General features: G+C 42.7%; 2 long non-coding RNA genes across 2 annotated transcripts; one reads left to right on the top strand and one right to left on the bottom strand.

Moving 5' to 3' along the window:
• Positions 1-28,397: 28,397 nt before the first annotated feature.
• Positions 28,398-111,101, bottom strand: LOC145816679 (uncharacterized). Its single transcript, XR_014358756.1, has 3 exons — positions 111,012-111,101; positions 29,063-29,115; positions 28,398-28,655 (listed from the first exon to the last, which is right to left on the bottom strand). It is a non-coding gene; the product is annotated as an uncharacterized LOC145816679 (long non-coding RNA).
• On the top strand, positions 108,698-110,390 carry LOC145816706 (uncharacterized). Its single transcript, XR_014358797.1, has 3 exons — positions 108,698-108,788; positions 109,404-109,456; positions 110,222-110,390. It is a non-coding gene; the product is annotated as an uncharacterized LOC145816706 (long non-coding RNA).
• Positions 111,102-144,179: the final 33,078 nt, after the last annotated feature.

Raw genomic sequence — 144,179 nt, 5'->3', positions numbered from 1 at the left:
TCCTACGCTCGAGCGGACCAAGCGAATTTCTGAAATTCTGGACTTCCATTCGAGTCCCAACCTGGTATTCACTCCATTTTTACATGCAACCCAAGGTTAGATTAATGCAATATTCCCACCAAACATCACTATAACATGGATTCTACCTTGAGTATCATAAATTAAACAAGATTAGGAGCTTCAACAAGCCATCTCCCTCTTTAATTCCATTCTTGGATTCAAGTTCTTCATATCCTTGAAACATAACACATAATATATGCATAATTCCATGAAGTGGTGATAGAAAACCATAGATTGAAGTATAATTTCATACCACACCCAATCTAGATGCCTAAGCAACCAATAGGGAGAAACCCTTATTAATCAAGCATGAATTAGACATGAATCAAACATACACATCAATTACAAACCCTAAGTGGCCATAACAAGAAGGATTTGAGCTTACCTTGAATTCAATCCTACACCTCTAACAATTTTGCCAAGCTTTCTTGTTGAATCCCTTCTCCCCCGATTTCTCCTCTTTTTCCCCCAAAAATGCTATTCACGTTTGTTTGTTTTTTGATCAAGGCTCCTAAAGGCTTAGAGATATATATATAAGTAAGGCATAAGTAAGGCATATAAGACAAAAATGGATCGTTTAATCTTTCCAAAATTAAAATTTCGCAAACATGCTCAATATTACCTAAAAATTATGCTGATTACGGATATATAATCAATTTCAGCTAATTAAGCTGTTAAGGCTTCCAATTTCTAATTCAAACGTGTTAATGGTGACAATAGTTTCCTTATGAGACAGATAAACATGCACAGACATGGAATCCGCTTCCCTAATCATAATTTTTTTCACGGAACTACACAGTAAGCATTTAAAAGTATCAATCGAGGACTCAGAATATAACAGAAAGCATGTGCGAGGGTCGGGTTATTACAGATGAGGTGCGCAAGATAGCGCGACAAAATGCATGCAAAACGCAAGTAATGTGCAAAAAACAGTGCGATGAGGTGCGCAAGATTGCGCAATAAAATGCATGGAAAATGCAAGTAATGGTCACAGCGCAAAATAGCGCGATGCGCAAAATAGCGTGATAAAATGCATACAAAATGCAAGAAATGTGAACAAAACAGTGCGGTGAGGTGCGCGAGATAGCGCGACAAAATGCATGCAAAACACAAGTAATGTGCACAAAACAGTGCGACGAGGTCCGCAAGATAGCGCGATAAAATGAATGGAAAATGCAAGTAATGGTCACAGCGCAAAATAGCGGGATGCGCAAAATAGCGCGATAAAATGCATTCAAAATGCAAGTAATGTGAACAAAACAGTGCGATGCGGTGTGCAAGATAGCGCGATAAAATGCATGGAAAATGCAAGGAATGGTCACAGCGCAAAATAGCGCGATGCGCAAAATAGCGCGATAAAATGCATGCAAAATGCAAGTAAGGTGAACAAAACAGTGCGATGAGGTGCGCAAGATAGCGCGACAAAATGCATGCAAAACGCAAGTAATGTGCAGAAAACAGTGCGATGAGGTGCGCAAGATAGCGCCATAAAATGCGTGGAAAATGCAAGTAATGGTCATAGCGCAAAATAGCCCGATGCGCAAAATAGCGTGATAAAATGCATGCAAAATGCAAGTAATGTGAACAAAATAATGCGATGAGGTGCGCAAGATAGCGCCACAAAATGCATGCAAAACGCAAGTAATGTGCACAAAACAGTGCGATGAGGTGCGCAAGATAGCGCGTTAAAATGCAAGTAACGGTCAGAGCGCAAAATAGCGCGATGCGCAAAATAGCGCGATAAAATGCATGCAAAATGCAAGTAATGTGAACAAAACAGTGCGATGATGTCACAGCCCATAACCCGCCCCTAAAGGTTTGGGCATGACCTTAGGAAAACCTGACATAAAAATTGGTGTACACACCGTACGGGGCCTTATCGGAAGAATAAAATATTAATATAACAAAAATACAAGCATACTCCATTGAGCTATTTCTAATATGCCAGGATCTCATGCATTACATACATCATCAAAAGCGGATAAAGTTTAAAACTATATCCTTGGATATCGTGTATAACATATACATTTACAGTCCTAGCCCGATAAATTGGCATAACAAAAGGAATATAAAAGTTAATTACAACATCCGTAAGTGGCTCTCAAAAGCAGACCCATATCTTAGCAGCTTCACAAAAATAAATGGCTTGGTATGGTGCCTGAACATGTAAAGGTTGACAAAAGGGACAGCGTCAAAGTTAGGACTGACCCCCTGACAGATAACCTACAGAAACAGACATAATAGAGAGTGAGCCGAGCTCAATGAGTAGTAATACATAATGAACGACGTCTAACTTGAAACATAAATGCATTAATACATAGAAAGATGCAGCATGCACATGGTTTGTCTGATTCTGCGTTTAATTCATAATGGCCCTAGGCCTAATCCTGTGACATAAGCATGTGGCTATAAGCCCTTGAAACATGATGGCACGAAGCCCTTGAACATATGGCACGAGGCCCTTGTAATACACTTGAAACTTGTGGCACGAGGCCCTTGAACATATGGCACGAGGCCCTTGTAATACACTTGAAACTTGTGGCACGAGGCCCTTGAACATATGGCACGAGGCCCTTGTAATACACTTGAAACTTGTTTTAACACCAACATATCTTAAACATGCATAAGTACATACATACTTGAGACATTAACATAATTGCCTTACATGCCTTGAAACATTGACATGATTACATAACATTACGTAGGTACTACTACTCACAGTGTTGAGGTGGCGTGTTGCTTCCTTCTGGAATGTGCCCTGCACACAATTAATACATTAGTTTCTTTTTTTAAAAAGCATTTCCTGAGTCTTACACCTTGCATGCTTACAACCGCTTTAAAATCATCTGTAAAATATTCTAAAAATACCAGAGAAACAAGCACTCAAAGCTGAACAAACATTTAATTTTTCCTGAAAATGAGTCCTCCGCTCGAGCGTAACTTCGGCCGCTGGAGCAGACTGTAAATTGCACAAAACTGTTGAGAGGTGGTTTTTCCCGCTCGAGCGGGCTTTCCTACGCTCGAGCGGACCAAGCGAATTTCTGAAATTCTGGACTTCCATTCGAGTCCCAACCTGGTATTCACTCCATTTTTACATGCAACCCAAGGTTAGATTAATGCAATATTCCCACCAAACATCACTATAACATGGATTCTACCTTGAGTATCATAAATTAAACAAGATTAGGAGCTTCAACAAGCCATCTCCCTCTTTAATTCCATTCTTGGATTCAAGTTCTTCATATCCTTGAAACATAACACATAATATATGCATAATTCCATGAAGTGGTGATAGAAAACCATAGATTGAAGTATAATTTCATACCACACCCAATCTAGATGCCTAAGCAACCAATAGGGAGAAACCCTTATTAATCAAGCATGAATTAGACATGAATCAAACATACACATCAATTACAAACCCTAAGTGGCCATAACAAGAAGGATTTGAGCTTACCTTGAATTCAATCCTACACCTCTAACAATTTTGCCAAGCTTTCTTGTTGAATCCCTTCTCCCCCGATTTCTCCTCTTTTTCCCCCAAAAATGCTATTCACGTTTGTTTGTTTTTTGATCAAGGCTCCTAAAGGCTTAGAGATATATATATAAGTAAGGCATAAGTAAGGCATATAAGACAAAAATGGATCGTTTAATCTTTCCAAAATTAAAATTTCGCAAACATGCTCAATATTACCTAAAAATTATGCTGATTACGGATATATAATCAATTTCAGCTAATTAAGCTGTTAAGGCTTCCAATTTCTAATTCAAACGTGTTAATAGTGACAATAGTTTCCTTATGAGACAGATAAACATGCACAGACATGGAATCCGCTTCCCTAATCATAATTTTTTTCACGGAACTACACAGTAAGCATTTAAAAGTATCAATCGAGGACTCAGAATATAACAGAAAGCATGTGCGAGGGTCGGGTTATTACAGATGAGGTGCGCAAGATAGCGCGACAAAATGCATGCAAAACGCAAGTAATGTGCAAAAAACAGTGCGATGAGGTGCGCAAGATTGCGCAATAAAATGCATGGAAAATGCAAGTAATGGTCACAGCGCAAAATAGCGCGATGCGCAAAATAGCGTGATAAAATGCATACAAAATGCAAGAAATGTGAACAAAACAGTGCGGTGAGGTGCGCGAGATAGCGCGACAAAATGCATGCAAAACACAAGTAATGTGCACAAAACAGTGCGACGAGGTCCGCAAGATAGCGCGATAAAATGAATGGAAAATGCAAGTAATGGTCACAGCGCAAACTAGCGGGATGCGCAAAATAGCGCGATAAAATGCATTCAAAATGCAAGTAATGTGAACAAAACAGTGCGATAAGGTGCGCAAGATAGCGCGACAAAATGCATGCAAAACACAAGTAATGTGCACAAAACAGTGCGATGCGGTGTGCAAGATAGCGCGATAAAATGCATGGAAAATGCAAGGAATGGTCACAGCGCAAAATAGCGCGATGCGCAAAATAGCGCGATAAAATGCATGCAAAATGCAAGTAAGGTGAACAAAACAGTGCGATGAGGTGCGCAAGATAGCGCGACAAAATGCATGCAAAACGCAAGTAATGTGCAGAAAACAGTGCGATGAGGTGCGCAAGATAGCGCGATAAAATGCGTGGAAAATGCAAGTAATGGCCACAGCGCAAAATAGCGCGATGCGCAAAATAGCGCGATAAAATGCATGCAAAATGCAAGTAATGTGAACAAAACAGTGCGATGAGGTGCGCAAGATAGCGCGACAAAATGCATGCAAAACGCAAGTAATGTGCACAAAACAGTGCGATGAGTTGCGCAGCATAGCGCGATAAAATGCATGGAAAATGCAAGTAATGGTCACAGTGCAAAATAGCGCGATGCGCAAAATAGCGCGATAAAATGCATGCAAAATGCAAGTAATGTGAACAAAACAGTGCGATGAGGTGTGCAAGATAGCGCAACAAAATGCATGCAAAACCCAAGTAATGTGCACAAAACAGTGCGATGAGGTGCGCAAGATAGCGTGATAAAATGCATGGAAAATTGAAGTAATGGTCACAGCGCAAAATAGTGCTACAAAATGCATACAAAATGCAAGTAATGTGAACAAAACAGTGCGATGAGGTGCGCAATATAGCGCGATAAAATGCATGCAAAACGTAAGTAATGTGCACAAAACAGTGCGATGAGGTGCGCAAGATAGCGCGATAAAATGCATAGAAAATGCAAGTAATGGCCATAGCGCAAAATAGCGCGATGCGCAAAATAACGCGATAAAATGGAAGCAAAATGCAAGTAATGTGAACAAAACAGTGCGATGAGGTGCGCAAGATAGCCCGACAAAATGCATGCAAAACGCAAGTAATGTGCACGAAACAGTGCGATGAGGTGCGCAAGATAGCGCCATAAAATGCATGGAAAATGCAAGTAATGGTCATAGCGCAAAATAGTGCGATAAAATGCATGCAAAATGCAAGTAATGTGAACAAAACAGTGCGATCAGGTGCGCAAGATAGCGCCACAAAATGCAAGCAAAACGCAAGTAATGTGCACAAAACAGTGCGATGAGGTGCGCAAGATAGCGCGTTAAAATGCATGGAAAATTCAAGTAATGGTCACAGCGCAAAATAGCGCGATGCGCAAAATAGCGCGGTAAAATGCATACAAAATGCAAGTAATGTGAACAAAACATTGCGATTAGGTGCGCAATATAGCGCGAGAAAAGGCATGCAAAACGCAAGTAATGTGCACAAAACAGTGCGATGAGGTGCGCAAGATAGCGCGATAAAATGCATGGAACATGCAAGTAATGGTCATAGCGCAAAATAGCGCGATAAAATGCATGCAAAATGCAAGTAATGTGAACAAAACAGTGCGATGAGGTGCGCAAGATAGCGCGACAAAACGCATGCAAAACGCAAGTAATGTGCACAAAACAGTGCGATGAGGTGCGCAAGATAGAGCCAAAAAATGCATGGAAAATGCAAATAATGGTCATAGCGCAAAGTAGCGCGATCAAATGCATGCAAAATGCAAGTAATGTGAACAAAACAGTGCGATGAGGTGCGCAAGATAGCGCCACAAAATGCATGCAAAATGCAAGTAATGTGCACAGAACAGTACGATGAGTTGCGCAACATAGCGCGATAAAATGCGTGGAAAATGCAAGTAATGTTCACAGTGCAAAATAGCGATGCGCAAAATAGCGCGATAAAATGAATGCAAAATGCAAGTAATGTGAACAAAACAGTGCGATGAGGTGCGCAAGATAGCGCAACAAAATGCATGCAAAACACAAGTAATGTGCAGAAAACAGTGCGATGAGGTGCGCAAGATAGCGCGATAAAATGCGTGGAAAATGCAAGTAATGGCCACAGCGCAAAATAGCGCGATGCGCAAAATAGCGCGATAAAATGCATGCAAAATGCAAGTAATGTGAACAAAACAGTGCGATGAGGTGCGCAAGATAGCGCGACAAAATGCATGCAAAACGCAAGTAATGTGCACAAAACAGTGCGATGAGTTGCGCAGCATAGCGCGATAAAATGCATGGAAAATGCAAGTAATGGTCACAGTGCAAAATAGCGCGATGCGCAAAATAGCGCGATAAAATGCATGCAAAATGCAAGTAATGTGAACAAAACAGTGCGATGAGGTGTGCAAGATAGCGCAACAAAATGCATGCAAAACCCAAGTAATGTGCACAAAACAGTGCGATGAGGTGCGCAAGATAGCGTGATAAAATGCATGGAAAATTGAAGTAATGGTCACAGCGCAAAATAGTGCTACAAAATGCATACAAAATGCAAGTAATGTGAACAAAACAGTGCGATGAGGTGCGCAATATAGCGCGATAAAATGCATGCAAAACGTAAGTAATGTGCACAAAACAGTGCGATGAGGTGCGCAAGATAGCGCGATAAAATGCATAGAAAATGCAAGTAATGGCCATAGCGCAAAATAGCGCGATGCGCAAAATAACGCGATAAAATGGAAGCAAAATGCAAGTAATGTGAACAAAACAGTGCGATGAGGTGCGCAAGATAGCCCGACAAAATGCATGCAAAACGCAAGTAATGTGCACGAAACAGTGCGATGAGGTGCGCAAGATAGCGCCATAAAATGCATGGAAAATGCAAGTAATGGTCATAGCGCAAAATAGTGCGATAAAATGCATGCAAAATGCAAGTAATGTGAACAAAACAGTGCGATCAGGTGCGCAAGATAGCGCCACAAAATGCAAGCAAAACGCAAGTAATGTGCACAAAACAGTGCGATGAGGTGCGCAAGATAGCGCGTTAAAATGCATGGAAAATTCAAGTAATGGTCACAGCGCAAAATAGCGCGATGCGCAAAATAGCGCGGTAAAATGCATACAAAATGCAAGTAATGTGAACAAAACATTGCGATTAGGTGCGCAATATAGCGCGAGAAAAGGCATGCAAAACGCAAGTAATGTGCACAAAACAGTGCGATGAGGTGCGCAAGATAGCGCGATAAAATGCATGGAACATGCAAGTAATGGTCATAGCGCAAAATAGCGCGATAAAATGCATGCAAAATGCAAGTAATGTGAACAAAACAGTGCGATGAGGTGCGCAAGATAGCGCGACAAAACGCATGCAAAACGCAAGTAATGTGCACAAAACAGTGCGATGAGGTGCGCAAGATAGAGCCAAAAAATGCATGGAAAATGCAAATAATGGTCATAGCGCAAAGTAGCGCGATCAAATGCATGCAAAATGCAAGTAATGTGAACAAAACAGTGCGATGAGGTGCGCAAGATAGCGCCACAAAATGCATGCAAAATGCAAGTAATGTGCACAGAACAGTACGATGAGTTGCGCAACATAGCGCGATAAAATGCGTGGAAAATGCAAGTAATGTTCACAGTGCAAAATAGCGATGCGCAAAATAGCGCGATAAAATGAATGCAAAATGCAAGTAATGTGAACAAAACAGTGCGATGAGGTGCGCAAGATAGCGCAACAAAATGCATGCAAAACCCAAGTAATGTGCACAAAACAGTGCGATGAGGTGCGCAAGATAGCGCGATAAAATGCATGGAAAATTCAAGTAATGGTCACAGCGCAAAATAGCGCGATGCGCAAAATAGCGCTACAAAATGCATACAAAATGCAAGTAATGTGAACAAAACAGTGCGATGAGGTGCGCAATATAGCGCGGTAAAATGCATGCAAAACGTAAGTAATGTACACAAAACAGTGCGATGTGGTGCGCAAGATAGCGCGATAAAATGCCTGGAAAATGCAAGTAATGGCCATAGCGCAAAATAGCGCGATGCGCAAAATAGCGCGATAAAATGCAAGCAAAATGCAAGTAATGTGAACAAAACAGTGCGATGAGGTGCGCAAGATAGCCCGACAAAATGCATGCAAAACGCAAGTAATGTGCACGAAACAGTGCGATGAGGTGCGCAAGATAGCGCCATAAAATGCATGGAAAATGCAAGTAATGGTCATAGCGCAAAATAGCGCGATGCGCGAAATAGCGCGATAAAATGCTTGCAAAATGCAAGTAATGTGAACAAAACATTGCGATCAGGTGCGCAAGATAGCGCCACAAAATGCATGCAAAACGCAAGTAATGTGCACAAAACAGTGCGATGAGGTGCGCAAGATAGCGCGTTAAAATGCATGGAAAATTCAAGTAATGGTCACAGCGCAAAATAGCGCGATGCGTAAAATAACGCGGTAAAATGCATACAAAATGCAAGTAATGTGAACAAAACAGTGCGATGAGGTGCGCAATATAGCGCGAGAAAATGCATGCAAAACGCAAGTAATGTGCACAAAACAGTGCGATGAGGTGCACTAGATAGCGCGATAAAATGCATGGAACATGCAAGTAATGGTCATAGCGCAAAATAGCGCGATGCGCAAAATAGCGCGATAAAATGCAAGCAAAATGCAAGTAATGTGAACAAAACAGTGCGATGAGGTGCGCAAGGTAGCGTGACAAAATGCATGCAAAACGCAAGTAATGTGCACAAAACAGTGCGATGAGGTGCGCAAGATAGCGCGATAAAATGCGTGGAAAATGCAAGTAATGGTCACAGCGCAAAATCGCGCAATGCCCAAAATAGCGCGATAAAATGCATGCAAAATGCAAGTAATGTGAACAAAACAGTGCGATGATGTGTGCAAGATAGTGCCACAAAATGCATGCAAAACGCAAGTAATGTGCACAAGACAGTGCGATGAGGTGCGCAAGATAGCGCGATAAAATGCATGGAAAATGCAAGTAATGGTCACAGCGCAAAATAGCACGATGCGCAAAATAGCGCGATAAAATTAATGCAAAATGCAAGTAAGGTGAACAAAACAGTGCGATGAGGTGCGCAAGATAGCGCCACAAAATGAATGCAAAACGCTAGTAACGTGCACAAAACAGTGCGATGAGGTGCGGAAGATAGCACGATAAAATGCATGGAAAATGCAAGTAATGGTCACACCGCAAAATAGCGCGATGCGCAAAATAGCAGGATAAAATGCATGCAAAATGCAAGTAATGTGAACAAAACAGTGCGATGAGGTGCGCAAGATAGCGCGACAAAATGCAGGCAAAACGTAAGTAATGTGCACAAAACAGTGCGATGAGGTGCGCAAGATAGCACGATAAAATGAATGGAAAATGGAAGTAATGGTCACAGCGCAAAATAGCGCGATGCGCAAAATAGCACGATAAAATGCGTGCAAAATGCAAGTAATGTGAACAAAACAGTACGATGAGGTGCGCAAGGTAGCGTGACAAAATGCATGCAAAACGCAAGTACTGTGCACAAAACAGTGCGATGAGGTGCGCAAGATAGCGCGATAAAATGGATGAAAAATGCAAGTAATGATCACGGCGCAAAATAGCGCGATGCGCAAAATAGCGCGATAAAATGCAAGTAATGTGAACAAAACAGTGCGATGAGGTGCGCAAGATAGCGCGACAAAATGCATGCAAAACGAAAGTAATGAGCACAAAACAGTGCGATGAGGTGCGCAAGATAGCGCGATAAAATGAATGGAAAATGCAAGTAACGGTCACAGCGCAAAATAGCGCGATGCGCAAAAAAGCGCGATAAAATGCAAGCAAAATGCAAGTAATGTGAACAAAACAGTGCGATGAGGTGCGCAAGATAGCGCGACAAAATGCATGCAAAACGCAAGTAATGTGCACAAAACAGTGCGTTGAGGTGCGAAAGATAGGGCGGTGAAATGCGTGGAACATGCAAGTAATGGTCATAGTGTAAAATAGCGCGATGCGCAAAATAGCGCGATAAAATGCAAGTAATGTGAACAAAACAGTGCGATGAGGTGCGCAAGATAGCGCGACAAAATGCATGCAAAACGAAAGTAATGAGCACAAAACAGTGCGATGAGGTGCGCAAGATAGCGCGACAAAATGCAGGCAAAACGTAAGTAATGTGCACAAAACAGTGCGATGAGGTGCGCAAGATAGCACGATAAAATGAATGGAAAATGGAAGTAATGGTCACAGCGCAAAATAGCGCGATGCGCAAAATAGCACGATAAAATGCGTGCAAAATGCAAGTAATGTGAACAAGACAGTGCGATGAGGTGCGCAAGATAGCGTGACAAAATGCATGCAAAACGCAAGTACTGTGCACAAAACAGTGCGATGAGGTGCGCAAGATAGCGCGATAAAATGGATGAAAAATGCAAGTAATGGTCACGGCGGAAAATGGCGCGATGCGCAAAATAGCGCGATAAAATGCAAGTAATGTGAACAAAACAGTGCGATGAGGTGCGCAAGATAGCGCGACAAAATGCATGCAAAACGAAAGTAATGAGCACAAAACAGTGCGATGAGGTGCGCAAGATAGCGCGATAAAATGAATGGAAAATGCAAGTAACGGTCACAACGCAAAATAGCGCGATGCGCAAAAAACCGCGATAAAATGCATGCAAAATGCAAGTAATGTGAACAAAACAGTGCGATGAGGTGAGCAAGATAGCGCGACAAAATGCATGCAAAACGCAAGTAATGTGCACAAAACAGTGCATTGAGGTGCGCAAGATAGGGCGATGAAATGCGTGGAAAATGCAAGTAATGGTCATAGCACAAAATAGCGCGATGCGCAAAATAGCGCGATAAAATGCAATTAATGTGAACAAAACAGTGCGATGAGGTGCGCAAGATAGCGCGATAAAATGCATGCAAAACGCAAGTAGTGTGCAGAAAAGAGTGCGATGAGAGGCGCAAGATAGCGCGATAAAATGCATGGAAAATGCAAGTAATGGTCACAGCGCAAAATAGCGCGATGCGCAAAATAGCGCGATAAAATGCATGCAAAATGCAAGTAATGTGAACAAAATAGAGCGATGAGGTGCGCAAGATAGCGCGACAAAATGCATGCAAAACGCAAATAATGTGCACAAAACAGTGCGATGAGGTGCGCAAGATAGCGCGATAAAATGCATGGAAAATGCAAGTAACGGTCACTGTGCAAAATAGCGCGATGCGCAAAATAGCGCGATAAAATGCATGCAAAATGCATGGAAAATGTAAGTAATGGTCATGGCGCAAAATAGCGCGATGCGCAAAATGGCGCGATAAAATGCATGCAAAATGAAATTAATGTGAACAAAACAGTGCGATGAGGTGCGCAAGATAGCGCGACAAAATGCATGCAAAACGCAAGTAATGTGCACAAAACAGTGCGATGAGGTGCGCAAGATAGCGCGATAAAATGCATGGAAAATGCAAGTAATGGTCACTGTGCAAAATAGCGCGATGCGCAAAATAGCGCGATAAAATGCATGCAAAATGCAAGTAATGTGAACAAAACAGTGCGATGAGGTGCGCAAGATAGCGCGACAAAATTCATGCAAAACGCAAGTAATGTGGAAAAACAGTGCGATGAGGTGCGCAAGATAGCGCGATAAAATGCATGGAAAATGCAAGTAATGGTCACAGCGCAAAATAGCGCGATGCGCGAAATAGCGCGATAAAATGCAAGCAAAATGCAAGTAATGTGAATAAAACAGTGCGATGAGGTGCGCAAGATAGCGCAACAAAGTGCATGCAAAACGCAAGTAATGTGCACAAAACAGTGCGATGAGGTGCGCAAGATAGCGCGATAAAATGCATGGAAAATGCAAGTAATGGTCACAGCGCAAAATAGCGCGATAAAACGCATGCAAAATGCCAGTAATGTGAACAAAACAGTGCGATGAGGTGCGCAAGATAGCGCGATAAAATGTATGGAAATTGCAAGTAATGGTCACAACGCAAAATAGCGCGATAAAATGCATGCAAAATGCAAGTAATGTGAACAAAACAGTGCGATGAGGTGCGCAAGATAGCGTTACAAAGTGCATGCAAAACCAAGTAATGTGCACAAAACAGTGCGATGAGGTGCGCAAGATAGCGCGATAAAATGTATGGAAAATGCAAGAAATGGTCACAGTGCGAAATAGCGCGATGCGCAAAATAGCGCGATAAAATGCATGCAAAATGCAAGTAATGTGAACAAAACAGTGCGATGAGCTGCGCAGGACAGCGCGACAAAATGCATGCAAAACGCAAGTAATGTGCGCAAAACAGTGCGATGCGGTGCGCAAGATGGCGCGATAAAATGCATGGAAAATGCATGTAATGGTCACAACGCAAAATAGCGCGATGCGCAAAATAGCGCGATAAAACGCATGCAAAATGCAAGTAATGTGAACTAAACAGTGCGATGAGGTGCGCAAGATAGCGCGATAAAATGCATGCAAAATGCATGTAATGTGAACAAAATAGTGCGACGAGGTGCGCAAGATAGCGCGACAAAATGCATGCAAAACGCAAGTGATGTGCACAAAACAGTGCGATTAGGTGGGCAAGATAGTGCAATAAAATGCATGGAAAATGCAAGTAATGGTCAAAGTGCAAAATAGCGCGATGCGCAAAATAGCGCGATAAAATGCATGCAAAATGCAAGTAATGTGAAGAAAACAGTACGATGAGGTGCGCATGATAGCGCGACAAAATGCATGCAAAACGCAAGTAATGTGCGCAAAACAGTGCGATGAGGTGCGCAAGATAGCGCGATAAAATGCATGGAAAATGCAAGTAATGGTCACAGTGCAAAATAGCGCGATGCGCAAAATAGCGCGATAAAACGCATGCCAAATGCAAGTAATCTGAACAAAACAGTGCGATGAGTTGCGCAAGATAGGGCGATAAAATGCATGCAAAATGCAAGTAATGTGAACAAAACAGTGCGATGAGGAGCGCAAGATAGCGCGACAAAATGCATGCAAAACGCAAGTAATGTGCAAAAACAGTGCGATGAGGTGCGCAAGATAGCGCGATAAAATGCATGGAAAATGCAAGTAATGGTCACAGCGCAAAATACCGCGATAAAATGCATGCAAAATGCAAGTAATGTGAACAAAACAGTGCGATGAGGTGCGCAAGATAGCGCAATAAAATGCATGCAAAACGCAAGTAGTGTGCACAAAACAGTGCGATGAGGTGCGCAAGATAGTGCGATAAAATGCTTGGAAAATACAAGTAATGGCCATAGCGCAAAATAGCGCGATGCGCTAAATAGCACGATAAAATGCATGCAAAATGCAAGTAATGTGAACAAAACAGTGCGATGAGGTGCGCAAGATAGCGCGATAAAATGCATGGAAAATGCAAGTAATGGTCACAGCGCAAAATAGCGCGATGCGCGAAATAGCGCGATAAAATGCATGCAAAATGCAAGTAATGTGAATAAAACAGTGCGATGAGGTGCGCAAGATAGCGCAACAAAGTGCATGCAAAACGCAAGTAATGTGCACAAAACAGTGCGATGAGGTGCGCAAGATAGCGCGATAAAATGCATGGAAAATGCAAGTAATGGTCACAGCGCAAAATAGCGCGATAAAACGCATGCAAAATGCCAGTAATGTGAACAAAACAGTGCGATGAGGTGCGCAAGATAGCGCGATAAAATGTATGGAAATTGCAAGTAATGGTCACAACGCAAAATAGCGCGATAAAATGCATGCAAAATGCAAGTAATGTGAACAAAACAGTGCGATGAGGTGCGCAAGATAGCGTTACAAAGTGCATGCAAAACCAAGTAATGTGCACAAAACAGTGCGATGAGGTGCGCAAGATAGCGCGATAAAATGTATGGAAAATGCAAGAAATGGTCACAGTGCGAAATAGCGCGATGCGCAAAATAGCGCGATAAAATGCATGCAAAATGCAAGTAATGTCAACAAAACAGTGCGATGAGCTGCGCAGGACAGCGCGACAAAATGCATGCAAAATGCAAGTAATGTGCGCAAAACAGTGCGATGCGGTGCGCAAGATGGCGCGATAAAATGCATGGAAAATGCATGTAATGGTCACAACGCAAAATAGCGCGATGCGCAAAATAGCGCGATAAAACGCATGCAAAATGCAAGTAATGTGAACAAAACAGTGCGATGAGGTGCGCAAGATAGCGCGATAAAATGCATGCAAAATGCAAGTAATGTGAAGAAAACAGTACGATGAGGTGCGCATGATAGCGCGACAAAATGCATGCAAAACGCAAGTAATGTGCGCAAAACAGTGCGATGAGGTGCGCAAGATAGCGCGATAAAATGCATGGAAAATGCAAGTAATGGTCACAGTGCAAAATAGCGCGATGCGCAAAATAGCGCGATAAAACGCATGCCAAATGCAAGTAATCTGAACAAAACAGTGCGATGAGTTACGCAAGATAGGGCGATAAAATGCATGCAAAATGCAAATAATGTGAACAAAACAGTGCGATGAGGAGCGCAAGATAGCGCGACAAAATGCATGCAAAACGCAAGTAATGTGCAAAAACAGTGCGATGAGGTGCGCAAGATAGCGCGATAAAATGCATGGAAAATGCAAGTAATGGTCACAGCGCAAAATACCGCGATAAAATGCATGCAAAATGCAAGTAATGTGAACAAAACAGTGCGATGAGGTGCGCAAGATAGCGCAATAAAATGCATGCAAAACGCAAGTAGTGTGCACAAAACAGTGCGATGAGGTGCGCAAGATAGTGCGATAAAATGCTTGGAAAATACAAGTAATGGTCATAGCGCAAAATAGCGCGATGCGCTAAATAGCACGACAAAATGCATGCAAAATGCAAGTAATGTGAACAAAACAGTGCGATGAGGTGCGCAAGATAGCGCGACAAAATGCATGCAAAACGCAAGTAGTGTGCATAAAACAGTGCGATGAGGTGCGCAAGATAGCGCGATAAAATGCATGGAAAATGCAAGTAATGGTCACAGCGCAAAATAGCGCGATAAAATGCATGCAAAATGCAAGTAATGTGAACAAAACAGTGCGATGAGGTGCGCAAGATAGCGCAACAAAATGCATGCAAAACGCAAGTAATGTGCACAAAACAGTGCGATGAGGTGCGCAAGATAGCGCGATAAAATGCATGGAAAATGCAAGTAATGGTCACAGCGCAAAATAGTGCGATGTGCAAAATAGCGGGATAAAATGCATGCAAATTGCAAGTAATGTGAACAAAACAGTGCGATGAGGTGCGCAAGATAGCGTTACAAAGTGCATGCAATACCAAGTAATGTGCACAAAACAGTGCGATGAGGTGCGCAAGATAGCGCGATAAAATGTATGGAAAATGTAAGTAATGGTCACAGTGCAAAATAGCGGGATAAAACGCATGCAAAATGCAAGGAATGTGAACAAAGCAGTGCGATGAGGTGCGCAAGATAGCACGACAAAATGCATGCAAAACGCAAGTAATGTGCGCAAAACAGTGCGATGAGATGCGCAAGATAGCGCGATAAAATGCATGGAAAATCCAAGTAATGGTCACAGCACAAAATAGCGCGATGTGCAAAATAGCGCGATAAAACGTATGCAAAATGCAAGTAATGTGAACAAAACAGTGCGATGAGGTGCGCAAGATAGCGCGACAAAGTGCATGCAAAATGCAAGTAATGTGAACAAAACAGTGCGATGAGGTGCGCAAAATAGCGCGATAAAACGCATGCAAAATGCAAGTAATGTGAACAAAACAGTGCGATGAGGTGCGCAAGATAGCGCGATAAAGTGCATGCAAAATGCAAGTAATGTGAACAAAACAGTGCGATGAGGTGCGCAAGATAGGGTGACAAAATGCATGCAAAACGCAAGTGATGTGCACAAAACAGTGCGATGAGGTGGGCAAGATAGTGCGATAAAATGCATGAAAAATGCAAGCAATGGTCAAAGTGCAAAATAGCGCGATGCGCAAAATAGCGCGATAAAATGCATGCAAAATGCAAGTAATGTGAACAAAATAGTGCGATGAGGTGCGCAAGATAGCGCGACAAAATGCATGCAAGACGCAAGTAATGTGCATAAAAAAGTGCGATGAGGTGCGCAAGATAGCGCGATAAAATGCATGGAAAATGCAAGTAATTGTCACAGCGCAAAATAGCGCGATGCGCAAAATACCGCGATAAAATGCATGCAAAATGCAAGAAATGTGAACAAAACAGTGCGATGAGGTATGCAAGATAGCGCGACAAAATGCATGCAAAACGCAAGTAATGTGCACAAAACAATGCGATGAGGTGCGCAAGATAGCGCGACAAAATGCATAGAAAATGCAAGTAATGGTCACAGCGCAAGATAGGGCGACAAAATGCATGCAAAACGCAAGTGATATGCACAAAACAGTGCGATGAGGTGGGCAAGATAGTGCGATAAAATGCATGAAAAATGCAAGCAATGGTCAAAGTGCAAAATAGCGCGATGCGCAAAATAGCGCGATAAAATGCATGCAAAATGCAAGTAATGTGAACAAAATAGTGCGATGAGGTGCGCAAGATAGCGCGACAAAATGCATGCAAGACGCAAGTAATGTGCATAAAAAAGTGCGATGAGGTGCGCAAGATAGCGCGATAAAATGCATAGAAAATGCAAGTAATGGTCACAGCGCAAAATAGCGCGATGCGCAAAATTGCACGATAAAATGCATGCAAAATGCAAGTAATGTGAACAAAACAGTGCGATGAGGTACGCAAGATGACGCAACAAAGTGCATGCAAAACGCAAGTAATGTGCGTAAAACAGTGCGATGAGGTGCGCAACATAGAGCGATAAAATGCATGGAAAATGCAAGTAATGGTCACAGCGCAAAATAGTGCGATAAAACGCATGCAAAATGCAAGTAATGTGAACAAAACAATGCGATGAGGTGCGCCAGATAGCGCGATAAAATGCATGCAAAATGCAAGTAATGTGCACAAAACAATGCGATGAGGTGCGCCATATAGCGCGATAAAACGCATGCAAAATGCAAGTAATGTGCACAAAACGTGCGATAAGGTGCACAAGATAGCGCGATAAAATGCATGGAAAATGCAAGTAATGGTCACGGCGCAAAATAGCGCGATGCGTGAAATTGCGCGATAAAATGCAAGTAATGTGAACAATACAGTGCGATGAGGTGCGCAAGATAGCGCGACAAAATGCATGCAAAACGCAAGTAATGTGCACAAAACAGTGCGATGAGGTGCGCAAGATAGCGCGATAAATTGCATGGAAAATGCAAGTAATGGTCACAGTGGAAAATAGCGCGATGCGCAAAATAGTGCGATAAAATGCATGCAAAATGCAAGTAATGTGAACAAAACAATGCGATGAGGTGCGCAAGATAGCGCGACAAAATTCATGCAAAACGCAAGTAATGTGCGCAAAACAGTGCGATGAGGTGCGCAAGATAGCGCGATAAAATGCATGGAAAATGCAAGTAATGGTCACAGCGCAAAATAGCGCGATGCGCAAAATAGCGCGATAAAACGCATGCAAAATGCAATTAATGTGAACAAAACAGTGCGATGAGGTGCGCAAGATAGCGCGATAAAATGCATGGAAAATGCAAGTCATGGTCACGGCGCAAAATTGCGCGATGCGCAAAATCTCGCCATAAAATGCATGCAAAATGCAAGTAATGTGAACAAAACAGTGCGATGAGGTGCGCAAGATAGCGTTACAAAATGCATGCAAGACGCAAGTAATGTGCACAGAACAGTGCGATGAGGTGCGCAAGATAGCGCGATAAAATGCATGGAAAATGCAAGTAATGGTCACAGCGCAAAATAGCGCGACGCGCGAAATAGCGCGATAAAATGCATGCAAAATGCAAGTAATGTGAACAAAACAGTGCGATGAGGTGCGCAAGATAGCGCGACAAAATGCATGCAAAACGCAAGCAATGTGCACAAAACAGTGCGATGAGGTGCGCAAGATAGCGCGATAAATTGCATGGAAAATGCAAATAATGGTCACAGTGGAAAATAGCGCGATGCGCAAAATAGTGCGATAAAATGCATGCAAAATGCAAGTAATGTGAACAAAACAGTGCGATGAGGTGCGCAAGATAGCGCGACAAAATGCATGCAAAACGCAAGTAATGTGCGCAAAACAGTGCGATGAGGTGCGCAAGATAGCGCGATAAAATGCATGGAAAATGCAAGTAATGGTCACAGCGCAAAATAGCGCGATGCGCAAAATAGCGCGATAAAACGCATGCATAATGCAAGTAATGTGAACAAAACAATGCGATGACGTGCGCAAGATAGCGCGATAAAATGCATGCAAAATGCAAGTAATGTGAACAAAATAGTGCGATGAGGTGCGCAAGATAGCGCGACAAAATGCATGCAAAACGCAAGTGATGTGCACAAAACAGTGCGATGAGGTGGGCAAGATAGGGCGATAAAATGCATGGAAAATGCAAGTAATGGCCAAAGTGCAAAATAGCGCGATGCGCAAAATAGCGCGATAAAATGCATGCAAAATGCAAGTAATGTGAAAAAAATAGTGCGATGAGGTGCGCAAGATAGCGCGACAAAATGCATGCAAGACGCAAGTAATGTGCACAAAACAGTGCGATGAGGTGCGCAAGATAGCGCGATAAAATGCATGGAAAATGCAAGTAATGGTCACAGCGTAAAATAGCGCGATGCGCGAAATAGCGCGATAAAATGCATGCAAAATGCAAGTAATGTGAACAAAACAGTGCGATGAGGTGCGCAAGATAGCGCGACAAAATGCATGCAAAACGCAAGTAATGTGCACAAAACAGTGCGATGAGGTGCGCAAGATAGCGCGATAAATTGCATGGAAAATGCAAGTAATGGTCACAGTGGAAAATAGCGCGATGCGCAAAATAGTGCGATAAAATGCATGCAAAATGCAAGTAATGTGAACAAAACTGTGCGATGAGGTGCGCAAGATAGCGCGACAAAATGCATGTAAAACGCAAGTAATGTGCGCAAAACAGTGCGATGAGGTGCGCAAGATAGCGCGACAAAATGCATGGAAAATGCAAGTAATGTTCACAGCGCAAAATAGCCCGATGCGCAAAATAGCGCGATAAAACGCATGCAAAATGCAATTAATGTGAACAAAACAGTGCGATGAGGTGCGCAAGATAGCGCGATAAAATGCATGGAAAATGCAAGTAATGGTCACAGCGCAAAATAGCCCGATGCGCAAAATAGCGATAAAATGCATGCAAAATGCAAGTAATGTGAACAAAACAGTGCGATGTGGTGCGCAAGATAGCGCGATAAAATGCATGCAAAACGCAAGTAGTGTGCACAAAACAGTGCGATGAGGTGCGCAAGATAGCGCGATAAAATGCATGGAAAATTGTCACGCCCCCAAACCTCCCCTAGTAGTTTGGTGCCGCGATGGCCAGTAACCCGTGGTTACCGAAGGCCGTCTTACAAAAATCACACACAATCAGAGTATGAAATATGGGGCTTACAAGAGTGGAAGCAAAATATACATATAAAACTGAGTAGTCCATGAGAGCCGTGCTTAAGTCCAATGGAATGTCATACATCAAGCATCTTTACAAGTCTTGCAATTTAAATACAACAAGAATGAGGTACAAAATACATCCTGACCAAAAGGCTTCTCAAGCCGACATATTCCAAAACAAACAAGAGAAAACATAAGCCGAGAAGCATAATCTTCAAGACGATACAAAACGCAAATCCAAAACATGTCGGCAATGCGCCCAAAACACATCGGCATCACGCCTAGGCCTCAGTGCCTTCTTGTTCATCACCTACATATATATATAGAGAGGGTGAGCTTGGATACTCAGTGAATGATACTAGAAATAAAGGTTTTGCATGATTGACATCCAAGATCTCTTACAAAACATTACATAGTATACTTTACAATCAAGGGAAAAGTCAAGTTCATTTGCCGGCTTTCAAGTTCCTTGGATGTTAATAACATCTACTTATTTCAAGGGGTGATGACATATCAAGACAAGAGTGCAGTTGCATTATAGTCCCCTGCAACTAAGGACTTTCAAGACAAGCTGTGCTGCGAAAGTTTAGAGTCCTCTAGCACTAAGGACTGTCAAGACAAGAGTGCAGTTGCATTATAGTCCCCTGCAACTAAGGACTTTCAAGACAAGCTGTGCTGCGAAAGTTTAGAGTCCTCTAGCACTAAGGACTGTCAAGACAAGAGTGCAGTTGCATTATAGTCCCCTGCAACTAAGGACTTTCAAGACATGTCATCAAAACAAGATAGTGTTTGATATGCAATTAGGGATAGCCATTCATGCTAAATCAAATACTTTTCAAGACAAGGCAAAACGAGATTTATCAAAACAAGTGTAACATAGCTTTATTAAAAATACCACTCACATAATTCTTCAAACGTCGGGGTCAAGCAAGGTCCAAGTCCTACAATCACATGGCAAAGCGTACTTGAACATATTCCTCAAAACAAGTCTAACATGCATGCAAATGATTTGGAAAACATACTGGCACCAACCAGGTCTAAGCCGAGGTGTGTTTCCGAGGGCCACATGCAAGGAAAAGAGGTCGGGAAACTCTGGGTTTCCCTCTGCTGATGAATATGAAGAACATGAGTATGAAAACATGGAAAATATGAATGTTCGATCACAATCTGTTATCCCAAATCTGGGATTTTCATGCTACGGGTTTGAAAACATGGACCTGGGTACCCATAGTTGAAAATCATGCAAGAACAAACACAAAACATGAGTCTAGGCAAAAAGCTTTCGGATCAAAACATGACTTTTCTTGAAGAACACATGAATGTCATTTTCTCTTTCTAAAACCGAATTTCAAGACGATGCATGGCTTACAAATCATATCCGATCATGCAATGCAATATCATGAACATAAAGGACATCATGAGCAGATCAAGAATCTAACCTTAGAACACGAATCTAACGGTTTGATCTCAAGGAATCAAGCTTGAAGACTCACTTCTCGCTCTAAAACTCCTTCTTCCTCCTAGAGCTTCTCTCTCTACAAGGCAAGGTTATTACATTAAAAATGATAAGTGCTCTCACTCGGTTCTGGGCTTAATCCCTCTGTTGGGACACGTGGCGGCGACTGGTTGGGTTCACCCTGAAAAGGTGGCTGACAGACCAGACAAGGCATGGTGGAAGGGTGTTCAACAAGCAAAACGGTATGGGCTTCCTGACACGGCAACGACATCGGCTAATAACAAGGCGTATCTAACAAGCTACACGGAACGATACCCGGCAAGGGGTGACATCGGCTAACAAAAGAACTCGGCAACTAAGGTGACAATGACCTCGGCTAGAAAGGACAACACTTGACTAAGCTGTGCCACATCTTGGCCTAGATGCGCCACACCTCGGCCTAGGTCATACCGCTCCAGGACGAGATCACTGGGGTACAAGGTAACATCTCGGCTAATGTGTCAAGGCATGAACGGAGGTCAACAAGGGGTTCCAAGATACTTCTAAACTGAGAATGACCTCGGCTTGGAATGATCTAGGCATAACGTCGGCTAAACATAACTTCGGCAAGCACATAACACTCAGACAAGTCACAAGGCATCAAATCAAGGCATGGATCTCGTTCACCTAGGTAGGACAAACCACGAACACACACATGCAAGCTTAGTAAACCATAATAATACATATGCTCATGAACATGATTAAGACATAAAATGTGGGTTCTTACAAAAATGCAAATAATGGTCACAGCGCAAAATAGCACGATAAAATGCATGCAAAATGCAAGTAATGTGAAAAAAATAGTGCGATGAGGTGCGCAAGATAGCTCGATAAAATGTATGCAAAACGCAGGTAGTGTGCCCAAAACAGTGCGATGAGGTGCGCAAGATAGTGCGATAAAATGCATGGAAAATTCAAGTAATGGTCATAGCGCAAAATAGCGCGATGCGCAAAATAGCACGATAAAATGCATGCAAAATGCAAGTAATGTGAACAAAACAGTGCGATGAGGTGCGCAAGATAGCGCGACAAAATGCATGCAAAACGCAAGTAGTGTGCATAAAACAGTGCGATGAGGTGCGCATGATAGCGCGATAAAATGCATGGAAAATGCAAGTAATGGTCACAGCGAAAAATAGCGCGATGCGCGAAATAGCGCGATAAAATGCAAGCAAAATGCAAGTAATGTGAACAAAACAGTGCGATGAGGTGCGCAAGATAGCGCAACAAAGTGCATGTAAAACGCAAGTAATGTGCACAAAACAGTGCGATGAGGTGCGCGAGATAGCGCGATAAAATGCATGGAAAATGCAAGTAATGGTCACAGCGCAAAATAGCGCGATAAAATGCATGCAAAATGCAAGTAATGTGAACAAAACAGTGCGATGAGGTGCGCAAGATAGCGTTACAAAGTGCACGCAAAACCAAGTAATTTGCACAAAACAGTGCGATGAGGTGCGCAAGATAGCGCGATAAAATGTATGGAAAATGCAAGTAATGGTCACAGTGCAAAATAGCGCGATGCGCAAAATAGCGCGATAAAATGCATGCAAAATGCAAGTAATGTGAACAAAACAGTGCGATGAGGTGCGCAAGATAGCGCGACAAAATGCATGCAAAACACAAGTAATGTGCGCAAAACAGTGCGATGAGGTGCGCAAGATAGGGCGATAAAATGCATGGAAAATGCAAGTAATGGTCACAACGCAAAATAGCGCGATGCCCAAAATAGCGCGATAAAACGCATGCAAAATGCAAGTAATGTGAACTAAACAGTGCGATGAGGTGCGCAAGATAGCGCGATAAAATGCATGCAAAATGCAAGTAATGTGAACAAAACAGTGCGATGAGGTGCGCAAGGTAGCGCGACAAAATGCATTCAAAACGCAAGTGATGTGCACAAAACAGTGCGATGACGTGGGCAAGATAGTGCGACAAAATACATGGAAAATGCAAGTAATGGTCAAAGTGCAAAATAGCGCGATGCGCAAAATAGCGCGATAAAATGCATGCAAAATGCAAGTAATGTGAACAAAACAGTGCGATGAGGTGCGCAAGATAGCGCGACAAAATGCATGCAAAACGCAAGTAATGTGCGCAAAACAGTGCGATGAGGTGCGCAAGATAGCGCGATAAAATGCATGGAAAATGCAACTAATGGTCACAATGCAAAATAGCGCGATGCGCAAAATAGCACGACAAAACGCATGCAAAATGCAATTAATGTGAAGAAAACAGTGCGATTTGGTGCGCAAGATAGCGCGATAAAATGCATGCAAAACGCAAGTAGTGTGCACAAAACAGTGCGATGAGGTGCGCAAGATAGCGCGATAAAATGCATGGAAAATGCAAGTAATGGTCACAGCGCAAAATAGCGCGATGCGCAAAATAGCGCGATAAAATGCATGCAAAATGCAAGTAATGTGAACAAAACAGTGCGATGAGGTGCCCAAGATAGCGCGACAAAATGCATGCAAAACGTATGTGCACAAAACAGTGCGATGAGGTGCGCAAGATAGCGCGATAAAATGCATGGAAAATGCAAGTAATGGTCACTGTGCAAAATAACGCGATGCGGAAAATAGCGCGATAAAATGCATGCAAAATGCAAGTAATGTGAACAAAACAGTGCGATGAGGTGCGCAAGATACAAAATGCATGCAAAACGCAAGTAATGTGCAAAAACAGTGCGATGAGGTGCGCAAGATAGCGCGACAAAATGCATGCAAAACGCAAGTAATGTGCAAAAACAGTGCGATGAGGTGCGCAAGATAGCGCGACAAAATGCATGCAAAACGCAAGTAATGTGCAAAAACAGTGCGACGAGGTGCACAAGATAGCGCGATAAAATGCATGGAAAATGCAAGTAATGGTCACAACGCAAAATAGCGGGATAAAATGCATGCAAAATGCATGTAATGTGAACAAAACAGTGCGATGAGGTGCGCAAGATAGCGCGATAAAATGCATGCAAAACGCAAGTAGTGTGCAGAAAACAATGCGATGAGGTGCGCAGGATAGTGCGATAAAACGCATGGAAAATGCATGTAATGGTCATAGAGCAAAATAGCGCGATGTGCAAAATAGCACTATAAAATGCATGCAAAATGCAAGTAATGTGATCAAAATAGTGCGATGTGGTGCGCAAGATAGCGCGACAAAATGCATGCAAAACGCAAGTAGTGTGCATAAAACAGTGCGATGAGGTGCGCAAGATAGCGCGATAAAATACATGGAAAATGCAAGTATTGGTCACAGCGCAAAATCGCTCGATGCGCGAAATAGCGCAATAAAATGCATGCAAAATGCAAGTAATGTGAACAAAACAGTGCGATGAGGTGCGCAAGATAGCGCGACAAAATGCATGCAAAACGCAAGTAATGTGCACAAAACAGTGCGATGAGGTGCACAAGATAGCGCGATAAAATGCATGGAAAATGCAAGTAACGGTCACAGTGCAAAATAGCGCGATGCGCAAAATAGCGCGATGCGCAAAATAGCGCGATAAAATACATGCAAAATGCAAGTAATGTGAACAAAACAATGCGATGTGGTGCGCAAGATAGCGCTACAAAGTGCATGCGAAACGTAAGTAATGTGCACAAAACAGTGAGATGAGGTGCGCAAGATAGCGCGATAAAATGCATGGAAAATGCAAGTAATGGTCACAGTGCAAAATAGCGCGATAAAATGCATGCAGAATGCGAGTAATGTGAACAAAACAGTGCGATGAGGTGCGCAAGATAGCGTTACAAAGTGCATGCAAAACCAAGTACTGTGCACAAAACTGTGCGATGAGGTGCGCAAGATAGGGCGATAAAATGTATGGAAAATGCAAGTAATGGTCACAGTGCAAAATAGCGCGATGCGCAAAATAGCGCGATAAAATGCATGCAAAATGCAAGTAATGTGAACAAAGCAGTGCGATGAGGTGCGCAAGATAGCACGATAAAATGCATGCAAAACGCAAGTAATGTGCGCAAAACAGTGCGATGAGGTGCGCAAGATAGCGCGATAAAATGCATGGAAAATGCAAGTAATGGTCATAGCGCAAAATAGCGCGATGCGCAAAATAGAACGATAAAATGCATGCAAAATGCAAGTAATGTGAACAAAACAGTGCGATGAGGTGCGCAATATAGCGCGACAAAATGCATGCAAAACGCAAGTAGTGTGCATAAAACAGTGCGATGAGGTGCGCAAGATAGCGCGATAAAACGCATGGAAAATGCAAGTAATGGTCACAGCGCAAAATAGCGCGATTCGCGAAATAGCGCGATAAAATGCATGCAAAATGCAAGTAATGTGAACAAAACAGTGCGATGAGGTGCGCAAGATAGCGCGACAAAATGCATGCAAAACGCAAGTAATGTGCACAAAACAGTGCGATGAGGTGCGCAAGATAGCGCGATAAAATGCACGGAAAATGCAAGTAATGGTCATAGCGCAAAATAGCGCGATGCGCAAAATAGCGCGATAAAATGCATGCAAAATGCAAGTAATGTGAACAAAACAGTGCGATGAGGTGCGCAAGATAGCGCGACAAAATGCATGCAAAACGCATGTGCACAAAACAGTGCGATGAGGTGCGCAAGATAGCGCGATAAAATGCATGGAAAATGCAAGTAATGGTCACAGTGCAAAATAGCGCGATGCGGAAAATAGCGCGATAAAATGCATGCAAAATGCAAGTAATGTGAACAAAACAATGCGATGAGGTGCGCAAGATACAAAATGCATGCAAAACGCAAGCAATGCGCAAAAACAGTGCGATGAGGTGCGCAAGATAGCGCGACAAAATGCATGCAAAACGCAAGTAATGTGCAAAAACTGTGCGATGAGGTGCGCAAGATAGCGCGATAAAATGCATGGAAAACGCAAGTAATGTGCAAAAACAGTGCGATGAGGTGCGCAAGATAGCGCGATAAAATGCATGGAAAATGCAAGTAATGGTCACAGCGCAAAATAGCGGGATAAAATGCATGCAAAATGCATGTAATATGAACAAAACAGTGCGATGAGGTGCGCAAGATAGCGCGATAAAATGCATGCAAAACGCAAGTAGTGTGCAGAAAACAGTGCGATGAGGTGCGCAGGATAGTGCGATAAAACTCATGGAAAATGCATGTAATGGTCATAGAGCAAAATAGCGCGATGCGCAAAATAGCACTATAAAATGCATGCAAAATGCAAGTATTGTGAACAAAACAGTGCGATGAGGTGCGCAAGATAGCGCGACAAAATGCATGCAAAACGCAAGTATTGTGCATAAAACAGTGCGATGAGGTGCGCAAGATAGCGCGATAAAATACAAGGAAAATGCAAGTAATGGTCACAGCGCAAAATAGCGCGATGCGCGAAATAGCGCGATAAAATGCATGCAAAATGCAAGTAATCTGAACAAAACAGTGCGATGAGGTGCGCAAGATAGCGCGACAAAATGCATGCAAAACGCAAGTAATGTGCACAAAACAGTGCGATGAGGTGCGCAAGATACCGCGATAAAATGCATGGAAAATGCAAGTAATGGTCACAGTGCAAAATAGCGCGATGCGCAAAATAGCGCGATAAAATACATACAAAATGCAAGTAATGTGAACAAAACAATGCGATGAGGTGCGCAAGATAGCGCTACAAAGTGCATGCGAAACGTAAGTAATGTGCACAAAACAGTGAGATGAGGTGCGCAAGATAGCGCGATAAAATGCATGGAAAATTGAAGTAATGGTCACAGCGCAAAATAGCGCGATAAAATGCATGCAGAATGCGAGTAATGTGAACAAAACAGTGCGATGAGGTGCGCAAGATAGCGTTACAAAGTGCATGGAAAACCAAGTAATGTGCACAAAACTGTGCGATGAGGTGCGCAAGATAGGGCGATAAAATGTATGGAAAATGCAAGTAATGGTCACAGTGCAAAATAGCGCGATGTGCAAAATAGCGCGATAAAATGCATGCAAAATGCAAGTAATGTGAACAAAGCAGTGCGATGAGGTGCGCAAGATAGCACGATAAAATGCATGCAAAACGCAAGTAATGTACGCAAAACAGTGCGATGAGGTGCGCAAGATAGCGCGATAAAATGCATGGAAAATGCAAGTAATGGTCATAGCGCAAAATAGCGCGATGCGCAAAATAGCACGATAAAATGCATGCAAAATGCAAGTAATGTGAACAAAACATTGCGATAAGGTGCGCAATATAGCGCGACAAAATGCATGCAAAACGCAAGTAGTGTGCATAAAACAGTGCGATGAGGTGCGCAAGATAGCACGATAAAATGCATGGAAAATGCAAGTAATGGTCACAGCGCAAAATAGCGCGATTCGCGAAATAGCGCGATAAAATGCATGCAAAATGCAAGTAATGTGAACAAAACAGTGCGATGAGGTGCGCAAGATAGCGCGACAAAATGCATGGAAAACGCAAGTAATGTGCACAAAACAGTGCGATGAGGTGCGCAAGATAGCGCGATAAAATGCATGGAAAATGCAAGTAATGGTCATAGCGCAAAATAGCGCGATGCGCAAAATAGCGCGATAAAATGCATGCAAAATGCAAGTAATGTGAACAAAACAGTGCGATGAGGTGCGCAAGATAGCGCGACAAAATGCATGCAAAACGCAAGTAATGTGCAAAAACAGTGCGATGAGGTGTGCAAGATAGCGCGACAAAATGCATGCAAAACGCAGGTAATGTGCAAAAACAGTGCGATGAGGTGCGCAAGATAGCGCGATAAAATGCATGGAAAATGCAAGTAATGGTCACAGCGCAAAATGGCGGGATAAAATGCATGCAAAATGCATGTAATGTGAACAAAACAGTGCGATGAGGTGCGCAAGATAGCGCGATAAAATGCATGCAAAACGCAAGTAGTGTGCAGAAAACAGTGCGATGAGGTGCGCAGGATAGTGCAATAAAACGCATGGAAAATGCATGTAATGGTCATAGAGCAAAATAGCGTTGTCACACCCCAAATTCGGGCACGACCGGCCGTGGCCCACAAGGACTTAACCCAAGGCACACGTAAGCCTAAACACGAATCCAATTACATTGAACAACTGAACAATAGTCCAATAATAAATAACCAAAACTCAATCCAAACATGTCACAATTATAAACGGCAAAATCAACCGTAATCAAAAAATCATCCAAACTTGTGGGATATAAACAACCCACATATCAAAAATAATCCTAAATGAACTTCGATAAGAATAAATATAAATATGCACAAACTTGACATAACACTCCAAACTAAAGGAATGCCCTAGAGGTCCATGCAATTGAGTCCCCGCTACGCCATGAGTCCACTCTAAGTCCTTCTAACACCTGGAAGTGATAAAAACTAAGTCAGCTGATAGCTCAGTGAGTAGCAACATGGATAGTAAATACAGTTTTGAAAACAGGGTTCAATTCCAAAATAAGTTATATATCACAGAAACTAGATTGGCATACAGTTTGGTAAATACAATCTGTTTCAAAAAAAAGGTTCCACAAATCAACACTTAAAATACTCATGTCTCGCAAGAACATGATAAACGACATTTTCCACTTACAACAGATTATAACAAATAGTTTACAGTATGCCAAGTTCACACATGTTTAAGAAATAATTTGATTCAATTGATAATATAATAATTTATCAAAACAGTTTAATCATGAAACAACAATTTAATTTTTCCAACAGTTCAGGGTAGGGGAACATTTATAAAAATATGTAGCATGAAACTACTCACCTGAAACGCAATAATATAATCCTCGAATAAAGTGTAAAAGTCCAACTAGTGGCCTGAACCAAGTATAAAAACTACGCGTCACAACTAATTTAAAAATACTAAATAAAATAGGAACTAAGTAACCTCAAACTAAAACGCACTAACACGGCTTAACCCAACTCACCGTTACTCTTAAATATTACCTAAGTTCATATTCTTCAAGGTCTAAAATCACCCAAGACATAGATTCCGATCGAAACTTAACTAAATATAACTTTAAGATGAAACAGTATTTTAAACAAGTTTTCCCAATCTATTCGCTAACTTTGAAAATTTCAAAACCCACTCCACGCTATTCGAAAAATTCCAATAACCTCCAGATATGATCTAATATATCCTAAGTTTCAAACCCAATTGGTTTCACTTGATTTGCTTATCGAAATAATTTTTCTACAATTTATTATATCCAAACAGGTTGTTTTCTGCAGCACTTTAAAGAAATTAACGGTTCTCTTAATATACACGAGCAATCAATGCAAGGCCAAAAACGTACGAAACTAGACTCATAACCGGTTCTAATGACACTAATTTGATAATTTTTGGATTTATACCCAAAGAGAACAACAATCCCGAATTTACTGTTTCGGACTGGTTTCCTGGACAGATTTGAATACCTCAATTTATATGGATTTCGACTCCCAAAAATTATGAAAAAATTCAGATATGCAATTCAATGTGTAATTGATCTACTGTAAAAATTTCAGATTAAAATTCATCCGTTTGATATGGTTTCTTGATTTTTAAAGTTTGTGACTTTGTACAGAATTTTTGGACTGAAAATTACACCCAATCTTTACACATAAATTTAGCTCCTCAAGTTTCTTAATAGGATATCTATATACACAATGCATAAACCTACAACCTCTCCATCAATGAACAAAATAATTATAGAATAAGGATGAAGAACAAAAAGAAGAGAAGAAAACCAAGGAGGGCTAACCTTTGATGATCACACACAACACAACACACCCAAAAGTTCTTTGATTGCAACATCTTCTTTTTTTTCCTTCTCTCTAACCCTCTCCCGTGGCTGCTGTTGTTGCCCTATGTGGTGAACAAATAATAGAGTAGGGTTTGTGTTTATTTTATTTTATACTAGTGGTGGGCACACATAGGTCAAATAAATAGATAAATATACAAAAAATATGTATAAGTTACACGCAACTCAAATGGTAGGAGTCTTATATATTAACCTTGTGGTCTAGAGTTCAAGTCACCCCCTCCTCTCTCTCACTTTTTATTTTTATTTTTATAATAAACCTTGTCTCTAAATTAAAGACTTTCACCATAAATTTATTTTAGGTTTTAAAATTAATTAAAAGATCCTCCAATAATATTTAATTTGCACTTAAAGGTTCATAATAAAATATTTGAGATTTGTAAAATTATTATTTAGTTATTTACTTAATTTTTATATTCGGGTTCTCACAAGCGCGATGCGCAAAATAGCACTATAAAATGCATGCAAAATGCAAGTAATGTGAACAAAACAGTGCGATGTGGTGCGCAAGATAGCGCGACAAAATGCATGCAAAACGCAAGTAGTGTGCATAAAACAGTGCGATGAGGTGCGCAAGATAGCGCGATAAAATACATGAAAAATGCAAGTAATGGTCACAGCGCAAAATAGCGCGATGCGCGAAATAGCTCAATAAAATGCATGCAAAATGCAAGTAATGTGAACAAAACAGTGCGATGAGGATCGAAAGATAGCGCGACAAAATGCATGCAAAACGCAAGTAATGTGCACAAAATAGTGCGATGAGGTGCGCAAGATAGCGCGATAAAATGCATGGAAAATGCAAGTAATGGTCACAGTGCAAAACAGCGCGATGCGCAAAATAGCGCGATAAAATGCATGCAAAATGCAAGTAATGTGAACAAAACAATGCGATGAGGTGCGCAAGATAATGCTACAAAGTGCATGCAAAACGTAAGTAATGTGCACAAAATAGTGAGATGAGGTGCGCAAGATAGCGCGATAAAATGCATGGAAAATGCAAGTAATGGTCACAGCGCAAAATAGCGCGATAAAATGCATGCAAAATGCAAGTAATGTGAACAAAATAGTGCGATGAGGTGCGCAAGATAGCGTTACAAAGTGCATGCAAAACCAAGTAATGTGCACAAAACTGTGCGATGAGGTGCGCAAGATAGGGCGATAAAATGTAAGGAAAATGCAAGTAATGGTCACAGTGCAAAATAGCGCGATGCGCAAAATAGCGCGATAAAATGCATGCAAAATGCAAGTAATGTGAACAAAGCAGTGCGATGAGGTGCGCAAGATAGCACGACAAAATGCATGCAAAACGCAAGTAATGTGCGCAAAACAGTGCGATGAGGTGCGCAAGATAGCGCGATAAAACGCATGGAAAATGCAAGTAATGCTCAAAGCGCAAAATAGCGCGATGCGCAAAATAGCACGATAAAATGCATGCAAAATGCAAGTAATGCGAACAAAACAGTGCGATGAGGTGCGCAATATAGCGCGACAAAATGCATGCAAAACGCAAGTAGTGTGAATAAAACAGTGCGATGAGGTGCGCAAGATAGCGCGATAAAACGCATGGAAAATGCCAGTAATGGTCACAGCGCAAAATAGCGCGATGCGCGAAATAGCGTGATAAAATGCATGCAAAATGCAAGTAATGTGAACAAAACAGTGCGATGAGGTGCGCAAGATAGCGCGACAAAATGCATGCAAAACGCAAGTAATGTACACAAAATAGTGCGATGAGGTGCGCAAGATAGCGCGATAAAATGCATGGAAAATGCAAGTAATGGTCATAGCGCAAAATAGCGCGATGCGCAAAATAGCGCGATAAAATGCATGCAAAATGCAAGTAATGTGAACAAAACAGTGCGATGAGGTACGCAAGATAGCGCTACAAAGTGCATGCAAAACGTAAGTAATGTGCACAAAACAGTGCGATGAGGTGCGCAAGATAGCGCGATAAAATGCATGGAAAATGCAAGTAATGGTCACAGCGCAAAATAGCGCGATAAAATGCATGCAAAATGCAAGTAATGTGAACAAAACAGTGCGACGAGGTGCGCAAGATAACGTTACAAAGTGCATGCAAAACCAAGTAATGTGCACAAAACTGTGCGATGAGGTGCGCAAGATAGCGCGATAAAATGTATGGAAAATGCAAGTACTGGTCACAGTGCAAAACAGCGCTATGCGCAAAATTGCGCGATAAAATGCATGCAAAATGCAAGTAATGTGAAGAAAACAGTGCGATGTGGTGCGCAAGATAGCGCCACAAAATGCATGCAAAACGCAAGTAATGTGCGCAAAACAGTGCGATGAGGTGCGCATGATAGCGCGATAAAATGCATGGAAAATGCAAGTAATGGTCACAGCGCAAAATAGCGCGATAAAATGCATGCAAAATGCAAGTAATGTGCACAAAACAGTGCGATGAGGTGCGCAAGATAGCACGATAAAATGCATGGAAAATGCAAGTAATGGTCACAGCGCAAAATACCGCGATGCGCAAAATAGCGCGATAAAATGCATGCAAAATGCAAGTAATGTGAACAAAACAGTGCGATGAGGTGCACAAGATAGCGCAACAAAGTGCATGCAAAACGCAAGTAATGTGCACAAAACAGTGCGATGAGGTGTGCAAGATAGCGCGATAAAATGCATGAAAAATGCAAGTAATGGTCACAGCGCAAAATAGCGCGATAAAATGCATGCAAAATGCAAGTAATGTGAACAAAACAGTGCGATGAGGTGCGCAAGATAGCGTTACAAAGTGCATGCAAAACCAAGTAATGTGCACAAAACAGTGCGATGAGGTGCGCAAGATAGCGCGATAAAATGCATAGAAAATGCAAGTAATGGTCACAGTGCAAAATAGCGCGATGCGCAAAATAGCGCGATAAAATGCATGCAAAATGCAAGTAATGTGAACAAAGCAGTGCGATGAGGTGCGCAAGATAGCACGACAAAATGCATGCAAAACGCAAGTAATGTGCGCAAAACAGTGCGATGAGGTGCGCAAGATCGATAAAATGCATGGAAAATGCAAGTAATGGTCACAGCACAAAATAGCGCGATGCGCAAAATAGCGCGATAAAACGCATGCAAAATGCAAGTAATGTGAACAAAACTGTGCGATGAGTTGCGCAAGATAGCGCGATAAAATGCATGGAAAATGCAAGTAATGTGAACAAAACAGTGCGATGAGGTGCGCAAGATAGCGCGACAAAATGCTTGCAAAACACAAGTGATATGCACAAAACTGTGCGATGAGGTGGGCAAGATAGTGCGATAAAATGCATGGAAAATGCAAGCAATGGTCAAAGTGCAAAATAACGCGATGCGCAAAATAGCGCGATAAAATGCATGCAAAATGCAAGTAATGTGAACAAAATAGTGCGATGAGGTGCGCAAGATAGAGCGACAAAATGCATGCAAGACGCAAGTAATGTGGATAAAACAGTGCGATGAGGGGCGCAAGATAGCGCGATAAAATGCATGGAAAAGGCAAGTAATGGTCACAGCGCAAAATAGCGCGATGCGCAAAATAGCGCGATAAAATGCATGCAAAATGCAAGAAATGTGAACAAAACAATGCGATGAGATATGCAAGATAGCGCGACAAAATGCATGCAAAACGCAAGTAATGTGCACAAAACAGTGCGAAGAGGTGCGCAAGATAGTGCGATAAAATGCATGGAAAATGCAAGTAATGGTCACTGCGCAAAGTAGCGCGATGCGCAAAATAGCGCGATAAAATGCATGCAAAATGCAAGTAATGTGAACAAAACAGTGCGATGAGATGCGCAAGATAGCGTTGCAAATTGCATGGAAAACCAAGTAATGTGCACAAAACAGTGCGATGAGGTGCGCAAGATAGCGCAATAAAATGCATGGAAAATGCAACTAATGGTCACAGCGCAAAATAGCGCGATGCGCAAAATAGCGCGATAAAACGCATGCAAAATGCAATTAATGTGAACAAAACAGTGCGATGAGGTGCGTAAGATAGCGCGACAAAATGCATGCAAAACGCAAGTAGTGTGCACAAAACAGTGCGATGAGGTGCGCAAGATAGCGCGATAAAATGCATGGAACATGCAAGTAATGGTCACAGCGCAAAATAGCGCGATGCGCGAAATAGCGCGATAAAATGCATGCAAAATGCAAGTAATGTGCACAAAACAGTGCGATGAGGTGCGCAAGATAGCGCGACAAAATGCATGCAAAACGCAAGTAATGTGCACAAAACAGTGCGATGAGGTGCGCAAGATAGCGCGATAAAATGCATGGAAAATGCATGTAATGGTCACAACGCAAAATGGCGCGATGCGCAAAATAGCGCGATAAAATGCATGCAAAATGCAAGTAATGTGAACAAAACAGTGCGATTAGGTGCGCAAGATAGCGCAACAAAGTGCATGCAAAACGCAAGTAATGTGCACAAAACAGTGCGATGAGGTGTGCAAGATAGCGCGATAAAATGCATGAAGAATGCAAGTAATGGTCACAGCGCAAAATAGCGCGATAAAATGCATGCAAAATGCAAGTAATGTGAACAAAACAGTGCGATGAGGTGCGCAAGATAGCATTACAAAGTGCATGCAAAACCAAGTAGTGTGCACAAAACAGTGCGATGAGGTGTGCAAGATAGCGCGATAAAATGTATGGAAAATGCAAGTAATGGTCACAGTGCAAAATAGCGCGATGCGCAAAATAACGCGATAAAATGCATGCAAAATGCAATTAATGTGAACAAAGCAGTGCGTTGAGGTGCGCAAGATAGCACGACAAAATGCATGCAAAACGCAAGTAATGTGCGCAAAACAGTGCGATGAGGTGCGCAAGATAGCGCGATAAAATGCATGGAAAATGCAAGTAATGGTCGCAGCACAAAATAGCGCGATGCGCAAAATAGCGCGATAAAACGCATGCAAAATGCAAGTAATGTGAACAAAACAGTGCGATGAGGTGCGCAAGATAGCGCGATAAAATGCATGGAAAACGCAAGTAATGTGAACAAAACAGTGCGATGAGGTGCGCAAGATAGCGCGAAAAAATGCATGCAAAACGGAAGTGATGTGCACAAAACCGTGCGATGAGGTGGGCAAGATAGTGCGATAAAATGCATGTAAAATGCAAGCAATGGTCAAAGTGCAAAATAGCGCGATGCGCAAAATAGCGCGATAAAATACATGCAAAATGCAAGTAATGTGAACAAAATAGTGCGATGAGGTGCGCAAGATAGCGCGACAAAATGCATGCAAGACGCAAGTAATGTGCATAAAACAGTGCGATGAGGTGCGCAAGATAGCGCGATAAAATGCATGGAAAATGCAAGTAATGGTCACAGCGTAAAAATAGCGCGATGCGCAAAATAGCGCGATAAAATGCATGCAAAATGCAAGAAATGTGAACAAAACAGTGCAATGAGGTATGCAAGATAGCGCGACAAAATGCATGCAAAACGCAAGTAATGTGCACAAAACAGTGCGATGAGGTGCGCAAGATAGCGCGATAAAATGCTTGGAAAATGCAAGTAATGGTCACTGCGCAAAGTAGCGCGATGCACAAAATAGCGCGATAAAATGCATGCAAAATGCAAGCAATCTGAACAAAACAGTGCGATGAGGTGCACAAGATAGCGTTAGAAATTGCATGCAAGACCAAGTAATGTGCACAAAACAGTGCGATGAGGTGCGCAAGATAGCGCGATAAAATGCCTGGAAAATGCAAGTGATGGTCACAGTGCAAAACAGCGCGATGCGCAAAATAGCGCGATAAAATGCATGCAAAATGCAAGTAATGTGAACAAAACAGTGCGATGAGGTGCGCAAGATAGCGCGACAAAATGCATGCAAAACGCAAGTAATGTGCAAAAACAGTGCGATGAGGTGCGCAAGATAGCGCGACAAAATGCATGCAAAACGCAAGTAATGTGCAAAAATAGTGCGATGAGGTGCGCAAGGTAGCGCGATAAAATGCATGGAAAATTCAAGTAATGGTCACAGCGCAAAATAGCGGGATAAAATGCATGCAAAATGCATGTAATGTGAACAAAACAGTGCGATGAGGTGCGCAAGATTGCGCGATAAAATGCATGCAAAACGCAAGTAGTGTGCAGAAAATAGTGCGATGAGGTGCGCAGGATAGTGCGATAAAACGCATGGAAAATGCATGTAATGGTCATAGAGCAAAATAGAGCGATGCGCAAAATAGCACTATAAAATGCATGCAAAATGCAAGTAATGTGAACAAAACAGTGCGATGTGGTGCGCAAGATAGCGCAACAAAATGCATGCAAAACGCAAGTAGTGTGCATCAAACAGTGCGATGAGGTGCGCAAGATAGCGCGATAAAATACATGGAAAATGCAAGTAATGGTCACAGCGCAAAATAGCGCGATGCGCGAAATAGCGCGATAAAATGAATGCAAAATGCAAGTAATGTGAACAAAACAGTGCGATGAGGTGCGCAAGATAGCGCGACAAAATGCATGCAAAACGCAAGTAATGTGCACAAAATGGTGCGATGAGGTGCGCAAGATAGCGCGATAAAATGCATGGAAAATGCAAGTAATGGTCACAGTGCAAAATAGCGCGATGCGCAAAATAGCGCGACAAAATGCATGCAAAATGCAAGTAATGTGAACAAAACAATGCGATGAGGTGCGCAAGATAGCGCTACAAAGTGCATGCAAAACGCAAGTAATGTGCACAAAACAGTGAGATGAGGTGCGCAAGATAGCGCGATAAAATGCATGGAAAATGCAAGTAATGGTCACAGCGCAAAATAGCGCGATAAAATGCATGCACAATGCGAGTAATGTGAACAAAACAGTGCGATGAGTTGCGCAAGATAGCGTTACAAAGTGCATGCAAAACCAAGTAATGTGCACAAAACAGTGCGATGAGGTGCGCAAGATAGGGCAATAAAATGTATGGAAAATGCAAGTAATGGTCACAGTGCAAAATAGCGCGATGCGCAAAATATCGCGATAAAATGCATGCAAAATGCTAGTAATGTGAACAAAGCAGTGCGATGAGGTGTGCAAGATAGCACGATAAAATGCATGCAAAACGCAAGTAATGTACGCAAAACAGTGCGATGAGGTGCGCAAGATAGCGCGATAAAATGCATGGAAAATGCAAGTAATGGTCATAGCGCAAAATAGCGCGATGCGCAAAATAGCACGATAAAATGCATGCAAAATGCAAGTAATGTGAACAAAACAGTGCGATGAGGTGCGCAATATAGCGCGACAAAATGCAAGTAATGTGAACAAAACAGTGCGATGTGGTGCGCAAGATAGCGCGACAAAATGCATGCAAAACGCAAGTAGTGTGCATAAAACAGTGCGATGTGATGCGCAAGATAGCGCGATAAAACGCATGGAAAATGCAAGTAATGGTCACAGCGCAAAATAGCGCGATGCGCGAAATACCGCGATAAAATGCATGCAAAATGCAAGTAATGTGAACAAAACAGTGCGATGAGGTGCGCAAGATAGCGCGACAAAATGCATGCAAAACGCAAGTAATGTGCACAAAACAGTGAGATGAGGTGCGCAAGATTGCGCGATAAAATGCATGGAAAATGCAAGTAATGGTCATAGCGCAAAATAGCGCGATGCGCAAAATAGCGCGATAAAATGCATGCAAAATGCAAGTAATGTGAACAAAACAGTGCGATGAGGTACGCAAGATAGCGCTGCAAAGTGCATGCAAAACGCAAGTAATGTGCACAAAACTGTGCGATGAGTTACGCAAGATAGCGCTACAATGTGCATGCAAAACGTAAGTAATGTGCACAAAACAGTGCGATGAGGTGCGCAAGATAGCGCGATAAAATGCATGGAAAATGCAAGTAATGGTCACAGCGCAACATAGCGCGATAAAATGAATGCAAAATGCAAGTAATGTGAACAAAACAGTGCGACGAGGTGCGCAAGATAGCGTTACAAAGTGCATGCAAAACCAAGTAATGTGCCCAAAACTGTGCGATGAGGTGCGCAAGATAGCGCGATAAAATGTATGGAAAATGCAAGTAATGGTCACAGTGCAAAATAGCGCGATGCGCAAAATAGCGCGATAAAATGCATGCAAAATGCAAGTAATGCCAAGAAAACAGTGCGATGTGGTGCGCAAGATAGCGCGACAAAATGCATGCAAAACGAAAGTAATGTGCGCAAAACAGTGCGATGAGGTGCGCAAGATAGCGCGATAAAATGCATGGAAAATGCAAGTAATGGTCACAACGCGAAATAGCGCGATAAAATGCATGTAAAACGCAAGTAATGTGAACAAAATAGTGCGATGAGGTGCGCAAGATAGCGCGATAAAATGCATGCAAAACGCAAGTGGTGTGCACAAAACAGTGCGATGAGGTGCGCAAGATAGTGCGATAAAATGCTTGGAAAATGCAAGTAATGGTCATAGCGCAAAATAGCGCGATGCGCAAAATAGCGCGATAAAATGCATGCAAAATGCAAGTAATGTGAACAAAACAGTGCGATGAGGTGCGCAAGATAGCGCGACAAAATGCATGCAAAACGCAAGTAGTTTGCACAAAACAGTGCGATGAGGTGCGCAAGATAGCGCGATAAAATGCATGGAAAATGCAAGTAATGGTCAAAGCGCAAAATTGCGCGATGCGCAAAATAGCGCGATAAAACGCATGCAAAATGCAAGTAATGTGAACAAAACAGTGCGATGAGTTGCGCAAGATAGCGCGATAAAATGCATGCAAAATGCAAGTAATGTGAACAAAACTGTGCGATGAGGTGCGCAAGATAGCGCGACAAAATGCATGCAAAACGCAAGTAATGTGCAAAAACAGTGCGATGAGGTGCACAAGATAGCGCGATAAAATGCATGGAAAATGCAAGTAATGGTCACAGCGCAAAATAGCGCGATAAAATGCATGCAAAATGCAAGTAATGTGAACAAAACAGTGCGATGAGGTGCGCAAGATAGCGCGACAAAATGCATGCAAAACGCAAGTAGTGTGCATAAAACAGTGCGATGAGGTGCGCAAGATAGCGCGACAAAATGCATGCAAAACGCAAGTAGTGTGCATAAAACAGTGCGATGAGGTGCGCAAGAGAGCGCGATAAAATGCATGGAAAATGCAAGTAGTGGTCACAGCGCAAAATAGCGCGATGCGCGAAATAGCGCGATAAAAAGCATGCAAAATGCAAGTAATGTGAACAAAACAGTGCGATGTGGTGCGCAAGATAGCGCGACAAAATGCATGCAAAACGCAAGTAATGTGCACAAAACAGTGCGATGAGGTGCGCAAGATAGCGCGATAAAATGCATGGAAAATGCAAGTAATGGTCACAGCGCAAAATACCGCGATGCGCAAGATAGCGCGATAAAATGCATGCAAAATGCAAGTAATGTGAACAAAACAGTGCGATGAGGTGTGCAAGATAGCGCGACAAAATGCATGCAAAACGCAAGTAATGTGCACAAAACAGTGCGATGAGGAGCGCAAGATAGCGCGATAAAATGCAAGGAAAATGCAAGTAATGGTCACAGCGCAAAATAGCGCGATAAAATGCATGCGAAATGCAAGTGATGTGAACAAAACAGTGCGATGAGGTGCGCAAGATAGCGCGACAAAATGCATGCAAAACGCAAGTAATGTGCAAAAACAGTGCGATGAGGTGTGCAAGATAGCGCGATAAAATGCTTGAAAAATGCAAGTGATGTGAACAAAACAGTGCGATGAGGTGCGCAAGATAGCGCGATAAAATGCATGCAAAACGCAAGTAGTGTGCACAAAACAGTGCGATGAGGTGCGCAAGATAGTGCGATAAAATGCGTGGAAAATGCATGTAATGGTCATAGCGCAAAATAGCGCGATGCGCAAAATAGCACGATAAAAAGCATGCAAAATGCAAGTAATGTGAACAAAATAGTGCGATGAGGTGCGCAAGATAGCGTGATAAAATGCATGCAAAGCGCAAGTAGTGTGCATAAAACAGTGCGATGAGCTGCGCAAGATAGCGCGATAAAATGCATGGAAAATGCAAGTAATGGTCACAGCGCAAAATAGCGCGAAGCGCGAAATAGCGCGATGCGCGAAATAGCGCGATAAAATGCATGCAAAATGCAAGTAATGTGAACAAAACAGTGCGTTGAGGTGCGCAAGATAGCGCGACAAAATGCATGCAAAACGCAAGTAATGTGCACAAAACAGTGCGATGAGGTGCGCAAGATAGCGCGATAAAATGCATGGAAAATGCAAGTAATGGTCACAGCGCAAAATAGCGCGATGCGCAAAATAGTGCGATAAAATGCATGCAAAATGCAAGTAATGTGAACAAAACAGTGCGATAAGGTGCGCAACATAGCGCAACAAAGTGCATGCAAAATGCAAGTATTGTGCACAAAACAGTGCGATGAGGTGTGCAAGATAGCGCGATAAAATGCATGAAAAATGCAAGTAATGGTCACCGCGCAAAATAGCACGATAAAATGCATGCAAAATGCAAGTAATGTGAATAAAACAGTGCGATGAGGCGCGCAAGATAGCGTTACAAAGTGCATGCAAAACCAAGTAATGTGCACAAAACAGTGCGATGAGGTGCGCAAGATAGCGCTATAAAATGTATGGAAAATGCAAGTAATGGTCACAGTGCAAAATAGCGCGATAAAATGCATGCAAAATGCAAGTAATGTGAACAAAGCAGTGCGATGAGGTGCGCAAGATAGCACGACAAAATGCATGCAAAACGCAAGTAATGTGCGCAAAACTATGCGATGAGGTGCGCAAGATAGCGCGATAAAATGCATGGAAAATGCAAGTAATGGTCACAGCACAAAATTGCGCGATGCGCAAAATTGCGCGATAAAACGCATGCAAAATGAAAGTAATGTGAACAAAACAGTACGATGAGTTGCGCAAGATAACGCGATAAAATGCATGCAAAATGCAAGTAATGTGAACAAAACAGTGCGATGAGGTGCGCAATATAGCGCGACAAAATGCATGCAAAACGCAAGTAATGTGCAAAAACAGTGCGATGAGGTGCGCAAGATAGCGCGATAAAATGCATGTAAAATGCAAGTAATGGTCACAGCGCAAAATAGCGCGATGCGCAAAATAGGGCGATAAAACCCATGCAAAATGCAAGTAATGTGAACAAAATAGTGCGATGAGGTGCGCAAGATAGTGCGATAAAATGCATGGAAAATGCAAGTAATGGTCACAGCACAAAATAGCGCGATGCGCAAAATAGGGCGATAAAACCCATGCAAAATGCAAGTAATGTGAACAAAATAGTGCGATGAGGTGCGCAAGATAGCGCGATAAAATGCATGGAAAATGCAAGTAATGGTCACAGCGCAAAATAGCGCGATAAAATGCGTACAAAATGCAAGTAATGTGAACAAAACAGTGCGATGAGGTGCGCAAGATAGCGCGATAAAATGCATGCAAAACGCAAGTAGTGTGCACAAAACAGTGCGATGAGGTGCGCAAGATAGTGCGATAAAATGCTTGGAAAATGCAAGGAATGGTCATTGCGCAAAATAGCGCGATGCGCAAAATAGCACGACAAAATGAATGCAAAATGCAAGTAATGTGAACAAAACAGTGCGATGAGGTGCGCAAGATAGCGCGACAAAATGCATGCAAAACGCAAGTAGTGTGCATAAAACAGTGCGATGAGGTACGCAAGATAGCGCGATAAAATGCATGGAAAATGCAAGTAATGGTCACAACGCAAAATAGCGCGATGCGCGAAATAACGCGATAAAATGCATGCAAAATGCAAGTAATGTGAACAAAACAGTGCGATGAGGTGCGCAAGATAGCGTGATAAAATGCATGCAAAGCGCAAGTAGTGTGCATAAAACAGTGCGATGAGGTGCGCAAGATAGCGCGATAAAATGCATGGAAAATGCAAGTAATAGTCACAGCGCAAAATAGCGCGAAGCGCGAAATAGCGCGATGCGCGAAATAGCGCGATAAAATGCATGCAAAATGCAAGTAATGTGAACAAAACAGTGCGTTGAGGTGCGCAAGATAGCGCGACAAAATGCATGCAAAACGCAAGTAATGTGCACAAAACAGTGCGATGAGGTGCGCAAGATAGCGCGATAAAATGCATGGAAAATGCAAGTAATGGTCACAGCGCAAAATAGCGCGATGCGCAAAATTGTGCGATAAAATGCATGCAAAATGCAAGTAATGTGAACAAAACAGTGCGATGAGGTGCGCAAGATAGCGCGACAAAATGCATGCAAAACGCAAGTAGTGTCCATAAAACAGAGCGATGAGGTGCGGAAGATAGCGCGATAAAATGCATGGAAAATGCTAGTAATGTGAACAAAACAGTGCGATGAGGTGCGCAAGATAGCGCGATAAAATGCATGCCAAATGCATGTAATGTGAACAAAACAGTGCGATGAGGTGCGCAAGATTGCGCGACAAAATGCATGCAAAACGCAAGGAATGTGCACAAAACAGTGCGATGAGGTGCGCAAGATAGCGCGATAAAATGCATGAAAAATGCAAGTAATGGTCACAGCGCAAAATAGCGCGATGCGTAAAATAGGGCGATAAAATGCATGCAAAATGCAAGTAATGTGAACAAAACAGTGCGATAAGGTGCGCAACATAGCGCAAAAAAGTGCATGCAAAACGCAAGTATTGTGCACAAAACAATGCGATGAGGTGTGCAAGATAGCGCGATAAAATGCATGAAAAATGCAAGTAATGGTCACCGCGCAAAATAGCACGATAAAATGCATGCAAAATGCAAGTAATGTGAATAAAACAGTGCGATGAGGCGCGCAAGATAGCGTTACAAAGTGCATGCAAAACCAAGTAATGTGCACAAAACAGTGCGATGAGGTGCGCAAGATAGCGTGATAAAATGCATGCAAAACGCAAGTAGTGTGCACAAAACAGTGCGATGAGGTGCGCAAGATAGTGCGATAAAATGCGTGGAAAATGCATGTAATGGTCATAGCGCAAAATAGCGCGATGCGCAAAATAGCACGATAAAAAGCATGCAAAATGCAAGTAATGTGAACAAAACAGTGCGATGAGGTGCGCAAGATAGCGTGATAAAATGCATGCAAAGCGCAAGTAGTGTGCATAAAACAGTGCGATGAGCTGCGCAAGATAGCGCGATAAAATGCATGGAAAATGCAAGTAATGGTCACAGCGCAAAATAGCGCGAAGCGCGAAATAGCGCGATGCGCGAAATAGCGCGATAAAATGCATGCAAAATGCAAGTAATGTGAACAAAACAGTGCGTTGAGGTGCGCAAGATAGCGCGACAAAATGCATGCAAAACGCAAGTAATGTGCACAAAACAGTGCGATGAGGTGCGCAAGATAGCGCGATAAAATGCATGGAAAATGCAAGTAATGGTCACAGCGCAAAATAGCGCGATGCGCAAAATAGTGCGATAAAATGCATGCAAAATGCAAGTAATGTGAACAAAACAGTGCGATAAGGTGCGCAACATAGCGCAACAAAGTGCATGCAAAATGCAAGTATTGTGCACAAAACAGTGCGATGAGGTGTGCAAGATAGCGCGATAAAATGCATGAAAAATGCAAGTAATGGTCACCGCGCAAAATAGCACGATAAAATGCATGCAAAATGCAAGTAATGTGAATAAAACAGTGCGATGAGGCGCGCAAGATAGCGTTACAAAGTGCATGCAAAACCAAGTAATGTGCACAAAACAGTGCGATGAGGTGCGCAAGATAGCGCTATAAAATGTATGGAAAATGCAAGTAATGGTCACAGTGCAAAATAGCGCGATAAAATGCATGCAAAATGCAAGTAATGTGAACAAAGCAGTGCGATGAGGTGCGCAAGATAGCACGACAAAATGCATGCAAAACGCAAGTAATGTGCGCAAAACTATGCGATGAGGTGCGCAAGATAGCGCGATAAAATGCATGGAAAATGCAAGTAATGGTCACAGCACAAAATTGCGCGATGCGCAAAATTGCGCGATAAAACGCATGCAAAATGAAAGTAATGTGAACAAAACAGTACGATGAGTTGCGCAAGATAACGCGATAAAATGCATGCAAAATGCAAGTAATGTGAACAAAACAGTGCGATGAGGTGCGCAATATAGCGCGACAAAATGCATGCAAAACGCAAGTAATGTGCAAAAACAGTGCGATGAGGTGCGCAAGATAGCGCGATAAAATGCATGTAAAATGCAAGTAATGGTCACAGCGCAAAATAGCGCGATGCGCAAAATAGGGCGATAAAACCCATGCAAAATGCAAGTAATGTGAACAAAATAGTGCGATGAGGTGCGCAAGATAGTGCGATAAAATGCATGGAAAATGCAAGTAATGGTCACAGCACAAAATAGCGCGATGCGCAAAATAGGGCGATAAAACCCATGCAAAATGCAAGTAATGTGAACAAAATAGTGCGATGAGGTGCGCAAGATAGCGCGATAAAATGCATGGAAAATGCAAGTAATGGTCACAGCGCAAAATAGCGCGATAAAATGCGTACAAAATGCAAGTAATGTGAACAAAACAGTGCGATGAGGTGCGCAAGATAGCGCGATAAAATGCATGCAAAACGCAAGTAGTGTGCACAAAACAGTGCGATGAGGTGCGCAAGATAGTGCGATAAAATGCTTGGAAAATGCAAGGAATGGTCATTGCGCAAAATAGCGCGATGCGCAAAATAGCACGACAAAATGAATGCAAAATGCAAGTAATGTGAACAAAACAGTGCGATGAGGTGCGCAAGATAGCGCGACAAAATGCATGCAAAACGCAAGTAGTGTGCATAAAACAGTGCGATGAGGTACGCAAGATAGCGCGATAAAATGCATGGAAAATGCAAGTAATGGTCACAACGCAAAATAGCGCGATGCGCGAAATAACGCGATAAAATGCATGCAAAATGCAAGTAATGTGAACAAAACAGTGCGATGAGGTGCGCAAGATAGCGTGATAAAATGCATGCAAAGCGCAAGTAGTGTGCATAAAACAGTGCGATGAGGTGCGCAAGATAGCGCGATAAAATGCATGGAAAATGCAAGTAATAGTCACAGCGCAAAATAGCGCGAAGCGCGAAATAGCGCGATGCGCGAAATAGCGCGATAAAATGCATGCAAAATGCAAGTAATGTGAACAAAACAGTGCGTTGAGGTGCGCAAGATAGCGCGACAAAATGCATGCAAAACGCAAGTAATGTGCACAAAACAGTGCGATGAGGTGCGCAAGATAGCGCGATAAAATGCATGGAAAATGCAAGTAATGGTCACAGCGCAAAATAGCGCGATGCGCAAAATTGTGCGATAAAATGCATGCAAAATGCAAGTAATGTGAACAAAACAGTGCGATGAGGTGCGCAAGATAGCGCGACAAAATGCATGCAAAACGCAAGTAGTGTCCATAAAACAGAGCGATGAGGTGCGGAAGATAGCGCGATAAAATGCATGGAAAATGCTAGTAATGTGAACAAAACAGTGCGATGAGGTGCGCAAGATAGCGCGATAAAATGCATGCCAAATGCATGTAATGTGAACAAAACAGTGCGATGAGGTGCGCAAGATTGCGCGACAAAATGCATGCAAAACGCAAGGAATGTGCACAAAACAGTGCGATGAGGTGCGCAAGATAGCGCGATAAAATGCATGAAAAATGCAAGTAATGGTCACAGCGCAAAATAGCGCGATGCGTAAAATAGGGCGATAAAATGCATGCAAAATGCAAGTAATGTGAACAAAACAGTGCGATAAGGTGCGCAACATAGCGCAAAAAAGTGCATGCAAAACGCAAGTATTGTGCACAAAACAATGCGATGAGGTGTGCAAGATAGCGCGATAAAATGCATGAAAAATGCAAGTAATGGTCACCGCGCAAAATAGCACGATAAAATGCATGCAAAATGCAAGTAATGTGAATAAAACAGTGCGATGAGGCGCGCAAGATAGCGTTACAAAGTGCATGCAAAACCAAGTAATGTGCACAAAACAGTGCGATGAGGTGCGCAAGATAGCGCTATAAAATGTATGGAAAATGCAAGTGATGGTCACAGTGCAAAATAGCGCGATGCGCAAAATAGCGCGATAAAATGCATGCAAAATGCATGTAATGTGAACAAAACAGTGCGATGAGGTGCGCAATATAGCGCGACAAAATGCATGCAAAACGCAAGTAATGTGCAAAAACAGAGCGATGAGGTGCGCAAGATAGCGCGATAAAATGCATGTAAAATGCAAGTAATGGTCACAGCGCAAAATAGCGCGATGCGCAAAATAGGGCGATAAAACCCATGCAAAATGCAAGTAATGTGAACAAAATAGTGCGATGAGGTGCGCAAGATAGTGCGATAAAATGCATGGAAAATGCAAGTAATGGTCACAGCACAAAATAGCGCGATGCGCAAAATAGGGCGATAAAACCCATGCAAAATGGAAGTAATGTGAACAAAATAGTGCGATGAGGTGCGCAAGATAGCGCGATAAAATGCATGGAAAATGCAAGTAATGGTCACAGCGCAAAATAGCGCGATAAAATGCGTACAAAATGCAAGTAATGTGAACAAAACAGTGCGATGAGGTGCGCAAGATAGCGCGATAAAATGCATGCAAAACGCAAGTAGTGTGCACAAAACAGTGCGATGAGGTGCGCAAGATAGCGCGATAAAATGCATGGAACATGCAAGTAATGGTCACAGCGCAAAATAGCGCGATGCGCGAAATAGCGCGATAAAATGCATGCAAAATGCAAGTAATGTGCACAAAACAGTGCGATGAGGTGCGCAAGATAGCGCGACAAAATGCATGCAAAACGCAAGTAATGTGCACAAAACAGTGCGATGAGGTGCGCAAGATAGCGCGATAAAATGCATGGAAAATGCATGTAATGGTCACAACGCAAAATGGCGCGATGCGCAAAATAGCGCGATAAAATGCATGCAAAATGCAAGTAATGTGAACAAAACAGTGCGATAAGGTGCGCAAGATAGCGCAACAAAGTGCATGCAAAACGCAAGTAATGTGCACAAAACAGTGCGATGAGGTGTGCAAGATAGCGCGATAAAATGCATGAAAAATGCAAGTAATGGTCACAGCGCAAAATAGCGCGATAAAATGCATGCAAAATGCAAGTAATGTGAACAAAACAGTGCGATGAGGTGCGCAAGATAGCATTACAAAGTGCATGCAAAACCAAGTAGTGTGCACAAAACAGTGCGATGAGGTGTGCAAGATAGCGCGATAAAATGTATGGAAAATGCAAGTAATGGTCACAGTGCAAAATAGCGCGATGCGCAAAATAACGCGATAAAATGCATGCAAAATGCAATTAATGTGAACAAAGCAGTGCGTTGAGGTGCGCAAGATAGCACGACAAAATGCATGCAAAACGCAAGTAATGTGCGCAAAACAGTGCGATGAGGTGCGCAAGATAGCGCGATAAAATGCATGGAAAATGCAAGTAATGGTCGCAGCACAAAATAGCGCGATGCGCAAAATAGCGCGATAAAACGCATGCAAAATGCAAGTAATGTGAACAAAACAGTGCGATGAGGTGCGCAAGATAGCGCGATAAAATGCATGGAAAACGCAAGTAATGTGAACAAAACAGTGCGATGAGGTGCGCAAGATAGCGCGACAAAATGCATGCAAAACGGAAGTGATGTGCACAAAACCGTGCGATGAGGTGGGCAAGATAGTGCGATAAAATGCATGTAAAATGCAAGCAATGGTCAAAGTGCAAAATAGCGCGATGCGCAAAATAGCGCGATAAAATACATGCAAAATGCAAGTAATGTGAACAAAATAGTGCGATGAGGTGCGCAAGATAGCGCGACAAAATGCATGCAAGACGCAAGTAATGTGCATAAAACAGTGCGATGAGGTGCGCAAGATAGCGCGATAAAATGCATGGAAAATGCAAGTAATGGTCACAGCGCAAAAATAGCGCGATGCGCAAAATAGCGCGATAAAATGCATGCAAAATGCAAGAAATGTGAACAAAACAGTGCAATGAGGTATGCAAGATAGCGCGACAAAATGCATGCAAAACGCAAGTAATGTGCACAAAACAGTGCGATGAGGTGCGCAAGATAGCGCGATAAAATGCTTGGAAAATGCAAGTAATGGTCACTGCGCAAAGTAGCGCGATGCACAAAATAGCGCGATAAAATGCATGCAAAATGCAAGCAATCTGAACAAAACAGTGCGATGAGGTGCACAAGATAGCGTTAGAAATTGCATGCAAAACCAAGTAATGTGCACAAAACAGTGCGATGAGGTGCGCAAGATAGCGCGATAAAATGCCTGGAAAATGCAAGTGATGGTCACAGTGCAAAACAGCGCGATGCGCAAAATAGCGCGATAAAATGCATGCAAAATGCAAGTAATGTGAACAAAACAGTGCGATGAGGTGCGCAAGATAGCGCGACAAAATGCATGCAAAACGCAAGTAATGTGCAAAAACAGTGCGATGAGGTGCGCAAGATAGCGCGACAAAATGCATGCAAAACGCAAGTAATGTGCAAAAATAGTGCGATGAGGTGCGCAAGGTAGCGCGATAAAATGCATGGAAAATGCAAGTAATGGTCACAGCGCAAAATAGCGGGATAAAATGCATGCAAAATGCATGTAATGTGAACAAAACAGTGCGATGAGGTGCGCAAGATTGCGCGATAAAATGCTTGCAAAACGCAAGTAGTGTGCAGAAAATAGTGCGATGAGGTGCGCAGGATAGTGCGATAAAACGCATGGAAAATGCATGTAATGGTCATAGAGCAAAATAGAGCGATGCGCAAAATAGCACTATAAAATGCATGCAAAATGCAAGTAATGTGAACAAAACAGTGCGATGTGGTGCGCAAGATAGCGCAACAAAATGCATGCAAAACGCAAGTAGTGTGCATCAAACAGTGCGATGAGGTGCGCAAGATAGCGCGATAAAATACATGGAAAATGCAAGTAATGGTCACAGCGCAAAATAGCGCGATGCGCGAAATAGCGCGATAAAATGAATGCAAAATGCAAGTAATGTGAACAAAACAGTGCGATGAGGTGCGCAAGATAGCGCGACAAAATGCATGCAAAACGCAAGTAATGTGCACAAAATGGTGCGATGAGGTGCGCAAGATAGCGCGATAAAATGCATGGAAAATGCAAGTAATGGTCACAGTGCAAAATATCGCGATGCGCAAAATAGCGCGACAAAATGCATGCAAAATGCAAGTAATGTGAACAAAACAATGCGATGAGGTGCGCAAGATAGCGCTACAAAGTGCATGCAAAACGCAAGTAATGTGCACAAAACAGTGAGATGAGGTGCGCAAGATAGCGCGATAAAATGCATGGAAAATGCAAGTAATGGTCACAGCGCAAAATAGCGCGATAAAATGCATGCACAATGCGAGTAATGTGAACAAAACAGTGCGATGAGTTGCGCAAGATAGCGTTACAAAGTGCATGCAAAACCAAGTAATGTGCACAAAACAGTGCGATGAGGTGCGCAAGATAGGGCAATAAAATGTATGGAAAATGCAAGTAATGGTCACAGTGCAAAATAGCGCGATGCGCAAAATATCGCGATAAAATGCATGCAAAATGCTAGTAATGTGAACAAAGCAGTGCGATGAGGTGTGCAAGATAGCACGATAAAATGCATGCAAAACGCAAGTAATGTACGCAAAACAGTGCGATGAGGTGCGCAAGATAGCGCGATAAAATGCATGGAAAATGCAAGTAATGGTCATAGCGCAAAATAGCGCGATGCGCAAAATAGCACGATAAAATGCATGCAAAATGCAAGTAATGTGAACAAAACAGTGCGATGAGGTGCGCAATATAGCGCGACAAAATGCAAGTAATGTGAACAAAACAGTGCGATGTGGTGCGCAAGATAGCGCGACAAAATGCATGCAAAACGCAAGTAGTGTGCATAAAACAGTGCGATGTGATGCGCAAGATAGCGCGATAAAACGCATGGAAAATGCAAGTAATGGTCACAGCGCAAAATAGCGCGATGCGCGAAATACCGCGATAAAATGCATGCAAAATGCAAGTAATGTGAACAAAACAGTGCGATGAGGTGCGCAAGATAGCGCGACAAAATGCATGCAAAACGCAAGTAATGTGCACAAAACAGTGAGATGAGGTGCGCAAGATAGCGCGATAAAATGCATGGAAAATGCAAGTAATGGTCATAGCGCAAAATAGCGCGATGCGCAAAATAGCGCGATAAAATGCATGCAAAATGCAAGTAATGTGAACAAAACAGTGCGATGAGGTACGCAAGATAGCGCTACAAAGTGCATGCAAAACGCAAGTAATGTGCACAAAACTGTGCGATGAGTTACGCAAGATAGCGCTACAATGTGCATGCAAAACGTAAGTAATGTGCACAAAACAGTGCGATGAGGTGCGCAAGATAGCGCGATAAAATGCATGGAAAATGCAAGTAATGGTCACAGCGCAACATAGCGCGATAAAATGAATGCAAAATGCAAGTAATGTGAACAAAACAGTGCGACGAGGTGCGCAAGATAGCGTTACAAAGTGCATGCAAAACCAAGTAATGTGCCCAAAACTGTGCGATGAGGTGCGCAAGATAGCGCGATAAAATGTATGGAAAATGCAAGTAATGGTCACAGTGCAAAATAGCGCGATGCGCAAAATACCGCGATAAAATGCATGCAAAATGCAAGTAATGCCAACAAAACAGTGCGATGTGGTGCGCAAGATAGCGCGACAAAATGCATGCAAAACGCAAGTAATGTGCGCAAAACAGTGCGATGAGGTGCGCAAGATAGCGCGATAAAATGCATGGAAAATGCAAGTAATGGTCACAACGCGAAATAGCGCGATAAAATGCATGTAAAACGCAAGTAATGTGAACAAAATAGTGCGATGAGGTGCGCAAGATAGCGCGATAAAATGCATGCAAAACGCAAGTAGTGTGCACAAAACAGTGCGATGAGGTGCGCAAGATAGTGCGATAAAATGCTTGGAAAATGCAAGTAATGGTCATAGCGCAAAACAGCGCGATGCGCAAAATAGCGCGATAAAATGCATGCAAAATGCAAGTAATGTGAACAAAACAGTGCGATGAGGTGCGCAAGATAGCGCGACAAAATGCATGGAAAACGCAAGTAGTTTGCACAAAACAGTGCGATGAGGTGCGCAAGATAGCGCGATAAAATGCATGGAAAATGCAAGTAATGGTCAAAGCGCAAAATTGCGCGATGCGCAAAATAGCGCGATAAAACGCATGCAAAATGCAAGTAATGTGAACAAAACAGTGCGATGAGTTGCGCAAGATAGCGCGATAAAATGAATGCAAAATGCAAGTAATGTGAACAAAACTGTGCGATGAGGTGCGCAAGATAGCGCGACAAAATGCATGCAAAACGCAAGTAATGTGCAAAAACAGTGCGATGAGGTGCACAAGATAGCGCGATAAAATGCATGGAAAATGCAAGTAATGGTCACAGCGCAAAATAGCGCGATAAAATGCATGCAAAATGCAAGTAATGTGAACAAAACAGTGCGATGAGGTGCGCAAGATAGCGCGACAAAATGCATGCAAAACGCAAGTAGTGTGCATAAAACAGTGCGATGAGGTGCGCAAGATAGCGCGACAAAATGCATGCAAAACGCAAGTAGTGTGCATAAAACAGTGCGATGTGGTGCGCAAGAGAGCGCGATAAAATGCATGGAAAATGCAAGTAGTGGTCACAGCGCAAAATAGCGCGATGCGCGAAATAGCGCGATAAAAAGCATGCAAAATGCAAGTAATGTGAACAAAACAGTGCGATGTGGTGCGCAAGATAGCGCGACAAAATGCATGCAAAACGCAAGTAATGTGCACAAAACAGTGCGATGAGGTGCGCAAGATAGCGCGATAAAATGCATGGAAAATGCAAGTAATGGTCACAGCGCAAAATACCGCGATGCGCAAGATAGCGCGATAAAATGCATGCAAAATGCAAGTAATGTGAACAAAACAGTGCGATGAGGTGTGCAAGATAGCGCGACAAAATGCATGCAAAACGCAAGTAATGTGCACAAAACAGTGCGATGAAAAGCGCAAGATAGCGCGATAAAATGCAAGGAAAATGCAAGTAATGGTCACAGCGCAAAATAGCGCGATAAAATGCATGCGAAATGCAAGTGATGTGAACAAAACAGTGCGATGAGGTGCGCAAGATAGCGCGACAAAATGCATGCAAAACGCAAGTAATGTGCAAAAACAGTGCGATGAGGTGTGCAAGATAGCGCGATAAAATGCTTGAAAAATGCAAGTGATGTGAACAAAACAGTGCGATGAGGTGCGCAAGATAGCGCGATAAAATGCATGCAAAACGCAAGTAGTGTGCACAAAACAGTGCGATGAGGTGCGCAAGATAGTGCGATAAAATGCGTGGAAAATGCATGTAATGGTCATAGCGCAAAATAGCGCGATGCGCAAAATAGCACGATAAAAAGCATGCAAAATGCAAGTAATGTGAACAAAACAGTGCGATGAGGTGCGCAAGATAGCGTGATAAAATGAATGCAAAGCGCAAGTAGTGTGCATAAAACAGTGCGATGAGCTGCGCAAGATAGCGCGATAAAATGCATGGAAAATGCAAGTAATGGTCACAGCGCAAAATAGCGCGAAGCGCGAAATAGCGCGATGCGCGAAATAGCGCGATAAAATGCATGCAAAATGCAAGTAATGTGAACAAAACAGTGCGTTGAGGTGCGCAAGATAGCGCGACAAAATGCATGCAAAACGCAAGTAATGTGCACAAAACAGTGCGATGAGGTGCGCAAGATAGCGCGATAAAATGCATGGAAAATGCAAGTAATGGTCACAGCGCAAAATAGCGCGATGCGCAAAATAGTGCGATAAAATGCATGCAAAATGCAAGTAATGTGAACAAAACAGTGCGATAAGGTGCGCAACATAGCGCAACAAAGTGCATGCAAAATGCAAGTATTGTGCACAAAACAGTGCGATGAGGTGTGCAAGATAGCGCGATAAAATGCATGAAAAATGCAAGTAATGGTCACCGCGCAAAATAGCACGATAAAATGCATGCAAAATGCAAGTAATGTGAATAAAACAGTGCGATGAGGCGCGCAAGATAGCGTTACAAAGTGCATGCAAAACCAAGTAATGTGCACAAAACAGTGCGATGAGGTGCGCAAGATAGCGCTATAAAATGTATGGAAAATGCAAGTAATGGTCACAGTGCAAAATAGCGCGATAAAATGCATGCAAAATGCAAGTAATGTGAACAAAGCAGTGCGATGAGGTGCGCAAGATAGCACGACAAAATGCATGCAAAACGCCAGTAATGTGCGCAAAACTGTGCGATGAGGTGCGCAAGATAGCGCGATAAAATGCATGGAAAATGCAAGTAATGGTCACAGCACAAAATTGCGCGATGCGCAAAATTGCGCGATAAAACGCATGCAAAATGAAAGTAATGTGAACAAAACAGTACGATGAGTTGCGCAAGATAACGCGATAAAATGCATGCAAAATGCAAGTAATGTGAACAAAACAGTGCGATGAGGTGCGCAATATAGCGCGACAAAATGCATGCAAAACGCAAGTAATGTGCAAAAACAGTGCGATGAGGTGCGCAAGATAGCGCGATAAAATGCATGTAAAATGCAAGTAATGGTCACAGCGCAAAATAGCGCGATGCGCAAAATAGGGCGATAAAACCCATGCAAAATGCAAGTAATGTGAACAAAATAGTGCGATGAGGTGCGCAAGATAGTGCGATAAAATGCATGGAAAATGCAAGTAATGGTCACAGCACAAAATAGCGCGATGCGCAAAATAGGGCGATAAAACCGATGCAAAATGCAAGTAATGTGAACAAAATAGTGCGATGAGGTGCGCAAGATAGCGCGATAAAATGCATGGAAAATGCAAGTAATGGTCACAGCGCAAAATAGCGCGATAAAATGCGTACAAAATGCAAGTAATGTGAACAAAACAGTGCGATGAGGTGCGCAAGATAGCGCGATAAAATGCATGCAAAACGCAAGTAGTGTGCACAAAACAGTGCGATGAGGTGCGCAAGATAGTGCGATAAAATGCTTGGAAAATGCAAGGAATGGTCATTGCGCAAAATAGCGCGATGCGCAAAATAGCACGACAAAATGCATGCAAAATGCAAGTAATGTGAACAAAACAGTGCGATGAGGTGCGCAAGATAGCGCGACAAAATGCATGCAAAACGCAAGTAGTGTGCATAAAACAGTGCGATGAGGTACGCAAGATAGCGCGATAAAATGCATGGAAAATGCAAGTAATGGTCACAACGCAAAATAGCGCGATGCGCGAAATAACGCGATAAAATGCATGCAAAATGCAAGTAATGTGAACAAAACAGTGCGATGAGGTGCGCAAGATAGCGTGATAAAATGCATGCAAAGCGCAAGTAGTGTGCATAAAACAGTGCGATGAGGTGCGCAAGATAGCGCGATAAAATGCATGGAAAATGCAAGTAATAGTCACAGCGCAAAATAGCGCGAAGCGCGAAATAGCGCGATGCGCGAAATAGCGCGATAAAATGCATGCAAAATGCAAGTAATGTGAACAAAACAGTGCGTTGAGGTGCGCAAGATAGCGCGACAAAATGCATGTAAAACGCAAGTAATGTGCACAAAACAGTGCGATGAGGTGCGCAAGATAGCGCGATAAAATGCATGGAAAATGCAAGTAATGGTCACAGCGCAAAATAGCGCGATGCGCGAAATAACGCGATAAAATGCATGCAAAATGCAAGTAATGTGAACAAAACAGTGCGATGAGGTGCGCAAGATAGCGTGACAAAATGCATGCAAAGCGCAAGTAGTGTGCATAAAACAGTGCGATGAGGTGCGCAAGATAGCGCGATAAAATGCATGGAAAATGCAAGTAATAGTCACAGCGCAAAATAGCGCGAAGCGCGAAATAGCGCGATGCGCGAAATAGCGCGATAAAATGCATGCAAAATGCAAGTAATGTGAACAAAACAGTGCGTTGAGGTGCGCAAGATAGCGCGACAAAATGCATGTAAAACGCAAGTAATGTGCACAAAACAGTGCGATGAGGTGCGCAGGATAGTGCGATAAAACGCATGGAAAATGCATGTAATGGTCATAGAGCAAAATAGAGCGATGCGCAAAATAGCACTATAAAATGCATGCAAAATGCAAGTAATGTGAACAAAACAGTGCGATGTGGTGCGCAAGATAGCGCAACAAAATGCATGCAAAACGCAAGTAGTGTGCATCAAACAGTGCGATGAGGTGCGCAAGATAGCGCGATAAAATACATGGAAAATGCAAGTAATGGTCACAGCGCAAAATAGCGCGATGCGCGAAATAGCGCGATAAAATGAATGCAAAATGCAAGTAATGTGAACAAAACAGTGCGATGAGGTGCGCAAGATAGCGCGACAAAATGCATGCAAAACGCAAGTAATGTGCACAAAATGGTGCGATGAGGTGCGCAAGATAGCGCGATAAAATGCATGGAAAATGCAAGTAATGGTCACAGTGCAAAATATCGCGATGCGCAAAATAGCGCGACAAAATGCATGCAAAATGCAAGTAATGTGAACAAAACAATGCGATGAGGTGCGCAAGATAGCGCTACAAAGTGCATGCAAAACGCAAGTAATGTGCACAAAACAGTGAGATGAGGTGCGCAAGATAGCGCGATAAAATGCATGGAAAATGCAAGTAATGGTCACAGCGCAAAATAGCGCGATAAAATGCATGCACAATGCGAGTAATGTGAACAAAACAGTGCGATGAGTTGCGCAAGATAGCGTTACAAAGTGCATGCAAAACCAAGTAATGTGCACAAAACAGTGCGATGAGGTGCGCAAGATAGGGCAATAAAATGTATGGAAAATGCAAGTAATGGTCACAGTGCAAAATAGCGCGATGCGCAAAATATCGCGATAAAATGCATGCAAAATGCTAGTAATGTGAACAAAGCAGTGCGATGAGGTGTGCAAGATAGCACGATAAAATGCATGCAAAACGCAAGTAATGTACGCAAAACAGTGCGATGAGGTGCGCAAGATAGCGCGATAAAATGCATGGAAAATGCAAGTAATGGTCATAGCGCAAAATAGCGCGATGCGCAAAATAGCACGATAAAATGCATGCAAAATGCAAGTAATGTGAACAAAACAGTGCGATGAGGTGCGCAATATAGCGCGACAAAATGCAAGTAATGTGAACAAAACAGTGCGATGTGGTGCGCAAGATAGCGCGACAAAATGCATGCAAAACGCAAGTAGTGTGCATAAAACAGTGCGATGTGATGCGCAAGATAGCGCGATAAAACGCATGGAAAATGCAAGTAATGGTCACAGCGCAAAATAGCGCGATGCGCGAAATACCGCGATAAAATGCATGCAAAATGCAAGTAATGTGAACAAAACAGTGCGATGAGGTGCGCAAGATAGCGCGACAAAATGCATGCAAAACGCAAGTAATGTGCACAAAACAGTGAGATGAGGTGCGCAAGATAGCGCGATAAAATGCATGGAAAATGCAAGTAATGGTCATAGCGCAAAATAGCGCGATGCGCAAAATAGCGCGATAAAATGCATGCAAAATGCAAGAAATGTGAACAAAACAGTGCGATGAGGTACGCAAGATAGCGCTACAAAGTGCATGCAAAACGCAAGTAATGTGCACAAAACTGTGCGATGAGTTACGCAAGATAGCGCTACAATGTGCATGCAAAACGTAAGTAATGTGCACAAAACAGTGCGATGAGGTGCGCAAGATAGCGCGATAAAATGCATGGAAAATGCAAGTAATGGTCACAGCGCAACATAGCGCGATAAAATGAATGCAAAATGCAAGTAATGTGAACAAAACAGTGCGACGAGGTGCGCAAGATAGCGTTACAAAGTGCATGCAAAACCAAGTAATGTGCCCAAAACTGTGCGATGAGGTGCGCAAGATAGCGCGATAAAATGTATGGAAAATGCAAGTAATGGTCACAGTGCAAAATAGCGCGATGCGCAAAATACCGCGATAAAATGCATGCAAAATGCAAGTAATGCCAACAAAACAGTGCGATGTGGTGCGCAAGATAGCGCGACAAAATGCATGCAAAACGCAAGTAATGTGCGCAAAACAGTGCGATGAGGTGCGCAAGATAGCGCGATAAAATGCATGGAAAATGCAAGTAATGGTCACAACGCGAAATAGCGCGATAAAATGCATGTAAAACGCAAGTAATGTGAACAAAATAGTGCGATGAGGTGCGCAAGATAGCGCGATAAAATGCATGCAAAACGCAAGTAGTGTGCACAAAACAGTGCGATGAGGTGCGCAAGATAGTGCGATAAAATGCTTGGAAAATGCAAGTAATGGTCATAGCGCAAAACAGCGCGATGCGCAAAATAGCGCGATAAAATGCATGCAAAATGCAAGTAATGTGAACAAAACAGTGCGATGAGGTGCGCAAGATAGCGCGACAAAATGCATGGAAAACGCAAGTAGTTTGCACAAAACAGTGCGATGAGGTGCGCAAGATAGCGCGATAAAATGCATGGAAAATGCAAGTAATGGTCAAAGCGCAAAATTGCGCGATGCGCAAAATAGCGCGATAAAACGCATGCAAAATGCAAGTAATGTGAACAAAACAGTGCGATGAGTTGCGCAAGATAGCGCGATAAAATGAATGCAAAATGCAAGTAATGTGAACAAAACTGTGCGATGAGGTGCGCAAGATAGCGCGACAAAATGCATGCAAAACGCAAGTAATGTGCAAAAACAGTGCGATGAGGTGCACAAGATAGCGCGATAAAATGCATGGAAAATGCAAGTAATGGTCACAGCGCAAAATAGCGCGATAAAATGCATGCAAAATGCAAGTAATGTGAACAAAACAGTGCGATGAGGTGCGCAAGATAGCGCGACAAAATGCATGCAAAACGCAAGTAGTGTGCATAAAACAGTGCGATGAGGTGCGCAAGATAGCGCGACAAAATGCATGCAAAACGCAAGTAGTGTGCATAAAACAGTGCGATGTGGTGCGCAAGAGAGCGCGATAAAATGCATGGAAAATGCAAGTAGTGGTCACAGCGCAAAATAGCGCGATGCGCGAAATAGCGCGATAAAAAGCATGCAAAATGCAAGTAATGTGAACAAAACAGTGCGATGTGGTGCGCAAGATAGCGCGACAAAATGCATGCAAAACGCAAGTAATGTGCACAAAACAGTGCGATGAGGTGCGCAAGATAGCGCGATAAAATGCATGGAAAATGCAAGTAATGGTCACAGCGCAAAATACCGCGATGCGCAAGATAGCGCGATAAAATGCATGCAAAATGCAAGTAATGTGAACAAAACAGTGCGATGAGGTGTGCAAGATAGCGCGACAAAATGCATGCAAAACGCAAGTAATGTGCACAAAACAGTGCGATGAAAAGCGCAAGATAGCGCGATAAAATGCAAGGAAAATGCAAGTAATGGTCACAGCGCAAAATAGCGCGATAAAATGCATGCGAAATGCAAGTGATGTGAACAAAACAGTGCGATGAGGTGCGCAAGATAGCGCGACAAAATGCATGCAAAACGCAAGTAATGTGCAAAAACAGTGCGATGAGGTGTGCAAGATAGCGCGATAAAATGCTTGAAAAATGCAAGTGATGTGAACAAAACAGTGCGATGAGGTGCGCAAGATAGCGCGATAAAATGCATGCAAAACGCAAGTAGTGTGCACAAAACAGTGCGATGAGGTGCGCAAGATAGTGCGATAAAATGCGTGGAAAATGCATGTAATGGTCATAGCGCAAAATAGCGCGATGCGCAAAATAGCACGATAAAAAGCATGCAAAATGCAAGTAATGTGAACAAAACAGTGCGATGAGGTGCGCAAGATAGCGTGATAAAATGAATGCAAAGCGCAAGTAGTGTGCATAAAACAGTGCGATGAGCTGCGCAAGATAGCGCGATAAAATGCATGGAAAATGCAAGTAATGGTCACAGCGCAAAATAGCGCGAAGCGCGAAATAGCGCGATGCGCGAAATAGCGCGATAAAATGCATGCAAAATGCAAGTAATGTGAACAAAACAGTGCGTTGAGGTGCGCAAGATAGCGCGACAAAATGCATGCAAAACGCAAGTAATGTGCACAAAACAGTGCGATGAGGTGCGCAAGATAGCGCGATAAAATGCATGGAAAATGCAAGTAATGGTCACAGCGCAAAATAGCGCGATGCGCAAAATAGTGCGATAAAATGCATGCAAAATGCAAGTAATGTGAACAAAACAGTGCGATAAGGTGCGCAACATAGCGCAACAAAGTGCATGCAAAATGCAAGTATTGTGCACAAAACAGTGCGATGAGGTGTGCAAGATAGCGCGATAAAATGCATGAAAAATGCAAGTAATGGTCACCGCGCAAAATAGCACGATAAAATGCATGCAAAATGCAAGTAATGTGAATAAAACAGTGCGATGAGGCGCGCAAGATAGCGTTACAAAGTGCATGCAAAACCAAGTAATGTGCACAAAACAGTGCGATGAGGTGCGCAAGATAGCGCTATAAAATGTATGGAAAATGCAAGTAATGGTCACAGTGCAAAATAGCGCGATAAAATGCATGCAAAATGCAAGTAATGTGAACAAAGCAGTGCGATGAGGTGCGCAAGATAGCACGACAAAATGCATGCAAAACGCCAGTAATGTGCGCAAAACTGTGCGATGAGGTGCGCAAGATAGCGCGATAAAATGCATGGAAAATGCAAGTAATGGTCACAGCACAAAATTGCGCGATGCGCAAAATTGCGCGATAAAACGCATGCAAAATGAAAGTAATGTGAACAAAACAGTACGATGAGTTGCGCAAGATAACGCGATAAAATGCATGCAAAATGCAAGTAATGTGAACAAAACAGTGCGATGAGGTGCGCAATATAGCGCGACAAAATGCATGCAAAACGCAAGTAATGTGCAAAAACAGTGCGATGAGGTGCGCAAGATAGCGCGATAAAATGCATGTAAAATGCAAGTAATGGTCACAGCGCAAAATAGCGCGATGCGCAAAATAGGGCGATAAAACCCATGCAAAATGCAAGTAATGTGAACAAAATAGTGCGATGAGGTGCGCAAGATAGTGCGATAAAATGCATGGAAAATGCAAGTAATGGTCACAGCACAAAATAGCGCGATGCGCAAAATAGGGCGATAAAACCGATGCAAAATGCAAGTAATGTGAACAAAATAGTGCGATGAGGTGCGCAAGATAGCGCGATAAAATGCATGGAAAATGCAAGTAATGGTCACAGCGCAAAATAGCGCGATAAAATGCGTACAAAATGCAAGTAATGTGAACAAAACAGTGCGATGAGGTGCGCAAGATAGCGCGATAAAATGCATGCAAAACGCAAGTAGTGTGCACAAAACAGTGCGATGAGGTGCGCAAGATAGTGCGATAAAATGCTTGGAAAATGCAAGGAATGGTCATTGCGCAAAATAGCGCGATGCGCAAAATAGCACGACAAAATGCATGCAAAATGCAAGTAATGTGAACAAAACAGTGCGATGAGGTGCGCAAGATAGCGCGACAAAATGCATGCAAAACGCAAGTAGTGTGCATAAAACAGTGCGATGAGGTACGCAAGATAGCGCGATAAAATGCATGGAAAATGCAAGTAATGGTCACAACGCAAAATAGCGCGATGCGCGAAATAACGCGATAAAATGCATGCAAAATGCAAGTAATGTGAACAAAACAGTGCGATGAGGTGCGCAAGATAGCGTGATAAAATGCATGCAAAGCGCAAGTAGTGTGCATAAAACAGTGCGATGAGGTGCGCAAGATAGCGCGATAAAATGCATGGAAAATGCAAGTAATAGTCACAGCGCAAAATAGCGCGAAGCGCGAAATAGCGCGATGCGCGAAATAGCGCGATAAAATGCATGCAAAATGCAAGTAATGTGAACAAAACAGTGCGTTGAGGTGCGCAAGATAGCGCGACAAAATGCATGTAAAACGCAAGTAATGTGCACAAAACAGTGCGATGAGGTGCGCAAGATAGCGCGATAAAATGCATGGAAAATGCAAGTAATGGTCACAGCGCAAAATAGCGCGATGCGCAAAATTGTGCGATAAAATGCATGCAAAATGCAAGTAATGTGAACAAAACAGTGCGATGAGGTGCGCAAGATAGCGCGACAAAATGCATGCAAAACGCAAGTAGTGTCCATAAAACAGAGCGATGAGGTGCGGAAGATAGCGCGATAAAATGCATGGAAAATGCTAGTAATGTGAACAAAACAGTGCGATGAGGTGCGCAAGATAGCGCGATAAAATGCATGCCAAATGCATGTAATGTGAACAAAACAGTGCGATGAGGTGCGCAAGATTGCGCGACAAAATGCATGCAAAACGCAAGGAATGTGCACAAAACAGTGCGATGAGGTGCGCAAGATAGCGCGATAAAATGCATGAAAAATGCAAGTAATGGTCACAGCGCAAAATAGCGCGATGCGCAAAATAGGGCGATAAAATGCATGCAAAATGCAAGTAATGTGAACAAAACAGTGCGATAAGGTGCGCAACATAGCGCAAAAAAGTGCATGCAAAACGCAAGTATTGTGCACAAAACAATGCGATGAGGTGTGCAAGATAGCGCGATAAAATGCATGAAAAATGCAAGTAATGGTCACCGCGCAAAATAGCACGATAAAATGCATGCAAAATGCAAGTAATGTGAATAAAACAGTGCGATGAGGCGCGCAAGATAGCGTTACAAAGTGCATGCAAAACCAAGTAATGTGCACAAAACAGTGCGATGAGGTGCGCAAGATAGCGCTATAAAATGTATGGAAAATGCAAGTAATGGTCACAGTGCAAAATAGCGCGATGCGCAAAATAGCGCGATAAAATGCATGCAAAATGCAAGTAATGTGAACAAAACAGTGCGATGAGGTGCGCAATATAGCGCGACAAAATGCATGCAAAACGCAAGTAATGTGCAAAAACAGAGCGATGAGGTGCGCAAGATAGCGCGATAAAATGCATGTAAAATGCAAGTAATGGTCACAGCGCAAAATAGCGCGATGCGCAAAATAGGGCGATAAAACCCATGCAAAATGCAAGTAATGTGAACAAAATAGTGCGATGAGGTGCGCAAGATAGTGCGATAAAATGCATGGAAAATGCAAGTAATGGTCACAGCACAAAATAGCGCGATGCGCAAAATAGGGCGATAAAACCCATGCAAAATGGAAGTAATGTGAACAAAATAGTGCGATGAGGTGCGCAAGATAGCGCGATAAAATGCATGGAAAATGCAAGTAATGGTCACAGCGCAAAATAGCGCGATAAAATGCGTACAAAATGCAAGTAATGTGAACAAAACAGTGCGATGAGGTGCGCAAGATAGCGCGATAAAATGCATGCAAAACGCAAGTAGTGTGCACAAAACAGTGCGATGAGGTGCGCAAGATAGTGCGATAAAATGTTTGGAAAATGCAAGGAATGGTCATAGCACAAAATAGCGCGATGCGCAAAATAGCACGATAAAATGCATGCAAAATGCAAGTAATGTGAACAAAACAGTGCGATGAGGTGCGCAAGATAGCGCGACAAAATGCATGCAAAACGCAAGTAGTGTGCATAAAACAGTGCGATGAGGTACGCAAGATAGCGCGATAAAATGCATGGAAAATGCAAGTAATGGTCACAACGCAAAATAGCGCGATGCGCGAAATAACGCGATAAAATGCATGGAAAATGCAACTAATGTGAACAAAACAGTGTGATGAGTTGCGCAAGATAGCGCGACAAAATGCATGCAAAACGCAAGTAATTTGCACAAAACGGAGCGATGAGGTGCGCAAGATAGCGCGATGAAATGCATGGAAAATGCAAGTATTGGTCACAGCGCAAAATTGCGCAATGCGCAAAATAGCGCGATAAAACGCATGTAAAATGCAAGTAATGTGAACAAAACAGTGCGATGAGTTGCGCAAGATAGCGCGATAAAATGCATGCAAAATGCAAGTAATGTGAACAAAACAGTGCGATGAGGTGCGCAAGATAGCGCGATAAAATGCATGGAAAATGCAAGTAATGGTCACAGCGCAAAATAGCGCGATGCGCAAAATAGTGCGATAAAATACATGCAAAATGCAAGTAATGTGAACAAAACAGTGCGATGAGGTGCGCAAGATAGCGCGACAAAATGCATGCAAAACGCAAATAGTGTGCATAAAACAGTGCGATGAGGTGCGGAAGATAGCGCGATAAAATGCATGGAAAATGCAAGTAATGGTCACAACGCAAAATAGCGCGATGCGCGAAATAACGCGATAAAATGCATGGAAAATGCAAGTAATGTGAACAAAACAGTGTGATGAGTTGCGCAAGATAGCGCGACAAAATGCATGCAAAACGCAAGTAATTTGCACAAAACGGAGCGATGAGGTGCGCAAGATAGCGCGATGAAATGCATGGAAAATGCAAGTATTGGTCACAGCGCAAAATTGCGCGATGCGCAAAATAGCGCGATAAAACGCATGTAAAATGCAAGTAATGTGAACAAAACAGTGCGATGAGTTGCGCAAGATAGCGCGATAAAATGCATGCAAAATGCAAGTAATGTGAACAAAACAGTGCGATGAGGTGCGCAAGATAGCGCGATAAAATGCATGGAAAATGCAAGTAATGGTCACAGCGCAAAATAGCGCGATGCGCAAAATAGTGCGATAAAATACATGCAAAATGCAAGTAATGTGAACAAAACAGTGCGATGAGGTGCGCAAGATAGCGCGACAAAATGCATGCAAAACGCAAATAGTGTGCATAAAACAGTGCGATGAGGTGCGGAAGATAGCGCGATAAAATGCATGGAAAATGCAAGTAATGTGAACAAAACAGTGCGATGAGGTGCGCAAGATAGCGCGACAAAATGCATGCAAAACGCAAATAGTGTGCATAAAACAGTGCGATGAGGTGCGGAAGATAGCGCGATAAAATGCATGGAAAATGCAAGTAATGTGAACAAAACAGTGCGATGAGGTGCGCAAGATAGCGCGATAAAATGCATGCCAAACGCATGTAATGTGAACAAAACAGTGCGATGAGGTGCGCAAGATAGCGCGACAAAATGCATGCAAAACGCAAGGAATGTGCACAAAACAGTGCGATGAGGTGCGCAAGATAGCGCGATAAAATGCATGAAAAATGCAAGTAATGGTCACAGCGCAAAATAGCGCGATGCGCAAAATAGCGCGATAAAATGCATGCAAAATGCAAGTAATGTGAACAAAACAGTGCGATAAGGTGCGCAAGATAGCGCAACAAAGTGCATGCAAAACGCAAGTATTGTGCACAAAACAGTGCGATGAGGTGTGCAAGATAGCGCGATAAAATGCATGAAAAATGCAAGTAATGGTCACCGCGCAAAATAGCACGATAAAATGCATGCAAAATGCAAGTAATGTGAATAAAACAGTGCGATGAGGTGCGCAAGATAGCGTTACAAAGTGCATGCAAAACCAAGTAATGTGCACAAAACAGTGCGATAAGGTGCGCAAGATAGCGCTATAAAATGTATGGAAAATGCAAGTAATGGTCACAGTGCAAAATAGCGCGATGCGCAAAATAGCGCGATAAAATGCATGCAAAATGCAAGTAATGTGAACAAAGCAGTGCGATGACGTGCGCAAGATAGCACGACAAAATGCATGCAAAACGCAAGTAATGTGCGCAAAGCAGTGCGATGAGGTGCCCAAGATAGCGCGATAAAATGCATGGAAAATGCAAGTAATGGTCACAGCACAAAATTGCGCGATGCGCAAAATAGCGCGATAAAACGCATGCAAAATGAAAGTAATGTGAACAAAACAGTACGATGAGTTGCGCAAGATAGCGCGATAAAATGCATGCAAAATGCAAGTAATGTGAACAAAACAGTGCGATGAGGTGCGCAAGATAGCGCGACAAAATGCATGCAAAACGCAAGTAATGTGCAAAAACAGTGCGATGAGGTGCGCAAGATAGCGCGATAAAATGCATGTAAAATGCAAGTAATGGTCACAGCGCAAAATAGCGCGATGCGCAAAATAGGGCGATAAAACCCATGCAAAATGCAAGTAATGTGAACAAAATAGTGCGATGAGGTGCGCAAGATAGTGCGATAAAATGCATGGAAAATGCAAGTAATGGTCACAGCACAAAATAGCGCGATGCGCAAAATAGGGCGATAAAACCCATGCAAAATGCAAGTAATGTGAACAAAATAGTGCTATGAGGTGCGCAAGATAGCGCGATAAAATGCATGGAAAAAGCAAGTATTGGTCACATCGCAAAATAGCGCGATAAAATGCGTGCAAAATTCAAGTAATGTGAACAAAACAGTGCGATGAGGTGCGCAAGATAGCGCGATAAAATGCATGCAAAACGCAAGTAGTGTGCACAAAAAAGTGCGATGAGGTGCGCAAGATAGTGCGATAAAATGCTTGGAAAATGCAAGTAATGGTCATAGCGCAAAATATCGCGATGCGCAAAATAGCACAATAAAATGCATGCAAAATGCAAGTAGTGTGAACAAAACAGTGCGATGAGGTGCGCAAGATAGCGCGACAAAATGCATGCAAAACGCAAGTAGTGTGCATAAAACAGTGCGATGACGTGCGCAAGATAGCGCGATAAAATGCAAGGAAAATGCAAGTAATGGTCACAACGCAAAATAGCGCGATGCGTGAAATAACGCGATAAAATGCATGCAAAATGCAAGTAATGTGAACAAAACAGTGCGATGAGGTGCGCAAGATAGCGCGACAAAATGCATGCAAAACGCAAGTAATTTGCACAAAACAGTGCGATGAGGTGCGCAAGATAGCGCGATAAAATGCATGGAAAATGCAAGTAATGGTCACAGCGCAAAATTGCGCGATGCGCAAAATTGCGCGATAAAACGCATGCAAAATGCAAGTAATGTGAACAAAACAGTGCGATCAGTTGCGCAAGATAGCGCGATAAAATGCATGCAAAATGCAAGTAATGTGAACAAAACAGTGCGATGAGGTGCGCAAGATAGCGCGACAAAATGCATGCAAAACGCAAGTAATGTGCAAAAATAGTGCGATGAGGTGCACAAGATAGCGCGATAAAATGCATGGAAAATGCAAGTAATGGTCACAGCGCAAAATAGCGCGATGCGCAAAATAGTGCGATAAAATACATGCAAAATGCAAGTAATGTGAACAAAACAGTGCGATGAGGTGCGCAAGATAGCGCGACAAAATGCATGCAAAACGCAAATAGTGTGCATAAAACAGTGCGATGAGGTGCGGAAGATAGCGCGATAAAATGCATGGAAAATGCAAGTAATGTGAACAAAACAGTGCGATGAGGTGCGCAAGATAGCGCGATAAAATGCATGCCAAACGCATGTAATGTGAACAAAACAGTGCGATGAGGTGCGCAAGATAGCGCGACAAAATGCATGCAAAACGCAAGGAATGTGCACAAAACAGTGCGATGAGGTGCGCAAGATAGCGCGATAAAATGCATGAAAAATGCAAGTAATGGTCACAGCGCAAAATAGCGCGATGCGCAAAATGGCGCGATAAAATGCATGCAAAATGCAAGTAATGTGAACAAAACAGTGCGATAAGGTGCGCAAGATAGCGCAACAAAGTGCATGCAAAACGCAAGTATTGTGCACAAAACAGTGCGATGAGGTGTGCAAGATAGCGCGATAAAATGCATGAAAAATGCAAGTAATGGTCGCCGCGCAAAATAGCACGATAAAATGCATGCAAAATGCAAGTAATGTGAATAAAACAGTGCGATGAGGTGCGCAAGATAGCGTTACAAAGTGCATGCAAAACCAAGTAATGTGCACAAAACAGTGCGATGAGGTGCGCAAGATAGCGCTATAAAATGTATGGAAAATGCAAGTAATGGTCACAGTGCAAAATAGCGCGATGCGCAAAATAGCGCGATAAAATGCATGCAAAATGCAAGTAATGTGAACAAAGCAGTGCGATGACGTGCCCAAGATAGCACGACAAAATGCATGCAAAACGCAAGTAATGTGCGCAAAGCAGTGCGATGAGGTGCCCAAGATAGCGCGATAAAATGCATGGAAAATGCAAGTAATGGTCACAGCACAAAATTGCGCGATGCGCAAAATAGCGCGATAAAACGCATGCAAAATGAAAGTAATGTGAACAAAACAGTACGATGAGTTGCGCAAGATAGCGCGATAAAATGCATGCAAAATGCAAGTAATGTGAACAAAACAGTGCGATGAGGGGCGCAAGATAGCGCGACAAAATGCATGCAAAACGCAAGTAATGTGCAAAAACAGTGCGATGAGGTGCGCAAGATAGCGCGATAAAATGCATGTAAAATGCAAGTAATGGTCACAGCGCAAAATAGCGCGATGCGCAAAATAGGGCGATAAAACCCATGCAAAATGCAAGTAATGTGAACAAAATAGTGCGATGAGGTGCGCAAGATAGTGCGATAAAATGCATGGAAAATGCAAGTAATGGTCACAGCACAAAATAGCGCGATGCGCAAAATAGGGCGATAAAACCCATGCAAAATGCAAGTAATGTGAACAAAATAGTGCTATGAGGTGCGCAAGATAGCGCGATAAAATGCATGGAAAATGCAAGTATTGGTCACAGCGCAAAATAGCGCGATAAAATGCGTGCAAAATTCAAGTAATGTGAACAAAACAGTGCGATGAGGTGCGCAAGATAGCGCGATAAAATGCATGCAAAACGCAAGTAGTGTGCACAAAACAGTGCGATGAGGTGCGCAAGATAGTGCGATAAAATGCTTGGAAAATGCAAGTAATGGTCATAGCGCAAAATATCGCGATGCGCAAAATAGCACAATAAAATGCATGCAAAATGCAAGTAGTGTGAACAAAACAGTGCGATGAGGTGCGCAAGATAGCGCGACAAAATGCATGCAAAACGCAAGTAGTGTGCATAAAACAGTGCGATGACGTGCGCAAGATAGCGCGATAAAATGCAAGGAAAATGCAAGTAATGGTCACAACGCAAAATAGCGCGATGCGCGAAATAACGCGATAAAATGCATGCAAAATGCAAGTAATGTGAACAAAACAGTGCGATGAGGTGCGCAAGATAGCGCGACAAAATGCATGCAAAACGCAAGTAATTTGCACAAAACAGTGCGATGAGGTGCGCAAGATAGCGCGATAAAATGCATGGAAAATGCAAGTAATGGTCACAGCGCAAAATTGCGCGATGCGCAAAATTGCGCGATAAAACGCATGCAAAATGCAAGTAATGTGAACAAAACAGTGCGATCAGTTGCGCAAGATAGCGCGATAAAATGCATGCAAAATGCAAGTAATGTGAACAAAACAGTGCGATGAGGTGCGCAAGATAGCGCGACAAAATGCATGCAAAACGCAAGTAATGTGCAAAAATAGTGCGATGAGGTGCACAAGATAGCGCGATAAAATGCATGGAAAATGCAAGTAATGGTCACAGCGCAAAATAGCGCGATAAAATGCATGCAAAATGCAAGTAATGTGAACAAAACAGTGCGATGAGGTGCGCAAGATAGCGCGATAAAATACATGCAAAAAGCAAGTAGTGTGCACAAAACCGTGCGATGAGGTGCGCAAGATATCGCGACAAAATGCATGCAAAACGCAAGTAGTGTGCATAAAACAGTGCGATGAGGTGCGCAAGATAGCGCGATAAAATGCATGGAAAATGCAAGTAGTGGTCACAGCGCAAAATAGCGCGATGCGCGAAATAGCGCGATAAAATGCATGCAAAATGCAAGTAATGTGAACAAAACAGTGCGATGAGGTGCGCAAGATAGCGCGACAAAATGCATGCAAAACGCAAGTAATGTGCACAAAACAGTGCGATGAGGTGCGCAAGATAGCGCGATAAAATGCATGGAAAATGCAAGTAATGGTCACAGCGCAAAATACCGTGATGCGCAAGATAGCGCGATAAAATGCATGCAAAATGCAAGTAATGTGAACAAAACAGTGCAATGAGGTGCGCAAGATAGCACGACAAAATGCAAGCAAAACGCAAGTAATGTGAACAAAACAGTGCGATGAGGAGCGCAAGATAGCGCGATAAAATGCATGGAAAATACAAGTAATGGTCACAGCGCAAAATAGCGCGATGCGCCAAATAGCGCGATAAAATGCGTGCAAAATGCAAGTAATGTGAACAAAACTGTGCGATGAGGTGCGCAAGATAGCGCGACAAAATGCATGCAAAACGCAAGTAGTGTGCAGAAAACAGTGCGATGAGGTGCGCAAGATAGCGCGATAAAATGCATGGAAAATGCAAGTAATGGTCACAGCGCAAAATAGCGCGATGCGCAAAATAGCGCGATAAAATGCATGCAAAATGCAAATAATGTGACAAAACAGTGCGATGAGGTGCGCAAGATAGCGTGATAAAATGCATGCAAAACGCAAGTAGTGTGCACAAAACAGTGCGATGAGGTGCGCAAGATAGCGCGATAAAACGCATGGAAAATGCAAGTAATGGTCATAGCGGAAAATGGCGCGATGCGCAAAATAGCGCGATAAAATGCATGCAAAACGCAAGTAATGTGAACAAAACAGTGCGATGAGGTGCGCATGATAGCGCGACAAAATGCATGCAAAACGCAAGTAGTGTGCACAAAACAGTGCGATGAGGTGCGCAAGATAGCGCGATAAAATGCATGGAAATGGCAAGCAATGATCACAGCGCAAAATAGCGCGATGCGCAAAATAGCGCGATAAAATGCATGCAAAATGCAATTAATGTGAACAAAACTGTGCGATGAGGTGCGCAAGATAGCGCTACAAAGTGCATGCAAAACGCAAGTAATGTTCACAAAACAGTGCAATGAGGTGCGCAAGATTGCGCGATAAAATGCATGGAAAATGCAAGTAATGGTCACAATGCAAAATAGCGCGATGCGCAAATTAGCGCGGTAAAATGATTGCAAAATGCAAGTAATGTGAACAAAACAGTGCGATGAGGTGTGCAAGATAGCGTGACAAAATGCATGCAAACCGCAAGTAATGTGCCCAAAACAGTGCGATGAGGTGCGCAAGATAGCGCGATAAAATGCATGGAAAATGCAAGTAATGGTCACAGCGCAAAATAGCGCGATGCGCAAAATAGCGCGATAAAATGCATGCAAAATGCAAGTAATAATGTGAACAAAACAGTGCGATGAGGTGCGCAAGATAGCGCGATCAAATGCATGCAAAACGCAAGTAGTGTGCACAAAACAGTGCGATGAGGTGCGCAAGATAGCGCGATAAAATGCATGGAAAATGCAAGTAACGGTCATAGCGCAAAATAGCGCGATGCGCAAAATAGCGCGATAAAATGCATGCAAAATGCAAGTAATGTGAACAAAACAGTGCGATGAGGTGCGCAAGATAGCACGACAAAATGCGTGGAAAACGCAAGTAGTGTGCACAAAACAGTGCGATGAGGTGCGCAAGATAGCGTGATAAAATGCATGGAAATTGCAAGCAATGGTCACAGCGCAAAATAACGCGATGCGCAAAATAGCGCAATAAAATGCTTGCAAAATGCAAGTAATGTAAACAAAACAGTGCGATGAGGTGCGCAAGATAGCTTGGCAAAATGCATGCAAAACGCAAGTAATGTGCACAAAATAGGGCGATGAGGTGCGCAAGATAGCGTGATAAAATGCGTGGAAAATGCAAGTAATGGTCACAGCGCAAAATAGCGCGATAAAATGCATGCAAAATGCAAGTAATGTGAACAAAACAGTGCGATGAGGTGCGCAAGATAGCGCTACAAAGTGCATGCAAAACGCAAGTAATGTGCACCAAACAGTGTGATGAGGTGCGCAAGATAGCGCGATAAAATGCATGCAAAATGCAAGTAATGTGAACAAAACTGTGCGATGAGGTGCGCAAGATAGCGCGACAAAATGCATGCAAAACGCAAGTAGTGTGCATAAAACAGTGCGATGAGGTGCGCAAGATAGCGCGAGAAAATGCATGGAAAATGCAAGTAATGGTCACAGCGCAAAATAGCGCGATGCGCAAAATAGCGCGATAAAATGCATGCAAAATGCAAATAATGTGACAAAACAGTGCGATGAGGTGCGCAAGATAGCGTGATAAAATGCATGCAAAACGCAAGTAGTGTGCACAAAACAGTGCGATGAGGTGCGCAAGATAGCGCGATAAAACGCATGGAAAATGCAAGTAATGGTCATAGCGGAAAATGGCGCGATGCGCAAAATAGCGCGATAAAATGCATGCAAAACGCAAGTAATGTGAACAAAACAGTGCGATGAGGTGCGCATGATAGCGCGACAAAATGCATGCAAAACGCAAGTAGTGTGCACAAAACAGTGCGATGAGGTGCGCAAGATAGCGCGATAAAATGCATGGAAATGGCAAGCAATGGTCACAGCGCAAAATAGCGCGATGCGCAAAATAGCGCGATAAAATGCATGCAAAATGCAATTAATGTGAACAAAACTGTGCGATGAGGTGCGCAAGATAGCGCTACAAAGTGCATGCAAAACGCAAGTAATGTTCACAAAACAGTGCAATGAGGTGCGCAAGATTGCGCGATAAAATGCATGGAAAATGCAAGTAATGGTCACAATGCAAAATAGCGCGATGCGCAAATTAGCGCGGTAAAATGATTGCAAAATGCAAGTAATGTGAACAAAACAGTGCGATGAGGTGTGCAAGATAGCGTGACAAAATGCATGCAAACCGCAAGTAATGTGCCCAAAACAGTGCGATGAGGTGCGCAAGATAGCGCGATAAAATGCATGGAAAATGCAAGTAATGGTCACAGCGCAAAATAGCGCGATGCGCAAAATAGCGCTATAAAATGCATGCAAAATGCAAGTAATAATGTGAACAAAACAGTGCGATGAGGTGCGCAAGATAGCGCGATCAAATGCATGCAAAACGCAAGTAGTGTGCACAAAACAGTGCGATGAGGTGCGCAAGATAGCGCGATAAAATGCATGGAAAATGCAAGTAACGGTCATAGCGCAAAATAGCGCGATGCGCAAAATAGCGCGATAAAATGCATGCAAAATGCAAGTAATGTGAACAAAACAGTGCAATGAGGTGCGCAAGATAGCACGACAAAATGCGTGGAAAACGCAAGTAGTGTGCACAAAACAGTGCGATGAGGTGCGCAAGATAGCGTGATAAAATGCATGGAAATTGCAAGCAATGGTCACAGCGCAAAATAACGCGATGCGCAAAATAGCGCAATAAAATGCTTGCAAAATGCAAGTAATGTAAACAAAACAGTGCGATGAGGTGCGCAAGATAGCGCGGCAAAATGCATGCAAAACGCAAGTAATGTGCACAAAATAGGGCGATGAGGTGCGCAAGATAGCGTGATAAAATGCGTGGAAAATGCAAGTAATGGTCACAGCGCAAAATAGCGCGATAAAATGCATGCAAAATGCAAGTAATGTGAACAAAACAGTGCGATGAGGTGCGCAAGATAGCGCTACAAAGTGCATGCAAAACGCAAGTAATGTGCACCAAACAGTGTGATGAGGTGCGCAAGATAGCGCGATAAAATGCATGCAAAATGCAAGTAATGTGAACAAAACTGTGCGATGAGGTGCGCAAGATAGCGCGACAAAATGCATGCAAAACGCAAGTAGTGTGCATAAAACAGTGCGATGAGGTGCGCAAGATAGCGCGATAAAATACATGGAAAATGCAATAATGGTCACAGCGCAAATAGCGCGACGCGCAAAATAGCGCGATAAAATGCATGCGAAATGCAAGTAATGTGAACAAAACAGTGTGATGTGTTGCGCAAGATAGCGCGATAAAATGCATGAAAAATGCAAGTAATGGTCACAGCGCAAAATAGCGCGATGCGCAAAATAGCGCGATAAAATGCATGCAAAATGCAAATAATGTGAACAAAACAGTGCGATGAGGTCCGCAAGATAGCGTGATAAAATGCATGCAAAAAGCAAGTAGTGTGCACAAAACAGTGCGATGAGGTGCGCAAGATAGCGCGATAAAATGCATGGAAAATGCAAGTAATGGTCATAGCGGAAAATAGCGCGATGCGCAAAATAGCGCGATAAAATGCATGCAAAATGCAAGTAATGTGAACAAAACAGTGCGATGAGGTGCGCATGATAGCGCGACAAAATGCATGCAAAACGCAAGCAGTGTACACAAAACAGTGCGATGAGGTGCGCAAGATAGCGCGATAAAATGCATGGAAATTGCAAGCAATGGTCACAGCGCAAAATAGCGCGATGCGCAAAATAGCGCGATAAAATGCATGCAAAATGCAATTAATGTAAACAAAACAGTGCGATGAGGTGCGTAAGATAGCGCGCCAAAATGCATGCGAAACGCAAGTAATGTGCACAAAACATTGCGATGAGGTGCGAAAGATAGCGTGATAAAATGCATGGAAAATGCAAGTAATGGTCACAGCGCAAAATAGCGTGATAAAATGCATGCAAAATGCAAGTAACGTGAAAAAAACTGTGCGATGAGGTGCGCAAGATAGCGCTACAAAGTGCATGCAAAACGCAAGTAATGTTCACAAAACAGTGCAATGAGGTGCGCAAGATTGCGCGATAAAATGCATGGAAAATGCAAGTAATGGTCACAATGCAAAATTGCGCGATGCGCAAATTAGCGCGATAAAATGATTGCAAAATGCAAGTAATGTGAACAAAACAGTGCGATGAGGTGTGCAAGATAGCGCTACAAAGTGCATGCAAAACACAAGTAATGTGCACAAAATAGTGCGATGAGGTGCGCAAGATAGCGCGACGAAATGCTTGCAAAACGCAAGTAATGTGCACAAAACAGTGCGATGAGATGGGCAAGATAGCGCGATAAAATGCATGGAAAATGCAAGTAATGGTCACAGCGCAAAATAGCGCGATGCGCAAAATAGTGCGATAAAATGCATGAAAAATGTAAGTAACGTGAACAAAACAGTGCGATGAGGTGCGCAAGATAGCGCGATAAAATGCATGGAAAATGTAAGTAATGGTCACAGCGCAAAATAGCGCGATGCGCAAAATAGCGCTATAAAATGCATGCAAAATGCAAGTAATGTGCACAAAACAGTGCGATGAGGTGCGCAAGATAGCGCGATAAAATGCATGCAAAACGCAAGTAATGTGCACAAAATAGTGCGATGAGGTGCGCATGATAGCGCGATAAAATGCATGGAAAATGCAAGTAATGGTCACAGCGCAAAATAGCGCGATGCGCAAAATAGTGCGATAAAATGCATGCAAAATGCAAGTAATGTGAACAAAACAGTGCGATGAGGTGCGCAAGATAGCGCGACAAAATGCATGCAAAACGCAAGTAATGTGCACAAAACAGTGCGATGAGGTGCGCAAGATAGCGCGATAAAATGCATGGAAAATGCAAGTAATGGTCACAGCGCAAAATAGCGCGATTCGCAAAACAGCACGATAAAATGCATGCAAAATGCAAGTAATGTGAACAAAACAGTGCAATGAGGTGCGCAAGATAGCGCGACAAAATGCATGCAAAACGCAAGTAGTGTGCACAAAACAGTGCGATGAGGTGCGCAAGATGGCGCGATAAAATGCATGGAAAATGCAAGTAATGGTCACAGTGCAAAATAGCGCGATGCGTAAAATAGCGCGATAAAATGCATGCAAAATGCAAGTAATGTGAACAAAACAGTGCGATGAGGTGCGCAAGATAGCGCGATAAAATGCATGCAAAACGCAAGTAGTGTGCACAAAACAGTGCGATGAGGTGCGCAAGATAGCGCGATAAAATGCATGGAAAATGCAAGTAATGGTCACAGCGCAAAATAGCGCGATAAAATGCATGCAAAATGCAAGTAATGTGAACAAAACAGAGCGATGAGGTGCGCAAGATAGCGCTACAAAGTGCATGCAAAACGCAAGTAATGTGCACCAAACAGTGTGATGAGGTGCGCAAGATAGCGCGATAAAATGCATGGAAAATGCAAGTAATGGTCACAGCGCAAAATAGCGCGATGTGCAAAATAGCGCTATAAAATGCATGCAAAATGCAAGTAATGTGAACAAAACAGTGCGATGAGGTGCGCAAGAGAGCGCGGCAAAATGCATGCAAAACGCAAGCAATGTGCACAAAACAGTGCGATGAGGTGCGCAAGATAGCGCGATAAAATGCATGGAAAATGCAAGTAATGGTCACAGCGCAAAATAGCGCGATAAAATGCATGCAAAATGCAAGTAATATGAACAAAACAGTGCGATGAGGTGCGCAAGATAGCGCTACAAAGTGCATGCAAAACGCAAGTAATGTGCACCAAACAGTGTGATGAGGTGCGCAAGATAGCGCGATAAAATGCATGGAAAATGCAAGTAATGGTCACAGCGCAAAATAGCGCGATTCGCAAAACAGCGCGATAAAATGCATGCAAAATGCAAGTAATGTGAACAAAACTGTGCGATGAGGTGCGCAAGATAGCGCGACAAAATGCATGCAAAACGCAAGTAGTGTGCATAAAACAGTGCGATGAGGTGCGCAAGATAGCTCGATAAAATACATGGAAAATGCAATAATGGTCACAGCGCAAATAGCGCGACGCGCAAAATAGCGCGATAAAATGCATGCGAAATGCAAGTAATGTGAACAAAACAGTGTGATGTGGTGCGCAAGATAGCGCGATAAAATGCTTGAAAAATGCAAGTAATGGTCACAGCGCAAAATAGCGCGATGCGCAAAATAGCGCGATAAAATGCATGCAAAATGCAAATAATGTGAACAAAACAGTGCGATGAGGTGCGCAAGATAGCGTGATAAAATGCATGCAAAAAGCAAGTAGTGTGCACAAAACAGTGCGATGAGGTGCGCAAGATAGCGCGATAAAATGCATGGAAAATGCAAGTAATGGTCATAGCGGAAAATAGCGCGATGCGCAAAATAGCGCGATAAAATGCATGCAAAATGCAAGTAATGTGAACAAAACAGTGCGATGTGGTGCGCATGATAGCGCGACAAAATGCATGCAAAACGCAAGCAGTGTGCACAAAACAGTGCGATGAGGTGCGCAAGATAGCGCGATAAAATGCATGGAAATTGCAAGCAATGGTCACAGCGCAAAATAGCGCGATGCGCCAAATAGCGCGATAAAATGCATGCAAAATGCAATTAATGTGAACAAAACAGTGCGATGAGGTGCGTAAGATAGCGCGCCAAAATGCATGCGAAACGCAAGTAATGTGCACAAAACATTGCGATGAGGTGCGAAAGATAGCGTGATAAAATGCATGGAAAATGCAAGTAATGGTCACAGCGCAAAATAGCGTGATAAAATGCATGCAAAATGCAAGTAACGTGAACAAAACTGTGCGATGAGGTGCGCAAGATAGCGCTACAAAGTGCATGCAAAACGCAAGTAATGTTCACAAAACAGTGCGATGAGGTGCGCAAGATTGCGCGATAAAATGCATGGAAAATGCAAGTAATGGTCACAATGAAAAATAGCGCGATGCGCAAATTAGCGCGATAAAATGATTGCAAAATGCAAGTAATGTGAACAAAACAGTGCGATGAGGTGTGCAAGATAGCGCTACAAAGTGCATGCAAAACACATGTAATGTGCACAAAATAGTGCGATGAGGTGCGCAAGATAGCACGACGAAATGCTTGCAAAACGCAAGTGATGTGCACAAAACAGTGCGATGAGATGGGCAAGATAGCGCGATAAAATGCATGGAAAATGCAAGTAATGGTCACAGCGCAAAATAGCGCGATGCGCAAAATAGTGCGATAAAATGCATGAAAAATGTAAGTAACGTGAACAAAACAGTGCGATGAGGTGCGCAAGATAGCGCGATAAAATGCATGGAAAATGTAAGTAATGGTCACAGCGCAAAATAGCGCTATAAAATGCATGCAAAATGCAAGTAATGTGCACAAAACAGTGCGATGAGGTGCGCAAGATAGCGCGATAAAATGCATGCAAAACGCAAGTAATGTGCACAAAATAGTGCGATGAGGTGCGCAAGATAGCGCGATAAAATTCATGGAAAATGCAAGTAATGGTCACACCGCAAAATAGCGCGATGCGCAAAATAGTGCGATAAAATGCATGCAAAATGCAAGTAATGTGAACAAAACAGTGCGATGAGGTGCGCAAGATAGCGCGACAAAATGCATGCAAAACGCAAGTAATGTGCACAAAACAGTGCGATGAGGTGCGCAAGATAGCGCGATAAAATGCATGGAAAATGCAAGTAATGGTCACAGCGCAAAATAGCGCGATTCACAAAACAGCACGATAAAATGCATGCAAAATGCAAGTAATGTGAACAAAACAGTGCAATGAGGTGCGCAAGATAGCCCGACAAAATGCATGCAAAACGCAAGTAGTGTGCACAAAACAGTGCGATGAGGTGCGCAAGATGGCGCGATAAAATGCATGGAAAATGCAAGTAATGGTCACAGTGCAAAATAGCGCGATGCGCAAAATAGCGCGATAAAATGCATGCAAAATGCAAGTAATGTGAACAAAACAGTGCGATGAGGTGCGCAAGATAGCGCGATAAAATGCATGCAAAACGCAAGTAGTGTGCACAAAACAGTGCGATGAGGTGCGCAAGATAGCGCGATAAAATGCATGGAAAATGCAAGTAATGGTCACAGCGCAAAATAGCGCGATAAAATGCATGCAAAATGCAAGTAATGTGAACAAAACAGAGCGATGAGGTGCGCAAGATAGCGCTACAAAGTGCATGCAAAACGCAAGTAATGTGCACAAAACAGTGCGATGAGGTGCGCAAGATAGCGCGATAAAATGCATCGAAAATGCAAGTAATGGTCACAGCGCAAAATAGCGCGATGCGCAAAATAGTGCGATAAAATGCATGAAAAATGCAAGTAATGTGAACAAAACAATGCGATGAGGTGCGCAAGATAGCGCGATAAAATGCATGGAAAATGCAAGTAATGGTCACAGCGCAAAATAGCGCGATGTGCAAAACAGCGCTATAAAATGCATGCAAAATGCAAGTAATGTGAACAAAATTGTGCGATGAGGTGCGCAAGAGAGCGCGGCAAAATGCATGCAAAACGCAAGCAATGTGCACAAAACAGTGCGATGAGGTGCGCAAGATAGCGCGATAAAATGCATGGAAAATGCAAGTAATGGTCACAGCGCAAAATAGCGCGATAAAATGCATGCAAAATGCAAGTAATGTGAACAACAGTGCGATGAGGTGCGCAAGATAGCGCTACAAAGTGCATGCAAAACGCAAGTAATGTGAACAAAACAGTGCGATGAGGTGCGCAAGATAGCGCGATAAAATGCATGGAAAATGCAAGTAATGGTCACAATGCAAAATAGCGCGATGCGCAAAATAGCGCGATAAAATGCATGCAAAATGCAAGTAATGTGAACAAAATAGTGTGATGAGCTGCGCAAGATAGCGAGACAAAATGCATGCAAAACGCAAGTAATGTGCACAAAACAGGGCGATGAGGTGCGCAAGATAGCGCGATAAAATGCATGGAAAATGCAAGTAATGGTCACAGTGAAAAATAGAGCGATGCGCAAAATAGCGCGATAAAATGCATGCAAAATGCAAGTAATGTGAACAAAACAGTGCGATGAGGTGCGCAAGATAGCGCGACAAAATGCATGCAAAACGTAAGTAGTGTGCACAAAACTGTGCGATGAGGTGCGCAAGATAGCGCGATAAAATGCATGAAAAATGCAAGTAATGGTCACAGCGCAAAATAGCGCGATTCGCAAAACAGCGCGATAAAATGCATGCAAAATACAAGTAATGTGAACAAAACAGTGCGATGAGGTGCGCAAGATAGCGCGACAAAATGCATGCAAAACGCAAGTGGTGTGCACAAAACAGTGTGATGAGGTGTGCAAGATAGCGCGATAAAATGCATCTAAAATGCAAGTAATGGTCACAGCACAAATAGCGCGACGCGCAAAATAGCGCGATAAAATGCATGCAAAATGCAAGTAATGTGAACAAAACAGTGCGGTGTGGTGCGCAAGATAGCGCGATAAAATGCATGGAAACTGCAAGTAATGGTCACAGCGCAAAATAGCGCGACGCGCAAAATAGCGCGATAAAATGCATGCAAAATGCAAGTAATGTGAACAAAACAGTGCGATGAGGTGCGCAAGATAGCGCTACAAAGTGCATGCAAAACGCAAGTAATGTGCACCAAACAGGGCGAAGAGGTGCGCAAGATAGCGCGATAAAATGCAAGGAAAATGCAAGTAATGGTCACAGTGCAAAATAGCGCGATGCGCAAAATAGCGCGATAAAATGCATGTAAAATGCAAGTAATGTGAACAAAACAGTGCGATGAGGTGCGCAAGATAGCGCGACAAAATGCATGCAAAACGCAAGTAATGTGCGCAAAACAGTGCGATGAGGTGAGCAAGATACCGCGATAAAATGCATGAAAAATGCAAGTGATGGTCACAGTGCAAAATAGCGCGATGCGCAAAATTGCGCGATAAAATGCATGCAAAATGCAAGTAATGTGAACAAAACAGTGCGATGAGGTGTGCAAGATAGCGCGACAAAATGCATGCAAAACGCAAGTAATGTGCACAAAACAGTGCGATGAGGTGCGCAAGATAGCGCGACAAAATGCATGGAAAATGCAAGTAATGGTCACCGCGCAAAATAGCGCGATTCGCAAAACAGCGCGATAAAATGCATGCAAAATGCAAGTAATATGAACAAAACAGTGCGATGAGGCGCGCAAGATAGCGCGACAAAATGCATGCAAAACGCAAGTAGTGTGCACAAAACAGTGCGATGAGGTGCGTAAGATAGCGCGACAAAATGCATGCAAAATGCAAGTAATGTGCGCAAAACAGTGCGATGAGGTGCGCAAGATAGCGCGATAAATTGCATGGAAAATGCAAGTAATGGTCACATTGCAAAATAGCGCGATGCGCAAAATAGCGCGATAAAATGCATGCAAAATGCAAGTAATGTGAACAAAACAGTGCGATGAGGTGCGCAAGATAGCGCGATAAAATGCATGCAAAACGCAAGTAGTGTGCACAAAACAGTGCGATGAGGTGCGCAAGATAGCGCGATAAAATGCATGGAAAATGCAAGTAATGGTCATAGCACAAAATAGCGCGATGCGCAAAATAGCGCGATAAAATGCATGCAAAATGCAAGTACTGTGAACAAAACAGTGCGATGAGGTGCGCAAGATAGCACGACAAAATGCATGGAAAACGCAAGTAGTGTGCACAAAACAGTGCGATGAGGTGCGCAAGATAGCGCGATAAAATGCATGGAAATTGCAAGCAATGGTCACAGCGCAAAATAGCGCGATGCGCAAAATAGCGCGATAAAATGCATGCAAAATGCAAGTAATGTGAACAAAACAGTGCGATGAGGTGCTCAAGATAGCGCGGCAAAATGCATGCAAAACGCAAGTATTGTGCACAAAACAGTGCGATTAGGTGCACAAGATAGCGCGATAAAATGCATGGAAAATGCAAGTAATGGTCACAGCACAAAATAGCGCGATAAAATGCATGCAAAATTCAAGTAACGTGAACAAAACAGTGCGATGAGGTGCGCAAGATAGCGCTACAAAGTGCTTGCAAAACGCAAGTAATGTGCACAAAACAGTGCGTTGAGGTGCGCAAGATAGCGCGATAAAATGCATGGAAAATGCAAGTAATGGTCACAGTGAAAAATAGTGCGATGCGCAAAATAGCGCGATAAAATGCATGCAAAATGCAAGTAATGTGAACAAAACAGTGCGATGAGGTGCGCAAGATAGCGCGACAAAATGCATGCAAAACGAAAGTAATGTGCGCAAAACAGTGCGATGAGGTTCGCAAGATAGCGCGATAAAATGCATGGAAAATGCAAGTAATGTGAACAAAACAGTGCGATGAGGTGTGCAAGATAGCGCGACAAAATGCATGCAAACCGCAAGTAATGTGCCCAAAACAGTGAGATGAGATGCGCAAGATAGCGCGATAAAATGCATGGAAAATGCAAGTAATGGTCACAGCGCAAAATAGCGCGATGCGCAAAATAGCGCGATGCGCAAAATAGCGCGATAAAATGCATGCAAAATGCAAGTAATGTGAACAAAACAGTGCGATGAGGTGCGCAAGATAGTGCGATAAAATGCATGCAAAACGCAAGTAGTGTGCACAAAACAGTGCGATGAGGTGCGCAAGATAGCGCGATAAAATGCATGGAAAATGCAAGTAACGGTCATAGCGCAAAATAGCGCGATTCGCAAAATAGTGCGATAAAATGCATGCAAAATGCAAGTAATGTGAACAAAACAGTGCGATGAGGTGCGCAAAATAGCACGACAAAATGCATGGAAAACGCAAGTAGTGTGCACAAAACAGTGCGATGAGGTGCGCAAGATAGCGTGATAAAATGCATGGAAATTGCAAGCAATGGTCACAGCGCAAAATAACGCGATGAGCAAAATAGCGCAATAAAATGCTTGCAAAATGCAAGTAATGTAAACAAAACAGTGCGATGAGGTGCGCAAGATAGCGCGGCAAAATGCATGCAAAACGCAAGTAATGTGCACAAAATAGGGCGATGAGGTGCGCAAGATAGCGCGATAAAATGCGTGGAAAATGCAAGTAATGGTCACAGCGCAAAATAGCGCGATAAAATGCAAGCAAAATGCAAGTAATGTGAACAAAATAGTGCGATGAGGTGCGCAAGATAGCGCTACAAAGTGCATGCAAAACGCAAGTAATGTGCACCAAACAGTGTGATGAGGTGCGCAAGATAGCGCGATAAAATGCATGGAAAATGCAAGTAATGGTCACAGCGCAAAATAGCGCGATTCGCAAAACAGCGCGATAAAATGCATGCAAAATGCAAGTAATGTGAACAAAACTGTGCGATGAGGTGCGCAAGATAGCGCGACAAAATGCATGCAAAACGCAAGTAGTGTGCATAAAACAGTGCGATGAGGTGCGCAAGATAGTGCGATAAAATACATGGAAAATGCAATAATGGTCACAGCGCAAATAGCGCGACGCGCAAAATAGCGCGATAAAATGCATGCGAAATGCAAGTAATGTGAACAAAACAGTGCGATGTGGTGCGCAAGATAGCGCGATAAAATGCATGAAAAATGCAAGTAATGGTCACAGCGCAAAATAGCGCGAAGCGCAAAATAGCGGGATAAAATGCATGCAAAATGCAAATAATGTCAACAAAACAGTGCGATGAGGTGCGCAAGATAGCGTGATAAAATGCATGCAAAACGCAAGTAGTGTGCACAAAACAGTGCGATGAGGTGCGCAAGATAGCGCGATAAAATGCATGGAAAATAGCGCGATGCACAAAATAGCGCGATGCACAAAATAGCGCGATAAAATGCATGCAAAATGCAAGTAATGTGAACAAAACAGTGCGGTGTGGTGCGCAAGATAGCGCGATAAAATGCATGGAAACTGCAAGTAATGGTCACAGCGCAAAATAGCGCGACGCGCAAAATAGCGCGTTAAAATGCATGCAAAATGCAAGTAATGTGAACAAAACAGTGCGATGCGGTGCGCAAGATAGCGCTACAAAGTGCATGCAAAACGCAAGTAATGTGCACCAAACAGGGCGAAGAGGTGCGCAAGATAGCGCGATAAAATGCATGGAAAATGCAAGTAATGGTCACAGAGCAAAATAGCGCGATGCGCAAAATAGCGCGATAAAATGCATGTAAAATGCAAGTAATGTGAACAAAACAGTGCGATGAGGTGCGCAAGATAGCGCGACAAAATGCATGCAAAACGCAAGTACTGTGCGCAAAACAGTGCGATGAGGTGCGCAAGATACCGCGATAAAATGCATGAAAAATGCAAGTGATGGTCACAGTGCAAAATAGCGCGATGCGCAAAATAGCGCGAGAAAATGCATGCAAAATGCAAGTAATGTGAACAAAACAGTGTGATGAGCTGCGCAAGATAGCGAGACAAAATGCATGCAAAACGCAAGTAATGTGCACAAAACAGTGCGATGAGGTGCGCAAGATAGCGCGATAAAATGCATGGAAAAAGCAAGTAATGGTCACAGTGCAAAATAACGCGATGCGCAAAATAGCGCGATAAAATGCATGCAAAATGCAAGTAATGTGAACAAAACAGTGCGATGAGGTGCGCAAGATAGCGCGACAAAATGCATGCAAAACGTAAGTAGTGTGCACAAAACTGTGCGATGAGGTGCGCAAGATAGCGCGATAAAATGCATGAAAAATGCAAGTAATGGTCACAGCGCAAAATAGCGCGATTCGCAAAACAGCGGGATAAAATGCATGCAAAATGCAAGTAATGTGAACAAAACAGTGCGATGAGGAGCGCAAGATAGCGTGACAAAATGCATGCAAAACGCAAGTGGTGTGCACAAAACAGTATGATGAGGTGCGCAAGATAGCGCGATAAAATGCATGGAAAATGCAAGTAATGGTCACAGCACAAATAGCGCGACGCGCAAAATAGCGCGATAAAATGCATGCAAAACGCAAGTAATGTGAACAAAACAGTGCGATGTGGTGCGCAAGATAGCTCGATAAAATGCATGGAAAATGCAAGTAATGGTCACAGCGCAAAATAGCGTGACGCGCAAAATAGCGGGATAAAATGCATGCAAAATGCAAGTAATGTGAACAAAACAGTGCGATGAGGTGCGCAAGATAGCGCTACAAAGTGCATGCAAAACGCAAGTAATGTGCACCAAACAGGGCGAAGAGGTGCGCAAGATACCGCGATAAAATGCATGAAAAATGCAAGTGATGGTCACATTGCAAAATAGCGCGATGCGCAAAATAACGAGATAAAATGCATGCAAAATGCATGTGAACAAAACAGTGCGATGAGGTGCACAAGATAGCGCGATAAAATGCATGCAAAACGCAAGTAGTGTGTACAAAACAGTGCGATGAGGTGCGCAAGATAGCGCGATAAAATGCATGGAAAATGCAAGTAATGGTTATAGCGCCAAATAGAGCGCTGCGCAAAATAGCGCGATAAAATGCATGCAAAATGCAAGTAATGTGAACAAAATTGTGCGATGAGGTGCGCAAGATAGCGCGACAAAATGCATGCAAAACGCAAGTAGTGTGCACAAAACAGTGCGATGAGGTGCGCAAGATAGCGCGATAAAATGCATGGAAAATCCAAGTAATGGTCACAGCGCAAAATAGCGCGATGCGCAAAATACGGAGATAAAATGCATGCAAAATGCAAGTAATGTGAACAAAACAGTGCGATGAGGTGTGCAAGATAGCGCGGCAAAATGCATGCAAAACGCAAGTAATATGAACAAAACAGTGCGATGAGGTGCGCAAGATAGCGCGATAAAATGCATGGAAAATGCAAGTAATGGTCACAGCGCAAAATAGCGCGATTCGCAAAACAGCGCGATAAAATGCATGCAAAATGCAAGTAATGTGAACAAAACTGTGCGATGAGGTGCGCAAGATAGCGCGACAAAATGCATGCAAAACGCAAGTAGTGTGCATAAAACAGTGCGATGAGGTGCGCAAGATAGTGCGATAAAATACATGGAAAATGCAATAATGGTCACAGCGCAAATAGCGCGACGCGCAAAATAGCGCGATAAAATGCATGCGAAATGCAAGTAATGTGAACAAAACAGTGCGATGTGGTGCGCAAGATAGCGCGATAAAATGCATGAAAAATGCAAGTAATGGTCACAGCGCAAAATAGCGCGAAGCGCAAAATAGCGGGATAAAATGCATGCAAAATGTAAATAATGTCAACAAAACAGTGCGATGAGGTGCGCAAGATAGCGTGATAAAATGCATGCAAAACGCAAGTAGTGTGCACAAAACAGTGCGATGAGGTGCGCAAGATAGCGCGATAAAATGCACGGAAAATAGCGCGATGCACAAAATAGCGCGATGCACAAAATAGCGCGATAAAATGCATGCAAAATGCAAGTAATGTGAACAAAACAGTGCGGTGTGGTGCGCAAGATAGCGCGATAAAATGCATGGAAACTGCAAGTAATGGTCACAGCGCAAAATAGCGCGACGCGCAAAATAGCGCGTTAAAATGCATGCAAAATGCAAGTAATGTGAACAAAACAGTGCGATGCGGTGCGCAAGATAGCGCTACAAAGTGCATGCAAAACGCAAGTAATGTGCACCAAACAGGGCGAAGAGGTGCGCAAGATAGCGCGATAAAATGCATGGAAAATGCAAGTAATGGTCACAGAGCAAAATAGCGCGATGCGCAAAATAGCGCGATAAAATGCATGTAAAATGCAAGTAATGTGAACAAAACAGTGCGATGAGGTGCGCAAGATAGCGCGACAAAATGCATGCAAAACGCAAGTACTGTGCGCAAAACAGTGCGATGAGGTGCGCAAGATACCGCGATAAAATGCATGAAAAATGCAAGTGATGGTCACAGTGCAAAATAGCGCGATGCGCAAAATAGCGCGAGAAAATGCATGCAAAATGCAAGTAATGTGAACAAAACAGTGTGATGAGCTGCGCAAGATAGCGAGACAAAATGCATGCAAAACGCAAGTAATGTGCACAAAACAGTGCGATGAGGTGCGCAAGATAGCGCGATAAAATGCATGGAAAAAGCAAGTAATGGTCACAGTGCAAAATAACGCGATGCGCAAAATAGCGCGATAAAATGCATGCAAAATGCAAGTAATGTGAACAAAACAGTGCGATGAGGTGCGCAAGATAGCGCGACAAAATGCATGCAAAACGTAAGTAGTGTGCACAAAACTGTGCGATGAGGTGCGCAAGATAGCGCGATAAAATGCATGAAAAATGCAAGTAATGGTCACAGCGCAAAATAGCGCCATTCGCAAAACAGCGGGATAAAATGCATGCAAAATGCAAGTAATGTGAACAAAACAGTGCGATGAGGAGCGCAAGATAGCGTGACAAAATGCATGCAAAACGCAAGTGGTGTGCACAAAACAGTATGATGAGGTGCGCAAGATAGCGCGATAAAATGCATGGAAAATGCAAGTAATGGTCACAGCACAAATAGCGCGACGCGCAAAATAGCGCGATAAAATGCATGCAAAACGCAAGTAATGTGAACAAAACAGTGCGATGTGGTGCGCAAGATAGCTCGATAAAATGCATGGAAAATGCAAGTAATGGTCACAGCGCAAAATAGCGTGACGCGCAAAATAGCGGGATAAAATGCATGCAAAATGCAAGTAATGTGAACAAAACAGTGCGATGAGGTGCGCAAGATAGCGCTACAAAGTGCATGCAAAACGCAAGTAATGTGCACCAAACAGGGCGAAGAGGTGCGCAAGATACCGCGATAAAATGCATGAAAAATGCAAGTGATGGTCACATTGCAAAATAGCGCGATGCGCAAAATAACGAGATAAAATGCATGCAAAATGCATGTGAACAAAACAGTGCGATGAGGTGCACAAGATAGCGCGATAAAATGCATGCAAAACGCAAGTAGTGTGTACAAAACAGTGCGATGAGGTGCGCAAGATAGCGCGATAAAATGCATGGAAAATGCAAGTAATGGTTATAGCGCCAAATAGAGCGCTGCGCAAAATAGCGCGATAAAATGCATGCAAAATGCAAGTAATGTGAACAAAATTGTGCGATGAGGTGCGCAAGATAGCGCGACAAAATGCATGCAAAACGCAAGTAGTGTGCACAAAACAGTGCGATGAGGTGCGCAAGATAGCGCGATAAAATGCATGGAAAATCCAAGTAATGGTCACAGCGCAAAATAGCGCGATGCGCAAAATACGGAGATAAAATGCATGCAAAATGCAAGTAATGTGAACAAAACAGTGCGATGAGGTGTGCAAGATAGCGCGGCAAAATGCATGCAAAACGCAAGTAATATGAACAAAACAGTGCGATGAGGTGCGCAAGATAGCGCGATAAAATGCATGGAAAATGCAAGTAATGGTCACAGCGCAAAATAGGGAGATAAAATGCATCCAAAATGCAAGTAATGTGAACAAAATAGTGCGATGAAATGCACAAGATAGCGCTACAAAGTGCATGCAAAACGTAAGTAGTGTGCACAAAACTGTGCGATGAGGTGCGCAAGATAGCGCGATAAAATGCATGAAAAATGCAAGTAATGGTCACAGCGAAAAATAGCGCGATTCGCAAAACAGCGGGATAAAATGCATGCAAAATGCAAGTAATGTGAACAAAACAGTGCGATGAGGAGCGCAAGATAGCGTGACAAAATGCATGCAAAACGCAAGTGGTGTGCACAAAACAGTATGATGAGGTGCGCAAGATAGCGCGATAAAATGCATGGAAAATGCAAGTAATGGTCACAGCACAAATAGCGCGACGCGCAAAATAGCGCGATAAAATGCATGCAAAACGCAAGTAATGTGAACAAAACAGTGCGATGTGGTGCGCAAGATAGCTCGATAAAATGCATGGAAAATGCAAGTAATGGTCACAGCGCAAAATAGCGTGACGCGCAAAATAGCGCGATAAAATGCATGCAAAATGCAAGTAATGTGAACAAAACAATGCGATGAGGTGGGCAAGATAGCGCTACAAAGTGCATGCAAAACGCAAGTAATGTGCACCAAACAGGGCGAAGAGGTGCGCAAGATACCGCGATAAAATGCATGAAAAATGCAAGTGATGGTCACATTGCAAAATAGCGCGATAAAATGCATGCAAAATGCAAGTAATGTGAACAAAACAGTGCGATGAGGTGCGCAAGATAGCGCGACAAAATGCATGCAAAACGTAAGTAGTGTGCACAAAACTGTGCGATGAGGTGCGCAAGATAGCGCGATAAAATGTATGAAAAATGCAAGTAATGGTCACAGCGCAAAATAGCGCGATTCGCAAAACAGCGCGATAAAATGCATGCAAAATGCAAGTAATGTGAACAAAACAGTGCGATGAGGAGCGCAAGATAGCGCGACAAAATGCATGCAAAACGCAAGTGGTGTGCACAAAACAGTATGATGAGGTGCGCAAGATAGCGCGATAAAATGCATGGAAAATGCAAGTAATGGTCACAGCACAAATAGCGCGACGCGCAAAATAGCGCGATAAAATGCATGCAAAACGCAAGTAATGTGAACAAAACAGTGCGATGTGGTGCGCAAGATAGCTCGATAAAATGCATGGAAAAAGCAAGTAATGGTCACAGCGCAAAATAGCGCGACGCGCAAAATAGCGCGATAAAATGCATGCAAAATGCAAGTAATGTGAACAAAACAGTGCGATGAGGTGCGCAAGATAGCGCTACAAAGTGCATGCAAAACGCAAGTAATGTGCACCAAACAGGGCGAAGAGGTGCGCAAGATACCGCGATAAAATGCATGAAAAATGCAAGTGATGGTCACATTGCAAAATAGCGCGATGCGCAAAATAGCGCGATAAAATGCATGCAAAATGCAAGTAATGTGAGCAAAACAGTGCGATGAGGTGTGCAAGATAGCGCGACAAAATGCATGCAAAACGTAAGTAATGTGCACAAAACAGTGCGATGAGGTGCGCAATATAGCGCGATAAAATGCATGGAAAATGCAAGTAATGGTCACAGCGCAAAATAGCGCGATCCGCAAAATAGCGCGATAAAATGCCTGCAAAATGCATGTGAACAAAACAGTGCGATGAGGTGCACAAGATAGCGCCATAAAATGCATGCAAAACGCAAGTAGTGTGCACAAAACAGTGCGATGAGGTGCGCAAGATAGCGCGATAAAATGCATGGAAAATGCAAGTAATGGTTATAGCGCCAAATAGAGCGCTGCGCAAAATAGCGCGATAAAATGCATGCAAAATGCAAGTAATGTGAACAAAATTGTGCGATGAGGTGCGCAAGATAGCGCGACAAAATGCATGCAAAACGCAAGTAGTGTGCACAAAACAGTGCGATGAGGTGCGCAAGATAGCGCGATAAAATGCATGGAAAATCCAAGTAATGGTCACAGCGCAAAATAGCGCGATGCGCAAAATACGGAGATAAAATGCATGCAAAATGCAAGTAATGTGAACAAAACAGTGCGATGAGGTGTGCAAGATAGCGCGGCAAAATGCATGCAAAACGCAAGTAATGTGAACAAAACAGTGCGATGAGGTGCGCAAGATAGCGCGATAAAATGCATGGAAAATGCAAGTAATGGTCACAGCGCAAAATAGGGAGATAAAATGCATCCAAAATGCAAGTAATGTGAACAAAATAGTGCGATGAAGTGCACAAGATAGCGCTACAAAGTGCATGCAAAACGCAAGTAATGTGCACAAAACAATGCGATGAGGTGCCCAAGATAGCGCGATAAAATGCACGGAAAGTGCAAGTAATGGTCGCAATGCAAAATAGCGCGATGCGCAAAATTGCGCGATAAAATGCATGCAAAATGCAAGTAATGTGAACAAAACAGTGTGATGAGCTGCGCAAGATAGCTAGACAAAATGCATGCAAAACGCAAGTAATGTGCACAAAACAGTGCGATGAGGTGCGCAAGATAGCGCGATAAAATGCATGGAAAATGCAAGTAATGGTCACAGTGCAAAATAACGCGATGCGCAAAATAGCGCGATAAAATGCATGCAAAATGCAAGTAATGTGAACAAAACAGTGCGATGAGGTGCGCAAGATAGCGCGACAAAATGCATGCAAAACGTAAGTAGTGTGCACAAAACTGTGCGATGAGGTGCGCAAGATAGCGCGATAAAATGCATGAAAAATGCAAGTAATGGTCACAGCGCAAAATAGCGCGATTCGCAAAACAGCGCGATAAAATGCATGCAAAATGCAAGTAATGTGAACAAAACAGTGCGATGAGGAGCGCAAGATAGCGCGACAAAATGCATGCAAAACGCAAGTGGTGTGCACAAAACAGTATGATGAGGTGCGCAAGATAACGCGATAAAATGCATGGAAAATGCAAGTAATGGTCACAGCACAAATAGCGCGACGCGCAAAATAGCGCGATAAAATGCATGCAAAACGCAAGTAATGTGAACAAAACAGTGCGATGTGGTGCGCAAGATAGCTCGATAAAATGCATGGAAAATGCAAGTAATGGTCACAGCGCAAAATAGCGCGACGCGCAAAATAGCGCGATAAAATGCATGCAAAATGCAAGTAATGTGAACAAAACAGTGCGATGAGGTGCGCAAGATAGCGCTACAAAGTGCATGCAAAACGCAAGTAATGTGCACCAAACAGGGCGAAGAGGTGCGCAAGATACCGCGATAAAATGCATGAAAAATGCAAGTGATGGTCACATTGCAAAATAGCGCGATGCGCAAAATAGCGCGATAAAATGCATGCAAAATGCAAGTAATGTGAGCAAAACAGTGCGATGAGGTGTGCAAGATAGCGCGACAAAATGCATGCAAAACGTAAGTAATGTGCACAAAACAGTGCGATGAGGTGCGCAATATAGCGCGATAAAATGCATGGAAAATGCAAGTAATGGTCACAGCGCAAAATAGCGCGATCCGCAAAATAGCGCGATAAAATGCCTGCAAAATGCATGTGAACAAAACAGTGCGATGAGGTGCACAAGATAGCGCCATAAAATGCATGCAAAACGCAAGTAGTGTGCACAAAACAGTGCGATGAGGTGCGCAAGATAGCGCGATAAAATGCATGGAAAATGCAAGTAATGGTTATAGCGCCAAATAGAGCGCTGCGCAAAATAGCGCGATAAAATGCATGCAAAATGCAAGTAATGTGAACAAAATTGTGCGATGAGGTGCGCAAGATAGCGCGACAAAATGCATGCAAAACGCAAGTAGTGTGCACAAAACAGTGCGATGAGGTGCGCAAGATAGCGCGATAAAATGCATGGAAAATCCAAGTAATGGTCACAGCGCAAAATAGCGCGATGCGCAAAATACGGAGATAAAATGCATGCAAAATGCAAGTAATGTGAACAAAACAGTGCGATGAGGTGTGCAAGAAAGCGCGGCAAAATGCATGCAAAACGCAAGTAATGTGAACAAAACAGTGCGATGAGGTGCGCAAGATAGCGCGATAAAATGCATGGAAAATGCAAGTAATGGTCACAGCGCAAAATAGGGAGATAAAATGCATCCAAAATGCAAGTAATGTGAACAAAATAGTGCGATGAAGTGCACAAGATAGCGCTACAAAGTGCATGCAAAACGCAAGTAATGTGCACAAAACAATGCGATGAGGTGCCCAAGATAGCGCGATAAAATGCACGGAAAGTGCAAGTAATGGTCGCAATGCAAAATAGCGCGATGCGCAAAATTGCGCGATAAAATGCATGCAAAATGCAAGTAATGTGAACAAAACAGTGTGATGAGCTGCGCAAGATAGCTAGACAAAATGCATGCAAAACGCAAGTAATGTGCACAAAACAGTGCGATGAGGTGCGCAAGATAGCGCGATAAAATGCATGGAAAATGCAAGTAATGGTCACAGTGCAAAATAACGCGATGCGCAAAATAGCGCGATAAAATGCATGCAAAATGCAAGTAATGTGAACAAAACAGTGCGATGAGGTGCGCAAGATAGCGCGACAAAATGCATGCAAAACGTAAGTAGTGTGCACAAAACTGTGCGATGAGGTGCGCAAGATAGCGCGATAAAATGCATGAAAAATGCAAGTAATGGTCACAGCGCAAAATAGCGCGATTCGCAAAACAGCGCGATAAAATGCATGCAAAATGCAAGTAATGTGAACAAAACAGTGCGATGAGGAGCGCAAGATAGCGCGACAAAATGCATGCAAAACGCAAGTGGTGTGCACAAAACAGTATGATGAGGTGCGCAAGATAGCGCGATAAAATGCATGGAAAATGCAAGTAATGGTCACAGCACAAATAGCGCGACGCGCAAAATAGCGCGATAAAATGCATGCAAAACGCAAGTAATGTGAACAAAACAGTGCGATGTGGTGCGCAAGATAGCTCGATAAAATGCATGGAAAATGCAAGTAATGGTCACAGCGCAAAATAGCGCGACGCGCAAAATAGCGCGATAAAATGCATGCAAAATGCAAGTAATGTGAACAAAACAGTGCGATGAGGTGCGCAAGATAGCGCTACAAAGTGCATGCAAAACGCAAGTAATGTGCACCAAACAGGGCGAAGAGGTGCGCAAGATACCGCGATAAAATGCATGAAAAATGCAAGTGATGGTCACATTGCAAAATAGCGCGATGCGCAAAATAGCGCGATAAAATGCATGCAAAATGCAAGTAATGTGAACAAAACAGTGCGATGAGGTGTGCAAGATAGCGCGACAAAATGCATGCAAAACGTAAGTAATGTGCACAAAACAGTGCGATGAGGTGCGCAATATAGCGCGATAAAATGCATGGAAAATGCAAGTAATGGTCACAGCGCAAAATAGCGCGATCCGCAAAATAGCGCGATAAAATGCATGCAAAATGCATGTGAACAAAACAGTGCGATGAGGTGCACAAGATAGCGCGATAAAATGCATGCAAAACGCAAGTAGTGTGCACAAAACAGTGCGATGAGGTGCGCAAGATAGCGCGATAAAATGCATGGAAAATGCAAGTAATGGTTATAGCGCCAAATAGAGCGCTGCGCAAAATAGCGCGATAAAATGCATGCAAAATGCAAGTAATGTGAACAAAATTGTGCGATGAGGTGCGCAAGATAGCGCGACAAAATGCATGCAAAACGCAAGTAGTGTGCACAAAACAGTGCGATGAGGTGCGCAAGATAGCGCGATAAAATGCAAGGAAAATCCAAGTAATGGTCACAGCGCAAAATAGCGCGATGCGCAAAATACAGAGATAAAATGCATGCAAAATGCAAGTAATGTGAACAAAACAGTGCGATGAGGTGTGCAAGATAGCGCGGCAAAATGCATACAAAACGCAAGTAATGTGAACAAAACAGTGCGATGAGGTGCGCAAGATAGCGCGATAAAATGCATGGAAAATGCAAGTAATGGTCACAGTGCAAAATAGGGAGATAAAATGCATCCAAAATGCAAGTAATGTGAACAAAATAGTGCGATGAAGTGCACAAGATAGCGCTACAAAGTGCATGCAAAACGCAAGTAATGTGCACAAAACAATGCGATGAGGTGCCCAAGATAGCGCGATAAAATGCACGGAAAATGCAAGTAATGGTCACAATGCAAAATAGCGCGATGCGCAAAATTGCGGGATAAAATGCATGCAAAATGCAAGTAATGTGAACAAAACAGTGTGATGAGCTGCGCAAGATAGCTAGACAAAATGCATGCAAAACGCAAGTAATGTGCACAAAACAGTGCGATGAGGTGCGCAAGATAGCGCGATAAAATGCATGGAAAATGCAAGTAATGGTCACAGTGCAAAATAACGCGATGCGCAAAATAGCGCGATAAAATGCATGCAAAATGCAAGTAATGTGAACAAAACAGTGCGATGAGGTGCGCAAGATAGCGCGACAAAATGCATGCAAAACGTAAGTAGTGTGCACAAAACTGTGCGATGAGGTGCGCAAGATAGCGCGATAAAATGCATGAAAAATGCAAGTAATGGTCACAGCGCAAAATAGCGCGATTCGCAAAACAGCGCGATAAAATGCATGCAAAATGCAAGTAATGTGAAAAAAACAGTGCGATGAGGAGCGCAAGATAGCGCGACAAAATGCATGCAAAACGCAAGTGGTGTGCACAAAACAGTATGATGAGGTGCGCAAGATAGCGCGATAAAATGCATGGAAAATGCAAGTAATGGTCACAGCACAAATAGCGCGACGCGCAAAATAGCGCGATAAAATGCATGCAAAACGCAAGTAATGTGAACAAAACAGTGCGATGTGGTGCGCAAGATAGCTCGATAAAATGCATGGAAAATGCAAGTAATGGTCACAGCGCAAAATAGCGCGACGCGCAAAATAGCGCGACGCGCAAAATAGCGCGACGCGCAAAATAGCGCGATAAAATGCATGCAAAATGCAAGTAATGTGAACAAAACAGTGCGATGAGGTGCGCAAGATAGCGCTACAAAGTGCATGCAAAACGCAAGTAATGTGCACCAAACAGGGCGAAGAGGTGCGCAAGATACCGCGATAAAATGCATGAAAAATGCAAGTGATGGTCACATTGCAAAATAGCGCGATGCGCAAAATAGCGCGATAAAATGCATGCAAAATGCAAGTAATGTGAACAAAACAGTGCGATGAGGTGTGCAAGATAGCGCGACAAAATGCATGCAAAACGTAAGTAATGTGCACAAAACAGTGCGATGAGGTGCGCAATATAGCGCGATAAAATGCATGGAAAATGCAAGTAATGGTCACAGCGCAAAATAGCGCGATCCGCAAAATAGCGCGATAAAATGCATGCAAAATGCATGTGAACAAAACAGTGCGATGAGGTGCACAAGATAGCGCGATAAAATGCATGCAAAACGCAAGTAGTGTGCACAAAACAATGCGATGAGGTGCGCAAGATAGCGCGATAAAATGCATGGAAAATGCAAGTAATGGTTATAGCGCCAAATAGAGCGCTGCGCAAAATAGCGCGATAAAATGCATGCAAAATGCAAGTAATGTGAACAAAATTGTGCGATGAGGTGCGCAAGATAGCGCGACAAAATGCATGCAAAACGCAAGTAGTGTGCACAAAACAGTGCGATGAGGTGCGCAAGATAGCGCGATAAAATGCATGGAAAATCCATGTAATGGTCACAGCGCAAAATAGCGCGATGCGCAAAATACGGAGATAAAATGCATGCAAAATGCAAGTAATGTGAACAAAACAGTGCGATGAGGTGTGCAAGATAGCGCGGCAAAATGCATGCAAAACGCAAGTAATGTGAACAAAACAGTGCGATGAGGTGCGCAAGATAGCGCGATAAAATGCATGGAAAATGCAAGTAATGGTCACAGCGCAAAATAGGGAGATAAAATGCATCCAAAATGCAAGTAATGTGAACAAAATAGTGCGATGAAGTGCACAAGATAGCGCTACAAAGTGCATGCAAAACGCAAGTAATGTGCACAAAACAATGCGATGAGGTGCCCAAGATAGCGCGATAAAATGCACGGAAAGTGCAAGTGATGGTCGCAATGCAAAATAGCGCGATGCGCAAAATTGCGCGATAAAATGCATGCAAAATGCAAGTAATGTGAACAAAACAGTGTGATGAGCTGCGCAAGATAGCTAGACAAAATGCATGCAAAACGCAAGTAATGTGCACAAAACAGTGCGATGAGGTGCGCAAGATAGCGCGATAAAATGCATGGAAAATGCAAGTAATGGTCACAGTGCAAAATAACGCGATGCGCAAAATAGCGCGATAAAATGCATGCAAAATGCAAGTAATGTGAACAAAACAGTGCGATGAGGTGCGCAAGATAGCGCGACAAAATGCATGCAAAACGTAAGTAGTGTGCACAAAACTGTGCGATGAGGTGCGCAAGATAGCGCGATAAAATGCATGAAAAATGCAAGTAATGGTCACAGCGCAAAATAGCGCGATTCGCAAAACAGCGCGATAAAATGCATGCAAAATGCAAGTAATGTGAACAAAACAGTGCGATGAGGAGCGCAAGATAGCGCGACAAAATGCATGCAAAACGCAAGTGGTGTGCACAAAACAGTATGATGAGGTGCGCAAGATAGCGCGATAAAATGCATGGAAAATGCAAGTAATGGTCACAGCACAAATAGCGCGACGCGCAAAATAGCGCGATAAGATGCATGCAAAACGCAAGTAATGTGAACAAAACAGTGCGATGTGGTGCGCAAGATAGCTCGATAAAATGCATGGAAAATGCAAGTAATGGTCACAGCGCAAAATAGCGCGACGCGCAAAATAGCGCGATAAAATGCATGCAAAATGCAAGTAATGTGAACAAAACAGTGCGATGAGGTGCGCAAGATAGCGCTACAAAGTGCATGCAAAACGCAAGTAATGTGCACCAAACAGGGCGAAGAGGTGCGCAAGATACCGCGATAAAATGCATGAAAAATGCAAGTGATGGTCACATTGCAAAATAGCGCGATGCGCAAAATAGCGCGATAAAATGGATGCAAAATGCAAGTAATGTGAACAAAACAGTGCGATGAGGTGTGCAAGATAGCGCGACAAAATGCATGCAAAACGTAAGTAATGTGCACAAAACAGTGCGATGAGGTGCGCAATATAGCGCGATAAAATGCATGGAAAATGCAAGTAATGGTCACAGCGCAAAATAGCGCGATCCGCAAAATAGCGCGATAAAATGCATGCAAAATGCATGTGAACAAAACAGTGCGATGAGGTGCACAAGATAGCGCGATAAAATGCATGCAAAACGCAAGTAGTGTGCACAAAACAGTGCGATGAGGTGCGCAAGATAGCGCGATAAAATGCATGGAAAATGCAAGTAATGGTTATAGCGCCAAATAGAGCGCTGCGCAAAATAGCGCGATAAAATGCATGCAAAATGCAAGTAATGTGAACAAAATTGTGCGATGAGGTGCGCAAGATAGCGCGACAAAATGCATGCAAAACGCAAGTAGTGTGCACAAAACAGTGCGATGAGGTGCGCAAGATAGCGCGATAAAATGCAAGGAAAATCCAAGTAATGGTCACAGCGCAAAATAGCGCGATGCGCAAAATACGGAGATAAAATGCATGCAAAATGCAAGTAATGTGAACAAAACAGTGCGATGAGGTGTGCAAGATAGCGCGGCAAAATGCATGCAAAACGCAAGTAATGTGAACAAAACAGTGCGATGAGGTGCGCAAGATAGCGCGATAAAATGCATGGAAAATGCAAGTAATGGTCACAGCGCAAAATAGGGAGATAAAATGCATCCAAAATGCAAGTAATGTGAACAAAATAGTGCGATGAAGTGCACAAGATAGCGCTACAAAGTGCATGCAAAACGCAAGTAATGTGCACAAAACAATGCGATGAGGTGCCCAAGATAGCGCGATAAAATGCACGGAAAATGCAAGTAATGGTCACAATGCAAAATAGCGCGATGCGCAAAATTGCGGGATAAAATGCATGCAAAATGCAAGTAATGTGAACAAAACAGTGTGATGAGCTGCGCAAGATAGCTAGACAAAATGCATGCAAAACGCAAGTAATGTGCACAAAACAGTGCGATGAGGTGCGCAAGATAGCGCGATAAAATGCATGGAAAATGCAAGTAATGGTCACAGTGCAAAATAACGCGATGCGCAAAATAGCGCGATAAAATGCATGCAAAATGCAAGTAATGTGAACAAAACAGTGCGATGAGGTGCGCAAGATAGCGCGACAAAATGCATGCAAAACGTAAGTAGTGTGCACAAAACTGTGCGATGAGGTGCGCAAGATAGCGCGATAAAATGCATGAAAAATGCAAGTAATGGTCACAGCGCAAAATAGCGCGATTCGCAAAACAGCGCGATAAAATGCATGCAAAATGCAAGTAATGTGAAAAAAACAGTGCGATGAGGAGCGCAAGATAGCGCGACAAAATGCATGCAAAACGCAAGTGGTGTGCACAAAACAGTATGATGAGGTGCGCAAGATAGCGCGATAAAATGCATGGAAAATGCAAGTAATGGTCACAGCACAAATAGCGCGACGCGCAAAATAGCGCGATAAAATGCATGCAAAACGCAAGTAATGTGAACAAAACAGTGCGATGTGGTGCGCAAGATAGCTCGATAAAATGCATGGAAAATGCAAGTAATGGTCACAGCGCAAAATAGCGCGACGCGCAAAATAGCGCGACGCGCAAAATAGCGCGATAAAAGGCATGCAAAATGCAAGTAATGTGAACAAAACAGTGCGATGAGGTGCGCAAGATAGCGCTACAAAGTGCATGCAAAACGCAAGTAATGTGCACCAAACAGGGCGAAGAGGTGCGCAAGATACCGCGATAAAATGCATGAAAAATGCAAGTGATGGTCACATTGCAAAATAGCGCGATGCGCAAAATAGCGCGATAAAATGCATGCAAAATGCAAGTAATGTGAACAAAACAGTGCGATGAGGTGTGCAAGATAGCGCGACAAAATGCATGCAAAACGTAAGTAATGTGCACAAAACAGTGCGATGAGGTGCGCAATATAGCGCGATAAAATGCATGGAAAATGCAAGTAATGGTCACAGCGCAAAATAGCGCGATCCGCAAAATAGCGCGATAAAATGCATGCAAAATGCATGTGAAGAAAACAGTGCGATGAGGTGCACAAGATAGCGCGATAAAATGCATGCAAAACGCAAGTAGTGTGCACAAAACAATGCGATGAGGTGCGCAAGATAGCGCGATAAAATGCATGGAAAATGCAAGTAATGGTTATAGCGCCAAATAGAGCGCTGCGCAAAATAGCGCGATAAAATGCATGCAAAATGCAAGTAATGTGAACAAAATTGTGCGATGAGGTGCGCAAGATAGCGCGACAAAATGCATGCAAAACGCAAGTAGTGTGCACAAAACAGTGCGATGAGGTGCGCAAGATAGCGCGATAAAATGCATGGAAAATCCATGTAATGGTCACAGCGCAAAATAGCGCGATGCGCAAAATACGGAGATAAAATGCATGCAAAATGCAAGTAATGTGAACAAAACAGTGCGATGAGGTGTGCAAGATAGCGCGGCAAAATGCATGCAAAACGCAAGTAATGTGAACAAAACAGTGCGATGAGGTGCGCAAGATAGCGCGATAAAATGCATGGAAAATGCAAGTAATGGTCACAGCGCAAAATAGGGAGATAAAATGCATCCAAAATGCAAGTAATGTGAACAAAATAGTGCGATCAAGTGCGCAAGATAGCGCTACAAAGTGCATGCAAAACGCAAGTAATGTGCACAAAACAATAGGATGAGGTGCCCAAGATAGCGCGATAAAATGCACGGAAAAGGCAAGTAATGGTCACAATGCAAAATAGCGCGATGCGCAAAATAGCGCGATAAAATGCATGCAAAATGCAAGTAATGTGAACAAAACAGTGTGATGAGCTGCGCAAGATAGCGAGACAAAATGCATGCAAAACGCAAGTAATGTGCACAAAACAGTGCGATGAGGTGCGCAAGATAGCGCGATAAAATGCATGGAAAATGCAAGTAATGGTCACAGTGCAAAATAACGCGATGCGCAAAATAGCGCGATAAAATGCATGCAAAATGCAAGTAATGTGAACAAAACAGTGCGATGAGGTGCGCAAGATAGCGCGACAAAATGCATGCAAAACGTAAGTAGTGTGCACAAAACTGTGCGATGAGGTGCGCAAGATAGCGCGATAAAATGCATGAAAAATGCAAGTAATGGTCACAGCGCAAAATAGCGCGATTCGCAAAACAGCGGGATAAAATGCATGCAAAATGCAAGTAATGTGAACAAAACAGTGCGATGAGGAGCGCAAGATAGCGCGACAAAATGCATGCAAAACGCAAGTGGTGTGCACAAAACAGTATGATGAGGTGCGCAAGATAGCGCGATAAAATGCATGGAAAATGCAAGTAATGGTCACAGCACAAATAGCGCGACGCGCAAAATAGCGCGATAAAATGCATGCAAAACGCAAGTAATGTGAACAAAACAGTGCGATGTGGTGCGCAAGATAGCTCGATAAAATGCATGGAAAAAGCAAGTAATGGTCACAGCGCAAAATAGCGCGACGCGCAAAATAGCGCGATAAAATGCATGCAAAATGCAAGTAATGTGAACAAAACAGTGCGATGAGGTGCGCAAGATAGCGCTACAAAGTGCATGCAAAACGCAAGTAATGTGCACCAAACAGGGCGAAGAGGTGCGCAAGATACCGCGATAAAATGCATGAAAAATGCAAGTGATGGTCACATTGCAAAATAGCGCGATGCGCAAAATAGCGCGATAAAATGCATGCAAAATGCAAGTAATGTGAGCAAAACAGTGCGATGAGGTGTGCAAGATAGCGCGACAAAATGCATGCAAAACGTAAGTAATGTGCACAAAACAGTGCGATGAGGTGCGCAATATAGCGCGATAAAATGCATGGAAAATGCAAGTAATGGTCACAGCGCAAAATAGCGCGATCCGCAAAATAGCGCGATAAAATGCCTGCAAAATGCATGTGAACAAAACAGTGCGATGAGGTGCACAAGATAGCGCCATAAAATGCATGCAAAACGCAAGTAGTGTGCACAAAACAGTGCGATGAGGTGCGCAAGATAGCGCGATAAAATGCATGGAAAATGCAAGTAATGGTTATAGCGCCAAATAGAGCGCTGCGCAAAATAGCGCGATAAAATGCATGCAAAATGCAAGTAATGTGAACAAAATTGTGCGATGAGGTGCGCAAGATAGCGCGACAAAATGCATGCAAAACGCAAGTAGTGTGCACAAAACAGTGCGATGAGGTGCGCAAGATAGCGCGATAAAATGCATGGAAAATCCAAGTAATGGTCACAGCGCAAAATAGCGCGATGCGCAAAATACGGAGATAAAATGCATGCAAAATGCAAGTAATGTGAACAAAACAGTGCGATGAGGTGTGCAAGATAGCGCGGCAAAATGCATGCAAAACGCAAGTAATGTGAACAAAACATTGCGATGAGGTGCGCAAGATAGCGCGATAAAATGCATGGAAAATGCAAGTAATGGTCACAGCGCAAAATAGGGGGATAAAATGCATCCAAAATGCAAGTAATGTGAACAAAACAGTGCGATGAAGTGCGCAAGATAGCGCTACAAAGTGCATGCAAAACGCAAGTAATGTGCACAAAACAATGCGATGAGGTGCCCGAGATAGCGCGATAAAATGCATGGAAAATGCAAGTAATGGTCACAATGCAAAATAGCGCGATGCGCAAAATAGCGCGATAAAATGCATGCAAAATGCAAGTAACGTGAACTAAACAGTGTGATGAGCTACGCAAGATAGCGAGACAAAATGCATTCAAAACGCAAGTAATGTGCACAAAACAGTGCGATGAGGTGCGCAAGATAGCGCGATAAAATGCATGGAAAATGCAAGTAATGGTCACAGTGCAAAATAGCGCGATGCGCAAAATAGCGCGATAAAATGCATGCAAAATGCAAGTAATGTGAACAAAACAGTGCGATGAGGTGCGCAAGATAGCGCGACAAAATGCATGCAAAACGCAAGTAATGTGCGCAAAACAGTGCGATGAGGTGCGCAAGATACCGCGATAAAATGCATGAAAAATGCAAGTGATGGTCACAGTGCAAAATAGCGCGATGCGCAAAATAGCGCGATAAAATGCATGCAAAATGCAAGTAATGTGAACAAAACAGTGCGATGAGGTGTGCAAGATAGCACGACAAAATGCATGCAAAACGCAAGTAATGTGCACAAAACAGTGCGATGAGGTGCGCAAGATAGCGCGATAAAATGCATGGAAAACGCAAGTAGTGGTCACAGCGCAAGATAGTGCGATGCGCAAAATAGCGCGATAAAATGCATGCAAAATGCATGTGAACAAAACAGTGCGATGAGGTGCACAAGATAGCGCGATAAAATGCATGCAAAACGCAAGTAGTGTGCACAAAACAGTGCGATGAGGTGCGCAAGATAGCGCGATAAATTGCATGGAAAATGCAAGTAATGGTCATAGCGCCAAATAGAGCGATGCGCAAAATAGCGCGATAAAATGCATGCAAAATGCAAGTAATGTGAACAAAATTGTGCGATGAGGTGCGCAAGATAGCGCGACAAAATGCATGCAAAACGCAAGTTGTGTGCACAAAACAGTGCGACGAGGTGCGCAAGAGAGCGCGATAAAATGCATGGAAAATCCAAGTAATGGTCACAGCGCAAAATAGCGCGATGCGCAAAATACGGAGATAAAATGCATACAAAATGCAAGTAATGTGAACAAAACAGTGCGATGAGGTGTGCAAGATAGCGCGGCAAAATGCATGCAAAACGCAAGTAATGTGAACAAAACAATGCGATGAGGTGCGCAAGATAGCGCGATAAAATGCATGGAAAATGCAAGTGATGGTCACAGCGCAAAATAGGGAGATAAAATGCATCCAAAATGCAAGTAATGTGAACAAAATAGTGCGATGAAGTGCGCAAGATAGCGCTACAAAGTGCATGCAAAACGCAAGTAATGTGCACAAAACAATGCGATGAGGTGCCCAAGATAGCGCGATAAAATGCACGGAAAATGCAAGTAATGGTCACAATGCAAAATAGCGCGATGCGCAAAATAGCGCGATAAAATGCATGCAAAATGCAAGTAATGCGAACAAAACAGTGTGATGAGCTGCGCAAGATAGCGAGACAAAATGCATGCAAAACGCAAGTAATGTGCACAAAACAGTGCGATGAGGTGCGCAAGATAGCGCGATAAAATGCATGGAAAATGCAAGTAATGGTCACAGTGCAAAATAGCGCGATACGCAAAATAGCGCGATAAAATGCATGCAAAATGCAAGTAATGTGAACAAAACAGTGCGATGAGGTGCGCAAGATAGCGCGACAAAATGCATGCAAAACGTAAGTAGTGTGCACAAAACTGTGCGATGAGGTGCGCAAGATAGCGCGATAAAATGCATGAAAAATGCAAGTAATGGTCACAGCGCAAAATAGCGCGATTCGCAAAACAGCGGGATAAAATGCATGCAAAATGCAAGTAATGTGAACAAAACAGTGCGATGAGGAGCGCAAGATAGCGCGACAAAATGCATGCAAAACGCAAGTGGTGTGCACAAAACAGTATGATGAGGTGCGCAAGATAGCGCGATAAAATGCATGGAAAATGCAAGTAATGGTCACAGCACAAATAGCGTGACGCGCAAAATAGCGCGATAAAATGCATGCAAAATGCAAGTAATGTGAACAAAATAGTGCGATGTGGTGCGCAAGATAGCTCGATAAAATGCATAGAAAATGCAAGTAATGGTCACAGTGCAAAATAGCGCGATGCGCAAAATAGCGCGATAAAATGCATGCAAAATGCAAGTAATGTGAACAAAACAGTGCGATGAGGTGTGCAAGATAGCGCGACAAAATGCATGCAAAACGCAAGTAATGTGCACAAAACAGTGCGATGAGGTGCGCAAGATAGCGCGATAAAATGCATGGAAAATGCAAGTAGTGGTCACAGCGCAAAATAGTGCGATGCGCAAAATAGCGCCATAAAATGCATGCAAAATGCATGTGAACAAAACAGTGCGATGAGGTGCACAAGATAGCGCGATAAAATGCATGCAAAACGCAAGTAGTGTGCACAAAACAGTGCGATGAGGTGCGCAAGATAGCGCGATAAAATGCATGGAAAATGCAAGTAATGGTCATAGCGCCAAATAGAGCGATGCGCAAAATATCGCGATAAAATGGATGCAAAATGCAAGTAATGTGAACAAAATTGTGCGATAAGGTGCGCAAGATAGCGCGACAAAATGCATGCAAAACGCAAGTTGTGTGCACAAAACAGTGCGACGAGGTGCGCAAGATAGCGCGATAAAATGCATGGAAAATCCAAGTAATGGTCACAGCGCAAAATAGCGCGATGCGCAAAATACGGACATAAAATGCATACAAAATGCAAGTAATGTGAACAAAACAGTGCGATGAGATGTGCAAGATAGCGCGGCAAAATGCATGCAAAACGCAAGTAATGTGAACAAAACAGTGCGATGAGGTGCGCAAGATAGCGCGATAAAATGCATGGAAAATGCAAGTAATGGTCACAGCGCAAAATAGGGAGATAAAATGCATCCAAAATGCAAGTAATGTGAACAAAATAGTGCGATGAAGTGCGCAAGATTGCGCTACAAAGTGCATGCAAAACGCAAGTAATGTGCACAAAACAATGCGATGAGGTGCCCAAGATAGCGCGATAAAATGCACGGAAAATGCAAGTAATGGTCACAATGCAAAATAGCGCGTTGCGCAAAATAGCGCGATAAAATGCATGCAAAATGCAAGTAATGTGAACAAAACAGTGTGATGAGCTGCGCAAGATAGCGAGACAAAATGCATGCAAAACGCAAGTAACGTGCACAAAACAGTGCGATGAGGTGCGCAAGATAGCGCGATAAAATGCGTGGAAAATGCAAGTAATGGTCACAGTGCAAAATAGCGCGATGCGCAAAATAGCGCGATAAAATGCATGCAAAATGCAAGTAATGTGAACAAAACAGTGCGATGAGGTGCGCAAGATAGCGCGACAAAATGCATGCAAAACGTAAGTAGTGTGCACAAAACTGTGCGATGAGGTGCGCAAGATAGCGCGATAAAATGCATGAAAAATGCAAGTAATGGTCACAGCGCAAAATAGCGCGATTCGCAAAACAGCGGGACAAAATGCATGCAAAATGCAAGTAATGTGAACAAAACAGTGCGAGGAGGAGCGCAAGATAGCGCGACAAAATGCATGCAAAACGCAAGTGGTGTGCACAAAACAGTATGATGAGGTGCGCAAGATAGCGCGATAAAATGCATGGAAAATGCAAGTAATGGTCACAGCACAAATAGCGCGGCGCGCAAAATAGCGCGATAAAATGCATGCAAAATGCAAGTAATGAGAACAAAACAGTGCGATGTGGTGCGCAAGATAGCTCGATAAAATGCATGGAAAATGCAAGAAATGGTCACAGCGCAAAATAGCGCGACGCGCAAAATACCGCGACGCGCAAAATAGCGCGATAAAATGCATGCAAAATGCAAGTAATGTGAACAAAACAGTGCGATGAGGTGCGCAAGATAGCGCTACAAAGTGCATGCAAAACGCAAGTAATGTGCACCAAACAGGGCGAAGAGGTGCGCAAGATACCGCGATAAAATGCATGAAAAATGCAAGTGATGGTCACATTGCAAAATAGCGCGATGCGCAAAATAGCGCGATAAAATGCATGCAAAATGCAAGTAATGTGAACAAAACAGTGCGATGAGGTGTGCAAGATAGCGCGACAAAATGCATGCAAAACGCAAGTAATGTGCACAAAACAGTGCGATGAGGTACGCAAGATAGGGCGATAAAATGCATGGAAAATGCAAGTAATGGTCACAGCGCAAAATAGCGCGATCCGCAAAATAGCGCGATAAAATGCATGCAAAATGCATGTGAACAAAACAGTGCGATGAGGTGCACAAGATAGCGCGATAAAATGCATGCAAAACGCAAGTAGTGTGCACAAAACAGTGCGATGAGGTGCGCAAGATAGCGCGATAAAATGCATAGAAAATGCAAGTAATGGTCATAGCGCCAAATAGAGCGATGCGCAAAATAGCGCGATAAAATGCATGCAAAGTGCAAGTAATGTGAACAAAATTGTGCGATGAGGTGCGCAAGATAGCGCGACAAAATGCATGCAAAACGCAAGTAGTGTGCACAAAACAGTGCGATGAGGTGCGCAAGATAGCGCGATAAAATGCACGGAAAATCCAAGTAATGGTCACAGCGCAAAATAGCGCGATGCGCAAAATACGGAGATAAAATGCATGCAAAATGCAAGTAATGTGAACAAAACAGTGCGATGAGGTGTGCAAGATAGCGCGGCAAAATGCATGCAAAACGTAAGTAATGTGAACAAAACAGTGCGATCAGGTGCGCAAGATAGCGCGATAAAATGCATGGAAAATGCAAGTAATGGTCACAGCGCAAAATAGGGGGATAAAATGCATCCAAAATGCAAGTAATGTGAACAAAACAGTGCGATGAAGTGCGCAAGATAGCGCTACAAAGTGCATGCAAAACGCAAGTAATGTGCACAAAACAATGCGATAAGGTGCCCAAGATAGCGCGATAAAATGCATGTTAAATGCAAGTAATGGTCACAATGCAAAATAGCGCGATGCGCAAAATAGCGTGATAAAATGCATGCAAAATGCAAGTAATGTGAACAAAACAGTGTGATGAGCTGCGCAAGATAGCGAGACAAAATGCATGCAAAACGCAAGTAATGTGCACAAAACAATGCGATGAGGTGCGCAAGATAGCGCGATAAAATGCATGGAAAATGCAAGTAATGGTCACAGTGCAAAATATCGCGATAAAATGCATGCAAAATGCAAGTAATGTGAACAAAACAGTGCGATGAGGTGCGCAAGATAGCGCGACAAAATGCCTGCAAAACGTAAGTAGTGTGCACAAAACTGTGCGATGAGGTGCGCAAGATAGCGCGATAAAATGCATGAAAAATGCAAGTAATGGTCACAGCGCAAAATAGCGCGATTCGCAAAACAGCGCGATAAAATGCATGCAAAATGCAAGTAATGTGAACAAAACAGTGCGATGAGGTGCGCAAGATAGCGCGACAAAATGCATGCAAAACGCAAGTGGTGTGCACAAAACAGTATGATGAGGTGCGCAAGATAGCGCGATAAAATGCATGGAAAATGCAAGTAATGGTCACAGCACAAATAGCGCGACGCGCAAAATAGCGCGATAAAATGCATGCAAAATGCAAGTAATGTGAACAAAACAGTGCGATGTGGTGCGCAAGATAGCGCGATAAAATGCATGGAAAATGCAAGTAATGGTCACAGCGCAAAATAGCGCGACGCGCAAAATAGCGCGATAAAATGCATGCAAAATGCAAGTAATGTGAACAAAACAGTGCGATGAGGTGCGCAAGATAGCGCTACAAAGTGCATGCAAAACGCAAGTAATGTGCACCAAACGGGGCAAAGAGGTGCGCAAGATAGCGCGATAAAATGCATGGAAAATGCAAGTAATGGTCACAGAGCAAAATAGCGCGATGCGCAAAATAGCGCGATAAAATGCATGTAAAATGCAAGTAATGTGAACAAAACAGTGCGATGAGGTGCGCAAGATAGCGAGACAAAATGCATGCAAAACGCATGTAATGTGCGCAAAACAGTGCGATGAGGTGCGCAAGATACGGCGATAAAATGCATGAAAAATGCAAGTGATGGTCACAGTGCAAAATAGCGCGATGCGCAAAATAGCGCGATAAAATGCATGCAAAATGCAAGTAATGTGAACAAAACAGTGCGATGAGGTGTGCAAGATAGCGCGACAAAATGCATGCAAAACGCAAGTAATGTGCACAAAACAGTGCGATGAGGTGCGCAAGATAGCGCGATAAAATGCATGGAAAATGCAAGTAGTGGTCACAGCGCAAAGTAGTGCGATGCGCAAAATAGCGCGATAAAATGCATGCAAAATGCATGTGAACAAAACAGTGCGATGAGGTGAACAAGATAGCGCGATAAAATGCATGCAAAACGCAAGTAGTGTGCACAAAACAGTGCGATGAGGTGCGCAAGATAGCGCGATAAAATGCATGGAAAATGCAAGTAATGGTCATAGCGCCAAATAGAGCGATGCGCAAAATAGCGCGATAAAATGCATGCAAAATGCAAGTAATGTGAACAAAATTGTGCGATGAGGTGCGCAAGATAACGCGACAAAATGCATGCAAAACGCAAGTTGTGTGCACAAAACAGTGCGACGAGGTGCGCAAGATAGCGCGATAAAATGCATGGAAAATCCAAGTAATGGTCACAGCGCAAAATAGCGCGATGCGCAAAATACAGAGATAAAATGCATACAAAATGCAAGTAATGTGAACAAAACAGTGCGATGAGGTGTGCAAGATAGCGCGGCAAAATGCATGCAAAACGCAAGTAATGTGAACAAAACAGTGCGATGAGGTGCGCAAGATAGCGCGATAAAATGCATGGAAAATGCAAGTAATGGTGTCAGCGCAAAATAGGGAGATAAAATGCATCCAAAATGCAAGTAATGTGAACAAAATAGTGCGATAAAGTGCGCAAGATAGCGCTACAAAGTGCATGCAAAACGCAAGTAATGTGCACAAAACAATGCGATGAGGTGCCCAAGATAGCGCGATAAAATGCATGGAAAATGCAAGTAATGGTCACAGCGCAAAATAGGGGGATAAAATGCATCCAAAATGCAAGTAATGTGAACAAAACAGTGCGATGAAGTGCGCAAGATAGCGCTACAAAGTGCATGCAAAACGCAAGTAATGTGCACAAAACAATGCGATGAGGTGCCCAAGATAGCGCGATAAAATGCATGGAAAATGCAAGTAATGGTCACAATGCAAAACAGCGCGATGCGCAAAATAGCGCGATAAAATGCATGCAAAATGCAAGTAATGTGAACAAAACAGTGTGATGAGCTGCGCAAGATAGCGAGACAAAATGCATGCAAAACGCAAGTAATGTGCACAAAACAGTGCGATGAGGTGCGCAAGATAGCGCGATAAAATGCATGGAAAATGCAAGTAATGGTCACAGTGCAAAATAGCGCGATGCGCAAAATAGCGCGATAAAATGCATGCAAAATACAAGTAATGTTGTGAGAACCCGAATATAAAAAATAAGTAAATAACTAAATAATAATTTTACAAATCTCAAATATTTTATTATGAATCTTTAAGTGCAAATTAAATATTATTGGAGGATCTTTTAATTAATTTTAAAACCTAAAATAAATTTATGGTGAAAGTCTTCAATTTAAAGGCAAGATTTATTATTTAAAAATAAATAAATAAATAAATAAATAAAATAAAATTAAGTGTCAAATTAGTAAGCATATTTTGATCTAATAGTAGTTGTATTTTATTTAAATTAATGGAGAGATAAAATAAAATAAAATAAAACAAAGGACATTTTTGTCTAGAGTCATTTATGTTATGTATAACAAAGAAAAGAAAAGAAAAACCCTAGGTTCCTAATACATTCTATAGCAGCAGCCACATAGCCACGGGGAGGAAGAAGTTTGAGAGAAAAGAAGAAGAAAAAAAGGGGATTGCAAACAAGGAGTAATTTTTGGGTGTGGTAGGTATCTTTCTTCTTTCTTTTTTTTTTTTTTTCTTTGTTATACATAACATAAATGACTCTAGACAAAAATGTCCTTTGTTTTATTTTATTTTATTTTATCTCTCCATTAATTTAAATAAAATACAACTACTATTAGATCAAAATATGCTTACTAATTTGACACTTAATTTTATTTTATTTATTTATTTATTTATTTTTAAATAATAAATCTTGCCTTTAAATTGAAGACTTTCACCATAAATTATTTTGATAAGCAAATCAAGTGAAACCAATTGGGTTTGAAACTTAGGATATATTAGATCATATCTGGAGGTTATTGGAATTTTTCGAATAGCGTGGAGTGGATTTTGTAATTTTCAAAGTTAGCGAATAGATTGGGAAAACTTGTTTAAAACATTGTTTCATCTTAAAGTTATTTTTAGTTAAGTTTCGATCGGAATCTATGTCTTGGGTGATTTTAGACCTTGAAGAATATGAACTTAGGTAATATTTAAGAGTAACGGTGAGTTGGGTTGAGCCGTGTTAGTGCGTTTTAGTTTGAGATTACTTAGTTCCTATTTTTTTTAGTATTTTTAAATTAGTTGTGACGCGTAGTTTTTATACTTGGTTCAGGCCACTAGTTGGACTTTTACACTCTATTCGAGGATTATATTATTGCGTTTCAGGTGAGTAGTTGCATGCTACATATTTTTATAAATGTTCCCCTACCCTGAACTGTTGGAAAAATTAAATTGTTGTTTCATGATTAAACTGTTTTGATAAATTATTATATTATGAATTGAATCAAATTATTTCTGAAACATGTGTGAACTTGGCATACTGTAAACTATTTGTTTTGGTCTCATGTTTATAATGATGAACTACCATGTTTTGCGAAACTGATGTGTATTGATTATTGGGACCATGCGTGTATTTAGTCCAGGGAAATTATTCCACTGTGTGTGGTGACTCTGGCCACTAGGGAACAGATCTGGGTTGGGCCGTGATGACTCTAGTGCTCAACGATTGTAAGGAACAGACCTTTAAAAACAACTAGGTGACCTTCAATCGGATCGTCTTTGAGAAAAGGCCCAGGTGCCACCCTGAGGATGACTCTTAGTTCGGTATTGGATCCAACGGGGCTTATAGCCTGAGAAATGTGTGGCAGATTATTTGTTTTTATTGGTACCCAGAAAATTATTGGTGTTCATGTTATAATCTGTTTTAAGTGGAAAATGTTGTTTATCATGTTCTTGCGAGACATGAGTATTTTAAGTGTTGAATTGTGGAACCTTCTTTTTGAAACAGATTGTATTTACCAAACTGTATGCCAATCTAGTTTCTGTGATATATATCTTATTTTGGAATTGAACCCTGTTTTCAAAACTGTATTTACTATCCATGTTGCTACTCACTGAGCTATCAGCTGACTTAGTTGTTACCATTTCCAGGTGTTAGAAGGACTTAGAGTGGACTCATGGCGTAGCGGGGACTCAATTGCATGGACCTCTAGGGCATTCCTTTAGTTTAGAGTGTTATGTCAAGTTTGTGCATATTTATATTTATTCTTATCGAAGTTCATTTAGGATTGTTTTTGATAGGTGGGTTGTTTATATCCCATAAGTTTCAAACCCAATTGGTTTCACTTGATTTGCTTATCAAAATAATTTTTCTACAATTTATTATATCCAAACAGGTTGTTTTCTGCAGCACTTTAAAGAAATTAACGGTTCTCTTAACATACACGAGCAATCAATGCAAGGCCAAAACCGTACGAAACTAGACTCATAACCGGTTCTAATGACACTAATTTGATAATTTTTGGATTTATACCCAAAGAGAACAACAATCCCGAATTTACTGTTTCGGACTGGTTTCCTGGACAGATTTGAATACCTCAATTTATATGGATTTCGACTCCCAAAAATTATGAAAAAATTCAGATATGCAATTCAATGTGTAATTGATCTACTGTAAAAATTTCAGATTAAAATTCATCCGTTTGGTATGGTTTTTTTGATTTTTAAAGTTTGTGATTCTGTACAGAATTTTTGGACTAAGAATTACACCATTCTTTATACATGAATTTAACTCCTCAAATTTCTTAACAGTATATATATATATATATACAAAATACATAAACCTACAACTTCTCCATCAATGATCTAAATAATAATAGAGTAAGAATAAAGAACAAAAACAAAGAAAAAAAAAAAAAAAAGAAAGAAGAAAGATACCTACCACACCCAAAAATTACTCCTTGTTTGCAATCCCCTTTTTTCTTCTTCTTTTCTCTCAAACTTCTTCCTCCCCGTGGCTGTGTGGCTGCTGCTATAGAATGTATTAGGAACCTAGGGTTTTTCTTTTCTTTTCTTTGTTATACATAACATAAATGACTCTAGACAAAAATGTCCTTTGTTTTATTTTATTTTATTTTATCTCTCCATTAATTTAAATAAAATACAACTACTATTAGATCAAAATATGCTTACTAATTTGACACTTAATTTTATTTTATTTATTTATTTATTTATTTATTTATTTATTTTTAAATAATAAATCTTGCCTTTAAATTGAAGACTTTCACCATAAATTTATTTTAGGTTTTAAAATTAATTAAAAGATCCTCCAATAATATTTAATTTGCACTTAAAGATTCATAATAAAATATTTGAGATTTGTAAAATTATTATTTAGTTATTTACTTATTTTTTATATTCGGGTTCTCACAAATGTGAACGAAACAGTGCGATGAGGTGCGCAAGATAGCGCGACAAAATGCATGCAAAACGTAAGTAGTGTGCACAAAACTGTGCGATGAGGTGCGCAAGATAGCGCGATAAAATGCATGAAAAATGCAAGTAATGGTCACAGCGCAAAATAGCGCGATTCGCAAAACAGCGCTATAAAATGCATGCAAAATGCAAGTAATGTGAACAAAACAGTGCGATGAGGTGCGCAAGATAGCGCGACAAAATGCATGCAAAACGCAAGTGGTGTGCACAAAACAGTATGATGAGGTGCGCAAGATAGCGCGATAAAATGCATGGAAAATGCAAGTAATGGTCACAGCACAAATAGCGCGACGCGCAAAATAGCGCGATAAAATGCATGCAAAATGCAAGTAATGTGAACAAAACTGTAAGAACCCACATTTTTTCATCTTGATCATGTTCATGAACATTTGTATGATTATGACTTGTTTAGCTTGCATGTGTGTGTTGCGATTGTTTCGTTGAGTTAATGTGATCCATGTCTTGTTTTGGCACCTTTGTGATTTGTCTAAGTGTTATGTGCTTGTCTGAGTTATGTTTAGCCGACGTTGTTCCTATGCCGAGGTCATCCTTAGTCTGGCATTAGTATCTTGGAACCCCTTGTTGACCTCCGTCATTGCCTTGAACACATTAGCCGAGATGTTACCCTGCACCCCAGTGAACTCGTCCTGGAGTGGTATGACCTAGACCGAGGTGTGGCGCATCTAGGCCAAGATGTGGCACAGCTTAGTCAAGTGTTGTCCTTCCTAGCCGAGGTCATTGTCACCCTAGTCGCCGAAGTCTTTTGTTAGCCGATGTCACCTCCTTGCCGGCGTGCCATTCCGTATAGCGTGTTAGATACGCCTTGTTGTTAGCCGGTGTCATAGCCTGTCAGAGAGCCCATGCCGCTTTACTTGTTGAACACCCTTCCACCATGCTTTGTCTGGCCTGTCAGCCACCTTTTCAGGATGAACCCAACCAGTCGCCGCCACGTGTCTCAGCAGAGGGTTAACCCCAGAACCGGGTATAGAAAACTATCATTTGGTGTCATAACCTTGTCTTGTAGAGAGAGAAGCTCTAGGAGGAAGAAAGAGTTTTAGAGTGAGGAAGTAGATCTTCAAGCTTGATTTCTAGAGATCCAACCGTTAGATCCGCGTTCTAAGGTTAGATTCTTGATCTACTCGTGATGTTCTTTATGTTTATGTTATTGCATTGCATGATTGAAAATGATTTGTAAGCCATGCATCGTTTTGAAGCTCGATTTTAGAAAGAGAAAATGACATTCATGTGTTCTTCAAGAAAGTCTTGTTTTGATCCGAAAGCTTTATGCCTAGATTCACGTTTTGTGTTTGTTCTTGCATGATTTCCAAGTATGGGTACCCAGGTCCATGTTTTCAAACTCATAGCACGAAAACCCCAGATTTGTGATGACAGATTATGATCAAACATTCGTATTTTTCATGTTTTCACACCCATGTTCTTCATGTTCATCAGCAGAGGGAAACCCAGAGTTTCCCGACCTCTTTCCTTGCATGTGGCCCTCGGGAACACACCTCGGCAAGGAGGTGTGGAACCTCGGCCTAGACCTGGTTGGTGCCCAGCATGTTTTCCGAAAACATTTGTGTATATGAGAGACTTGTTTGAAAGCGCATTCAATAGGCTTTGCCATGTGTTGTAGGACTTGGGCTTGTCTCGACCCCGACGTGTGAAGAAACGATGTGAGTGGTATTTTTAATAAAGCTATGTTACACTTGCTTTCATAAATCTCGTCTTGCCTTGTTTTGAAAAGTACTTGATCTAGCATGAATGTCTATCCCTATTTTGTATATCAAATGCTATCTTGTTTTGATGACTTGTCTTGACAGTCCTTAGTGCTAGAGGACTCTAAACTTTTGCAGCACAGCTTGTCTTGACAGTCCTTAGTGCTAGAGGACTCTAAACTTTTGCAGCACAGCTTGTCTTGACAGTCCTTAGTGCTAGAGGACTCTAAACTTTTGCAGCACAGCTTGTCTTGACAGTCCTTAGTGCTAGAGGACTCTAAACTTTCGCAGCACAGCTTGTCTTGAAACTCTTGTCTTGATATGTCATCACCCCTTGAAATAAGTAGATGTTATTAACATCCAAGGAACTTGAAAGCCGGCAAATGAACTTGATTTCCCTCTTGATCGAGAAGTATGCTATGTATAGTTTTGAAAGAAATCTTGGATATCAATCATGCAAAACCTTTATTTCTAGTATCATTCACTGAGTATCCAAGCTCACCCTCTCTATATATATGTAGGTGATGAACAAGAAGGCGTTGAGGCCTAGACGTGATTGCCGATGTGTTTTGGGTGCTTTGCCGACATGTTTTGGATTTGCGTTTTGCATCGTCTTGAAGATTATGCTTCTCGGCTTATGTTTTCTTTGTTTGTTTTGGCATATGTCGGCTTGAGAAGCCTTTTGGTCAGGATGTATTTTGTGTTCCATTTTGTTGTATCTAAAATTGTAAGACTTGTAAAGATGTTTGATGTATGGCATTCCATTGGACTTATGCACGGCTCTCATGGACAACTCGGTTTATATGTATATTTTGCTTCCGCTCTTGTAAGCCCCATATTTCATACTCTGATTGTGTGTGATTTTTGTAAGACGGCCTTCGGTAACCTCGGGTTACTGGCCATCACGGCACCAAACTACTAGGGGCGGTTTGGGGGCGTGACAGATTGGTATCAGAGCACAAGATCCTTGTAGTACGTTAATCACACACCTTGTGTTCTAGAGAGCCTAGGATTTCCCTTAGAAGAAAGTTAAGATTGCATCATATTGCTTGCTACTTGACTATGTGTGCATCGTTTGGGCTTAGACGCTCGTTACTTGCGTATGTGTTATTTGTTTAGTTGTTTTAAAGTCTCATCTTGCATCCCCCCCTAGCATCATGAGGAGAGGTAGACCCCCGGTTGGCCGAGATCGATCGGAAGACAGGTTGGAGAGATTGGAAAGGTTAGTCGAAGGCTTGGTTCGTGAGCAGAGGCAATCTAGGCCGCAGGATACTGGTACCACTTCTATGCAAGCCGAACAGACGAATGGCCGATATGCAGCTCCACCCCCTCCGGTGCCACAAGTGCCTCCGCAGCAAGCTTTGTACGGGAACGACACGATAACTCTAATCAGAGAGTTCAAGAAGATGAAACCGCCGAGATTTCAGGGAGGCATAGAACCAATGAAAGCCGAGGCATGGGTTTTAGAGATGGAGAAGTTGTTTGAAGTTTTCCCCAGTACAGACGCTCAGAAGGTATCTCTGGCAGCATTCACGTTTGACGACGATGCTCGTAGGTGGTGGATGATGGTCCGAGAAAGCAATCCGGGTTTGACTTGGGCAAAATTTTTGGAGTTGTTCTACAACAAGCATTTCCCCCTCAGCGTCCGAGACCGAAAGACCACGGAGTTTCAGAATCTGGTCCAAGGGAACAAGACGGTCGCAGAATACGATCGTGCCTTTACTGAACTAGCGAGATATGCGCCTCATATGGTTGATGACGAGTATCGAAAGGCGAGGAAGTTCGAAAGTGGGTTGCGTGGGCCAATACAAGATCGGGTCAATATGCTCAATATGCCGACGTATGCCGGAGTACTGGACAAGGCCATCCTGGCTGAAGCTAATTTGAACCGATACCAGAGTTCAAGTGAGGGTCAGAAGAAGAGACAGAATTATGATAGTCGCCGAGTTCCGTTCAATGCCAAGAAGAGAATGAGCACAGACAGTTCCAGCAACTCAAATCAGGAAGGTAACGCCAAGCCGATGTGCGCGAGTTGTGGAAAGCAACATTTCGGGGTTTGTCGTTGGGCAACGGGAGCTTGTTATGAGTGTGGCGAGATAGGCCATCGCGTGAAGGACTGCCCGAAAGCAAGGACCGATGATGGGAAGAGGAATGGAAGCACCTCGGGCTCTGCACAGAAGAATAACATCGGGGGAGTACAGGCGAGGCAGGGCAGAGTTTTCGCATTGTTGCCAGGAGACGCCTAGAATGCTGAAACAGTGGTGTCAGGTACCCTCTCAATTTGTTCTCAAGATGCATACGTACTGATTGATTCGGGTTCTACGCATTCATTTGTGTCCACTATATTCGCCGAGAAGTTGGATAGAGAATTAGAACCCCTTGATTATGTATTATCTGTGTCTACCCCATCTGGGAGAAATATGATTGTTACATCCATTTATAGGGCGTGTATTGCTATGATTGAGAGTGTAGAATTGTTAGTTGATTTGATGCCATTAAACATGACTCACTTCGATGTTATATTGGGAATGGAATGGTTAGCGGCGAATCATGCATCCATTAATTGTGTTACTAAGAACGTCACATTGAAGACCCCAAGTCAAGCCGAGGTCATTTTCCAGGGTAAAGGAGTTGTACCCCCACCTTACTTAATCTCATCCATGAAGGCCTACAAGTTGATCCAAAAAGGATGTAAGGGTTACTTATGCAGTATACTAAGTGATCTGAATGGAAATGTTGAGTTAGCCGACATACCCGTTGTGGAGGAATTCTCCGACGTCTTTCCGACTGAGTTGCCTGGCCACCTTGTCGATAGAGAAATAGAGTTTACTGTGGACGTCTTGCCAGGAACACAACCTATCTCCAAAACACCCTACAGAATGGCTCCAGCTGAACTTAGGGAACTGAAATCGCAATTACAAGAATTGTTGGATAAGGGATTCGTCAGGCCGAGCACTTCACCGTGGGGAGCACCCGTTTTATTTGTTAAGAAAAAGGACGGCACACTTCGTCTTTGCATTGACTACAGAGAACTTAATAAGGTGACCATCAAGAACAAGTACCCATTGCCTAGAATCGACGATTTGCTTGATCAACTACGAGGAGCACGAGTCTTTTCCAAGATTGACCTTAGGTCGGGCTACCACCAGTTGAAGGTTAAAGCCGAGGATATCGAGAAGACTGCTTTTCGGACAAGATATGGCCACTACGAATTCTTGGTAATGCCCTTCGGAGTAACCAATGCCCCAGCGGCATTCATGGACTTGATGAACAGAGTCTTTAAGCCGTACCTGGATGAGTTTGTCATTATTTTTATCGACGACATATTGATCTATTCCGGGAGTGCGAGCGAGCACGAGAATCATCTGAGACTTGCCCTGCAGACCTTGAGAAATAAGAAGCTGTACGCCAAGTTAAGTAAATGCGAATTTTGGCTTTCCAGCATTTCGTTTCTAGGACATGTGATTAATGAAGACGGTATATCAGTTGACCCCAGTAAGATTGAAGCCGTTGTGAATTGGCCGACGCCGACCAACGTGTCCGAGGTTCGTAGTTTTCTGGGTTTGGCAGGTTATTACAGAAAGTTTGTGAAGGACTTCTCGAGGATTGCAGTGCCATTGACACAACTAACCAAGAAGGGAGCAGCTTATGAATGGACCAATGAAAGGGAATCAGCTTTCCAGGAATTGAAGACGAGGTTAGTCACAGCACCAGTTCTAGTACTACCATCAGCTAATGAGGAATTTCAGATTTACAGTGATGCTTCACATAAAGGTCTGGGTTGCGTGTTAATGCAAGAAGGTAAAGTCATAGCGTACGCGTCTCGTCAGTTGAAGCCCAATGAAAAGAATTATCCTACCCATGATTTGGAGCTAGCTGCCGTGGTTTTTGCCTTGAAGATATGGCGTCATTATCTGTATGGAACATCTTGCCAAGTTTTCACCGACCACAAGAGTCTGAAGTACTTGTTCACTCAGAAAGAGTTAAATATGAGGCAGAGAAGATGGCTCGAGCTACTGAAAGATTATGACATGCAGATTCAGTACCACCCAGGTAAGGCAAATTCCGTAGCCGACGCATTGAGCAGGAAGTTAGTTGGAAGTTTGGCGTGCCTGACAACGGTTTCGGTGGAACCAACCATTTTTGAGGAAGCGAAGACCAGACAGAGGGAGGATAAATTCCTCGAGAAGGTAATTGATGAATTCGTCACCAAGCCGAGGCCGGGATACACTATGGAGAATCAAGTGCTTAAGTTTGAAGGAAGATTGTGCGTGGCCGACGTACCAGAGTTAAAAAGGAAGATTTTGCAAGAGGCCCATAGTTCCAAATTTGCCATTCATCCAGGGAGCACCAAGATGTATCAGGACGTAAAGCGGACCTTTTGGTGGCCAAACATGAAAAGGGAGATAGCCGAGTTTGTATCTCAGTGTCTGTGTTGTCAGCGAGTGAAGGCAGAACACCAGAGACCAGCAGGACTTCTTCAACCCTTGCCAATTCCTGAGTGGAAATGGGAACACATCTCCATGGATTTCGTAGTGGGCTTGCCGAGGACGCAAAGAAGTATGGATTCCATTTGGGTTATAGTCGACAGGCTTACTAAGTCAGCTCACTTCTTGCCTGTCAAGACCACATTCAATGCCGACCGACTTGCCGAATTGTACGTGAATGAGATCGTTAGACTTCATGGTGTGCCGATGTCCATTGTGTCAGACCGAGATCCGAAGTTCGTTTCCAGATTTTGGCAGAGTCTACAAGGAGCCTTGGGAACAGAATTGAGATTTAGCACAGCCTTTCACCCTCAGACCGACGGGCAGACAGAAAGAATGATTCAGACACTCGAAGACATGCTCAGATTGTGCGTGCTAGATTTTCAAGGAAGCTGGGAATCGCATTTGCCATTAGTGGAGTTCGCGTACAACAACAGTTATCAAGCCAGCATAGGCATGGCGCCGTATGAAGCTTTGTATGGAAGGGAGTGCAGATCGCCGATATGTTGGACTGAAGTAGGAGACAAAGCTCTAATTGGCCCCGAATTGGTTCGGATGACAACGGAAAAGATCAAACTCATTCAGCAGAGGATTAAGACTGCACAGAGTCGACAGAAGTGTTATGCCGACCGAAGAAGGAGGGAGTTAGAATTTGAAATTGGGGATCATGTATTTTTGAAAGTCTCGCCGATGACAGGAGTTACGAGATTTGGGAAGAAGGGCAAACTTGCACCCCGATACGTTGGGCCATTTGAAATTCTCGAGAGGATTAACACCGTTGCTTACAGGCTTGCTTTGCCACCAGATTTGAGTCGAGTCCACAGTGTGTTCCATGTTTCGATGCTGAGAAAATATATCCGAGACCCACTGCATGTAATAGATTACTCCGGGGTTGTAGTTAATGAAGACTTGGGCTACGAAGAGAAACCGATGAGGATTATTGACAGACAAGTGAGACAGTTGAGAAACAAGTCGATATCGATGGTAAAAATCGAATGGGAGAAGCATCATGGCAGGGAAGCCACGTGGGAAAAGGAAGAGGAAATGAAAATCTGTTACCCGGAATTATTCGTAGGTCAAGGTAACTTAAGTTTGGGGACCAAACTTCCTTAAGGAGGGTAGACTGTAAGAACCCACATTTTTTCATCTTGATCATGTTCATGAACATTTGTATGATTATGACTTGTTTAGCTTGCATGTGTGTGTTGCGATTGTTTCGTTGAGTTAATGTGATCCATGTCTTGTTTTGGCACCTTTGTGATTTGTCTAAGTGTTATGTGCTTGTCTGAGTTATGTTTAGCCGACGTTGTTCCTATGCCGAGGTCATCCTTAGTCTGGCATTAGTATCTTGGAACCCCTTGTTGACCTCCGTCATTGCCTTGAACACATTAGCCGAGATGTTACCCTGCACCCCAGTGAACTCGTCCTGGAGTGGTATGACCTAGACCGAGGTGTGGCGCATCTAGGCCAAGATGTGGCACAGCTTAGTCAAGTGTTGTCCTTCCTAGCCGAGGTCATTGTCACCCTAGTCGCCGAAGTCTTTTGTTAGCCGATGTCACCTCCTTGCCGGCGTGCCATTCCGTATAGCGTGTTAGATACGCCTTGTTGTTAGCCGGTGTCATAGCCTGTCAGAGAGCCCATGCCGCTTTACTTGTTGAACACCCTTCCACCATGCTTTGTCTGGCCTGTCAGCCACCTTTTCAGGATGAACCCAACCAGTCGCCGCCACGTGTCTCAGCAGAGGGTTAACCCCAGAACCGGGTATAGAAAACTATCATTTGGTGTCATAACCTTGTCTTGTAGAGAGAGAAGCTCTAGGAGGAAGAAAGAGTTTTAGAGTGAGGAAGTAGATCTTCAAGCTTGATTTCTAGAGATCCAACCGTTAGATCCGCGTTCTAAGGTTAGATTCTTGATCTACTCGTGATGTTCTTTATGTTTATGTTATTGCATTGCATGATTGAAAATGATTTGTAAGCCATGCATCGTTTTGAAGCTCGATTTTAGAAAGAGAAAATGACATTCATGTGTTCTTCAAGAAAGTCTTGTTTTGATCCGAAAGCTTTATGCCTAGATTCACGTTTTGTGTTTGTTCTTGCATGATTTCCAAGTATGGGTACCCAGGTCCATGTTTTCAAACTCATAGCACGAAAACCCCAGATTTGTGATGACAGATTATGATCAAACATTCGTATTTTTCATGTTTTCACACCCATGTTCTTCATGTTCATCAGCAGAGGGAAACCCAGAGTTTCCCGACCTCTTTCCTTGCATGTGGCCCTCGGGAACACACCTCGGCAAGGAGGTGTGGAACCTCGGCCTAGACCTGGTTGGTGCCCAGCATGTTTTCCGAAAACATTTGTGTATATGAGAGACTTGTTTGAAAGCGCATTCAATAGGCTTTGCCATGTGTTGTAGGACTTGGGCTTGTCTCGACCCCGACGTGTGAAGAAACGATGTGAGTGGTATTTTTAATAAAGCTATGTTACACTTGCTTTCATAAATCTCGTCTTGCCTTGTTTTGAAAAGTACTTGATCTAGCATGAATGTCTATCCCTATTTTGTATATCAAATGCTATCTTGTTTTGATGACTTGTCTTGACAGTCCTTAGTGCTAGAGGACTCTAAACTTTTGCAGCACAGCTTGTCTTGACAGTCCTTAGTGCTAGAGGACTCTAAACTTTTGCAGCACAGCTTGTCTTGACAGTCCTTAGTGCTAGAGGACTCTAAACTTTTGCAGCACAGCTTGTCTTGACAGTCCTTAGTGCTAGAGGACTCTAAACTTTCGCAGCACAGCTTGTCTTGAAACTCTTGTCTTGATATGTCATCACCCCTTGAAATAAGTAGATGTTATTAACATCCAAGGAACTTGAAAGCCGGCAAATGAACTTGATTTCCCTCTTGATCGAGAAGTATGCTATGTATAGTTTTGAAAGAAATCTTGGATATCAATCATGCAAAACCTTTATTTCTAGTATCATTCACTGAGTATCCAAGCTCACCCTCTCTATATATATGTAGGTGATGAACAAGAAGGCGTTGAGGCCTAGACGTGATTGCCGATGTGTTTTGGGTGCTTTGCCGACATGTTTTGGATTTGCGTTTTGCATCGTCTTGAAGATTATGCTTCTCGGCTTATGTTTTCTTTGTTTGTTTTGGCATATGTCGGCTTGAGAAGCCTTTTGGTCAGGATGTATTTTGTGTTCCATTTTGTTGTATCTAAAATTGTAAGACTTGTAAAGATGTTTGATGTATGGCATTCCATTGGACTTATGCACGGCTCTCATGGACAACTCGGTTTATATGTATATTTTGCTTCCGCTCTTGTAAGCCCCATATTTCATACTCTGATTGTGTGTGATTTTTGTAAGACGGCCTTCGGTAACCTCGGGTTACTGGCCATCACGGCACCAAACTACTAGGGGCGGTTTGGGGGCGTGACAAAAACAGTGCGATGTGGTGCGCAAGATAGCGCGATAAAATGCATGGAAAATGCAAGTAATGGTCACAGCGCAAAATAGCGCGACGCGCAAAATAGCGCGATAAAATGCATGCAAAATGCAAGTAATGTGAACAAAACAGTGCGATGAGGCGCGCAAGATAGCGCTACAAAGTGCATGCAAAACGCAAGTAATGTGCACCAAACAGGGCGAAGAGGTGCGCAAGATAGCGCGATAAAATGCATGGAAAATGCAAGTAAAGGTCACAGAGCAAAATAGCGCGATGCGCAAAATAGCGCGATAAAATGCATGTAAAATGCAAGTAATGTGAACAAAACAGTGCGATGAGGTGCGCAAGATAGCGCGACAAAATGCATGCAAAACGCAAGTAATGTGCGCAAAACAGTGCGATGAGGTGCGCAAGATACCGCGATAAAATGCATGAAAAATGCAAGTGATTGTCACAGTGCAAAATAGCGCGATGCGCAAAATAGCGCGATAAAATGTATGCAAAATGCAAGTAATGTGAACAAAACAGTGCGATGAGGTGTGCAAGATAGCGCGACAAAATGCATGCAAAACGCAAGTAATGTGCACAAAACAGTGCGATGAGGTGCGCAAGATAGCGCGATAAAATGCATGGAAAATGCAAGTAGTGGTCACAGCGCAAAATAGTGCGATGCGCAAAATAGCGCGATAAAATGCATGCAAAATGCATGTGAACAAAACAGTGCGATGAGGCGCACAAGATAGCGCGATAAAATGCATGCAAAACGCAAGTAGTGTGCACAAAACAGTGCGATGAGGTGCGCAAGATAGCGCGATAAAATGCATGGAAAATGCAAGTAATGGTCATAGCGCCAAATAGAGCGATGCGCAAAATAGCGCGATAAAATGCATGCAAAATGCAAGTAATGTGAACAAAATTGTGCGATGAGGTGCGCAAGATAGCGCGACAAAATGCATGCAAAACGCAAGTTGTGTGCACAAAACAGTGCGACGAGGTGCGCAAGATAGCGCGATAAAATGCATGGAAAATCCAAGTAATGGTCACAGCGCAAAATAGCGCGATGCGCAAAATACGGAGATAAAATGCATACAAAATGCAAGTATTGTGAACAAAACAGTGCGATGAGGTGTGCAAGATAGCGCGGCAAAATGCATGCAAAACGCAAGTAATGTGAACAAAACAGTGCGATGAGGTGCGCAAGATAGCGCGATAAAATGCATGGAAAATGCAAGTAATGGTCTCAGCGCAAAATAGGGAGATAAAATGCATCCAAAATGCAAGTAATGTGAACAAAATAGTGCGATGAAGTGCGCAAGATAGCGCTACAAAGTACATGCAAAACGCAAGTAATGTGCACAAAACAATGCGATGAGGTGCCCAAGATAGCGCGATAAAATGCATGGAAAATCCAAGTAATGGTCACAGCGCAAAATAGCGCGATGCGCAAAATACGGAGATAAAATGCATACAAAATGCAAGTATTGTGAACAAAACAGTGCGATGAGGTGTGCAAGATAGCGCGGCAAAATGCATGCAAAACGCAAGTAATGTGAACAAAACATTGCGATGAGGTGCGCAAGATAGCGCGATAAAATGCATGGAAAATGCAAGTAATGGTCACAGCGCAAAATAGGGGGATAAAATGCATCCAAAATGCAAGTAATGTGAACAAAACAGTGCGATGAAGTGCGCAAGATAGCGCTACAAAGTGCATGAAAAACGCAAGTAATGTGCACAAAACAATGCGATGAGGTGCCCAAGATAGCGCGATAAAATGCATGGAAAATGCAAGTAATGGTCACAATGCAAAATAGCGCGATGCGCAAAATAGCGCGATAAAATGCATGCAAAATGCAAGTAATGTGAACAAAACAGTGTGATGAGCTGCGCAAGATAGCGAGACAAAATGCATGCAAAACGCAAGTAATGTGCACAAAACAGTGCGATGAGGTGCGCAAGATAGCGCGATAAAATGCATGGAAAATGCAAGTAATGGTCACAGTGCAAAATAGCGCGATGCGCAAAATAGCGCGATAAAATGCATGCAAAATGCAAGTAATGTGAACAAAACAGTGCGATGAGGTGCGCAAGATAGCGCGACAAAATGCATGCAAAACGTAAGTAGTGTGCACAAAACTGTGCGATGAGGTGCGCAAGATAGTGCGATAAAATGCATGAAAAATGCAAGTAATGGTCACAGCGCAAAATAGCGCGATTCGCAAAACAGCGCGATAAAATGCATGCAAAATGCAAGTAATGTGAACAAAACAGTGCGATGAGGTGCGCAAGATAGTGCGACAAAATGCATGCAAAACGCAAGTGGTTTGCACAAAACAGTATGATGAGGTGCGCAAGATAGCGCGATAAAATGCATGGAAAATGCAAGTAATGGTCACAGCACAAATAGCGCGACGCGCAAAATAGCGCGATAAAATGCATGCAAAATGCATGTAATGTGATGAAAACAGTGCGATGTGGTGCGCAAGATAGCGCGATAAAATGCATGGAAAATGCAAGTAATGGTCACAGCGCAAAATAGCGCGACGCGCAAAATAGCGCGATAAAATGCATGCAAAATGCAAGTAATGTGAACAAAACAGTGCGATGAGGTGCGCAAGATAGCGCTACAAAGTGCATGCAAAACGCAAGTAATGTGCACCAAACAGGGCGAAGAGGTGCGCAAGATAGCGCGATAAAATGCATGGAAAATGCAAGTAATGGTCACAGAGCAAAATAGCGCGATGCGCAAAATAGCGTGATAAAATGCATGTAAAATGCAAGTAATGTGAACAAAACAGTGCGATGAGGTGCGCAAGATAGCGCGACAAAATGCATGCAAAACGCAAGTAATGTGCGCAAAACAGTGCGATGAGGTGCGCAAGATACCGCGATAAAATGCATGAAAAATGCATGTGATGGTCACAGTGCAAAATAGCGCGATAAAATGCATGCAAAATGCAAGTAATGTGAACAAAACAGTGCGATGAGGTGTGCAAGATAGCGCGACAAAATGCATGCAAAACACAAGTAATGTGCACAAAACAGTGCGATGAGGTGCGCAAGATAGCGCGATAAAATGCATGGAAAATGCAAGTAGTGGTCACAGCGCAAAATAGTGCGATGCGCAAAATAGCGCGATAAAATTCATGCATAATGCATGTGAACAAAACAGTGCGATGAGGTGCAGAAGATAGCGCGATAAAATGCATGCAAAACGCATGTAGTGTGCACAAAACAGTGCGATGAGGTGCGCAAGATAGCGCGATAAAATGCATGGAAAATGCAAGTGATGGTCATAGCGCCAAATAGAGCGATGCGCAAAATAGCGCGATAAAATGCATGCAAAATGCAAGTAATGTGAACAAAATTGTGCGATGAGGTGCGCAAGATAGCGCGACAAAATGCATGCAAAACGCAAGTTGTGTGCACAAAACAGTGCGACGAGGTGCGCAAGATAGCGCGATAAAATGCATGGAAAATCCAAGTAATGGTCACAGCGCAAAATAGCGCGATGCGCAAAATACGGAGATAAAATGCATACAAAATGCAAGTAATGTGAACAAAACAGTGCGATGAGGTGTGCAAGATAGCGCGGCAAAAAGCATTCAAAACGCAAGTAATGTGAACAAAACAGTGCGATGAGGTGCGCAAGATAGCGCGATAAAATCCATGGAAAATGCAAGTAATGGTCACAGCGCAAAATAGGGAGATAAAATGCATCCAAAATGCAAGTAATGTGAACAAAATAGTGCGATGAAGTGCGCAAGATAGCGCTACAAAGTGCATGCAAAACGCAAGTAATGTGCACAAAACAATGCGATGAGGTGCCCAAGATAGCGCGATTAAATGCACGGAAAATGCAAGTAATGGTCACAATGCAAAATAGCGCGATGCGCAAAATAGCGCGATAAAATGCATGCAAAATGCAAGTAATGTGCACAAAATAGTGTGATGAGCTGCGCAAGATAGCGAGACAAAATGCATGCAAAACGCAAGTAATGTGCACAAAACAGTGCGATGAGGTGCGCAAGATAGCGCGATAAAATGCATGGAAAATGCAAGTAATGGTCACAGTGCAAAATAGCGCGATGCGCAAAATAGCGCGATAAAATGCATGCAAAATGCAAGTAATGTGAACAAAACAGTGCGATGAGGTGCGCAAGATAGCGCGACAAAATGCATGCAAAACGTAAGTGGTGTGCACAAAACTGTGCGATGAGGTGCGCAAGATAGCGCGATAAAATGCATGAAAAATGCAAGTAATGGTCACAGCACAAAATAGCGCGATTCGCAAAACAGCGCGATAAAATGCATGCAAAATGCAAGTAATGTGAACAAAACAGTGCGATGAGGAGCGCAAGATAGCGCGACAAAATGCATGCAAAACGCAAGTGGTGTGCACAAAACAGTATGATGAGGTGCGCAAGATAGCGCGATAAAATGCATGGAAAATGCAAGTAATGGTCACAGCACAAATAGCGTGACACGCAAAATAGCGCGATAAAATGCATGCAAAATGCAAGTAATGTGAACAAAACAGTGCGATGTGGTGCGCAAGATAGCTCGATAAAATGCATGGAAAATGCAAGTAATGGTCACAGCGCAAAATAGCGCGACGCGCAAAATAGCGCGATAAAATGCATGCAAAATGCAAGTAATGTGAACAAAACAGTGCGATGAGGTGCGCAAGATAGCGCTACAAAGTGCATGCAAAACGCAAGTAATGTGCACCAAACAGGGCGAAGAGGTGCGCAAGATACCGCGATAAAATGCATGAAAAATGCAAGCGATGGTCACATTGCAAAATAGCACGATGCGCAAAATAGCGCGATAAAATGCATGCAAAATGCAAGTAATGTGAACAAAACAGTGCGAAGAGGTGTGCAAGATAGCGCGACAAAATGCATGCAAAACGCAAGTAATGTGCACAAAACGGTGCGATGAGGTGCGCAAGATAGCGCGATAAAATGCATGGAAAATGCAAGTAATGGTCACAGCGCAAAATAGCGCGATGCGCAAAATAGCGCGATAAAATGCTTGCAAAATGCATGTGAACAAAACAGTGCGATGAGGTGCACAAGATAGCGCGATAAAATGCATGCAAAACGCAAGTAGTGTGCACAAAACAGTGCGATGACGTGCGCAAGATAGCGCGATAAAATGCATGGAAAATGCAAGTAATGGTCATAGCGCCAAATAGAGCGATGCGCAAAATAGCGCGATAAAATGCATGCAAAATGTAAGTAATGTGAACAAAATTGTGCGATGAGGTGCGCAAGATAGCGCGACAAAATGCATGCAAAACGCAAGTAGTGTGCACAAAACAGTGCGATGAGGTGCGCAAGACAGCGCGATAAAATGCATGGAAAATCCAAGTAATGGTCACAGCGCAAAATAGCGCGATGCGCAAAATACGGAGATAAAATGCATGCAAAATGCAAGTAATGTGAACAAAACAGTGCGATGAGGTGTGCAAGATAGCGCGGCAAAATGCATGCAAAACGCAAGTAATGTGAACAAAACAGTGCGATGAAGTGCGCAAGATAGCGCTACAAAGTGCATGCAAAACGCAAGTAATGTGCACAAAACAATGCGATGAGGTGCCCAAGATAGCGCGATAAAATGCATGGAAAATGCAAGTAATGGTCACAATGCAAAATAGCGCGATGCGCAAAATAGCGCGATAAAATGTATGCAAAATGCAAGTAATGTGAACGAAACAGTGTGATGAGCTGCGCAAGATAGCGAGACAAAATGCATGCAAAACGCAAGTAATGTGCACAAAACAGTGCGATGAGGTGCGCAAGATAGCGCGATAAAATGTATGAAAAATGCAAGTAATGGTCACAGTGCAAAATAGCGCGATGCGCAAAATAGCGCGATAAAATGCATGCAAAATGCAAGTAATGTGAACAAAACAGTGCGATGAGGTGCTCAAGATAGCGCGACAAAATGCATGCAAAACGTAAGTAGTGTGCACAAAACTGTGCGATGAGGTGCGCAAGATAGCGCGATAAAATGCATGAAAAATGCAAGTAATGGTCACAGCGCAAAATAGCGCGATTCGCAAAACAGCGCGATAAAATGCATGCAAAATGCAAGTAATGTGAACAAAACAGTGCGATGAGGTGCGCAAGATAGCGCGACAAAATGCATGCAAAACGCAAGTGGTGTGCACAAAACAGTATGATGAGGTGCGCAAGATAGCGCGATAAAATGCATGGAAAATGCAAGTAATGGTCACAGCACAAATAGCGCGACGCGCAAAATAGCGCGATAAAATGCATGCAAAATGCAAGTAATGTGAACAAAACAGTGCGATGTGGTGCGCAAGATAGCGCGATAAAATGCCTGGAAAATGCAAGTAATAGTCACAGCGCAAAATAGCGCGACGCGCAAAATAGCGCGATAAAATGAATGCAAAATGCAAGTAATGTGAACAAAACAGTGCGATGTGGTGCGCAAGATAGCTCGATAAAATGCATGGAAAATGCAAGTAATGGTCACAGCGCAAAATAGCGCGACGCGCAAAATAGCGCGATAAAATGCATGCAAAATGCAAGTAATGTGAACAAAACAGTGCGATGAGGTGCGCAAGATAGCGCTACAAAGTGCATGCAAAACGCAAGTAATGTGCACCAAACAGGGCGAAGACGTGCGCAAGATAGCGCGATAAAATGCATGGAAAATGCAAGTAATGGTCACAGAGCAAAATAGCGCGATGCGCAAAATAGCGCGATGCGCAAAATAGCGCGATAAAATGCATGCAAAATGCAAGTAATGTGAACAAAACAGTGCGATGAGGTGCGCAAGATAGCGCGACAAAATGCATGCAAAACGCAAGTAATGTGCGCAAAACAGTGCGATGAGGTGCGCAAGATACCGCGATAAAATGCATGAAAAATGCAAGTAATGGTCACAGTGCAAAATAGCGCGATGCGCAAAATAACGCGATAAAATGCATGCAAAATGCAAGTAATGTGAACAAAATAGTGCGATGAGGTGTGCAAGATAGCGCGACAAAATGCATGCAAAACGCAAGTAATGTGCACAAAACAGTGCGATGAGGTGCGCAAGATAGCGCGATAAAATGCATGGAAAATGCAAGTAATGGTCACAGCGCAAAATAGCGCGATAAAATGCATGCAAAATGCATGTAAACAAAACAGTGCGATGAGGTGCACAAGATAGCGCGATAAAATACATGCAAAACGCAAGTAGTGTGCACAAAACAGTGCGATGAGGTGCGCAAGATAGCGCGATAAAATGCATGGAAAATGCAAGTAATGGTCATAGCGCCAAATAGAGCGATGCGCAAAATAGCGCGATAAAATGCATGCAAAATGCAAGTAATGTGAACAAAATTGTGCGATGAGGTGCGCAAGATAGCGCGGCAAAATGCATGCAAAACGCAAGTAGTGTGCACAAAACAGTGCGATGAGGTGCGCAAGATAGCGCGATAAAATGCATGGAAAATCCAAGTAATGGTCACAGCGCAAAATAGCGCGATGCGCAAAATACGGAGAGAAAATGCATGCAAAATGCAAGTAATGTGAACAAAACAGTGCGATGAGGTGTGCAAGATAGCGCGGCAAAATGCATGCAAAACGCAAGTAATGTGAACAAAACAGTGCGATGAGGTGCGCAAGATAGCGCGATAAAATGCATGGAAAATGCATTTAATGGTCACAGCGCAAAATAGGGAGATAAAATGCATCCAAAATGCAAGTAATGTGAACAAAACAGTGCGATGAAGTGCGCAAGATAGCGCTACAAAGTGCATGCAAAACGCAAGTAATGTGCACAAAACAATGCGATGAGGTGCCCAAGATAGCGCGATAAAATCCATGGAAAATGCAAGTAATGGTCACAATGCAAAATAGCGCGATGTGCAAAATAGCGCGATAAAATGCATGCAAAATGCAAGTAATGTGAACAAAACAGTGCGATGAGGTGCGCAGGATAGCGCTACAAAGTGCATGCAAAACGCAAGTAATGTGCACAAAACAGTGCGATGAGGTGCGCAAGATAGCGCGACAAAATGCTTGCAAAACGTAAGTAATGTGCACAAAACAGTGCGATGAGGTGCGCATGATAGCGCGACAAAATGCTTGGAAAACGCAAGTAATGTGCACAAAATAGTGCGTTGAGGTGCGCAAGATAGCGCGATAAAATGCTTGGAAAATGCAAGTAGTGGTCACAGCGCAAAATAGCGCAATGCGCAAAAAAGTGCGATAAAATGCATGCAAAATGCAAGTAATGTGAACAAAACAGTGCGATGAGGTGTGCAGGATAGCGCTACAAAGTGCATGGAAAACGCAAGTAATGTGCACAAAACAGTGCGATGAGGTGCGCAAGATAGCGCGACAAAATGCTTGCAAAACGTAAGTAATGTGCACAAAACAGTGCGATGAGGTGCGCATGATAGCGCGACAAAATGCTTGGAAAACGCAAGTAATGTGCACAAAATAGTGCGTTGAGGTGCGCAAGATAGCGCGATAAAATGCTTGGAAAATGCAAGTAGTGGTCACAGCGCAAAATAGCGCAATGCGCAAAATAGTGCGATAAAATGCATGCAAAATGCAAGTAATGTGAACAAAACAGTGCGATGAGGTGTGCAGGATAGCGCTACAAAGTGCATGCAAAACGCAAGTAATGTGCACAAAACAGTGCGATGAGGTGCGCAAGATAGCGCGACAAAATGTTTGCAAAACGCAAGTAATGTGCACAAAACAGTGCGATGAGGTGCGCAAGATAGCGCGACAAAATGCTTGCAAAACGCAAGTAATGTGCACAAAATAGTGCGTTGAGGTGCGCAAGATAGCGCGATAAAATGCATGGAAAATGCAAGTAGTGGTCACAGCGCAAAATAGTGCGATGCGCAAAATAGTGCGATAAAATGCATGCAAAATGCAAGTAATGTGAACAAAACAGTGCGATGAGGTGCGCAAAATAGCGCGATAAAATGCATGGAAAATGCAAGTAATGGTCACACCGCAAAATAGCGCGACGCGCAAAATAGGGCTATAAAATGCATGCAAAATGCAAGTAATGTGAACAAAACAGTGCGATGAGGTGCGCAAGATAGCGCGACAAAATGCATGCAAAACGCAAGTAATGTGCACAAAATAGTGCGATGAGGTGCGCAAGATAGCGCGTTAAAATGCATGGAAAATGCAAATAATGGTCACAGTGCAAAATAGCGCGATGCGCAAAATAGTGCGATAAAATGAATGCAAAATGCAAGTAATGTGAACAAAACAGTGCGATGAGGTGCGCAAGATAGCGCGACAAAATGCATGCAAAACGCAAGTAATGTGCGCAAAACCGTGCGATGAGGTGCACAAGATAGCGCGATAAAATGCATGGAAAATGCAAGTAATGGTCACAGTGCAAAATAGCGCGATGCACAAAATAGCGCGATAAAATGCATGCAAAATGCAAGTACTGTCACACCCCAAATCCGGGCATGACCGGCCGTGGCCCACAGGGACTTAGCCCAAGGCACACGTAAGCCTAAACACGAATCCAATCACATGGAACAACTGAACAATAGTCCAATAATAAATAACCAAAACTCAATCCGGACATGCCACAATTATAAACGGGAAAATCAATCGTAATCAAAAGCCATCCAAACTTATGGGATATAAACAACCCACATATCAAAAATAATCCTAAATGAACTTTGATAAGAATAAATATAAATATGCACAAACATGACATAACACTCTAAACTAAAGGAACGCCCTAGAGGTCCATGCAATTGAGTCCCCGCTATGCCATGAGTCCACTCTAAGTCCTTCTAACACCTGGAAATGGTAAACAACTAAGTCAGCTGATAGCTCAGTGAGTAGCAACATGGATAGTAAATACAATTTTGAAAACAGGGTTCAATTCCAAAATAAGATATATATCGCAGAAACTAGATTGGCATACAGTTTGGTAAATACAATCTGTTTAAAAAAGAAGGTTCCACAATTCAACACTTAAAATACTCATGTCTCGCAAGAACATGATAAACGACATTTTTCACTTAAAACAGATTATAACATGAACACCAATAATTTTCTGGGTACCAATAAAAATAAATAATCTGCCACACATTTCTCAGGCTATAAGCCCCGTTGGATCCAATACCGAACTAAGAGTCATCCTCAGGGTGGCACCTGGGCCTTTTCTCAAAGACGATCCGATTGAAGGTCACCTAGTTGTTTTTAAAGGTCTGTTCCTTACAATCGTTGAGCACTAGAGTCATCACGGCCCAACCCGGATCTGTTCCCTAGTGGCCAGAGTCACCACACACAGTGGAATAATTTCCCTGGACTAAATACACACATGGTCCCAATAATCAATACACATCAGTTTCGCAAAACATGGTAGTTCATCATTATAAACATGAGACCAAAACAAATAGTTTACAGTATGCCAAGTTCACACATGTTTCAGAAATAATTTGATTCAATTCATAATATAATAATTTATCAAAACAGTTTAATCATGAAACAACAATTTAATTTTTCCAACAGTTCAGGGTAGGGGAACATTTATAAAAATATGTAGCATGAAACTACTCACCTGAAACGCAATAATATAATCCTCGAATACAGTGTAAAAGTCCAACTAGTGGCCTGAACCAAGTATAAAAACTACGCGTCACAACTAATTTAAAAATACTAAAAAAAAATAGGAACTAAGTAATCTCAAACTAAAACGCACTAACACGGCTCAACCCAACTCACCGTTACTCTTAAATATTACCTAAGTTCATATTCTTCAAGGTCTAAAATCACCCAAGACATAGATTCCGATCGAAACTTAACTAAAAATAACTTTAAGATGAAACAGTGTTTTAAACAAGTTTTCCCAATCTATTCGCTAACTTTGAAAATTACAAAATCCACTCCACGCTATTTGAAAAATTCCAATAACCTCCAGATATGATCTAATATATCCTAAGTTTCAAACCCAATTGGTTTCACTTGATTTTCTTATCAAAATAATTTTCTACAATTTATTATATCCAAACAGGTTGTTTTCTGCAGCACTTTAAAGAAATTGACGGTTCTCTTAATATACACGAGCAATCAATGCAAGGCCAAAAAGGTACGAAACTAGACTCGTAACCGGTTTTAATTACGGTAATTTGATAATTTTTGGATTTATACCCAAAGAGAAAACACTCCCGAATTTACTGTTTCGGACTGGTTTCCTGGACAGATTTGAATACCTCAATTTATATGGATTTCGACTCCCAAAAATTATGAAAAAAATCAGATATGCAATTCAATATGTAATTGATCTACTGTAAAAATTTCAGATTAAAATTCATCCGTTTGATATGGTTTCTTGATTTTTAAAGTTCGTGATTATGCGCAGAATATTTTTTTTTAACTAAGAATAATACCCATTCTTTATACATGAATTTAACTCCTCAAATTTCTTAACAACATATATATATATATATATATACAAAATATATAAACCTACAACCTCCATGAATGAATTAAATAACAATATTATTAGGATAAAGAACAAAGAAAGAAGAGAAGAAAACCTAGGAGGCCACATAGCACAACACACCCAAAGCTCTCCTTCTTGGCTACAACAATAATCTTGATGATTGAAAAACCCCTCTCTTTTCTTCACAAACCCACGGCTGCTAGGGTTGCTAGTGTTGTGGAAAACAATTATAACAAGAGTTAGGGTTTGTGTTTATTTTATTTTATACTAGTTGTGGGCACACTTAGGTCAAATAGATAGATAAATATACAAAATACATATATAAGTTACATACAACTCAAATGGTAAGAGTCTTATATATTAACCTTGTGGTCTAGAGTTCAAGTCACACCCTCCTATCTCTCTCTCTATATATTTTTTATAATAAATCTTGCCTCTAAATTAAATGCTTTCACCACAAATTTATTTTAGGTTTTAAAAGACCTTCAACCATGTTTGTTTGGGCGGACTGGATTAGCAATCCCATGACTAATAGTCCTAGGATTACGAATCCGTTGGATTACGTATCCTATCTTCACTAATAGTCAAGTTTAAAATAATTAGTCCGTACTTCAATTGTTTAACCAAATATCAGATTAATAATTTTATTGGACTATTAGTCCAATCCCAAGCTCATGTCCACCCAAACAAACATGGCCTTCAAGTATTTAATTTGCACTTTAGGATTCAACACCAAAATATTCGAGATTATAATATTATTATTATTTAATTATTTACTTGATTTTTATATTCGGGTTCTCACAAGTACTGTGAACAAAACAGTGCGATGAGGTGCGCAAAATAGCGCGACAAAATGCATGCAAAACGTAAGTAGTGTGCACAAAACTGTGCGATGAGGTGCGCAAGATAGCGCGATAAAATGCATGAAAAATGCAAGTAATGATCACAGCGCAAAATAGCGCGATTCGCAAAACAGCGCGATAAAATGCATGCAAAATGCAAATAATGTGAACAAAACAGTGCGATGAGGTGCGCAAGATAGCGCGACAAAATGCATGCAAAACGCAAGTAGTGTGCACAAAACAGTGCGATGAGGTGCGCAAGATAGCGCGATAAAATGCATGGAAAATGCAAGTAATGGTCACAGCGCAAAATAGCGCGACGCGCAAAATAGCGCGATAAAATGCATGCAAAATGCAAGTAATGTGAACAAAACAGTGCGATGAGGTGTGCAAGATAACGCTACAAAGTGCATGCAAAACGCAAGTAATGTGCACAAAACAGTGCGATGAGGTGCACAAGATAGCACGATAAAATGCATGGAAAATGCAAGTAATGGTCACAATGCAAAATAGCGCGATAAAATGCATGCAAAATGCAAGTAATGTGAACAAAACAGTGCGATGAGGTGCGCAAGATAGCGTTACAAAGTGCATGCAAAACGCAAGTAATGTGCACAAAACAGTGCGATGAGGTGCGCAAGATAGCGCGACAAAATGCTTACGAAACGCAAGTAATGTGCACAAAACAGTGCGATGAGGTGGGCAAGATAGCGCGACAAAATGCTTGCAAAACGCAAGTAATGTGCACAAAATAGTGCGATGAGGTGCGCAAGATAGCGCGATAAAATGCATGGAAAATGCAAGTAATGGTCACAGCGCAAAATAGCGCGATACGCAAAATAGTGCGATAAAATGCATGCAAAATGCAAGTAATGTGAACAAAACAGTACGATGAGGTGCGCAAGATAGCGCGACAAAATACATGCAAAACGCAAGCAGTGTGCACAAAACAGTGCGATGAGGTGCGCAAGATAGCGCGATAAAATGCATGGACAATGCATGTAATGGTCAGAGCGCAAAATAGCGCGATAAAATACATGCAAAATGCAAGTAATGTGAACAAAACAGTGCGATGAGGTGCGCAAGATAGGGCGACAAAATGCATGCAAAACGTAAGTAGTGTGCACAAAACTGTGCGATGAGGTGCGCAAGATTGCGCGATAAAATGCATGAAAAAAGCAAGTAATGGTCACAGCGCAAAATAACGCGATTCGCAAAACAGCGCCATAAAATGCATGCAAAATGCAAGTAATGTGAACAAAACAGTGCGATGAGGTGCGCAAGATAGCGCGACAAAATGCATGCAAAACGCAAGTAGTGTGCACAAAACAGTGCGATGAGGTGCGCAAGATAGCACGATAAAATGCATGGAAAATGCAAGTAATGGTCACAGCGCAAAATAGCGCGACGCGCAAAATAGCGCGATAAAATGCATGCAAAATGCAAGTAATGTGAACAAAACAGTGCGATGAGGTGCGCAAGATAGCGCTACAAAGTGCATGCAAGACGCAAGTAATGTGCACAAAACAGTGTGATGAGGTGCGCAAGATAGCACGATAAAATGCATGGAAAATGCAAGTAATGGTCACAATGCAAAATAGCGCGATAAAATGCATGCAAAACGCAAGTAATGTGATCCAAACAGTGCGATGAGGTGCGCAAGATAGCGCCACAAAGTGCATGCAAAACGCAAGCAATGTGCACAAAACAGTGCGATGAGGTGCGCAAGATAGCGCGACAAAATGCTTGCAAAACGCAAGTAATGTGCACAAAATAGTGCGATGAGGTGCGCAAGATAGCGCGATAAAATGCATGGATAATGCAAGTAATGGTCACAGCGCAAAATAGCGCGATGCGCAAAATAGTGCGATAAAATGTATGCAAAATGCAAGTAATGTGAACAAAACAATGCGATGAGGTACGCAAGATAGCGCGATAAAATGCATGGAAAATGCAAGTAATGGTCACAGCGAAAAATAGCGCGACGCGCAAAATAGCGGTATAAAATGCATGCAAAATGCAAGTAACGTGAACAAAACAGTGAGATGAGGTGCGCAAGATAGCGCGACAAAATGCATGCGAAAGGCAAGTAATGTGCACAAAATAGTACGATGAGGTGCGCAAGATAGCGCGATAAAATTCATGGAAAATGCAAGTAATGGTCACAGCGCAAAATAGCTCAATGCGCAAAATAGTGCGATAAAATGCATGCAAAATGCAGGTAATGTGAACAAAACAGTGCGATGAGGTGTGCAAGATAGCGCGACAAAATGCATGCAAAACGCAAGTAATGTGCACAAAACAGTGCGATGAGGTGCGCAAGATAGTGCGATAAAATGCATGCAAAATGCAAGTAATGGTCACAGTGCAAAATAGCGCGATGCGCAAAATGGCGCGATAACATGCATGCAAAATACAAGTAATGTGAACAAAATAGTGCGATGAGGTGCGCAGGATAGCGCGACAAAATACATGCAAAACGCAAGTAGTGTGCACAAAACAGGGCGATAGGTGCGCAAGATAGCGCGATAAAATGCATGGAAAATGCAAGTAATGGTCAGAGCGCAAAATAGCGCGATAAAATACATGCAAAATGCAAGTAATGTGAACAAAACAGTGCGATGAGGTGCGCAACATAGCGCGACAAAATGCATGCAAAACGTAAGTAGTGTGCACAAAACTGTGCGATGAGGTGCGTAAGATTGCACGATAAAATGCATGAAAAAAGCAAGTAATGGTCACAGCGCAAAATAACGCGATTCGCAAAACAGCGCCATAAAATGCATGCAAAATGCAAGTAATGTGAACAAAACAGTGCGATGAGGAGCGCAAGATAGCGCAACAAAATGCATGCAAAACGCAAGTAGTGTGCACAAAACAGTGCGATGAGGTGCGCAAGATAGCACGATAAAATACATGGAAAATGCAAGTAATGGTCACAGCGCAAAATAGCGCGACGCGCAAAATAGCGCGATAAAATGCACGCAAAATGCAAGTAATGTGAACAAAACAGTGCGATGAGGTGCGCAAGATAGCGATACAAAGTGCATGCAAAACGCAAGTAATGTGCACAAAACAGTGCGATGAGGTGCGCAAGATAGCGCGATAAAATGCATGGAAAATGTAAGTAATGGTCACAATGCAAAATAGCGCGATAAAATGCATGCAAAACGCAAGTAATGTGAACCAAACAGTTCGATGAGGTGCGCAAGATAGCGCTAAAAAGTGCATGCAAAACGCAAGTAATGTGTACAAAACAGTGCGATGAGGTGCGCAAGATACCGCGACAAAATGCTTGCAAAACGCAAGTAATGTGCACAAAATAGTGCGATGAGGTGCGCAAGATAGCGCGATAAAATGCATGGAAATTGCAAGTAATGGTCACAGCGCAAAATAGCGCGATGCGCAAAATAGTGCGATAAAATGCATGCAAAATGCAAGTAATGTGAACAAAACAATGCGATGAGGTACGCAAGATAGCGCGATAAAATGCATGGAAAATGCAAGTAATGGTCACAGCGAAAAATAGCGCGACGCGCAAAATAGCGGTATAAAATGCATGCAAAATGCAAGTAACGTGAACAAAACAGTGAGATGAGGTGCGCAAGATAGCGCGACAAAATGCATGCAAAAGGCAAGTAATGTGCACAAAATAGTACGATGAGGTGCGCAAGATAGCGCGATAAAATGCATGGAAAATGCAAGTAATGGTTATAGCGCCAAATAGAGCGCTGCGCAAAATAGCGCGATAAAATGCATGCAAAATGCAAGTAATGTGAACAAAATTGTGCGATGAGGTGCGCAAGATAGCGCGACAAAATGCATGCAAAACGCAAGTAGTGTGCACAAAACAGTGCGATGAGGTGCGCAAGATAGCACGATAAAATGCATGGAAAATGCAAGTAATGGTCACAGCGCAAAATAGCGCGACGCGCAAAATAGCGCGATAAAATGCATGCAAAATGCAAGTAATGTGAACAAAACAGTGCGATGAGGTGCGCAAGATAGCGCTACAAAGTGCATGCAAGACGCAAGTAATGTGCACAAAACAGTGTGATGAGGTGCGCAAGATAGCGCGATAAAATGCATGGAAAATGCAAGTAATGGTCACAATGCAAAATAGCGCGATAAAATGCATGCAAAACGCAAGTAATGTGATCCAAACAGTGCGATGAGGTGCGCAAGATAGCGCCACAAAGTGCATGCAAAACGCAAGCAATGTGCACAAAACAGTGCGATGAGGTGCGCAAGATAGCGCGACAAAATGCTTGCAAAACGCAAGTAATGTGCACAAAATAGTGCGATGAGGTGCGCAAGATAGCGCGATAAAATGCATGGATAATGCAAGTAATGGTCACAGCGCAAAATAGCGCGATGCGCAAAATAGTGCGATAAAATGTATGCAAAATGCAAGTAATGTGAACAAAACAATGCGATGAGGTACGCAAGATAGCGCGATAAAATGCATGGAAAATGCAAGTAATGGTCACAGCGAAAAATAGCGCGACGCGCAAAATAGCGGTATAAAATGCATGCAAAATGCAAGTAACGTGAACAAAACAGTGAGATGAGGTGCGCAAGATAGCGCGACAAAATGCATGCGAAAGGCAAGTAATGTGCACAAAATAGTACGATGAGGTGCGCAAGATAGCGCGATAAAATTCATGGAAAATGCAAGTAATGGTCACAGCGCAAAATAGCTCAATGCGCAAAATAGTGCGATAAAATGCATGCAAAATGCAGGTAATGTGAACAAAACAGTGCGATGAGGTGCGCAAGATAGCGCGACAAAATGCATGCAAAACGCAAGTAATGTGCACAAAACAGTGCGATGAGGTGCGCAAGATAGTGCGATAAAATGCATGCAAAATGCAAGTAATGGTCACAGTGCAAAATAGCGCGATGCGCAAAATGGCGCGATAACATGCATGCAAAATACAAGTAATGTGAACAAAATAGTGCGATGAGGTGCGCAGGATAGCGCGACAAAATACATGCAAAACGCAAGTAGTGTGCACAAAACAGGGCGATAGGTGCGCAAGATAGCGCGATAAAATGCATGGAAAATGCAAGTAACGGTCAGAGCGCAAAATAGCGCGATAAAATACATGCAAAATGCAAGTAATGTGAACAAAACAGTGCGATGAGGTGCGCAACATAGCGCGACAAAATGCATGCAAAACGTAAGTAGTGTGCACAAAACTGTGCGATGAGGTGCGCAAGATTGCACGATAAAATGCATGAAAAAAGCAAGTAATGGTCACAGCGCAAAATAACGCGATTCGCAAAACAGCGCCATAAAATGCATGCAAAATGCAAGTAATGTGAACAAAACAGTGCGATGAGGAGCGCAAGATAGCGCAACAAAATGCATGCAAAACGCAAGTAGTGTGCACAAAACAGTGCGATGAGGTGCGCAAGATAGCACGATAAAATACATGGAAAATGCAAGTAATGGTCACAGCGCAAAATAGCGCGACGCGCAAAATAGCGCGATAAAATGCACGCAAAATGCAAGTAATGTGAACAAAACAGTGCGATGAGGTGCGCAAGATAGCGCTACAAAGTGCATGCAAAACGCAAGTAATGTGCACAAAACAGTGCGATGAGGGGCGCAAGATAGCGCGACAAAATGCTTACGAAACGCAAGTAATGTGCACAAAACAGTGCGATGAGGTGGGCAAGATAGCGCGACAAAATGCTTGCAAAACGCAAGTAATGTGCACAAAATAGTGCGATGAGGTGCGCAAGATAGCGCGATAAAATGCATGGAAAATGCAAGTAATGGTCACAGCGCAAAATAGCGCGATGCGCAAAATAGTGCGATACAATGCATGCAAAATGCAAGTAATGTGAGCAAAACAATGCGATGAGGTGCGCAAGATAGCGCGATAAAATGCAAGGAAAATGCAAGTAATGGTCACAGCGTAAAATAGCGCGACGCGCAAAATATCGCTATAAAATTCATGCAAATTGCAAGTAATGTGAACAAAACAGTACGATGAGGTGCGCAAGATAGCGCGAGAAAATGAATGCAAAACGCAAGTAATGTGCACAAAATCGTGCGATGAGGTGCGCAAGATAGCGCGATAAAATGCATGGAAAATGCAAGTAATGGTCACAACGCAAAATAGCGCGATTCGCAAAACAGCGCGATAAAATGCATGCAAAATGCAAGTAATATGAACAAAAAAGTGCGATGAGGTGCGCAAGATAGCGCGACAAAATGCATACAAAACGTAAGTAGTGTGCACAAAACTGTGCGATGAGGTGCGCAAGATTGCGCGATAAAATGCATGAAAAATGCAAGTAATGCTCACAGCGCAAAATAGCGCGATTCGCAAAACAGCGCCATAAAATGCATGCAAAATGCAAGTAATGTGAACAAAACAGTGCGATGAGGAGCGCAAGATAGCGCAACAAAATGCATGCAAAACGCAAGTAGTGTGCACAAAACAGTGCGATGAGGTGCGCAAGATAGCACGATAAAATACATGGAAAACGCAAGTAATGGTCACAGCGCAAAATAGCGCGACGCGCAAAATAGCGCGATAAAATGCACGCAAAATGCAAGTAATGTGAACAAAACAGTGCGATGAGGTGCGCAAGATAGCGATACAAAGTGCATGCAAAACGCAAGTAATGTGCACAAAACAGTGCGATGAGGTGAGCAAGATAGCGCGATAAAATGCATGGAAAATGTAAGTAATGGTCACAATGCAAAATAGCGCGATAAAATGCATGCAAAACGCAAGTAATGTGAACCAAACAGTTCGATGAGGTGCGCAAGATAGCGCTAAAAAGTGCATGCAAAACGCAAGTAATGTGTACAAAACAGTGCGATGAGGTGCGCAAGATACCGCGACAAAATGCTTGCAAAACGCAAGTAATGTGCACAAAATAGTGCGATGAGGTGCGCAAGATAGCGCGATAAAATGCATGGAAAATGCAAGTAATGGTCACAGCGCAAAATAGCGCGATGCGCAAAATAGTGCGATAAAATGCATGCAAAATGCAAGTAATGTGAACAAAACAATGCGATGAGGTACGCAAGATAGCGCGATAAAATGCATGGAAAATGTAAGTAATGGTCACAATGCAAAATAGCGCGATAAAATGCATGCAAAACGCAAGTAATGTGAACCAAACAGTTCGATGAGGTGCGCAAGATAGCGCTAAAAAGTGCATGCAAAACGCAAGTAATGTGTACAAAATAGTGCGATTAGGTGCGCAGGATAGCGCGACAAAATACATGCAAAACACAAGTAGTGTGCACAAAACAGTGCGATAGGTGCGCAAGATAGCGCGATAAAATGCATGGAAAATGCAAGTAATGGTCAGAGCGCAAAATAGCGCGATGCGCAAAATAGCGCGATAAAATGCATGCAAAATGCAAGTAATGTGAACAAAACAGTGCGATGAGGTTCGCAAGATAGCGCGACAAAATGCATGCAAAACGCAAGTAATGTGCACAAAACAGTGCGATGAGGTGCGCAAGATGGCGCGATAAAATGCATGGAAAATGCAAGTAATGGTCACAGCGCAAAATATCGCGATGCGCAAAATAGCACGATAAAATGCATGCAAAATGCAAGTAATGTGAACAAAACAGTGCGATGAGGTGCGCAAGATAGCGCTACAAAGTGCATGCAAAACGCAAGTAATGTGCACAAAACAGTGCGATGAGGGGCGCAAGATAGCGCGACAAAATGCTTACGAAACGCAAGTAATGTGCACAAAACAGTGCGATGAGGTGGGCAAGATAGCGCGACAAAATGCTTGCAAAACGCAAGTAATGTGCACAAAATAGTGCGATGAGGTGCGCAAGATAGCGCGATAAAATGCATGGAAATTGCAAGTAATGGTCACAGCGCAAAATAGCGCGATGCGCAAAATAGTGCGATACAATGCATGCAAAATGCAAGTAATGTGAGCAAAACAATGCGATGAGGTGCGCAAGATAGCGCGATAAAATGCAAGGAAAATGCAAGTAATGGTCACAGCGTAAAATAGCGCGACGCGCAAAATAGCGCTATAAAATTCATGCAAATTGCAAGTAATGTGAACAAAACAGTACGATGAGGTGCGAAAGATAGCGCGAGAAAATGAATGCAAAACGCAAGTAATGTGCACAAAATCGTGCGATGAGGTGCGCAAGATAGCGCGATAAAATGCATGGAAAATGCAAGTAATGGTCACAACGCAAAATAGCGCGATTCGCAAAACAGCGCGATAAAATGCATGCAAAATGCAAGTAATATGAACAAAAAAGTGCGATGAGGTGCGCAAGATAGCGCGACAAAATGCATACAAAACGTAAGTAGTGTGCACAAAACTGTGCGATGAGGTGCGCAAGATTGCGCGATAAAATGCATGAAAAATGCAAGTAATGCTCACAGCGCAAAATAGCGCGATTCGCAAAACAGCGCCATAAAATGCATGCAAAATGCAAGTAATGTGAACAAAACAGTGCGAAGAGGTGCGCAAGATAGCGCGACAAAATGCATGCAAAACGCAAGTAGTGTGCACAAAACAGTGCGATGAGGTGCGCAAGATAGCGCGACAAAATGCATGCAAAATGCAAGTAATGTGAACAAAACAGTGCGATGAGGTGCGCAAGATAGTGCTACAAAGTGCATGCAAAACGCAAGTAATGTGCACAAAACAGTGCAATGAGGTGCGCAAGATAGCGCGATAAAATGCATGGAAAATGCAAGTAATGGTCACAATGCAAAATAGCGCGAGAAAATGAATGCAAAATGCAAGTAATGTGAACCAAACAGTGCGATGAGGTGCGCAAGATAGCGCTATAAAGTGCATCCAAAACGCAAGTAACGTGCACAAAACAGTGCGATGAGGTGCGCAAGATAGCGCGACCAAATGCTTGCAAAACGCAAGTAATGTGCAGAAAACAGTACGATGAGGTGCGCAAGATAGCGCGACAAAATGCTTGCAAAACGCAAGTAATGTGCACAAAATAGTGCGATGAGGTGCGCAAGATAGCGCGATAAAATGCATGGAAGATGCAAGTAATGGTCACAGCGCAAAATAGCGCGATGCGCAAAATAGTGCGATAAAATGCATGCAAAATGCAAGTAATGTGAACAAAACAATGCGATGAGGTACGCAAGGTGGCGCGATAAAATGCATGGAAAATGCAAGTAATGGTCACAGCGCAAAATAGCTCGATGCGCAAAATAGTGCGATAAAATGCATGCAAAATGCAGGTAATGTGAACAAAACTGTGCGATGAGGTGCGCAAGATAGCGCGACAAAATGCATGCAAAACGCAAGTAATGTGCACAAAACAGTGCGATGAGGTGCGCAAGATAGCGCGATAAAATGCATGCAAAATGCAAGTAATGGTCACAGTGCAAAATAGCGCGATGCGCAAAATAGCGCGATAACATGCATGCAAAATATAAGTAATGTGAACAAAACAGTGCGATGAGGTGCGCAAGATAGCGCGACAAAATACATGCAAAACGCAAGTAGTGTGCACAAAACAGTGCGATAGGTGCGCAAGATAGCGCGATAAAATGCATGGAAAATGCAAGTAACGGTCAGAGCGAAAAATAGCGCGATGCGCAAAATAGCGCGATAAAATGGATGCAAAATGCAGGTAATGTGAACAAAACAGTGCGATGAGGTGCGCAAGATAGCGCGACAAAATGCATGCTAAACGCAAGTAATGTGCACAAAACAGTGCGATGAGGTGCGCAAGATAGCGCGATAAAATGCATGGAAAATGCAAGTAATGGTCACAGCGCAAAATAGCGCGATGCGCAAAATAGCGCGATAAAATGCATGCAAAATGTAAGTAATGTGAACAAAACAGTGCGATGAGCTGCGCAAGATAGCGCTACAAAGTGCATGCAAAACGCAAGTAATGTGCACAAAACAGTGCGATGGGGTGCGCAAGATAGCGCGATAAAATGCATGGAAAATGCAAGTAATGGTCACAACACAAAATAGTGCGATGCGCAGAATAGCGCGATAAAATGCATGCAAAATGCAAGTAATGTGAACAAAACAGTGCGATGAGGTGCGCAAGATAGCGCTACAAAGTGCATGCAAAACGCAAGTAATGTGCACAAAACAGTGCGATGAGGTGCGCAAGATAGCGCGACAAAATGCTTGCAAAACGCAAGTAATGTGCACAAAACAGTGCGATGAGGTGCGCAAGATAGCGCGACAAAATGCTTGCAAAACGCAAGTAATGTGCACAAAATAGTGCGATGAGAAGCGCAAGATAGCGCGATAAAATGCATGGAAAATGCAAGTAATGGTCACGGCGCAAAATAGCGCGAAGCGTAAAATAGCGCGATGCGCAAAATAGTGCGATAAAATGCATGCAAAATGCAAGTAATGTGAACAAAACAATGCGATGAGGTGCGCAAGATAGCGCGATAAAATGCCTGGAAAAAGCAAGTAATGGTCACAGCGGAACATAGCGCGACGCGCAAAATAGCGCGATAAAATGCATGCAAAATCCAAGTAATGTGAACAAAACAGTGCGATGAGGTGCGCAAGATAGCGCGATAAAAAGCATGCAAAACGCAAGTAGTGTGCACAAAACAGTGCGATGAGGTGTGCAAGATAGCGCGATAAAATGCATGGAAAATGCAAGTAATGGTCACAGCACAAAATAGCGCGA

Source organism: Camellia sinensis, unplaced genomic scaffold (genome assembly GCF_055761805.1).
Source record: "Camellia sinensis isolate YWXY unplaced genomic scaffold, ASM5576180v1 Unanchor4, whole genome shotgun sequence".
NCBI classification, from domain to species: Eukaryota; Viridiplantae; Streptophyta; class Magnoliopsida; order Ericales; family Theaceae; genus Camellia; species Camellia sinensis.
Note: the sequence above shows the minus strand (reverse complement) of the source record. Positions and strands in the feature narration are given on the sequence as shown.